The sequence below is a fragment of the Calliphora vicina genome, chromosome 1, assembly GCF_958450345.1.
Source record: "Calliphora vicina chromosome 1, idCalVici1.1, whole genome shotgun sequence".
NCBI lineage: Eukaryota > Metazoa > Arthropoda > Insecta > Diptera > Calliphoridae > Calliphora > Calliphora vicina.
Genome location: NC_088780.1, coordinates 3,213,279 through 3,357,457, shown reverse-complemented (window position 1 = coordinate 3,357,457; position 144,179 = coordinate 3,213,279). Strand labels below are relative to the sequence as shown.

Below are 144,179 nucleotides of genomic sequence, written 5' to 3'. Positions count from 1 at the left end.
GATCTGTGATCACTCATATTTCTGACCAAAAATTGATTTGTTATATAAAAACTCACAATATATAAATTCGCTAATAACTTGGCCAATAAGCGTTTAATCAAGAAAAGGACATCGATCTGTGATCACTCATGTTTCTGACAAAAAATCGATTTTTTATATAAAAACTCAAAATATTTAAATTCGCTAATAACTTGGCCAATAAGCGTTCAATCAAGAAAAGGAGCTCGATCTGTGATCACTCATATTTCTGACCAAAAATTGATTTTTTATATAAAAACTCAAAATGTCTAAATTCGTTAATAACTTTGCCCATAATCCTTTAATCAAGAAAAGGAGCTAAATCTTTGATCACTCATATTTCTGAACAAAAATCGATATTTTTATATAAAACTCACAATATCCAAATTCGCAAATAACTTGGCAATAAGCGTTCAATCAAGAAAAGGAGCTCGATCTGTGATCACTCATATTTCTGACCAAAAATTGATATTTTATATAAAAACTAACAATATCTAAATTCGCTAATAACTTGGCCAATAAGCGTTTAATCAAGAAAAGGAGCTCGATCTGTGATCACTCATATTTCTGACCAAAAATCGATATTTTATATAAAAAGTCACAATATCTGAATTCGCTAATAACTTGGCCAATAAGCGTTAAATCAAGAAAAGGAGCTCGATCTGCGATCACTCATGTTTCTGACAAAAAATCGATTTTGTATATAAAAAGTCAAAATATTTAAATTCGCTAATAACTTGGCCAATAAGCGTTCAATCAAGAAAAGGAGCTCGATCTGTGATCACTCATATTTCTGACCAAAAATCGATATTTTATATAAAAAGTCACAATATCTGAATTCGCTAATAACTTGGCCAATAAGCGTTAAATCAAGAAAAGGAGCTCGATCTGTGATCACTCATATTTCTGACCAGAAATCGATTTTTATAACTCAAAATATTTAAATTCGCTGATAACGTGGCCAATAAGCGTTTAATCAAGTAAAAGAGCTCGATCTGTGATCACTCATATTTCTGAACAAAAAACGATTTTTTATATAAAAAGTCAAAATATTTAAATTCGCTAATAACTTGGCCAATAAGAGTTTAATCAAGAAAAAACTCAAAATATCTAAATTCGCTAATAACTTGGTCAATAAGCGTTTAATCAAGAAAAGGAGCTCGATCTGTGATCACTCATATTTCCGACAAAAAATCGTGTTAATCAAGAAAAGGACCTCAATCTGTGATCACTCATTTTTCCGACCAAAATTCGATTACTTATATAAAAACTGACCTTCGTATTTTTATTATACAGAGATCCTCAAAAGTGAGTGGGAAAGTGAGACACCAGTGGATTTTTAGATTTTTTTAAAATCAGGAAAATCATTATAGTTTGACTTAATTCATTTTTTTCAGAACCGGAATCCAACAAACCGAAAATTTAAAATTTAAATGGTGGATAGATTTTACGATTTTCATTAACTCAATTAATGTTGGTATTTATACTGTATTTATAATGTATTTATAATGTATTTATTTATAATGCATTTTATGTCTTCCCTTCAGATATCGCGACATTGTGATTATTATATAAAGTAGCTTTTTTTGTTTCCAATGTTATGAAACAGTATCGGGAGAACCGTTGATAGAAAGCCTGATTCATGTAGAAGGAATGGTCCACATGATGTTTCTAAAGCCAATAAATAGCAAGAATTTTTAAAAGAGCTCCCAACACGTCCGGTAGCAAAGCAGTCCGGTTAGTACTCGAACTATTTTGTACGAAAATTTAAAGCCAATTCAGGTTTAAAAACATACAAGGCTCAAAAAGTTCCTAGCAGGAACTCTGCTAAAAGTTTAGAGGCCAAAAATAGAGGACGAAAATTGAACTCAAGTTTTATAAAAATTATACCTGCTGTTTAATGAATGACGAAACATATCTACCCTTTTGCGCGAAATTATCGTATGTTACAAAAACCAAATTTTACAGGAGATCTTTATTATTAAATTTCTTTGCTTTGGCTGTTATCATCAACACGCCAAATTTTAAATGCTATACAATAACCGATTTCGTAAATTAAATTTCACATACTTTTAAATTAACTTAAGTAGTAATATTTCCATAAATATAGCGAATATCGGTATAATATTTTACTCTGCATAAATGTAACATACTATAATTTCTTAATCAAGCTTTATCAATCTTTGTTTGGCATCTTTTAATTTGTTTGTATATATTAATTTGTAGTTGAAATAAAGAAGAAATGATCATAAGATCATTAATATGATTAGTTGGGATGATAATACTTTAGAACATATTATGGTCTTGTATGACAATGATATTACGACTATATTTGATCATAATATTATATATTACGATACTAATAATGATCATAATATATTTAGACTACAATCATTAATCTTAACATAATATATTTGCTTTAGATTTTGTTTACCACAACCATGTTTTTCCTCTATGTATGATTTCGATTAAAATATTTCCTTAGGGACGTAGAATTTTCATCTAGGAAGTTTTAAATGAAATTTCATGTCTAAAATATGGTGACATGATCTTTAGTTTGAAGCAACTTTAAAAAAAATTTATCTTGTGCAATCTAATCTCTTCAATCTACAATTGTAATGAAAACTAAACAACAAAAAAATCTCTGTCAATCACTGTTGCTATTTATTGAAATCACAATTTTAACAAACTTCTATCATGAACCACTGTCGTATCTTTCCACGGCTGGTGATTGTCACAACTGTAATTGTCGTTGTGTGGGTCTCTTTTCTATCTTGAGGGGAAAGAAAATAGTGTGGGTGGATAAATGAATAACTGATGGAAAAAAAAAGAAGCTAGAATTTTTGTATATGCAGTGTGGCCAAAAACCTAACAATAATTCTACCAATGTTGAATGTAAATATGTACGGCTGGCTGTATCTCTGTCTATGGGTTATGTATCTTGTGATGGGTGGTAGTACGGTTGCCATAATGTTTTTGGTGTGTTGTTATATTCATTTGTGTTGTATGAATGTTGGGCAACGTGATTGCAAATTGTAACCGCCAATGGGCCGTAAATTGAAACGTGACTAAGGCTGATAATAAAATGCATAAAATCACTACACCATACACACCAGTTACTCGAATAATAACAATTCTGCTCTTCTAGTCTGTTTAAATGAGAAAAAAAACTAAAACAGCAAAATACTTGTACTATCACCACCCTCAATAAGCGTATACCCAGTGACATGTTTGTTCATTGAAAACACAATACAGAAAACTAAATCTACTGTAAACTACTAAAAGCTTTAACTTGGTCAAATTGGATTCTGGCCTTAAAACGTTCATTGGGTATTTCTACGAAAATTGCTTTCCATAGCGGCACCACATAAATACAAAATACCCGTACGAGTTTACCTTTAGATTGCTTACGAAATGCCATTAATGAAGAAGGTATAAAATGTTTTGGATTTTCTGAAGAAGAACAAAAAGAATAAGCAATCTTACTTGCCACAACATGCATGGAGCCACCTAATGACACAGTGACTTATATATATATATTGTATTTTATATTTATTGCAAACTAGGTTGTAGTCATCGTACATTTGCAGAAAGAGGAAATTCTAATGTTTCTTATAGACAACATTTAAAGCACGTTCGTCGTTGTCGTCGTCAGTCATTGTCATCTATTTTTATTTGTCTATATAGTGTGCGGTACGAGCGTATAAACTCAGGAAACTTAAATGGAACACGAAACTAACAAAAGCAGCTGAAGAAATAGTAGAAGCCACCTTCTTTTACGTTCATTGGCTCGTTTTGTCATGTATCCATACAGGTTTATTTTGTATTTCTGTCATTAAGGTTCCATAGTGGAGGGGGTTGGGTCAGGTACAGAAGTACAGAGAACACCAGTTATTTATTAGGGTGATGTAATAAAAAGTGTAAACAAGTTAAAGCTTTGATAAAATTAAATTTACTACAGTATTTTAGATTGTACAGTGTACAGTTTTACACACTCAAACAATTGTGTTTTGGATAATGAAAAAACCAACAAAGATTACAAAAATTTAAATCTTGTTTTCTTTCAACATATCAATCTTTAGTTTTTTTTTAGCTTGTTTTGTAATTTTGTTTATCACATACATTTGTCTTGAGTTCGAAAAAAAGAAAGCAAAGATCTGCGTGAATAAAGGATTTGATTGTTAACAAACGAAATAAATAGTATTTATATGTAAGGAGTAGTTTCTAAAAGTTTATGTTTAAATTGTAAATTTTATTTAAATTGGAAAAATTACAATATTTAAAAACTTTAACATTACAAAAATAAAAATAGTACTGGCGCTTCCTTTTCTGTCATAAATGATGCCTTTATTCTGCATTTTAACCTTTTTTCTTTCTGGAAAGCGTGTAACGTGTTCTTTTAAATAATGTTGCCCTAAAACTCCGAAAATATGCTACATGTTTCACCCTCAATTTTATCAAAGGGTTAGAAAGGCGAAGCTACATAAAAGAAAATTGCATAAATGGTAATGGTTTTTGTTCTATTGTGATGGTTGAAAATGAAACACATTATGAGGTTATGGGTAAAATATCAGCCAAATAAATCTTCTTCAGAACATTGTTAGTTATTTTTTGATTAATGGTACCACATATACCCGAAATCATGCCGAAATAAAATTTCGATCACAATCTAGTTTATTTTACTAGATTTTAATAACAGAACACAAAATGTAGTTTCTTATTGAATTTTATGGGATTTTTTAAACTGTAGATAAATTTCAAATACAATACTAAAGGTCGTCATGTAAACGCTTAAATGTCTCGCACACTCTCGCAAAGCAACTGTCAAAAAATGTATGAAAATTCGTTTGCACAACTCTGATAAGTTTATACAATATACAATTTGAAAAACTTTTTTTTTAAAGATTTTGTGAAATATATTTTTATTGAACATTTTTATAAAAGAGAAATTTACAATAGCGGTACTCATTTAAACGCTAAAGTTTCCCATTTGTGCAAATTTGCGCGACCTTTTCAATTTTGTGCAAGTTTATACAGAAAATGTATCTATATATATAAAAATGAAATGGTCCATGTATATAATGTCATCACGTGAGAACGGCTGGAGCGATTTGGCTGATTTTTTTTTTTTTATTCGATTAGAAATTTTCAAGAGATGGTTTGTAAAGAAAAAAAATACAAAAATTCCGGGTAAAACTCGGAAATTCTTTTTTTTGTGAGTCCAGTCAACTGTAATAAAAAAAGCTCCCTAGCAGTACAAATTTAGATATTTTATTTGCAAATAAATAAGAACAGGCTGGTGTGCGGGGTTGGAGAAACTCAAAGAACTAACATTAGTAAATGCTACCGGGTGAAGCCGGGGCGATCACCTAGTATTTGATAAAAATATCAAATAAAAATAAATTCAACAAAAGCTTTAATAATTTTTATACCCTACACCACCATAGTGGGGAGGGTATTATGCGTTTGTGCAGATGTTTGTAACGCCTAAAAATATTAGTCTAACACCCACCTTAAAGTATACCGATCGACTTAGAATCACTTTCTGAGTCGATTAAACGATGTCCGTCCGTCCGTCCGTCTGGTTGGCTGGCTGGCTGGCTGGCTGGCTGGCTGGCTGGCTGTCCATGTAAACCTTGTGCGCAGAGTACAGGTCGCAATTTTGAAGATATTTCGATCAAATTTGGTACATATTACTTTTTCGGCCCAAGGACCAAGCCTATTGAAACTGGCTGAAATCGGTCCATTATTTCACCTATCCCCCATACAAATGTCCCCTCGAAATTGGACTTTATCGGTCATAAATGTTTAATTTATCTATGTATCTACACAAATTTCGCTCCAAATAAGTTTTATATATACAAAATTCATGTCACCAAATTTTGTTACGATCGGTCCATAATTAGTCATAGCTCCCATATAGACCCGCTTCCGAAAATCACTTTAACGTGCATAAATCGTTTAAAAATGTTGGTATACACACAAAATTCAACATAGTTAACTTTAATATAGACATAAATCACACGACCTAATTTTATGGTGATCGGTCCATAATTGGTCATAGCTCCCATATAAGGCCCACTTCCGAAAATCACTCAAAAATATAAATTATTGAAATTTTAAAAGAAAAATATTTTTACTCATTTACTTGGTGTAGGGTATTATATGGTCGGGCTTGACCGACCATACTTTCTTACTTGTTTTTTTTTAAATTGTATAAATTTTAATTCTAAAATTGTTGAATGAAAGTTAAATCTATGGAACAAACAATGGTATACATACATATTTTGGAAGACTTTGTTTACTTTCTAGCTGTTGGTTAATGTTTTCATACACAATGCATTCAGTCCAATAATTCTGTTCCAAAATTACACAATTTTCACATGCACACTAATGTTAGTTCTTCAAGATTTTCCAACCCACATACACCTGCCTGTTCTTATTTGCAAATAAAATATATAAATTTGTACTGCATACTTTAGGTAGCTTTTTTATTACAGTTGACTGGACTGAATTTCCGAGTTTTACCCCGAATTTTTTAATTTTTTTCTTTACAAACCATCTCCTGAAAATTTCGAATCGAATAATAAAACTCAGCCAAATCGCTCCTGCCGTTCTCACGTGATGTCATTACATACATGGACCATTTCATTTTTATATATATATATATAGATATATAGATAAATAAAAGCAGCTGATTCATCAAATGCACAATAAATTCAAGTTTGCGAGTCAAAATTGTCGCGCAAAGTTATCGGAGTACATTTTTTGACAGATCATTTGCGAGAGTGTAAAAATGCACAGATTGCACAGTTTAAGAGGCGTTTAAGCGTTTACATGAGGACCTTTAGTATTAAATTGACTAAATTTTAAAAGGTGGGTTCAGGAATCACGTCGCTCAAATGTTATTTATTAGCTAGTATATATTAGTAATTGGCAAAAACCTGCTAAATGTTTAGTACAGACAGTTTTGTCATTTCCAGTATATGATCAATAAATATGGAATCCTGAATTCTACATATAGTACACATTTTCGGCTGCATCTAGGAAAATTCTAAAATCTGGTAATGATTTTTAAAAATTAGTTTTTGTAATTTTTCAATCATTTTGATTTAGCACGCGACATTCATAACTCTAAATATTTTTCCCGTTACGTTTTTTATAAGGATTTGATCAGGTGATTTCAATAAAGGTTTTTTATAGTGTTTTAATATCTTTATTTCAACTAAGTCCACTCGAAATGTATTTACAGCATTATGTACCGCTTTTCCCATTGCTTGCTAGCAGGTTTATGGCCTAAACTTCTCTTTTTCTTTTTAGCATAATCTTATATTATAAACTTAACCCTAGAATGACAATTAAAATTTAAGCTATGAATCTGATCTTGTTATTTTTGTTAATGACAAAACATTTACGTTGTTAAATTTTATATAAGATCCTAAAAGAAATATCTATTTTAACATTTTTTTAGGTTATCAACCTTAGACCCTATTAACACGAAGTCTGGTTATGCCTTAACTAATAGTTATATTGTCGGTTAAAATTATTTTTGTATGAAAAGTGTCAGTATAGCTATTAGTTAAAACATAACCAGAGTTCGTGTTACTGGGGGTAAGGCTAGTTAATATAGCTGAAATAATTCACTTGTCATTCAGAGAATCTCTGATAAAAAATGTGCAAAAAAACTGCTTAAAAACAATATTTATTCCTATGTAAATTAGGGTTCTTTTTTTATGTGAAAAAAATCGAAATTGTCTTTTTGCTCGGAATGGAAAAGTCTTTATATTTCAACTATTGAACCCTACTCAACATGTGGGTAGTGGATTTGTTTGACTGATAATCAAATTATATAGAATTTATATTTCAATAACATACAATATTTTTATAATTTACAATAAAATACCCTTTTTAATTAAACCTATTTTAAATAAAAACTGAAACTTCGATCAGACACTCTTTATTCTATAAAGTAAGTTCGAATGTATTAAATAAAAGTGTGTGTGATTGTCTAATAATACCATAAAGAAATTTTTACCTTGAGTTTGTTTGTATACATTTTGGTCTGAATTAAAAAAAATATATATATATACAATGGAATATTCGTAAAAAAAACATGAAGAAAACAAATTTTAATTAATTTCATGAACCATAAGAGAGTGCAACACATACATAAACTAATATCTTTTATATTTTCTATAAAAATCTGAACAAGTATTTGTATAAACTAGTGTGTGCAGGTGTTGAAATGAATAGTAATTGAGTTTGCAATTTTCAATCATGAACACACAAACTAAAAAAAAATATGTTTTCTAAAATTTAATAAAAATACATTGATATGTTTCTATTTATACTTATAGTGGTGGCCTTATAATTAGAAACGATGTTTAATATAAGAATTGGACAATGTATAATAACTAACAGGAGTTTGAAACCCCAGCCAGGAAGCCGAGGGCACATGAATCCAATTCAGAAGAAAATATGTATAATTATTTGTAGGGCCAGTACGAGAAATCTATGTATTTCTTAGTGCGAAGTAAAGGCTAAAATTGGTCAGCAAATAAACGCAGAAATATCCATACGGACAATAAGAAGGTCGGGACTCCGTACAAAAAAAAACTGTGGAGCGAGAAATACAAGTTTAACTTGTTTCCATGTGATGGAAAAACGTATGCGCGGCGTTCTCCAAACAAAGCCTGAGATCCCAGGTACACTGTGAAAACTATGAAACACACTTATGCCGTAAAGTCGTTTCTAATTAGAAGGCCATCACTGTACATTTATAAACATTTATCAAAATAAATACTTGTTCGAAAACAATACTTTTGTTTTCTTTCCTTATTTTTGTATGTTATTTTGTGTATAAATGTTAAGGGAGAAATAAAACAATAAAATGCAATTTTATAATTTATAACAAAAGCTCTTTTCATTATAATACTTCAACATTCTATTGCTTTATTACTACACCTTATGTTTTGTTAACTAAACATCTCGAAAAATAACTTCTATCCATTCACATGATGTATTGGTCTGAATTTGTAATATTTAAAAAAGAACTACATTCGACTCCCACCCACCCTGTAAGACAACATGAATACAATGATCCAGATTGTTAAAAATGAATGAATGAATAAATAAATACAAAGTAACTTTATTTAAAATGTTTTGAATTTATATTTTACAACAGTTGGTTATTTGTTGGTATTGTGGTAAGTGTTAGTTTTACTGCCAGTGTAGTTGTTGCTGTTGTTATTATTGTTACCGCTTCTAGTGCTGTTTGGCAGATGAGTATGTGTGAAATATTCATTACACTTACTTTTCATCAGCATAACTTACTTTCCATCATAAACGTACAACAACAGAGAATTATTATCCAAAAAAAAAAAAATAACAACATTGAGCAGAAAATTCTCCAATGAGCACTTATAACATGATGAAAAGCATAAAAATAATCTCATATTAAAGTAACAAGCACATGCACCATATACAGGATCCACACACATAATACGAGTATATTTATTTATTCTCATACACAATCTTAACAATTTTCTAAAGTAACACCCATATACAAACATATATAAGTATGTTTACATTCTACATTAGGGCAATAACATTTTTTGCTAATATCTAAATGACCAGTATCATAGTCGAATAGACCATACAAAACGCAGTAAAATTTGCAAATAATTTTTTTTATTTTTTTTATCCAAAAAAAGCAAATAGTTTTTTTTATAAATATATCAATCTGGCTCCAACCTATATTTAAAATTAGCGGTAACGGGAAAAAATCCACTAAAAAATGTTATCGTAAACAACACAACATTTGCCATCGCGTGGTGCTAGAGCCAAAATTTGGTTATAGCCCTATTGTACATTGTACATACATATAAATATTTAGTAGTTAAAATTGTATATCTTGGTGAACGTTACATACATACGGCTTGTGCTGTTGTTACTGGTTCCTGTTTGGGTTTTTTTTTTGTTGCATCTTCCTGCTCTTCTTCGTAATCCAGTTTTAGCAATTCATGATTGTATCATTCAACTCATGCAAACATAAAAATCAAGACATAAACGTTACATTTTGAATTATAAGTATGTGTTTGTATATCATTTTCTTTAAATCTGTAGTTACAAACTAAAGTGCTTAATTTTACACACACTCATATGCTTATGCTCTCTCTATGCTGCAGTTCACGGAACTAGATCCATGTTGGCGAATATGTTTGCCCCTAAAAATATGCATTCATTCATTTTTTTACATAAAACATATATTTTTTGCTTCAATTTGTTATTATAACTCCGAAACTACTGAGCCGATTAAAAAGCAATATATAAACAGATTGAAGGTTATGTAAATCTGAACTTTTCTAAGATTACTTCAATAATATCGGACTAACTCTTTTTGAGTTATCATAAATTATGTGGAGAAACTTCTAAAAAAAAATCTCAATTTTAGAAAAAAAATTTAAAAAAAATCTATTCATAGAATTCCAAAATTTTACCATTTTTGTACTTAGGCAACCATCATGAATCAAATCTATATAGTGGGTAGTGAAGCCTTTTTTCTTCGGGACTATATAGAATATTTATCTGATCCGGAAAGATATCTTAATGCCAAAGCGTGTAAAGAAAAATTTGGCTCACTTAAGAGGACTTATCACCCCCCAGACCTATCCAAACTTGGCCAATTTAAAAAAAAATTTCTGTTTGAGTAAAAAATTCTAAAAAGGCAAAGCACGGATCCACGAAAAAGCTCCATATTTGTATAACCCTATATGTTTCTTAAATAATTACTAAGTGTTTTTACTATCACACGGTAAATAACGTCACGGTATGCACTTTTCTGAAAAAAACTCAGTTTTTGGAACACATTTTCCCCGATACCGAATTATTTCCAAAAAACAAACGTTTCTAAACCATTTCATTATTGATCACCATCTGAATTACCTGCATGTCTCTGAACCAATAAAGTAATCAGTGATAAATGTGGTTAATGAAACTATTTAATAAATTATTTTAAAGAATAATTCAAGATGTAGAGTTGGCCAATGCCACTATCTAAAATGCAGGGTCTCTTATTGCTTGTTTTTGTGTTTGTATTTTAGTTTAAATTTTTATTTTTTGATTGTTTTTTATACATTTTCAATTATAATCATCTGCTTACATTGTTACACTCCCTTTTCTAACATCACTGTATATTTATTATATTGTTATTACATTAAACTTTATTGTAATATACGAATTTTTTTTAGAAACTATTTTGTTGATGTGCCATTAAGAAGTCTTATTTATATTTTAACAGATTTGCAGGAGAGCAAAAATACGGCTTATTTTTTATACGAAAGCTTTGTAAAAATAAACTTTAATATCATTAATTCTGAAACCAATGAGCATATTTGAGAATAGTTGAGGAAGTAAATTGATAAAATATATAAAATATTTCATAAATATAATTTTTCTTCCTATATCGCAGCTTTTTCTTTCTTACACAATATTTTTCTTTCGGTAGCTTTCTAGTTGATTTTGTCAATATGATCAGCCTACCGTTGATGGAATGTAACCGTTACGAAACATTACAAATTTTAAACTTTCAGACACTTGATTAGAATGATAGCGCAGCGGATTATTGATAACCTGGGCACAAAACAAATAATATGCAAATGTTAATTTCCATTATGGCGTGACTAGAGTGTCCAAAAAACCGGCAAATTTGAAAAACCGGTTTTTGGTTTAACCGAAAAGTGTATTTTTGAAAAAACCGGTTTTGATTATTGTCTTTTAAAAAAACCGGTTAATCGGTTTCGGTTTTTGTCTTAAAAAAAACCGGTTAACCGGTTTATATTAAATTTTTATTCAGTAAGAAAAAGGTCTCCTTAAATTTATTTTTATTTGTTGACGCTAATAGGAAATCTGTTAAGAATTGTGTACTAAATCTTCGGAAATATAGCATTTTTGAATTCTTAAGGCTCTATATTTATGCAATTATTTTATATCTTTTACGAAATATTGTCAAATGCTATAATTTTCTATAAAATAAATCAATATTTTTAGAAATGGTATCAAAGTTTTTCATAAATATGTTTGAATGAGCTTTAGCAAATATATTTCATTAAAACTGGTTAAACGTCTTATAAAAACCGGTTTCTCAAAAATCCGAAAAGTTAATAAAACCGAAACCGGTGGAGTTTACAAAGATGAAAAAACCGGTTGACCGGTTTTCGGATTCGGTTTTGGATACTCTAGGGTGACGTGACATTTGTACCACAAAATTTAAAGAAAAAATAATGAAAAATGTTTAAAAAGTTTTTTTTATATTTTCTAAGTAATTAAGTACCTTTTTATTCAGGAAAATTATTACTACAATTGACCCCAAGGAGTTGAAGGTATTATGAAAAATATGCGATTGCGTAACGTTACCAATAACAAAAGTGCGGTTTGACTTGCATTACAAAATTGCATAACCCTGCGAATTGGGCAAATTTTTTTTATAAAACCTTTTGTAATAGGATTTGGAATTATATAAATTTATTTTATAAATTATAAAATTTTAAAAATCTTTCCTCGTTTTTTATTTGTTAGCCTTAGTATCTGACGTGAAGTTACATGACGTTACGTTATTTAAATTTCCATTTGTTACATTTTTTGGTTTAGAAATAAGAAAAAGTAAAACAAGTATGAAAGTCGGCATTAATGAGTATTATGAATTCAAACTAAAAAAAAGGATTTTAAAATGCCTTTTTAATTATAAAATAATTTTTGAAAAATAAAACATTTCAAGTTTAAGAAAGTAAAAAAAACTTAGTTAATAATTATAAATACTTCGAAATACATTTTAAATTATTGAACTATTTATTGTTTTGTCATAAAATAACCCTTTTTTTTGTTTGAAGCTTAACATCAACATGTTTAAACTATCTTAATATATTAGGATATTATGACAATACGACTTACTAGCAGCCAATTTGAATACCCCAATTGTTCAAATTATTTAAGTATTACAAAAACTTATTACTACATGTGGCTGCATTATATTAAAACTTGAAAAGAAAACCTCAAAACAAAATATGGCAACATTTACATTAAAATTTATGTCCAATAAATTTACAGTTAGAATTTTTTAATAAAACCAAATTTTCTTTACAAATAAAAGCTTTTTGAGATATTAAAAATAATGTGCGTATGTTAACATATACTGTTTATTAAATAGGCTGAATTGTTTAAAATATTTATTTTTTTCGAGACCAAAATATTGTTATTTATGTAGTAAATAAGTGAGTCAAATAAGAACGAAATCTTGCAAAAAAGCGAACATTTCATGCTGCTAACTTACACATTTTTAAATATTTTATACAATTGGGGGATTCAAACGGTCTGCTATTAGGTCGTATTGTCATAATGTCGTAAAATATTTTTTTAGTTTAAACAAATTCTTGTTGTGCTCCAAAAAAAAAAGAGTGTTATTTTATGACAAACCAATAAACATAGTTCTAAAAGTCTTATTAATTTATAACTTTTTTGTTTGAAACCCAACAAAAATTTATTTAAACTAAAAAAATATTTTATGACAATACGATCTAATAGGAGACCTTTTGAATCCCCCAAATGTTATTGTTGTAGTACAACTCTACATGAATTTATTTATTTATAATTACCTGTATACGTATGAGTGATATTAAATTATCTTTCATTTAATGCTGTTTTGCTTATGACTTCTTATTTATTTAAAACACGTATGAGTGATATTTAACGAATGACTTTATTTATGCAAAAAAAGGAGATTAAATCAAATAAAATATTACAAGTATGAGTGTAAATCATCACGTTTTATTCCCACTCTAACATACACTTAATTTTCTTATCAATTGCCTCTATTCAGAAAATTTAATTAACTAAAGAAAGCTGAATTACAAAAAAATGTATGTATGTATGTGTCTTATCGCATGTGCTCATTGAATCATAAATATAATTACACTAATAAGTATTAAAAGCGGAAAAAATAAGAAACATTCCATAAATTTTTATCTCATTTCATCGATCTCATAATGGTAACAGCAACAGCATCATCATCATCGTCATCAACACCACATACACTAAAATCTAAATTATAATAAAAATAGTCAATTTACCCCTTAAGCACAATGAATTACTATTTTTTTTTCTACATTTTTTTTGTGCTACGCTTCCCTTTTCTGGTTTTCAATAGCTTATACTCACATACACTCAGTAAATGAAGGTTGAAGTGGAGAGCGAACAAAAAAACTAAGTTTAAACTAAAATCATTTAAAAAAAAGTATCATGCTCATAAATAAACAACCCCACCTCATAAAAACAATTAATACACAAACACTTTATGCGGCTCATAGGCTCCAGCCATGCTGGGGAGACTGTATAATAAGTACGTACTACATATTCATGCATATTTACATCTTTGCATTAGGGTGCTCCTTTTTTTATTGTTCTATTTCATTTATTCACATTTATATAGATATAGACATTCAACTCGCATTCCACTAAGCGACCAAATAGGTCTTCAAGGCAAATATCCAAACTTTCTTTTGAGGAAAAAATCAAAAAAAAGGACCCATTTTGAAAAAAAAATCAAAAAAGTTTTTGATTTCGGAAAAAAATTTAAAATTTTTTTTATTATTTTTTTGAAAGATTGAAGAAATAGCTATCTAAACTATTTAGGAGAAAAAACACCTACTTGGCCAAAATGTAAAATTTTGACCCCTCTAACTTAGAGATTTCTCCACAGATCTTGTTGAAAAATGTGTCCGAATTACTATCCAATAGAATATTTCATCCCGATCGGAAGACTTCGATTTCAAAGGATGGTTCACTTGACTTGAAATCCCCCATATATATTTTGGATCGTTATAGATAGCACACTTGATATAGCCATGCCCGCCTGTCTGTGGAAATCAACATTCCGAATCCCCCCAATAACTTACATATATAATTGATAAATCATTATATCCGATATAGTCCAACTTAGATTGCTATTTGAAATCGAGAAAATCGGACCACAAATGTCTAAGATATAAGCAGAAAACTGCTAATATCTTGATTTGTTCAACCAAATTTTATTTTTTTAATTTGTTTTCGCCTACATTTTTTTCATTTTAATTTTTCTTCATCAAACTTTTTTTACCCAAAATAACTTACAAACATGATTGCTACACCAACATATCGGGAATTCTACCGGCTCGGTTGCTAGTTAAAATCGAGAAAATCAGGGACAACCTCGATAACTGGATTACTAAGTCATTAATATAGACAATATGGATATTAGAGTGTCCCTTCGAATTAAATTTTTTTAAATGTTGAAACGGTACCCGTGGAATTTTCGTAATGACCTAAAATACCACCAAAAAAATTTTTAGCTTGGTCTAAGAAGGGCAACCGGCACTCAAGATTTAGTGCCGTGCCGACTTCCGATTAAGTTTTGAGGTGCATTTACAAGGGGAAAATGAATTTTTTCAGTTTTTTTTTTAAATTTTGCTATTAAGTAACTACTTTTGCAATTTAATTTAAAAGAATCGAAATATATACGTCATTGTCGTTCTAATGAGATATAAAAAATCGCCAAGCCATTAACGTGTCTCAGGCCACCAGAACAAGAAATGTAGGAACAAAATTAGCGTATTTTGAGAAATATTAAAACAGAAGTTTATTTTTGCTTAAAATATATCTATATTTACTTGCATATGAGTTTTTATCTTCATAGGATACAGTTAACCTATTCGCAGGTATAACCAAAAAAAATATTTTTTTAACGGCAGTTTCAAAACTCCAATTTCAAATTTTTAAACATTTTGTTAAACAAATTTCAGAATTTTTTGATCATCACATTGGGATTTATTGACAACATAATAATTAATAAAAATATGGAAAAAGTATGTCAATACCTCCTATAGTTTTTCCGTACCTGCGATTTAAATTTTACGATTTTCGAGAAAAAATAATTTTGTATATATTTTTGGGCCGATTTTAATGAAACATATAAATAACAGTACAAGAATGGAAATTAACCCTTAAGAGCAGTTGTGGTCAAAATTACTGTGTATTCGTGATTTTAAAAGTTCAGGATCATTTGAACCCCAAGTGCTATTAGAGGTTAATTTCCATTTTTGTGCTGAAACTTTTATTTTTTTGAAAGTTTCATCAAAATCGGCCCAAAAATATATAATATTTCGCTATATTTCCATTAGAAATTCCAAATATTGAAAAATTTTACCTTTGACCCTGAAGATTTAAGGCTTTGCGTTTTTCGATTTTAGTAAATCATTCAGACTATATTTAAATTGACCTGGACTATAATATTCTGAATTGGTTTTACTCATATAAAAAAAACTGAACAAATTGCATTTTTTCCCCTTGTAAATGCACCTCAAAACTAAATCGAAAGTCGGCACGGGTTGCCCTTTTTAGAACAAGCTAAAAAATTTTTTGGTGGTATTTTAGTCATTACGAAAGTTTTCAGCGGGTACCGTTTCAACATTTCAAAAAAATTAATTCTAAGGGACACTCTAATGTATATCTTATGATAAATATTTCAAAGTCCATTATAGAAGTTGGGCATGCAATGGTCAAAATCGGAAAAAACTTAAACCGATTTTTTTTTCACCCCAAAAAATTTTTTGTCATAATTTTTTTTCTAATAAATTAAAAAAAAAAATTTTAAAATTTTAAATTTTGTAGTTATTTAATTTTATTTGACCTTTAAATAGTTATTATATTAAAGTTTTAAATTTTATTTACCTAAAAATATTTGAAATTTTTAAGCATAATTTGGTGAAGGGTATATAAGATTCAGCACATCCGAATATTAATCTCTTACTTGTTTAATTTAATTAAATACTTTATTGCAAACCGATTAATTTTAATTTATAATGGTACAATTTGTACGGGTTAGTGGAGTCCTGATACAAAAGTATATTATCTCTTTTAAAGCCTTAACATGCTAATTTTATCATTAATTTTTAATTTTTGGACAATATTGACTACAGATATAAAAGGTTTAAATTTGAGATTTGTGATTTGTGATAAGCGTGATATTTTATGATATTTTTTTTATATTTTATTGGTATTCAGTTATAATGGGTAAAATATGTCAGAACATTTTTATATTTAAGCATCTATGAGTAATTTTTGAATTTTATGTAAAATATTGCTGCTACTTAAAGAAAAAAATCCTAACTTCAAATAAAATCTGCAACCTCTAGACTTAGATTTTGATAAATTGTTGACCTTGGGAGCACCGAAAACTGAATAAGTCCAACATAAGGCCCACACTAATGAAAATATTTTAACGATACTAACATATATGCATGTATGTTTATTTATTTACTTATTTATGTAAGTGTATGAGAGTGCCTGAATACATACATACTTACTTGTGTATATGAGTGTACTAATATTTTGTTTGTCAGTGTAAATATGAGCGTATTTGTATGTGAATAATGTTGGCGAAACACCATAAACATAAACAATGCTAAAGCCCTTTAAACAATAACTTGGGTTACTTTTATTTTTCGTTGTTGTTGGCTTTAATATGTTCACATGTATTATTAAGCTGCTTAAGTAGAAGCGAAAAATAATAATAAAATAAAAAAAAAATAAGAACAAGAAACATTATTCCATACTCATTATTTAACCAAAAAGAGAGTAACAAAAATTGTTTGTTTTTCTGTCATTCGACTGAAAACAGTTTTTAGGGCACCCTCTCCGTTTTAATGTTCACAGCACTTGGTAGGAAAAGCATTGAAATCAAACAGTTTTTTAAATGAAAAGAAATGTAAGTAGATGTGTGTGTGAGTCTATAAAGGCTTTATCTACACTTGACACACATACACTCTCTTATTTATACATACGTACATACATATACCTCCTTTCGATAAACTCACACATAAACAAATAGGCTTATACATACACAAGTATGTATGTATGTATATCAGTTTGCATGTGTATTTAAGCGTTCGCGTGGGAAAAAACCAAGCAAGCACTCTAGTAAAGTTTTGTATTTTGTTTTAACATATTTACGTATAAAATGGATCCAATTAAGTGCTTAATCACTACATAACCCAACTGTCAACGTAAACGTCAAAAGCGGTGCTCATCAGTGTGACAAGTACGCTACGCTTTGCCACTGTATTACAGCAGCGGCATCAACACACAAAATCCTTAGCAGCTTCCATACCAACAACATTAATGAAGAATACTCTACTGGTTTTTGCATAGTGGGTCTTAAGTGTATAAATATCCCAAATTAATAATATTTATTGTCATTTCTATCATAACTACATAATGAGAGCTATATAATTTCACAAATTGAATATGTATATTAAAAATAGTAAAAATCACAAGTGTGGAAATTTGTCAAAACTGCATCAGAAAATTGAATTTGCATTCTGAATGCCTTTTATATAAAAATATTCCTGTGTATTTATACAATTTAAAGAGGTCATAATAAACTTTAGTAAGGTTCCTCAATCAGCCAAATCGGACCATAGCTTTTCAAGATATATATACATAAACTTTCATACTTTATCGATTTTTGTCTCTTTTAAAAAACTTAAAGTCATGAATTAAACGAAGAGTTTTTCAAAAATTAAAAATGGAAGTGTCAAAATTGCGTCACAGGCTATATGTTTACGAAATTCAGAAAATAATACTGAATACAAGACCTACTTGTTTAAATTTGTTATTCCGTTTGTAACTTATAGTCCAACTTAAATTGTATTTAAAATCATCCAATTTTTTCACAAAAATTTGTTTTCCCATTTTTTTTCTCCCAAATTTTTACCGAAAAATTGTTCTTAAACAAGTTAGAGTAATATATTCGGCTATGTCGAATCTTAAATACCCTCCTCATAAATACAGTGGTTGACAAAACAACGGAAACTTTTCCAAATATTTCATTACTGCCCTAAAATCTTAAATAATTTTTTAAAAATTTTAACATTTTTGTAGTATTTTATTTGTATACTTTTATTAACTTAATTTAACAAAAAAACAAAGGACATAATTAATTAAATTCTAAAAATAAGAAAAGAAAATTAAAAGATTTCTTTATTACGGCATTGACAAAACAATGGAAACTTAGGTATTATTTTAACAAATATGGTCTAAACTTTGCAATAACTCAATATTTTGTTGGGTATAACTTATTTTTTTATAACTGCTACATATCGACGATGCATTGAACCAATTAAAGAGTCAATGGTCTCCTTTGAAATATTTTGCCATTCCCATATAACCGCCTCCGATAAATCTTCCTTCCTGGTGTAATTTTGGGTCCTTATTTTTACGATCTACAATTTCCCATAGATTTTCTATGGGATTGAGATCTGGCGATTGGGCAGGCCACTACAAAACACGTACCTCGTTGGATTGTAACCGAGTGGTTACAATCCATCGAGGTGTATTTCGGGTCGTTGTCGTGTTGGAATCTCTGTTTAAATGATGCAAATTGTAGACGAGCAGAACGGTTCTTTTTAGAAATGAGTGGTTTTTTCAATGGACGATAGCAACCAAGACCAGCCTCATTTGCCCTGCGACTAACTGTTCGAGTACTTATTTCTAATTTTAGGCTATTAACAACCTCTCGAGGAGTTATTTTTGGGAATTTCTTGAACTCTCTCTTGCTATTAAATTATCTTGTCTAGGAGTAGTCTTACGAGGTCTTTCACCTAAATGTTGAGTTTTACAGAAGCGGTCTCACGAAATTTCTTTATAATTTTTGAAACTGCTGATTTATTTATTGAATATTTGTCACAGATACTTTTTTGTTTTAACCCAGATATGCCAAAGGCTTGAGCTTGATCATTTTGAAAATACTTTTATATTATTTTGGAAGCAAATGAGAAATAAAAAGCAGTGCAATTATAGTTTTTTAAAAATTTATTGAAAAAAGTGGTTTTTTAAGTCGTCCTATATATAAGACATTGGGGTCACAACAACAAAACTAATATGCAATAATGAAACATTCATGCATATAAAAATCAAGCTACTCTTCATAAATATAAATTCCAAAAAAAAAATAGTATTTTTCACTTGTAAATGTACAAAATTGTACATTCCGTACAAAAGAGATATGTCCATAATGACTGAATATTTGCATTATGAAAATATCACAAATTAAAAATTCAATAACTCAAAAATAGTAGCAAAAAATAATGCGATCATACAATCTCCCATGAGGTATTGGTGAGTACTAAGTATGTGAACAAAAAAAATGGTATTTTGATAAACGTGACGTATCCTGAAAACAAGAACTACATGTACTACATGTAGTACAGTCGGCATGTCTGGGTTAAACCAGCTTTAAAATCGTTAATTATTTTATTTTTAAAGTCTTCATAAATCCTAACTTTAGCCATTTTCGTTAACTTTGAAAAAAAGCAATTATACGAAAAACTTAGAAAAAGAAATTGTGAAAAATTACCAGAATTTAAAAATAAAATATAATAACTGTAAACAGGATGCTTTTTATATCGTTCTTTTAAATATTATTTTCGTTCTACTCTTCTTTCTTGCAGAAATTTAAAAGTTTCCATTGTTTTGTCAGTAGCGAAATAGTGAATATTTTTAATTTTGTTCCCTTTTCATTAATTATTGTTTTTCAGTTTGGGCTACATATGGAATATTTGGAAAAGTTTCCATTGTCAACCACTGAGATTTATATAAGTTACATTGGTATAGGAGCTGAAACTAATTTCTCTTACATTTTTTTTATCAATATCAATGTTTATATGCGGTAATGTATTCGCATGTTGGATTTATATGGAAGATATAACCGGCCGATCGTCATAAAATATATTAACAAGATTTCTATGTATTTCAATTGAATGTTATTTACTAGAGTTTTATGGGTATTATAGTGATTATCGGAAATGGACCTTATATGGGAGCTGTGGCCAGCTATGGACCGATACTCAGAAAATGCAGTAGTTTATAATTTATGATCCGCCCTTCATTAAAATTCGATACAACGATTTACGTAAAATATGGGTATTATTTATGTATTATTAGGTATTATTTATGTCAAATTCTAACCTGATAGATATTTCTATGAGTATTTAAGGTCCCATTATGTCAAATATTCATTAAATTCGATTTTCTCATATGTATATGGCATGATTTGTCAATAAATATTACCGATCTCTTTAAAACTTTATTTCGATATCCTTATTTTTCAGATATTTATGAAAACTAATGTGTTTTTTTGGGAGCTATAACAAATTATGGGCCGATCTTCATAAAATTCGGTATCGAATTTCAACCTGATTTTTGAAAGTGTACTTTATATTGGGCCTATTGATCAGTAATATATATACTTTGTTGAGTCTCAGATGAATATTTCTCAATGTTGCATACGGAATGACAAACTTATATACACGATCATTCACCACTTATGGTGGTGGAGGAGTATAATTATAATTTGGTGATGCACTCCTACTTGTTACTTATTAATTTCTTTTCAATACCAGCCCAATGTGAATTGATTGTCAGTAACCAGTGAAGCTTTCTATGAGAGACTATTTCCCATTCATATTTTTAATCTTTTATTTTGGAAACATTACTCACTCATTCATTCATACGCTGTCTATAAGTAGACATGTGTGTGGTTACCATTTTATATACAACAATTTTATATTGTATTTTGTAATTTCTGTGTGTGTGCGTATATTTTAACTACAAATTATTCATTACGGCTTTTAACGTTCTGACATTTTAAATGGTGTGGAACAAAAAAGAAGCATTTTTAAAAGCTCATACAAACATGTCATACCTTAAATACTCAGTAATACCATTGCCAACACCATCAGCAGCATTTGCATCATCACCCTTAACATAGCGGTATATTTACACTCATACTTATGCATATTTACTTACACACACACTGTAGCAAATATCTTATACACACACACTGACACATTTCATCCAAACAATTTCTCCTCCCTCATGTTTTTTTTAATACATTAATTTCAATTATAATGTGGGTGGCAAATTTAATCCGTTTTTAACAGGAAATCATTTCGGTGGTTTGAGCATATTTTGGTAGCTTGTTGTGTTTTTTTTTCGCTCGTTCGTTCGTTTTTACATTTTGTGGCTTTTATGGTTGTAGCAATATTTTAAAATTTTTTTCTTTTTTTGCAGTGAATATTTTTCTCTAAAATGCAATTTTGTGATTTGTAAACGATTTAGTTAAAATGTCGATACATTTTTAGTGGTTACTCTCTGTATGAAGGAGCTTTTTATAGTTCAGTTGAGTTGAGTTTAGTGCAATGTAGTTGTAGAATAAATAGTATAGTATAGTTCAGCTCCATTCAGTTTACTACAATTTAAATAATAATGTTTATTGATTAAACATGTTGTATATTAAATTCTTGCTGTGCAAAAATAAATGAAATGAAATTGAAATGTTGCGTTAAACCGATTTGCCAACATGATTTTGCTATTAACAGATTGTGCTTTGCAGCGTTTGAGATAACGACATAAATATGGAACAGGAAATATGTTTTAATAAGCGATCATAGTGTCATAGTACATAGCTTAATTATTTTAGAGTTGTATGACACTGAATAGCGTCTTCAAATATATTGAGTGCCCAGCAATATTGATGAAATTCATCCCCAGAAGCCAATAGTTTTTTCAACAGAAATGTATTTAAAGAGGATTATTTTTATAGCCACCATCAAAAAGGATGGAAAGTATATTGGTTTTGTCATTCCGTTTGTAATATATCGAAATATTGGTCGTAGAGCCAAATAGTAGATATATTCTGAGTCCGCATAAGATTGTAAGGCGATCTATCCATGTCCGTGCGCCTTTATAAATGTTTTATGTTTTTACATGACGTGAACCTGAATAAACAAAAGTCAGCATAAAGCCATACAGATTTTGCTAGTATTTTCATCAAATAATAATCTTATCTTAAAACATAAACCAAAAGTAAGAAAACGAAACACAGTAAGGAGGGAACATGTAAAACCCTTGTCGAACGACGTGTCACCCCAGGATGCATTAAATGTCGTACACAAACACACGACATGGCATTCTATGTGTTAAGTAAACATTAGAGTAACAAAAGAAAAAGTTCATAGAATACTAATTTGAAAACTAAATTGATTCTTAATTATAAGGGATTGAAATTTGTTGTCAAATTGAGATAACATATTATTTAAATAATTTTATAATATTGTTGAGATTTCGTGCTAATCCAAACTTTTATATCTAGAGAGATATAAATCATACGCCCTGTGTAACAAATAATAATTAAAAATACTTATACGCTAAATTTTGTATGTTTATGTACGGGAGTAACATTATACATCCCGCGACTCTTTTGACAATCTATATATATAAAAATGAAATGGTCCGTGTATGTAATATCATCACGTGAGAACGGCTGGAGCGATTTGGCTGATTTTTTTTTATTCGATTCGAAATTTTCAATAGATGGTTTTTTTTGTGAGTCCAGTCAACTGTAATAAAAAAAGCTCCCTAAAGTATGCAGTACAAATTTAGATTTTTTATTTGCAAATAAATAAGAACAGGCAGAGTTGGAGAAACTTGAAGAACTAACATTAGTAAATGCTACCGGGCGAAGCCGGGCCTATCAACTAGTTTAGAATAATTTTCAGTATGTTATTTAAAAATAATATGTTACACATTCATATAGATTCATAATGATATTAGGATGCCTGTATGTATGTATGTATTGTATATCATATTTTCTTTAATTTTTATTTATTTTTTGTAAACCTAAATACTCATTAGAAAGAAGCTGAATACATTTGAATGTTGCAAAGACGCAATGATTATAGTTGGATTCCTATGAAAAATTTCGTGTTTAAAAGTTTACATTCTAGGTCCTTATGTATTTCTAAGACGATATTGCTATGTCCGACTTCTGTCTATTGAAAATACGATACCCAAACGAAATTAGCTATCTGGCTGAAATGTTCCACAAATACTCTATATTGGTATTGAAAATGAGCAACATTCGTCCCTAGTCCACATACAAGTTCCCCTCAGAAAATTACTTGAACATTCAAAATTGTCTTATAATAATTAATATCGTGATGAAATTGGACGTAAACAAGTTTTATATGAACCTAAATCTTTCTACCAACTTTTGTAAAGATGAGGTCCGTAAATGACCCTACCGCCCATATAACCCCTATATCAAAAAAATATTTTATTGTCACATATTTATGGTTGGTATAAAAGATTCCACAACCGAATCTAACACTCTTAGTTGTTTCTATAGAAAATTGTCTGAGTAACAGTTTTTCTATAGAAAATATTTTGTATAACAGCTTTTCTGACGTGAACTTTTTGTATGACACTTTTTTCTATACACAGTTTTTTTCTATAGAACATTTTCTGTATAACAGTTAATATAAGTTTTATTTTATCTGAGTTTTGTTTTGACTACTTGAACACAGAGGAACTAAATTTACATTTTTGTTTGCTTTTTTTCTATAGAAAATTTTCTGTATAACAGTTAATATACGTTTTATTTTATCTGAGTTTTATTTTGATTACTTGAACACAGAGGAACAAAATTTACATTTTTGTTTGGTGCAGCGAAAAATATAACACTATGCGACAAATAGTAGAATCAGTGATCGGCGGGGGTTCTTCCCACCGGGAAATGTTAGATCGATAAAAAAAAAGTTATACGTGTTTTTTCGCCTTTTTCATGCATCTAAATGTCCGAATATCGCAAAGTTATGTTCAGTAAAGTTGTTAAGCTCAACGCCGGCTTGGTGCTATTTAACACCTGCTTGTTTTTTTTTTAAATGCCAAAAAAACGCATCAAACATAAAACTTTGCTTTAATTTCCTGCTTTTTTATTAAATATAATTTTTCCTATTATTGTCCTTATATGTTTTGTTACATTTCTGGCAAATCAATTATGATACAAAAAAATAATAGTGTTTTGTTAAGATATTTTCACCAAAAACGCTGTATATCATGTAAATACAAAATTCGCGATATTTAAAAAAAGTGAAAATGAAGATTCAAATGTGAATTAAGAAGTAAAAAAATATTTTTCTTAGGATATAAATGTTCGTGGTATAATTTTAATATTTCATTACATTTTTAACTAATATTTCATTTTAATTAAAAACCATGTTCACTGATGCCTTGAACGTAAAGTGTTAATTTTTAAGAATTTTCGGAATAAAATTTTTGTTTGAGGATAAAGCTAAATGACTCAAATTTCAACATTCTTGAAAGATCAGTTAAATTCTTGAAATATAAGACATCCACCAGAATTAATATACTCAAAAGAAGCAATGTTCACGTAGACCAGTTTGAGGCTGCATTGTCCAAATTGTAGAAGAAAAACACCAATAAATAAAGTATGTAATGTGAATATAAAAACTGATTATAAATAAACAAGTTCAAAATAGTAATGAGGGTTCATCAGGACGGTTTTCCAGGACAGTAATAACCTGGTGGTTGCAGGTTTGATTCCCTCCAGAAACTCTAGTCTTGCTTAAAATAAGAAGCTAATGGTCTTCAGAGAGGAAAGGTAGCCGACACAGATCTATTCTCATGATTGGATTGGGGTAGAGAATGCTTCCAGTTTTAACACTTAATATAAATTGACAACTTTTAAACACTCTGTGAAAGTCACTGAACTAACCCAAATGCATCCAATTCAAAATATTATTTGTAATGTAAATATATGTATATAAATGCTACCATTCACTTACCTTTTAGTAACTTCTTTACATTCAAACATAAACAATTGCTATTAAATTTAATATATATATTTTTTCTTTCTCTTTGTTATTTTTCTTTTATAATTTATTTTTATAAATATTCCTACAATTTATAGGGTTTGTTTTATTACATTTCTCTTCAAGTCACTCCATATTCATTCATTCATTCGTTCAATTATTTTAGTAATAATAATTTATATATCTATATAACATTATTTACCTTTTTTTATTATTCAAATTTGCTTTAGTATTCACAATTTTATGTTGCTGTTGTTTTTAATATTTAAATTAATTAAATATATGTATATTTTTCCAGTTTTTTTAATTAATTTTAGAAGAAAAAAAAAACAAAATATGTTACAAACTCTAATGCAAATTTATTTATGAATAATATAGTTAAACTTAATTTGTGTTTTTATTTTTGTATTAACTTTATCATCACACTTTTGCATACAAAAAAATAATATATATTTTATCTATCATTCGCATATGTATGAGTTTAATATAATTAAAAATATATAGAAAAAATAAAGTGAAAAGTGAAATGAAAATTAAAATCTAAAATATTTATTTATTTACATATTGGAAATATTTTGTTTGTGTTTTTCATTTGGCGGGAGTTAATTTGTTTAATATTTATTTTAGTCATTTTTATTTTAACTTTTTAAATATGTTAATGTTAATGGTTTTTATTACACTTTTTTTTAAGGTATTTTTATTCATATTTATTACATTCTATCGTTTAGAATGTATAGGTTTGTATGTTACAAATAAATAAATAAATTAACTTAACTTAAATAATGTTAATTATTATTTCAGGGTTTTATTCAATTAAATGTTTCTTTAAATTTATTCAGTTTAGCTAATGCTCTGCATTTAACATATTTTTTGTTGTAATTTTTATTAATTATTACATTTTTACATGTAACAATATTGTTTGTTTTTTTTTTGTTGGTTTGTTTGTAATTTCTTTAGTTTAGTTGTTTTGTAGTGATAGTAATTAATCCATATAGATTTGTGAACAATTTTTATAATTATTTATTAGTAGTTTTATTTTTTATTTTATCAATTATTTCTTTTTTGTTTGTTATTTTTTCATTTACTTGAAAAACACTAAAACGTGTTAACAAATTAAAATTGAACAATTTAACAAATTAATTGATGTTTTTTTCAATGTTGTTATAACGAAAGTATCCCAAGAGACCATAATGAATATACATTGTATGCGTAGCTGTATTTCAGACGAAAAAACTTAACAATTATTGAATAAAAGCGAAAAAAGGTAACTTTAATTTTGTTTAAATAAGTACCTTTTTAAAATAAAGTACCTCTTTTTAAAGGTACTTTTTAAATTATTATTTTTGCCAAAAACTGCTTTTTAAAGGTTTTTAAAAAGGTACTTTTTTAAACAGGTAGTACCTTTTTAAGATAAAGTACCTTTTAAAAATAAAGTACCTTTCAAAAATAAAGTACCTTTTAAAAATAATGTACCTTTTTAAAATAAAGACGTTTTTAAAATAAAGTACCTTTTTGAAATAAAATATCTTTCTAAAATAAAGTACCTTTTTAAAATAAAGTACCTTTTTGAAATAAAGTACCTTTTTGAAATAAAGTACCTTTTTGAAATAAAATATCTTTCTAAAATAAAGTACCTTTTTAAAATAAAGTACCTTTTTGAAATAAAGTACCTTTTTGAAATAAAGTACCTTTTTGATATAAAATATCTTTCTAAAATAAAGTACCTTTTTAAAATAAAGTACATTTTTAAAATAAAGTACCTTTTTATTAAAATAAAGTGCCTTTTTAAAATAAAGTACCTTTTTGAAATAAAGTACCTTTTTGAAATAAAGTACCTTTTTGAAATAAAGTACCTTTTTGAAATAAAGTACCTTTTTGAAATAAAGTACCTTTTTGAAATAAAGTACCTTTTTGAAATAAAGTACCTTTTTGAAATAAAGTACCTTTTTGAAATAAAGTACCTTTTTGAAATAAAGTACCTTTTTGAAATAAAGTACCTTTTTGAAATAAAGTACCTTTTTGAAATAAAATATCTTTCTAAAATAAAGTACCTTTTTAAAATAAAGTACCTTTTTAAAATAAAGTACCTTTTTGAAATAAAGTACCTTTTTAAAATAAAGTACCTTTATAAAATAAAGTACCTTTATAAAATATAGTACCTTTATAAAATAAAGTACCTTTTTAAAATAAATTACCTTTTTGAAATAAAATATCTTTCTAAAATAAAGTACCTTTTTAAAATAAAGTACCTTTTTAAAATAAAGTACCTTTTTAAAATAAAGTACCTTTTTGAAATAAAGTACCTTTTTGAAATAAAATGTCTTTCTAAAATAAAGTACCTTTTTAAAATAAAGTACCTTTATAAAATAAAGTACCTTTATAAAATAAAGTACCTTTATAAAATATAGTACCTTTATAAAATAAAGTACCTTTATAAAATAAAGTACCTTTATAAAATAAAGTACCTTTATAAAATAAAGTACCTTTTTAAAATAAAGTACCTTTTTAAAATAAAGTACCTTTATAAAATAAAGTACCTTTTTAAAATAAAGTACCTTTTTAAAATAAAGTACCTTTTTAAAATAAAGTACCTTTTTAAAATAAAGTACCTTTTTAAAATAAAGTACCTTTTTAAAATAAAGTACCTTTTTAAAATAAAGTACCTTTTTAAAATAAAATACCTTTTTAAAATAAAGTACCTTTTTAAAATAAAGTACCTTTTTAAAATAAAGTACCTTTTTAAAATAAAGTACCTTTTTAAAATAAAGTACCTTTTTAAAATAAAGTACCTTTTTAAAATAAAGTACCTTTTTAAAATAAAGTACCTTTTTAAAATAAAGTACCTTTTTAAAATAAAGTACCTTTTTAAAATAAAGTACCTTTTTAAAATAAAGTACCTTTTTAAAATAAAGTACCTTTTTAAAATAAAGTACCTTTTTAAAATAAAGTACCTTTTTAAAATAAAGTACCTTTTTAAAATAAAGTACCTTTTTAAAATAAAGTACCTTTTTTAAAATAAAGTACCTTTTTAAAATAAAGTACCCTTTTAAAATAAAGTACCTTTTTAAAATAAAGTACCCTTTTAAAATAAAGTACCTTTTTAAAATAAAGTACCTTTCTAAAATAAAGTACCTTTTTAAAATAAAGTACTTTTTTAAAAAACTACCAGTTTAAAAAAATCCTTTTTTTTATTACTTTTAAAGCTCTTTTTGGCAAAAATAATAATTTAAAAAGTACCTTTAAAAAAATATTTTTTTATAAATATGTACTACCTTTTTTACAAAAAGTGCATTTAAAAATCACTTTAAAGAAAGTAATTTAAAAAAACAGCTGCTTTTAAAAAAATTATATTTTTATATGTTTTTATCGGGTTTCATATTCAAAGTTGTTTAGATTTTGATAGCCTTTTGACCTGCTCTCCTAATCTTATATTCAATACTCAATCTAAAATCCAACACGGAATAAATACATACTATAATATGCTTAATATAATGATCTAATTTATTGATGTTTTAATCGTCATTAAGTTTTTTTATTCATAGATCTATAATGGGATACCCTGCTAAACAATTTGTATATAAATGTTATTAAAATGCAATTAATTAACTATTACCAAAATGAATACATTAGAAAAAACAAATACATTATTTTACAATTTAATTATTTATATTTTTTAAATATAAATTTTATTTTTTATTATTATTTTTGTTTTTCTTTTAATTATATTGACTATCTACAAATCAATAATTGAATTTGTTATCAATAATAATAAAAAAAATATTCTTTATTTTTATAATAAAGAGTAGTGAGTAAGTATTATTGGTTCTGTTTCATGTTCAGTTTCATTTTTTTTATCAATTCGATATGACTTCAAGTGTTTTAAATATATTTTAAAATAAATAACATCACTAAAAAAGGAAAAATTTTCAAATACTTGCTGTAAGACAACTTAATACAAAACACAGTAACTAATGAACCTTTTTCAAATTGAAAATTGAATTTATCTAATAGAATTTATAAATTGTTATTGAATTCAAAAGGGTTGTAAACACAAAAATTCTATTTTATTATGCATCTTATGTATCGTATCACTCATAAACTAATAAAGAATTTTAAAATTTGTTTGGTAACTTTCTTAATATATTTTTTAACTAACAAACTGAATATAAAAAAAATTCCAAAAATTTTATTTGAGTTTATATTCTTTCTCAACCTATTGCTTTTCTATTTATTTATTTATTTGTTGGTTTGTGGGAGTTATTTCATTTTTTTTTTGCTCTTAAATATTTTTACTATTTTGACTCGTTGCTAAACTTGTGCAATTTTTATTTTATTATTTTCTTAGTTTAGTTTATTTGGTTTTTGTATTCATTTATTTTTAGTTTTTCTAGAATTTTTGTGCGCTTGTTTTATAAACAAATTTCATATTTTACATACAAAATTTAACTTACAAACTATTTGGTTTTTTTTTATTTATATTTTCATAAATAGAGTTTAATATTTAATAATATAAAAAAAAACTACCAAATAAAAACTTAGTTGTTTGCATGAGTATGTACATTTATTTCAAATTACAATGTTTACACATAATTTCATTTAGAAAGGTCAGTTTTACAACTACTTGCACAAATTGAAACTATTTTGAGTAGGAAAAGTTCAGAAACTTTAATATTTATGCAGTTGTTAATATTTAAAGGCAACTGCTGCATTTAGATCAGGACAAATGCAATTTTTTTTATCAAATATTTTCTAATTTCTTAAGATTTAAAGCATTCCTTTGTACAAAGTAGAAATATTCAAATTCTTTTCACTCCGATTCTTTAAGTTTTATAAAAAATATTTTTTCTTGCCTACTTTGATAGTCTATGGTTCTAGTTCTTACAGTGTATATAAAAGGCATCTGCCATTTTAAAATGCCATGCTGTAAATTTTAAACACTCTCTGACAGGGCTCAAATTAACTTGTTTTGATTTTGAGATACGATTTTGATAATGGTCAACTTTTTGCCAGAATTACCCAAGTTATGTGATATTGACGCTGTTTACACATGTCGCATGTCACATTGTATAAATTCAATTTGCATTAGATTTAAATTAACAAAAATTTAACCATTCTGTATTATATTCAAGTAAGAGCCTTTGAATGAAACTAAATCATTAGATTTTGAGAATAGTCATTTTTTAGTTCTGAATTAAAATTTTAGGGATAATTTGAATATTTTTTTTTTGCATTTAAGCTACAACATTTCAAATAAATTTAAATTTTATTTTAATATTTAACACTACATAAAATATTAATTCACTACAATTTTCCATTTATTTTAGACTTCAATATTAAAGACATCAACAACGAATGTAAAGTTAAAGGTGAGTGGTTTCATCAATAATACTGCAGTAAAAAATATACTTTTATATGTCCATTACTATATATGCATTAATTTGGAAAAATTCGTAATATTCTTCATGTCCAATGGACCCTCTTGGAGTGTTTAATAGAGTATTCTAAGCAGAAACGGTTTCGGTTTTTATTAAGTTTACGGTTTTTTAATAAAATAAAACCGTGAATATCAAAATTCAAAAAGGCATTATTTTAAATACAATATACAATTATTGTATTTAATACTAAATATGTCTATTTTAATAACAATAGCACAATATTTCGGTTAAGCCGAAAGTATCTATATTCTAGATTATTATAGATAACGCAGTCGATATAGCCATGTCCGTATATTTGTTGAAATCAACTTTCCGAAGTCCCCAAATAACTTATATACATGAGGAGCCGCAGAAAAATTTTTTTAAAAATTGATTTTTGGTATTTTTATAATATCTTCTAGAAAAAATCAATTTCCCAAAATTTTTAAATTTTCAAAAAAGTACCCTTTGTTCTGCGGCTTCTCACATAATTAATACATCAATATATCCGCTACAGTCAAACTTTGTTTTTTATTTAAAATCGATTAGTTCACTTCACTTTGCTTTGATAAATAGAACGTGTTAAAATGAGCCGCAAAATAAAAATGAAAAATAAACTTGCAGTGTTACATGTTATTAAAGAACAAGTAAGAGAGCTATATTCGGATGTGTCGAATCTTATATACCCTTCACCAAATTATACATTAAAATAAAAATTTTAAATATTTTTAGGTAAACAAAATTCAAAAATTATTTTTTTTATTTTCATTTCAAAATGTTTTTTTAAATTTTTTAAAGCGAAAAAAATTGTATTCCAAAATTAATTTTTTAATTTAAAAAAAAAAAAATTTTTAGTGACAAAATTTTGGGGCAAAAAATTTTTTCAAAATTAATTCGGTCTCTATAATTTCTTGTTATAACCGCGTCTTCACTATCGTCAAACAAAAATGCACATATTAACGTTTTAAAGCTTCGTTAGTTATAACCAGAGAAACCGGAAATATGCTCTACAAAAAGCGTTTCAGGCGCTTTAAATATGCAGTAAAAACTTTAAAATATGCTCTTAAAATTTAAAAAATATGCTCTTAAAAAAAAAAACTTTTACATAATTTTTAACCAAAAAAAATTTACTTAAATTTTCAAATAAAAATCGATGTCTATTGGATCTGAAAACATTTTTAAACATAGAAAATGTTCTTTCGACATCAACTGATGTTACAGGAGCAAATTTAAAAGACAATATTTCTTTAACACTTAGAACGGTTAAGTTTGAATTAGAACTAAAATTTGATATTTAGATGGAGCTATTATTAAAATAGTGCTTATTTTATATTAAAACAAGTAAGAGAGCTATATTCGGCTGTGCCGAATCTTATATACCCTTCACCTAATTATACTTCAAAATAAAAAATTTAAATATTTTTAGGTGAACAAACATTTTTTCAGTTTTTTAATTTTTTGGATAAAAAAATTATTGGAATTATTATTTTAAATTTAAAAAAAAAAATTCTGTTTTTTAAATTTTTTTTTTTGGTGAAAAGCCATCTATTTTTCAATTTTGAATTTTAAACAAAAATAAGTAAAACAAAATTTGTTTTTGATAAACTCAAAATATGCTATTAAACAGTAAAATATCTTAAAACAAATATATGCAAAAATATGTATATAAGGGTAAAATATGCAAAAATATGCACTAACAAATCGATGCCAAAATTCTTAAATAGTTCTGCAACGTGTAAATATTTTATCCATGTGCTCATTAGACTCACCAGAAAAAACATGCATTTGCATATTTTGGTTTCTCTGGTTATAACAATATGAATTTGTAAAGCAAATTTTTGTGGAACGAAACAGCATAATTTGCAAAATCTTTGCAAATTACACTTTTGAATATTAACTTTGCACTTTGGACAAGAGAACGTACGTGGAACAGAAATTGCAAGAGAATATAAAAATTGCAAAAACTTTGCAAATTACACTTATCAATTTCAAGTTGATAAGTTGTTTTGTGGAATAGGGCCCAGATCTAATAAACAACTACTAATATATTAGTATATAAACCAATCATTATTTAGTCTACCAAATTTTTGTTGGGTTTTAATTTGCAAAAAATTAGTAAAACTATGTAAAATAAAATTGAAGAGTCAATTTGTTCCTTATAAAAATGTCTGTATGATTTAAAAATAGATATTTTACCAGAACTTATGACCAAAGGCGCCAAACTTTTCTGTTAAATTACAAAAAAAATTTCATTGCAAATGTTTGCGATTCTGTAAGTTAAACTGTACGTTTATTTTAATAACTTGTGTTTTTGACAATGAAGTAACGTCTCTATATATTCCTTGCGGCATTTTCCTATATTAAGTTTAAGTAAATTTTAAATTTAATTTACTAAACTTCTTTATTAGACAATTTCTTAGAAGAAAATCAATATGTATAATATAAATAAATCCCGAAAACAGTATTTGATTAAAAAAAACTGCTCATTGTTGTTGTGTTAGATGTCTATTCATATTCAATTGAATTCATTTTACTTACTTATTAATCAACTCACGTACACACTCTCTAGATTTTTAACTCAATCCATCAAGTTTTGTTTTAACAAATCTATTAAGGAAACCAAAAACTTTCATTTCAATTACAAATGAAATTTTTCACTTACCAGCAAACTAACACATACACACACACGCAAACACCCAGCAATCCAGCCACATACATACATATTTACACAAAAACAAACATGTTTTTGCATGCATGTATGCAGCAAAAAGTTTTCCTTAAAAACAATAAAAGGAAAAAAGGAAAGATTATCACAACAACAAAAACATTTCTTGTAGTAATGATAGTTTATTTATATGTATTAATTTCTCTACAACATGCACAGTGGTGTTAGCAAAATAATGTTACGGCTATTTTAAGTTATTTAAGTTTAACAAATACTTTAAACTAAGGACTGCTTAACTTGTAATACCCAAGAAATACGATATGTTGTATGTATATGGTTTTAACAAACAACAGAATTTAATGATTTTAAACACAAAATGGGGCAGACATTATTTGGTCTACTGTAATAGAAATGCTGTCATATATTTAAAGACTGGGAGCAGTTAGTGCCACAATAATTCGGTATAAATTTGTACTTCTTCTGGAAAATACGGAATTTTTTTAAATTGTTTCAATTTTCCAAAGATCTCACAGTAGTTTGGTTCTGTAATAGCTTTTTCCAAGATACTGTTTTTATTTTCTAAACAATGTTTACCTTAAAATATGACTAATCTCAGTCCTTATATATAATATATCTTCTTTACGGAAACATCATACATCTATAGACATGCATGTATACATACATACATCTGTACCTACATATGTATGTAGACAGATAAGTACATGTAGATACTTTACTGCTTTACCTCTTTGTGTTAATACAGTTCTTGAGTTGAGTGTTTACTCTTTCTGACAATGTAGAAGTATGTGTGTGTGTGTGTATGTTTGTATACATGCACAAATCCAAAACAAATACACTTGTATTTGTGTATGTGATTTAAAGCCTATCTGTCAGAGCGTTTTTGTCTGCACCCAACAAACAATCTGGTTTGATGCCAAATTGAGTATCCGATTTTCTCAAATGCCAAACGTTTTAGAATGATTTGAAAATAGTAGCTATTCTATATTTGATTTGATGAAAGATTTGATCTTCAATGTGTCATCTAATGCATTGTACCGCAATTTTTCAAACATTTGATCATGTGTTTGTTGGGTTGCTGTAACTATTTTAGCTGATTTTCTTCAAGGAAAACTTTTCATTACGTTTTTATTACAAATTTTCTGAAAATGTGAGAGAGTGTTTTTCATCCTTGTGTTTATAGTGGATTCATTGTACTCAAGTTTTCTTTACTTTATTTTAATACATATAATAAAATTGTCTAAACACAATTACATATGTATGTATGTATGTATGTATCTACCTACACCCAGAGATAAAATATAGTTATGCATGTTTACTGTAACCATTTCAACATTGTTACAAGTTTTTTTTTAACAATACTATAGTCACAGTAACTGTTTACATGATTGTGTTACCTATAATATGGTTAATTTACGATTCAAATGATTGTATCATTCATATATATGGTTACAGTAAACAAATATATGTTTGTGACAACCATTTTTATGATGAATTTTTATATCATAATATGTTGTTCTCAGATTATGATATCCATAAGCCGAGAGCAATATAATATGGAAAGTCTTTTATCATAAAAATAGTTTTTACAAACATATTCTTGTTTTCACAAACATATACCTAATTAATGTAACCATATATATGGTTGATACAATTATGTGAATCATAAATTAACCATATTATGGTTACCATAATCATGTAAATAATTATTGTGACTATAATATTGTTAAAAAACTTGTAACAATGTATTTATTTTTTCTCTGCGTGTATGTACTCGTATGTATATTATCCTGCTTATCGTTGTATGCGAAATTTTAAGAATCCGTCCGAAACCTAAACTATAATAAAGTTGTGTCATATTCGACTTAATTTTAAGCTAATCTTAATATTTATCAATGTTAATGCTGTAAATATAATAACCGAATTCTGTTCGAAACTAATATCAATATATCTAGAAAAATGGAAACATCTGAATATTGGAACATTATTTTAAAATTGATAGTTTTTATTTTACAACTATTTATATGATTCGCACGCTACATATTTACCCGCCACATTTGTAATAATGATTAGCTCACCTAATTTCAAAAAACTTTTTATTATTTGTTGGTTCGACATTATATTTATATAAAGCTGCAATAACTTCATTACTGCTTTTTTTCAATGCTTGCTTACAGTTATAAATCTCAAACGATAAACTAGCGAACGCTACACACTTTGAAAATGTTTAGTCTAATTAGATTGCAGTTACATTTAGTTAAATATACTAAATTTAGTTTTGAATTGAAGATGTCAGTCAATTGTTTAGAAAGGTCTGTGAGTATTGATAGCAAAAGAATATTGTGTTGCAAGAACGCGATATTAGAATATGATAACAACTAATACACACTTTTATAAATTGTTTTCATATAGTGTTAGCACAAATCATTAGTTTATTAATATTTAAACTTTCGGTCCCGTGAACCTTTTTGTATAAATGTCCATATGTAATTTTGGTTTCATTCGAAAGAGCTTTGAAAGGCTTCAACAGCATAACAAAATGTTTACTGATTGATGTTTTAATTCATATACAGCCCAATTATGAATAAAAATTTCCCTGGGAGTTTTTCCCCTTTTCTCATTTTTCCTATTCAAATTCAATGGGAAAAAACTCCCGGGGAACAAACTCCCGCGGAATTTTTTATTCATAATTGGGCTGATAGAGTATTTTTTTTTTTGGAAATTCATTCCTCGATTTTAAACCGAAATGTTCATTATATTATTTTAAATACTTAATAACTTATGAAATTCGATGAAATATTTAATGAACTTAGTGAAATCATAATGTTTATTTGAGCTATAACAATTTGAACATTATCAAAAATAAATTAAAACCTTTTAATATTTTTTTTTTGATATTTAAATATCTATGTCAATGTCTATTTAAAAGGAAGTGAATATCGATTTTTCTACAGTTCACACTATATTAATCAAATATTTGAACAATATGAGCTGAGCGTACCTTAAGTAATGTTTTCATTCTGAGATAATATGTATGTCTGCCTGCCTGTAGGCTTGTCTGAACATGTATATGAGGAAAATCAAAAATGTTGCAGAATAGTTCAAACTTAATTCAGATGACTTGTATTTCTTTAGGGTTTCGAAATGAAAAAAATCAATGACACGTATTTGTAGACCATAGAAAAAAAGACTTCGAAGCCGAATTCATAAGTTAATAATCTTTCACCTCTAAAAGTTATATGAAAAAGTTTAAAAGTAAAAATATGCTTTGAAACTTACAAGAGTTATTTCATTAATTTAATATCTGTACTACACAGAGAAAACAGATTCGTAATGGCAACCGAATTTGTTGCCAATCGAATGATTTGGTTGCATATATAGAATTTTTTGGTTTTAGCAATTGATAAAGAAGAATTTCAGTTGAAGCAACCAAATTTTTGTTACAAGTTCTAAAATTTTGTATCCACAACTGTAAAATTCGGTCACCAAGGCAGAATAATTCGATTGGCAACAAATTCGGTTGCCATTACGATTCTGTTTTCTCTGTGTAAAAGTACAGATTATATCAAACATAAAGTAGAGTCACTAGATTTTGGAAATTTGTATAGCCCATAGATCAACGCAAAAGTGGTGTAACCCACAATACATTACATACAGTCCTTACATTACCAACTATCAAATCAATAGTAGGTAAGTTACAAAAGTGGTTTAACCCACAATACATTACATACAGTCCTTACATTACCAACTATTAAATCAATAGGGGGTAAGCTAGCTTTTGGTATTTAAAAGCAGATGGAGCTGAAAAGATCGTTTTTGCTCAAACATATCAAAGTAAATAGTTTTGCGGTGATAGCCTCAATTATGGTAATACTTCTAGGTGAAAAATTAGATGTTGAAACCAAAAACCTTAAGTGTCTACTTATAGAACTACAAAATGGCGTTTGTGTCATAACAAAAAAATGTTGAAAAAAATTTTTTTTTGTCAAATTCACTTAAAATTTTTTTGATTTTCCTCATATGTATGTGTTTATTGTAATAAATACTTTTGTACATGAGTGTTTATCGATATGAATTTACAGTATGGTGATCTTTTATGCAACATGTGCTGTAGCTTTCTCTTGTAACACATCTGTATAGGTGTGTATTGTACATGTATAAAGTTTGTGTTTTGTATGGATGTTGGTTTATTTGTTTGTTTGTGTTTGCTTTCATGTACTTTGTAATGTAAACGTAACACATGTGTTTCGCATTGCACTTTTGAATAGTTGTTTTAATTAGTTTAAAGTAAATTTTTTTGTTTTCCTATTTTTAATAAACATTTTTGTATTCAACAAAATTTAATTTATATTTTATTAGTACACTACGGAGTTTGTGAATAAGGATTCTCATATATTGCGGATGTTTATGAGGAAAAGATACTCCGTTACATTTTTGGTTTATAATTTGCAAATATTTAAAATTTAATGATGCATTTGAAGCGCCTCTCACCTTTCATGTGACAACACAATTTTACAATTATCTTTTGTAGAAATTTTGTAAAATTATTTTCCATTGACATAGTTTTTTAGTCTCTCATAGTAAGTTAGCGCATATAATTTCAAAAATATGATTCAGTTTATAAGATAAATTGATATATTTTAAATTTATTAAAATTTCGAGTATTAAACTATTTTCCCTCAGTTTCAATATGTGTAAAGTACCAAACTATACTCATGTTTTTCATGCAAAATTAATCATACGTATAATTTTAATTTGTTTGTTTATTGTGTGATGCAAATAAATTGTTCATTATTTAATAGAAATTAAAAAAACAAAAAACGAAAAATATATAGACAATTAAACTAATTTGATGTTTTCTTTCAAGATAATAAACATTTAAAATCAATTATTGAAAAAGTTTTTTTTTTGTTTGTTTTCTTTATACTTTTTATATTCTGAGTATACAACTGGCTTATTTATGAACATTATTTTATTTTAATTTAATTTACTTTATTTTATTTATAATTATATTAAAATTAAATTTAGATTTTATTTCCTTTTATATACAATATACAAAATTTAATTTAGTTGTGGTTTTTTTTAATATAGTTTTTTTCAATTATTTTTTAATGTAAATAAATATTAACAATTTTGTGTTTTATTTTTGTTATTTTTTGTTCAATATAAATACAAAGATATGAAAGTATTACAATGGCTTTAATATTCAATATAAAAGACAAGTATTTATGATGATGATAGTGACGACGATAAAGATGATGATGATGATGATTATAATGTTGAGAGTGATAATGTTTTTGTGGTTGTTGTGTTAGTAATATTGTAAAATTGTGTAATCACGTTCTTGGTCCTTGATAACGACAATATGATCTGCCCATAATATCTTCTGGTGGAATTGACTGATCAACAGGTGGTATTTTTAATAATTCCATTTGATCTCGTATCTGTAAAAAATAAGTTTGAAAAGAAAAATGGACAAAAATTAAATAAATTTCAAATGAAAAACTTGTGTTTTTAAATATTGTATTTAACGTAATATTGCACAAATATTTTTGAAACTTTTAACTTTTTGTTTGGTTTTAATGTTGTTGTAGTTTTTTATTTAGTTTAGTCTTTCAGTTGCTTTTCATTTTACTTATATTTGAACAAAAATCCGTTTAACAAAATTTCAAACTGTTCAAACTTGTCTTAAACGCACAGAAAAACAGAAATGCCCCTACTAACTTTTTTCTATCTCTTTACAACAGTTAACTTTTGTAACAAAATAATGAAACAACACCAACCAACTTTGTTTACAAAACAATCGATTTTTATTTTAATACCAGCAAAAGCAATGAACTCAAAGGTTTTCAGTTTTATTTTCTTTCTGCTACAAAAAAAAAAAAAAACTTTAAAACATATTTACTGGAATCTGGGCTACACAAGCCAAAACAAAACTACAGATTTGTTTGTTTGTCATAAAAACTATAGTTTTTTGTATTATTTACTCTGTGCTTGAATGTGAAATAAAAAAATATTTAGAAAATGCAAGTCAAAAGCCCTTTACCTTGATAACGCATAAAAAAAGTAAAAGTTTGAACAAGTTTTATATTTTGAAAATTGTACGTACAAATATGGTTGGTGGCTTGAAAGAAAAGTTAGCTTCTTAAAACCACTGAAATATATTTTAAACAATTTTTAAACAAGACCATTTTATGACAAAATATAATTAAATGATCGTGTAAATTTATTTTTTTATTATCAAATTTTGTCATATTTAACATTTTTCATATGTCTGAGACACTTTTTAGTTTAGCCCACCATATGTAGTAAAACAATAGTGTTAGAACATTTTCCCTACAACTATTTTAGTACTTGAAATGAAATATTGTGCCATAGCTTCAGGTGTAATGTCTCTATAGGTACTTGCACAAGATGCACTAAAATGCAGTAATATTCATCATTTACATACGTACATACATATGTGCATTTTAAATGAAGCTTAATTATTAAGACATGAAATTGTTTAAAAATACAGCATATTTTATTTACATTTTTGCATTAGATGTAAAATTAGACAAATTAGAGCAATAGTTGAATAATCATAAATTCTTGAAAATAAAATTCTACATATTTCTTAATGGCATAAAGTTATGAGTTAAAGTGCTATTTGGTTTAAAAAAAAAATGATTAAAAACATTTGCTGAGTGGTTAAAATCACATTTTTACAAGTGCTTTAACAATATTATGTTTTCACCATAATATGTTAAAGGTACCATCCACATGATTGTAGCAATCATATATATGATTGTAGTAATTAAGAATATTTTTGTGGCAATCATATTGTGTAGTTCTCGGATTATGTTTATCATACTTTGAGAACAACATATTACGTTTCAACATGAACATGATGACATATATTTATTTACTACAATCATATGATTGCTACAATGATGTGAATGGTAATTTCAACTTGTTATGGTTGCTGTAATAATATAAATGATAAAATAAATTTATTACGTTTTGTTATGGACCTCCTCATTTACACTTTACTTTAATAACACATGTCAACAAAATCCAAAAAGGCTTTTTTTTGATGTACACGCAGAGAAAAAATATAATTGGGCATGGTTACTGTAATTTTATTTTGTTTATATAGTGTTACAAGATTTTTAACAATATTATAGTCACAGTAACCATTTACATGATTGTGGTAACCATAATATGGTTAATTTACGATTCACATGATTGTATCAACCATATATATGGTTACAGTAAACAAATATATGTTTCTGGCAACCATATTTATGATGAATAATTTTATCATAATACGTTGTTCTCAGATTATGATAAGCCTTAAGCCGAGAGCACCATAATATGATAAGTCCTTCATCATATAAATGGTTGTCACAAACATATATATGTTTACTGTAACCATATATATGGTTGAGTCAATCATGTGAATCGTAAGTTAACCATATTATGGTTACCACAATCATGTAAATGGTTACTGTGACTATAATATAGTTAAAAAACTTGTAACAATATTGAAATGGTTACAGTAACCATGCCCAACTATATTTTTTCTCTGCGTGTATGTAGTACAAATATGGTCCAATTTTTGTTTGGTTAGACGTTACTTCACGTATGATAACTCAAAAAGGGTTTGTCCGATATTATTAAAATAAACTTAGAAAAGTTAAGATTTACAGAACCTTTAATCCGTTTATATATTGCGTTTCAATCGGCTCAGTAGTTTCGGAGTTATAATAACAAATTGAAGCAAAAAATATATTTTTTAAGTGAAAATAGCAAATTTTTTTGTTTTAAAAAAATCATAACAAATCGAAAACGGCAGAAAAAAAATTAAACAAAGCCACATGTAATAGGAACAAAATGGGATATCGGTCATACAAATTTATGGATTCTTTTCGAATTTATTTTCAATTAAGTAAATTCGCTCATTTTCACAAAATTTTAATTTTTTTGTATGATATACATAAAAATGAGTAATTAGTGTTTAAATCACCATTCCTTATAAATATCATATCAATATTTTACAATATTTTTTATTGACATATGATAAAATTAATAATTTAAAAAAAAATTAAAACTCGGTTTAATGTTTCTATTTTAAGTAAGTATTGTTGGGTAATTAGGTTATTAAAGTATCAATTTTTATCATAAAATAATAGCAATTACATAAAAAAGCAATCTTTTGTCTGTAACCCAAAGGTTATTTGCAAAAAGACAAAATAAATTAAAGGACACGAATATATTTTTGTTTTTTGCGAATCGATATAGACATGACTATTTAGGTTTAAATTCATGAATCACACATTGAACTCTGTAGTAACTATATTTCAATACTCATAGCTTTTAAATTATACATAGCAATATTCGTAGGGAAAAAGAAGACCTTAAACCTATTGGGAATTAACCAGCAAGTTAATATGCCATGTACCATAAACCTAAAGACAATAAAGCGAAAAATAAATATTTATTGAAATGCTGAAGAAAATCCGTAGTAGCATTGGTAATTTATTGCTAAGATTGTTATTGGGGATTACTAACGCACTTGGTTGGCTTCATTGCAAAGTATATACTAGATACTCTTGATATCAATAATGCAGACTATTTTTTATTTGCAAAGTAAATGTTAACGAAGAAACTATTTTCTTGCACATAAGCTATAAAGTATTGTGAGCACTTTAACTCACAGTAGTAGTAAGTGTCTCCTATTAAAAATGGACTTTATGGAGCAGGCCATAATATGATGGTCACATATGTGCGTCTGCTATATATGATTACTTTTTAACTATATACACTTATGTATGTGTGTACATTCTTTTTTTATATATAAAAATAAATAAATATTTACTAACGAAAAGTAAACAACTAAGGAAAACTGTATTTTCTTTTGCTCTCAGTACACTTTCGAGTCATTTCTTCAAAAGATGTTTATTGTTTAATACTTGAAACAATAAAAAAAATAAAATAAACAATCAGAAGAAATCAACAAATAAATTAAAAGGAAAGCCAAAGAAATATACTTCTTACTCCTCACTCTACACACTTTTAACAAACTTAACTGTAGTGTAGTACTGTACTGCACTTCACTTCACTCTGCTACAAGTACACTACACTACAACACACTGTATAAGATGATGATGATGATGGAGTGAAGCACAACATGAGTACGAGTATGTAAATTAAACAAAAATGAGACAAGTATTTTTCTTATTCCTCTTTTTTATTTTTCAGCATTTTCTTCATTTTTATGTCTACTGGTCTTGTTTGTTTTAATTTAAACTCTTTCTCCATCTTACACAAACACACAAATTGTTATTCATATATAAACTTGGAGTAAAGAGTTGGTCGTCGGTCATAAATGATTTTATTGCATTGCGTTGGCCTGCTACAGTACGTGCGATAAATAAACATTAAGTACAGCATAAAATTTTATTTTCTCTTTCATACACATATAACATATACATAGTTAAAGAATTACGACCAACAATTGCTGATGATGATACTTTTAGTTGTTGTTTAAAGATAGCTACATATATAGACTGTCATTAAAAACTAAAAAGTCCTATAATTTTGAACAGCACTGTTTTTTATATTTTTTTCCTTCCAAGGCTTAAAATGGTAAAACTCTTTTTTATAGCGTTTAACAAAAAGAAGCAAGAAAATAAGAATGTAAGTGAAATGTTTGCGCATTTGTAGGGATTTCATTTGTTATGCCAGTTTTATATTCTTTGCAGTGTCTCACGTGCTTTAATATTACTGCAGAGACCAGCGTTGCCAGTATCCTAAATATGACTTTAAGGATTTTTTTATTCTTATTATCAGAGACCTGAAAATAACGGGTCCATTTCCATGTCAATGGTAAATTCAGTGACTTATGCTCTAAATAGACTACAGCAAGCAGGCTACTCAGCTACACGACTGCAAATGTCATGGGCAGCAATCGTTGCCATATAGTCAGTTACTTACTTATAATGCAGACGAAAGCTACAAAAAAAGAACAATTTTTTGTCGTTGAAATTCATACATACATATTTCAAATATTTCGTTTTTATTAAAATAAAATCACTTTTTCAAAATATAATTTAAACCCCATTATTATACCCTTCACATTCGTGAGAAGGGTATATATAAGTTTGTCATTCCGTTTGTAATTTATACATTTTTCATTTCCGACCCTATAAAGTATATATATTCTGGATCCATATAGATAGCGGAGTCGATTAAGGCATGTCCGTCTGTCTGTCTCAATTTTCTGAAGACCCCTGATATCTTCGGGATCCAAATTCTGTCAGACATGCTTTCAAAAAGTATGCTATTTAAAATCAGCAAAATCGGTCCACAAATGGCTGAGATATGAGGAAAATGACCTACATATATCTGGATTACTAAGTAATTACCAGGGAAACCGGAAATATGCTCTAAAAAAAGTGTTTTAAGCGCTTTAAATATGCAGTAAAAACTTTAAAATATGCTCTTAAAATTTAAAAAATATGCTCTTAAAAAAACAAACTTTTACATAATTTTTAAACGAAAAAAATTTACTTAAATTTTCAAATAAAAACGTTGTCTATTGGATCTGAAAACATTTTTAAACATAGAAAATGTTCTTTCGACATCAACTGATGTTACAGGAGCAAATTTAAAAGACAATATTTCTTTAACACTTAGAACGGTTAAGTTTGAATTAGAACTAAAATTTGATATTTAGATGGAGCTATTATTAAAATAGTGCTTATTTTATATTAAAATAAATAAGAGAGCTATATTCGGCTGTGCCGAATCTTATATACCCTTCACCTAATTATACTTCAAAATAAAAAATTTAAATATTTTTAGGTGAACAAAATTTTGTTTCAGTTTTTTCATTTTTTGGATACAAAATTTTTTTTCAGTACACAAATCCAATATTGAGCATAGTTCAACTTGCTGGCTTTCATGAGTAGGCCATAATGTATCCACATAAGTACTACTACTTAGTAGATAGCTATCTGGCAACACTGGTCCTTATGTTTTGGAATTATGAAAAGTTCTTTCTCTACTAGGATTTTTCTATTCTTTGTCTTCCTGTTAACAAATGTGGTGAGTTTTCACTGCCATGCTTTACTGCATTTATATTCAGCAGTTTTTTATTTCTACTATTCTATGGGTTTTATTATGTAAAGACCCGTAGACTAGAAGACAACACATACATAAGTGGTCTAAGATGATAACAATGGCGATGATAACGATGATGATGCTCTTAAGTGGGTTTTTGACAAAAGTGCAAAAAAAAAAATTGAGTAGCAGTAGTTGGAAAGAAGAGTCTGAATGAATGCATAAATGTGTTCATACATGAATTTAAAATGATGTTTATCATATATTTTCTAATGGTTATTTAAACTAAAGCATTTTTGAAGCATTTTGTTTTTTTTTATTTTTTTTTTTTTTGTTTAAATCTGTGCAAATAAAACACATAAACACTTTAGTGCAACCGGTGTGCATAAGAATTGAGCACATAAAAAATTATATTATGTAAATAAATAGTCTAGTAGTAAAATATGTAATATATTTTTATGTTGTGAATATAAACTTACTTTATATTGAAATATTTGTATCGTTAAAGTATTTAATTTCTACAAAGAACTTTATGAAATAAAATTATTATTATATCACACATTTGTGACAAGTAGTCAGTCACAGCTGAATAACTGGGGTTTTTCAAACTAAGTACTACAAAGCATTCAAAGAACTACAAACTTTCAGATCGTTTTATTATTTTGCACAAATGTCTATACAAATGGCTGCACAAAAGTATTTAAATACAAACAATATATTAATTACCTTTGACTAAATCAAGGTTTTTAATAAAAATCAGAACCTTAAAATATACACTGCTACTTAATTTTTTGCACCCATCGTGTAAGTAATATATTAAAAAAAATAAAAATATCAATCATACGCCACCCCCATCAAAATACTGCATGATAAAGAAACATTATAAGCAGGAGTTCAATTGATGATGAATTTCACGTTTTTTATATTAACGTATCGCTCTCATAAAAACTACCGTTGTTTACCCTCGTGTGTTGTTTTCCACACATACGTATTTTGCACTAAAACATAATTTTTTATATGATTTACCATCGACAACATATGTATTTTTGTAGTTTTACATCAAATTGGTTTACCTTCAATACATTTTACACAAAAATTTCTGTTATTGCGCTTACATACCTTTTCTGAAGAAACAGCACATTTAACGCTATTGCTAGTGTAAAATACAAATGTGTGGAATTCTACACACCAAGGTAAGCAACGTCACCTGTTAAAAAAAATCCATGAACATCGCTTAACCATTGTTTTTAAAAACATAGCCATAGAAATTTACACAAGATCATTTTAAAACATTTTAAAATTTTCGCTTAAATTTGTTAATGCATATTTTTGCAGGTTTTTCTTTAAGAGCATATTAGTCCTTTTTAGAGCATATTTTGCCTTTTTATAAAAATTTTTCTTATTTTATATTTATTTTTTAAATTTCTTTTCTTCAACCAATTTTGTTCATCATTAGGTGATGATTTTCTTGCGTTTTTTATCGAATCTGCCTAAACACTGTTTTCATTTATGGATATGAGTAGTCACTGGAAATAATATGACATATATTATTGTTTAAAATAGAAAATCAACTTCATTTCTTTAAAAATTGCAATATTTTTCTTAGAGCCTATTTGCATTTTTTGTTTGGTGAGTAAACGGGGTAGGAAATGGGCTCTCAAAAATTAATTTGAAATGAAAAGTTACAAAGCACAACTGTGTGTGTGTAAACATGTAAGAAATATCGAAGTAATTTAAAAAGAAAACGGAAATAAAATTACTGCGATTAATCGCTAATATAAATAAGCTCTTATTTTTTTGATATGTAAATTTGTTATTAAAGAAATAGTATAGATTTAAAAAATAAAATTCTTTAGCTTTAAAAATTTTATATATTTTTTTGGTTTTTACAGCATAATTTACACACATCGCACTCGTTCAAAAATACTGTATTAACTTAAATTTTAAAATTTTCAGTAGAGGCAAAAACTGTTTGTACAAATTCCATTGGAAAATATATTTACATTGTTTTTCTTTAAAATTTTTTCAATTATTGCGAAATAAATCTTTTTTTGAGCTACTACCATTTTTCTGGAACTTCTCGATATTTGTTTGTATTATTTTATCAACAAAACAGTATCAACTCAAAATATAACCAAATTTAAATAAAACAATTTTATTATTTTTAACTTGAATAAAGGCTCAATTCAAAATAATGCATTTTATATGAAAATATACGATGTATTTCTTTTTCAAATTTGTATTAACTCAAAATAATACCTTTTTGTTGATACAAGGTAGTCACTAATTATCACGAAAATGGTCTCAAATGTGGTTTTCAAGATGAAAGAGTAATCGGAATACGTTGAAATATTGTTAGTTGATTTCTTGCAAAAAGTGAATTTTTAAAAATTTTGAGTTAATACAGTATTGTTGAACGATTGCGACATAATAAGTTCTTTACAAATAGTAAATCAGAAATATATACAAAGTTTTAATACAAATAGACAACTTCATAATTGCAACACGTTTCCCTCATATATATGTATTTGATAATAAAATTTGCCCTATTCTGTTGTAATCAGACCTCCTTTTAATTCAAATTCAACTTCAAAGGGTAATAATGTTTTATACTATTTTACATTTTATCTCCATAAAAATGAAAATAAATAAAAATAGAATATAGCTATGCATCAACACACAATAAAAAAATACGAATTTCCTTTTTCCATTTTAATTCATCACGATGGTTTAAAATAATAAAATGCATAAAAATTTCATAACATGTTTTTTTTTTTTTAAAAATTTACACTTAAATAAATTTTTGGTGCTTTTTTACTTTAATTTCGACAAACAACTGAAAAAATATATGAAATTCATATTCCAAACACAAATAAACAAAAAATAAATGAAAAAAAAAACTCAAGGCAAAAAACTTTACGAGGACAGAAAGAGTCATCATACTGCAGTAGATTTTAATAATGAAGAGGCAACCGTGTTCCTCTTGTTTTTATTTTCAACTTTCTCATACTCAACACACACTTATGTAGTATGTACTCTACATAGATACACATTTATACATAAATATTGTACAAACATACAGAGGATGCTGAAATGGAACTGCCCTTTTAGATTAAAAGAACAGCGCAGAGCAAAGTATAACAACTTAAATACAAAAAATAATTCTGCTGCTTTATCAACATCTGCACCATTCCACATACATAAGTGGAGTATGATACCAAAATAAGTGCCAAAAACAGTATGTGGACAAGTTCCTTAAAATTGTATTTTACTAAAGGTATCTTCAGACTACAATACTGAGTATTAATGCTTGCAAAAAGTCATGTATCTTAATACAATTTCATCGTCTAAACAAAAATTGAATTAGATTTTCACCATGAGTGGCCACCAAATAACTTACATATATGATTCATACATCAATATACTGGGAATTCTCCCGGCTCGGGAAACAGTCGGCCCACAAATGGCTGAAAAAACCAGGACAACCTCGATTTTTAACCTCTTTTTGATCTATATCTGGATTACTAAATCATTAATATAGACAATATGGATATCCAATAATAGATATTTCAAATATACAAAATCGGTGAAAATTTTTTTAACCCGAATTTTTTTGGTATACAGTTTTTTCACAAATAAATTTAAAAAAATTTGTTTGCCTTCAAATGTTTTTCGCTAATAAAACCAAAAAAAAAAATTTGCTTCAAATTTTTTTAATTATTTTCAAGATCTACAATAACACTCCGCTTTAACTTTCCTTTGAAAATAGTCCAATATTGTTCAATTTGCCGAGTCTGTGGACAATTAGGGAGTTCATGTATTTTTCTATTACATCGACCTAACTTATTTCATACCAATAATCCATTGCAGCTTTTGAATAATGACAAGTCTATAGATTGGACCAAACTTTATAGAAGCGTGGTGAAGTCTAATAAGAGGCAGTAAACGTTTCTGAAAGCATTAGTTTATATAAATATCCGAAGTCATAGTTAAAGATGTGACAAAAGTAGTGCTCTTCAGACCACAACTACAAATTGATTGCCAAAGCATTTTACCAAATTTATCCATTTTGTATATTTATGTTTTGGTTTGGTATCAATCACCCCATTTCACTGAAATTATAATGTTGTCCCCGGTAGCTGTTTGAGGTATATTTTTACATATGTTTTGTCATTAATTTGAAAAGAAATGTTTAATTTTGTTAAAACTTTTTTCACTTAGCATCCACACTAGGGTTCCTAATTTCCCGGACTTTTTTCAATCCCGGGAGGAAAATATGGATAATATTCATTGAATATCCCTAAAAATTGTAATATTAGGCCACTTAATAATTCCTTTAAGAACATAAGCTTAAAATTTGATTAATTCTTAATAACCGAATTTTTCTACTGTGGCTTGCGATGAGTGAAAAAAATCGGGGTTTTCAACCGTAATACTTCTTTGCCAACTGACTATGTTCGCTAGAACCGAAGAAATCTATGGATATAATAGAATAATTCAGTTAGCAACAAATTTGACCATCGAAACGAATCTGAATGTTGTAACTTTTAGAAGAAATCGTATGAAGGTATTCCCGAAAATTCCCGACAAACATTTCCCGAAAATTAACAAAAAAATATTCCCGGGAATTCCCGAGAAATTTTTCCCGCGTAGGGACCCTAATCCACACGTATTCTTCTTGAGGTGCTTACATTCACGCAGAGATAAAATATAGTTGTACATGTTTACCATAACCATTATAACATTTTTACAAGCTTTTTAACAATATTATGGTCACTGTAATTATTTATATGATTGCGGTAACCATAATATGTTTATGTTACCAATCACATGATTGTAGCAATCATATATATGATATATATGTTTGTGACAACCATTTCTATGATGTAATACTTTACCATATTGTGCAGTTTACGGATTGTGGTTGTCATAATCTGAGAACAATATATTATGATATAAAGATTCATCATGAATATGATTGCCATAAACAATAACTATTTTAAAATATTTATTTACTACAATCATATATATGATTGCTGCAATTATGTTCTTGATAAACTTAACCATATTATGGTTACCACAATCATATAAATATTTACAGTGACCATAATATTGTTAAACAACTTTAAAAATGTTAAAATGGTTATTGTAAACATGTGCAACAACTATAATTTGTTTCTGGGTATTAGGGTGTTATTATTTGCGCGATTTTTTTAAACAATTTAAAAGCATATTTTTTATGTACTTACAAATAAGGTAAACATAAAAATAATAAAATATAATACTATGTTGTGAATAGTAAAATCGCAACGATGACTTGGCGAATAAATTCAATAATATTTTAGTTTTGAAATGTATTAATACACAGTATTGTCGTCTGTACATACCATAAACAACATAACTTCAATCTAAAATATTATTATAGATATATGTGTGTGTTAAAGCATAATATTTTTTCAAATATTAAATATTTCATTGTTCTTTATTTAGTATCCACAGCCTGTAGTGTCTTCTTCTATTTGCATATAAAATAGTGAGCATGATATATGCAGTTTTTTTGGAGCATTTCATGTATTTACATTTTTAATTACGACTTTATGAATTAGTACATTTTTTTCGGGTTGGATGTTCTTCCTTTAGTACCTACGTCATTTTGTAAACACACTCAGGCAAACACGTATTGACTTTAGCCACAGTGGGTATGAGTAAAAAAAACAAAAACTAAAGAAAGATCCGTTTATTTGTGCCATTATAGTCACACTCATATTTTTATGCTCATACTTTACTGACATGGTAAGTTCGCATTAATGTAAAAGTCAGTGGAAAAAAATTTTGAATTTCATGGCTGCTTTTAAATATTTTTTTATTTTATAAGTTTTTGGCAAAAAAAGGGGAAAGGCTGCTGCACATGTTTTCTGTTGATTATTACCCCGTTTGCCTTCAACAGCATCAGAAATAATAATAATAAAAAAAAAACAATTTATGGCCTTTATTACTACAGCAAGCAAAAACTAATTAATGCTCACTGCTCTACTGACTTTGTAACCTACTCTCTCACACAAACAATATTTTTTGGGTTTTAAATTTTTAATTTTTGCTCCATTTTTTCTAGATGACATTAAAATACATTTCTTAACTTTTTTAACCCCTTTACAATTGTCGTATATTTTTCGTCATATCGCTTCTTAATGTTTAACAATTTCTCTGTTATTTTCTGCTTGGCATACACTCGCAGCAATAATCATTAGGCGCCTATTATTAATTTCAAACTTTTTAGCATTTCTAATGATGCCATTACATATTATTTTTCTTTTTTTTTTGTTTCTTTGTAAAATAAATTACACTGAACAATAAAAAAAACAACGAATCTATTTACAATTAAAAAATGCCTTTCTTTGCACATTGTGCTGCGAGAGAAATATTGTTTGAAAAAGGAATTAAAACATTTAATTAATTTTCTTTTTACCCGTGCTACTACTAATACTAATAAAAAACTGAAAACTCAATTTGTAATTTAGCATATCAAATATGTTAAGAAATTTAAAAGTTTTAAATCAAAAGTTAAATGATTATAAAATAATTTGCACTCATGGCAAACAGTAATGATTCGAGAAATTTATATGACACGTTTTAGGGATATTTGAAAAAGTTTTTATTATTGTTAAATTTACACATTTTACTCCAACAAAAACTTGGTAATTGTCTTTGCTATTAATTAACAACAAACTTTTCAATGACTACTATATACCGTCTGCATTACATAGAAGTAGTCTAATAATGACGTAAAAGTTTTTATTTAATTTTTTTAGAGATATACAAATATCTCCCAATTTAAAGTAGGCTTTTATTGATTCTTTATTTCAAATTGGATCCAAAACTGAAAATATATATAATTTTAATTTTTGCATAGTTGCCCCACTTTGGGACTTTGTAAACCCGACCCTCGTTGGTCTATAAAGTCCAAATTCAAACTTATAATTTGCTATAACTCCTTCATTTTTTTTCTCCATAACCCCTCTTGGGAGCATTTGAAAAATGTCCTAATACATGGCACAAAACACAAGCAATACATGCCGTCTGACCCCCCTTTAAGATTGCACTTCTTGTTATTGGAGTATTGTGCGTCTTCATGTACGATGTTGCCATTATAACTAGACTGTTGTTATTTTTGTATCAGTTTCGTTAAACGGTTGCTAAGTAGGTGATTGGTCTGATGTAGCGGGTCCAAGGATACATGTAGGATGTTGCCATAAGATCCAGCCTATTGTTATTTTTGCCTTGTGTCAGTTTCGTTAATCGGTTGTTGTTCCAACTAAGTAGATGATTGGTCTGCTGTAGCTGGTCTATGATAATGGTGCTGCCATCTGTCGTTGCCTAGAAATAGCACCCTCTGTGTATTTGGTGTAGTGGTGGGGTACCTTGCTAATTTAATTCTTTGATTCCTACCTTTTCCCAGGGGGTGGCGGGCTGCCTGACCTTTATCATGATGTTATACTCTTTTCCAGGGGGAAGGGTGGTCAGGGGTCTTCTTGGATGGATTGTTTAAAGGGGGGTTAATTTTAAAAACTCGAAAACCATGATGAACATTCTTTCGTCCTCTTCCTCCTTCATAGCCATGCAAAATTATTTTAATTGGCAAATTTTTTTTGTAGAATTTGCAGATTTATTTAAATTTTTTAAATTCCCTCATTATAATAATAATAATAATATTTTTTGGAATGAATTGATTTAGACGCAACTTTTTTCAGAACATAAAGTAATGTCATATTGCTAATTTCTTAATTTTCATAATTTCCTTGATCCATTCATAGCCCATAGTGTGTCTAAAGAAATAGATTTATACAGTTTGAACAAATATAAATTGTAATTTTGTCCCTCTTTTATAATTTGGTTTCATGTCTAGCTGCGGTTAAAATGTGTAAAAGTTTTCCTTTATGTTTTTGTGAGTGTCTGCATTTCTTAATATAATTTGCATATTTACTTGCCATTTTCAAACCGCAAAAAAAACAATGAGCATTTCCTTCAGTTTTCAAGTCATTCATTTTTATATTGTAATTTCATGGAATTTTCTTCTTAATCGTTTCAATTTTTTAGTAGGCCATTACAGTTTTTTTTATAAAGTTCTTTTCGTTTTCCTTCTTTTTTGCATCACAAAAGTGTTGAAGTTACGATGGTGATATTGTCATTTCTTATTACAGCTTTAATGTGGTTAGTTTTTTTTTTTTTGAGCAAAAAACTGTAGCTTATGGTAAAATGTAGGGAATGCATTTTATCCAAGTGAAGATTATAATTTTTGTGCTTTCATAAATATTATGGCAAAATTAGGTAATTATTATAAAACATTTGGCTTTAATTACTTTCCAAAAAGGGTTATAGTTTTAATTAGGCTTTAAAACAAATTTAATACAATAAGTATTACAAAAACGTTAAAAGGCCTCTTTATGTAATGATCTAATGTCTGGCCTTTTCTTTTATGAAATTTGGTTTTTGATTTTTAATTTGTCTTTTTAGGGATTTTAATGTCAATAGTTATTAAGAGCTTTTTCAATTAAATTAATATAAAATGTAACATTCATACAAATAATTTTATTTATTTTCTCTTTTTAATTTCTTTAATTCTTGCACATTACAAAACTGGGTCTAAATATTACCATTATTTTATATTTTTAAAAGGAATTTCCATTTAATCCATTAAGCTGTTTTTTGTGTCTTCTGCTTGTGTTTTCTTATTTTTTCAATCTAATAAAATCTTAAATATGTCATGAGAAAATAGAATAAAACCCCATGTAATAATGTGAGATGCCTTTTTAAATGCTTTTAAAACCGAAACAAAGTAGACACATTTATGCTTCACAAAAAAAACCCCAAACAACAGCAACATGAGCAACAGGAAGGGGAAAATAACACAGCAATAAGAAGAGCAACATCAACAACATCAGCAACAAAAATTATGAAGAATGAGATTTTCTTGTTCACACAGACAAAGACTGAAGAAAACCACCTTCTCCAAAATATGAAAAGAGGCCTGTAACAAATAATAACAATGTAATATTGTAATAATACCTAACAAAAAAAGGGAGAAAACTAAATAAAAGGAATAGCATAGAGCCCAACATTAGAATGGACAGACAGACGGACATTCATTCATTCATTCCACTCAGAGACAAACAAAGCACAAAAAAAGAAAGTAAAGTAAGGATAAAAAACATCGTTTTATACTCAACAACTCTTAACAATTTCCTTAAAGAATTCATGTTGAAAACACAAAAAATGTCTTGTTCTTCTTCTCTAGTTATTGTTATTATTATTGTTGTTATTATTACTTAGGCGGATTTGCAAAAGAATGAATTCCACCTACTGGTTGATGTTTTCATTTCAAGGACACTCGTAAGTCTTCAGTTTTAATAAGTTTTGGAACATTTTAATTTGAACAAAATTTACAATTCAATTGTTTTTAATTTAGTTTAATTTTTAAAAATTTTTAATATATTCAATTCAGATTTAAAATTAAAACTTTTAATTGTTCAAACCACATAACCTCGATTAATAGTTGTAGCCCTCTTAATATTTATTTTAAACCAATAACGACGAACATTAATCGTAATTTACATAAACAAACGTCAACAAATTGCTCAACAAAGAGTTTAAAATTAACACACAGCTAACGAAAGTGTTAGCTTTCGTGCGAATTATGGAAAATGACACCTTTCATTCTCATTTAAATTTCAAAACCAAAACTATGAAATATAACACGCCGATAAATTTAGCCGCAACCCTCAACAGTGCCCTGAGACACCCCTTAGTTTTTGCGTTCTCAACACACTTTTTGTTAATTGTTTAACATTTTCAAATGCATAGACTGAACAAAGAATATCTTACCGTTTGAAAAAAAAAATATTTCGAATAGATCGGTCGACTAAAAGTTAGGAAAACTTTGATTTAAAAAAAAATCACACAAAATTTCACATCACTCGCAAAAGGGAAATGTTAACAAATCTGTAACTAAAGTCACCATTAAATTTTAAAAAAAAATGAATTACTTTTTGAGATAATCGGTGTTTTTAAATGCATGCCTTGAGGCACTCTTGCGCATTATGAGGTTAAATTGTCTTTTATAAAGACCCAAGAATTAAATTTTCTTCTATAAAGACCAACAATTTTTCTTCCACGTTTGAATATAAAATTGAAATTAAAATTTTCGAATTAAAATTTCATTTATAAAGATCCACGATTGAAATTAAAATTTTCGAATTAAAATTTCATTTGTAAAGATCCACGATTGAAATTAAAATTTTCGAACTAAAATTTCATTTATAAAGATCCACGATTGAAATTAAAATTTCTTCTATAAAGATCCACGATTAAAACTTAAATTTTCTTTTATAAAGACCCAAGAATTAAATTTTCTTCTATAAAGACCAACGAATTACATGTTCTTCTATAACGAACTAAATTTTTTCTTTTATAAAGACCCACGTTTGAATCTAAAATTTAAATTAAAATTTTCGAATTCAAATTTCTTTTATAAAGATCCACGATTAAAATTAAAATTTCTTCTATAAAGAACCACGATTGAAATTCAAATTTTCGAATTAAAATTTCTTCTATAAAGATCCACGATTGAAATTCAAATTTTCGAAATAAAATTTCTTCTAGAAATATCCACGATTGAAACTAAAATTTGTTCCATAAAGACCCACGAATTAAATTTTCTTCCATAAAGATCCACGATTGAAGCAAAACCTTTATTTTATAATGACCCGCATAACTAAAACTTTCATCTCTAAAGATTTACGATTAATTCTAAATTTTGTTTTTATAAAGACCCACGGTTGAAGTTTAATCTTTCATCTCCAAAGATTTATGATAGAAGCTGAAATTGTCTTCTACGAAAACACACAATTATAGACAAAACATTATTCTATAAAGACCCTATAACTTGAAGCCTACATCAACAATTTACACTCCTTATATAAGGACATATCCTGACTGCTGGATTCTGCTTAGAAATAATGAAATAATAAAATTTGTTGTTATCAATACATTCCCTAATAGAACTGCATCGTAGTTATGTTGTTAAATGTTATATAAGTATGTAAAATAAAAGCTACTTATTCATGGCTACTACATGAATATGAATGTTAATGTATGTACAGAAATGTGCAGGTTTCTGGAAGTAAATATGTATGAATGTAAGTAGAACAAAATTCTATTCTTCATGGCAACCAACCATTTGTTACCTTAATAAGCATTGTCGTTTTTCTCCATCATACATTTCTTAGACTCTGTTTTCTGTATTATTTTCTAACTTGGCTTTGGAATTATTATGGCTTTTAATTTAACAATTTATCAGTCAGTTGTTGTAAGTTTGCAAAGATGTATATGAAGCACATTCGTACAAGAAGTCTGCCTATACATTTCTAATATCTAAGTATTTAAGTATGTGTGTGAGAGAGTTTTTCTTAAGTAGTAGTAGGTATTTGAAGAGGTATTAGTGAAAGCAGTAAAATAGTTTCTAAGCCTTAAGAATGTTAACAAAGATATAAATGTTTGTTTTATTTTTTTAATATGTTTTTTATTTCTCTTCTTGCTGTGCTGCTATCTGAACCATTTTATGACCAACATTAAAATATCTTAAGATTGTTAACCCTTCTTAAAGTTTTTTCCTTGTGTTGTTCTTTTTTTTCTTTCTAAGAATTTATCAGTGTGTGTAGCAAGTGAAGAAGAAAAAATCAGAAATTTTATTTTGTTTTTGTGACTTACCGCTTCAACTTCTTTAAATACTCGTATTAAATTTTTGCCTGCCAGCTTAGCAATATCCTCTTCAGACCATTTATCAGACTCTAGTAGTGCAGCAAAAAGATGAGGATACTTGGAAACATCCTCCAGTCCTTTGGGTACACTAAACAAAACAAAAAAAATCAATGAAAATATAAAGCATAACTCTTATAAAGGCACACATTCATCCACAAATAGGAAAATAATAACAACCAACTGGACTAACAAACCATGACTACAATATATTTATTTATGGACAAAAAAATAAACCTACATACACTTATTTTGCAGAAAAAAATCTGAATATCTCAACTTAAAATATTGCATTTAAATTGAAAATATTAAAAAGTCTGGTTTTAACAAGAAAGCAAAACAAAAACGACATAAAAACTGAACTACAAGTTTAACTAAAAAGATTAACATAAATAACATTTAATATTGAAAAAAATAAAATAATACAACAAGCATTTTATAAAAAAAAACATATTATCCAGACTTTAAATTTAAAAATTGTAGAAATGAAAAGAAATACTTACAGATTTACACCATCGTAACCGGCCCCTATGCCAACATGATCCACGCCTGCTACTTCTCGTATGTGATTTATATGAGCTTTAGTAATGTCAATGTAATTTAAGAACAAATTATTAAAAAGAAAAATAGAGTAAAATAAATATATAAATAAACATGTTTGTTTTATATATGATAAAAAAATGTTTATTATTCGAAGTAAAAGTGAAAGATAGAAAGCAGAGTATAACCACGAATTCGTTTGCCACTAAGAATCACTACTAGTTACCCATCAGTCTACTTTTTAGGTTGAACAGCTATGATTTTAATTAACACGCTAAGAGCGTAGCGTGTTAATTAACAAATCACTGTGTGGCGGTCAATTCATTAAAAACAAGATTGACTACCGTTTCCCTTTATAGCCTATCAGCTCAACAATCGTTGCCGCTAAAATACTGTTACCGAAATAACTGAAATTAGTATATTGAAATCTGCAGAACACAAACTGCTAAATTTTTTTTTATTTTTTATAAATTTTATTAATAATTTAAGTCAGTTCAAAATTACCCAAATTTTTTATATTCGTTTTCCCATAAAATACTTTCATATTTTTTCTGCTCATATGCTAATCTTTAAAGTTTGAATAAGTAGATTTGTTTAACCCCCATCTCACCCTCACTAAAACTTACATTGTTTAACCTCATGTGTTGTTTTCCACAACATAAATTTGCTGAGATATAAGGTAAAAACAAGGACAACCTCGTTTTTTTTTAATGTTTGTATCTATATCTATTACTAAGTCATTAATATAGACAATATGGATATCTAATGATAGATATTTCAAAGACCTTTGCAACGGCATATATAACGTATAAGCATAGTTAGTCGGGCGGGCCTACAATGGGTCAAGATTGGAAAAAAATTTGAACCCGAATATTTTTTCACCTAAAAATATTTTTTTGTGATAAAAATTGTTTCACTAAAAAACTTTTTTTAATTTAAAAAAAAATTGGCATAAAATTTTTTTTTACTAAAAAATTATTTTTTTTTTTTAATTGTTTACCTAAAAATATTTAACATTTTTATTTAAAAGTATAATTTTTTGAAGGGAAAATAATATAATAAACCTTTTTGTCAGAAAAAGCACATTTGGGGACCAAAAATTATGCAAAATACATAGAAATTATATATGTGTGGAACACCAAACACCAGGGCAAACAACACCACTTTTTAAATAACTCGGACCAGATTTTGTAAATTACGTCACCAAAATGATATTGATGTGCATAGCAAAAACAAAATTTCACACATTTTTAACAATTTGTTTTTGTTTTATATACAAATTCTTTTTCATTTCATAATTTGAAAATATTTTACATAAAACAAAAACAAATTTTTAAAATGTGTGAAATTTTGTTTTTGCTATGCACATAAATATCAATTTGGTGTCGTGATTTACAAAATTAGGGCCCTCGTTATAATTTTTTTTAATCAATAAATGCATTTCCAGCATTTTGTGTGGTTTCCCACACAAGGATGAGCTGAAGATTCTTTAAAATAATGATATTTTGGCGTATTACTAGTATTTGACTTCATATTATTAAAAATCGTTCATTACCTAGGTAGATTTTAATACTTCTTATGTAATTTTTGTTTCACACTTATTATTTTTTTGTCATTATTCTTAAAACTTCCACTTTCTCTCTACTTTTTGTGTGATTTATGAAAATTGTGTTATATTTCAATATTTTTCATACCTAGTGTAAATTTGTATGTATATGAGCATTTATGTTTTATTTTGTTTAAAGCATGTATTCAATTACAACTTGAGTTAAAAAAAAGAATGTACATACCAACGACATCGTGTAGTGTTGCTTGTCCAGAACAACTAACAAAATGCGGATAGAATGCAACCATCACTAAGCCACCGTTTATAGCCTTGGAATTATTCAAATGCGAAATTAAAAAAAAAATGAAAGAGATGAAGAAAATTATACAAAAATGGAATAAAAGTTAAGAGATAAAAAAAACAAATAGAATATAAATGTTGGTAATGAAATCAACATATTTATTTTGTCGCTTTTTTCATTTCATGCAGATACTAAAAAAAAACTTACAATTCTTTGCAAGACATGGTCGGGTACATTACGCGAACTGTTGCATATGGCGTGAGCGGAAGAATGTGAAAATATTACGGGTGATTTTGAAGAACCCAAAGCATCCAACATCGTGGGCACTGAAACATGTGACAAGTCAACAATCATGCCCAAACGATTCATTTCTTGTACGACCAGCTTTTCAATTTTCAACAGCAACAGTATAGCACAGGATCAGCAGCAACAGCAGCAGTAATATTAATAGTTGTAGACCCCAACACACACAACAAATTAGTGGCACCACAACGGCAACATGAAAAACAAAATGGAAGAAAAAATTGTAAAAATATTTTAAGAATTTGTTGAAAAAATATTGTCAACTTGTATAAATGTTAACTTTGCTATAAAAAAAAATACAGATGGAAAAAAGAAATAATATAAAACCGAAACGCAATAGACAGAGAGGAAAATATTACTCGCTTCCATATAAATATGTTGGATTATAATTTCCTTTTTTTATTTTCTTTATTCTATGCTGTAGACTGTGGCACAAGCAAATAAATTTTCACCGGAAATTCCTGTTTGCTACAAGCAACCATAGCACAACAAAAACAACAAAAAATACTACTGCTATGTTGCAAAAATGTCAGTGTCGCAAAGAATTAATTGTAAGTGAAGTAAGTGGTTTTCTGTAATAAATTGAAAACATTGCTATGGAATGTTCTACTGGAGGATTTGGTCTAACGATGTTAACATATTCTCAAAACTATCTAAAAATTTTGCATTTGTAAATGTTTCTAGAATTGAATATAAGTTAAAAGTTTAGAAATGTTGGTTATTTTTCATTTGTTTAGGAAAAGAGCAGCACAACTCAACATATTTTTATTAACTTGCCAATTGCATTTAAATATCAGAGCAAGATTACAGTAAACATTTGTGTCCTTTGACTTCGAAAATCTCGAGGAGCTTGATTATACATAATGACTTTTATTTACTTATTTAGAACATAAAGACTATAATAGCGAAAATTAATAAGTTTTGTGTGTAATTTCAATGGCCTATAATAAAAATTTTAAGTTTAAACCATAGAGAAATATACATGGAGCGGAAACTCTCCTGTCACAGACCTAACTCGGTTGTGAAAAACCTAAATGATTAGAATGTATTAGTCATAGAGTGGAAACTCTCCTGTCAAAAACCTTAGTGGTGAGAATGTATTAGTAAAAAAAACTATGTGAAAACAAAAACAACACTCGTATGTGTGACTTTTTTGAGTAATTTTTTTGTTTGAGTTTTTTTCGAGTTTCCGCTCTATGTTCTCTATGGTATTAGTAACCAAAAAAAAACAATTTGAAAGCAAAAACAACATTGGTATGTGTAATTATTTTGAGTTTTTCTAGTTTCCACTATATGTCTATTCTTTATGGTTTAAACTATATACCTTGAACTTTAAAATTAATTTTACAAAACCAACATTTAGAAAAACATTCAATCATTAGAGTAACATTCAAAAAATTATGGTGAAATCACTAAAAAAAATCTAAAATCCGAATTGTTGGGTGAAATGTCAAATAATTTTGTATTTATTTTGTATTAAAGAAATAATACCTTGAGAACACTTTGTGAAGCACATTTTTAAATAAAAACAAAAAATTCTAGAATTTATACAGAATTGCGAATGAAAGAAATTATTAATAAACTCGTATGTCAATAAAGTACACACATCTTATTAGCATGTATGTATATTAGACCAGTTCTCAAAAACAGTTACTCTTATTAATCTGTGTGTAATTTCTGCAATATAACCTATTTATTTTGGATTCACACATTAACAGCAGTTAACATAACTGTGGACATTATTAACATTGCTGTGGAACACATAACATTGAATAAAAGCTTTGAGTGGATAATTGTAGAAATAGAACTTTCATGAAGCTACTGGAAGAAGATGACGCTGTGTATAAAAAGTGGCAGCGCTTGCAGTCGGTGTGTTAGTTTATCATAGGCGTTGTTAGAATTAACATCAACTGCATTCTTGTATATTGTAAAGTGTGTAATTTAAGTGTGTGCATTCCTGTGAATTATAAACGTGTACTTGTATAAAAACACATACTGACTATTTAACCTTCGCTTTACCAATACCCACCCGGGTGACCACTCGGTTCTTGTTAGCTTAATAATTTGTTTCGTTTTGTTTCGATTTAAATAAAATTTAGACTCAATGAAAAAATTTCAGAGTTCTATATAATTTAATAAAAACATTTTAAACTTTTTATAAGGTTTTTTATATTTTTTAAAATTTTGTTCATCGGATATATGTATAGAACTGCAGTATCACCCGGGTGGGTATTGGTAAACCACGTACATAAAAAACCTTTGGTAAAGCGAAGGTTAAACTGTTGTTGTGAAAATTTTAATAAATAAAGAGTCGTAATCAAAAGTATCCGGTTTATTTATAGGAAATAAACCACAGTTTATAAAAGGTAAAAACGTAACTTTGTTATATTCAAGGTTCAGTAGACTTCAAAAATTTATCTTAACAAATAAATTTCATTTTGAAAATATTTTCTAACCTTGCTTTCTTGGACAAATTTGATATACAAGGTTTACCAATGTCCTAGAAATTGAAAATGACAAAATCGTAAATTAGCAAAAAAGCAATCTTAAATTAAATATTAGAAACTAAGCCAAGCATTTTTTTAAGAAATAATTTAAACAAATTTGTGACCAAAAACAAAATTTCCTCGAAATCAGCAAATTAAAAATCAGTTTACATTTCTAATATTAATTTTGTAGTTATTACAATTGAAATAATTAAATTTCGTTAAAAAAAAATTTGAAAATCTAAAATTTGGGATTTGAAATTTTATGATTTTTTGGTATCAATGTATATCTATGTCAGAAAGATTGTATTTTTATGCCCGTAATATCAACGGTGTAAAATAACCAGTAGATAAATTTACCTAAACGTTAACTTGACATTGATTTCAAATCAATATCTACGGGTTAAAATTACGAAATATTTTTACTCCACAAGTAACTAAGCACTAATAGATATCTATTTGTTGAAACTACGGGCATTCTATGTTTAAATCAAATATAAAAACAATTTTTAATTAAATTTTTTTTTTCCAAAATTTAATATTGCTACTTCGACCCGAAACACTAAATAAACATTAAAGAAATTGTGCCACCTCTAGACGTTATCCGATTTTGCTGAAACTTTCGGATTTGAAATTTAGATAACGAAGAACAATTTCAGAACTTGAGAGTATCGAAAATCGCAAAATGCGGGCCAGCCTAATGTACATTGTACATACACATACAATGATGATCACAATAATCATAATATTTGTTTATTTATGTATGAATGTTGTGAATACTTTATTCATTCATTCACTCACTCATATATTTAATTCTCCCCCCCATCTCATTCACCCTTTAAACGGAAGGAAATGGAGAAATTTATTAAAATGAACTTAGTAAGAGAAAATAAAAAAAAAAAATTGACAAAAATCTCATTTTAATAAAATTCTAACGATACTAAAACTAACAGCACAAGTTTCTATTAAATAAAATTACTGCAACAAAAAATGTAAAAACGAGAAGAATTACTAAAATTATCTATTTAAATGCAAAACTTAATGCAAATTCCATTTCATTTTTGCAACAGCGAAAACGAAACGAAATTTTTTTCTTACTAGTAAAAATGCATTACCAGTATTTGTGCCTTCAAAGCAGAGCACAGTAGAAGATATGAAGGAATACCGAAAATACAAAATGCATAATATTGTACTGTGTATTACTTTGGCTAGTTAGTTTAAAAAAAATACAATTGCAACTGAAGCAAAAGAAAAATTTCGATTATATACAAACATCCATACTGCATATATTTCTAAAGTTATTAATGGATTCCTTGCATTTAGTCAAAAAAAAATAGTATAAAATGCGAAAATAAAATGCATTTTTTCATGATACAAGCCAAAGAGACAGAAGCAGAACTGGAATTTATTTAATTGAATGCACATCAAAGCAGCTACTTTCAATGACAACATTTTTAGCATTAATAAAAAGGGGGACATTTCTATTCGTTTTTTACTATCAAAATTAAATTGATAATTTAAATGGGATTTCTTTTTTTAAATAAGAAATGTCTGTTAAATTAAATAGTGTTTCCAAAATAAATTACTAGAAATACTAAAGCATACTAAAGTTTTATTAATTAAATGAAATATTATGTATTTTCATATTAACATTAAGAATTATAAATAGATTTATAGGTTTCATCTCCTCCCTTATTACCAACCTCAAAACTATAGAGCTGTAATTGCAGAATTTCTACAGCAAGATATAAAAACATATACGAAGTACTAAATATAATTAAACAAAATATTCTGTTGAACTAATTTGCTCAATAATATAACCAAATAATAATTTCTATTCTGTTATTTCTTGTGTATTACAAGACCATAAGTATTCATTACAAATATTTGTGATTTACTTACCTTTCCAAATTTTGATAAACCACCAATATGGGGATACTTTCCAGGTTCGTCAACTTTGCAACAATCCGCCCTATAAAGAAATTAATAAAAATAAATATAAATCATGGTTTATATTTCTACAACTATTAATATCTACATTCCCTTTTCACATATAAATTGCAAATAAATTATATTTATAAATCCATCATTTTCCAATAAAAATAGGAAATAATCCAAACACTATTTACTATCGCTACAAAATATATTTTCCTTTAATTTATTTGACTTGTTGAAAAAAAAAATCCCAAATGACACTTAAAAATTCTAGTATTTTCTCTCTACTCTTGTGCTGATTCCTTTGGATGTTAAATTTTATATTTTCGCATTGTGTTTTGTTAAGATTTGGTACAGTATTTACAAGGAATTTCCTCAGAAATAAAAAAACACACCTTTATCGTGTGTATAAAGCTTAGAAGAAAAATAACTCGCCCTCTTATCGAAATCACACGAAATTGTCACATATTTTTTAGTTGTGAAAATAAATAATCTTAAGTAACTTCAATCCCATAAGATGTGATTATTTGTATACCCTTCACCTTTTCGATTGCCATTTCTACATTTTTCATTTGGAACCCCGCCAATATAACTACTATGTCCATCTGTCTCTATAAATTAACTTTCCGAAGCCCCTAAATAACTTATAAACGGTTTCTATTTAAAATCTGGAAAATCGGACTGAGATATAAGCAAAAAACCACGCCTACCTCGATTTCGTACCTACTGTTTACCTATATCTCGATTACTAAGTCATTAGAGTGTCCCTTAGAATTAAATTTTTTGAAATGTTGAGACGGTACCCGCTAAAAACTTTCGCAATGACCTAAAATGCCACCAAAAATTTTGTTGGCTTTTTCTAAGAAGGGCAACCCGTGTCGACTTTCGATTTAGTTTTGAGGTGCATTTGCAAGGGGAAAAAATGCATTTTTTCAGTTTTTTTTTAAATTAAGCTATTAAGTAATTACTTTTGCAATTTAATTTAAAATAATCGAAATGTGTAAGTAATTGTCGTTCCAATGAGATACAAAACACAAAAAATGTTAAAGTTATTAAAAAATCGCCCGGCCATTAACGTGAACAAGAAATGTAGGAACAAAATTAACATATTTTAAGAAATATTAAAACAATAGTTTATTCTTACTTAAAATATATCCATATTTACTTGTATATGAGTTTTTATCTTCATAGGATACAGTTAACCTATTCGCAGGTAAAACCAAAAAAAATATTTTTTTTTTAACGGCAGTTTCAAAACTCCAATTTCAAATTTTTAAAAATTTTGTTAAACAAATTTCAGAATTTTTTGATCATCACATGGGGATTTATTTACAATATAATCTATATATATAAAAATTAAATGGTCCATGTATGTAATGCCATCACGTGAGAACGGCTGGAGCGATTTGGCTGATTTTTTTTTTTATTCGATTCGAAATTTTCAGGAGATGGTTTGTAAAAAAATTAAAAAATACGGCTAAAACCGGCTTTTTTGAGTCCAGTCAACTGTAATAAAAAAGCCCCTAAAGTATGCAGTACAAATTTAGATATTTTATTTGCAAATAAATAAGAACAGGCAGGGTTGTAGAAACTTGACGAACTAACATTAGTAAATTATACCGGGCGAAGCCGGGGCGGTCAACTAGTAGGGAATAAAAATGTGATAAAAATATGTCAATACCTTCTATAGTTTTTCCTTTTTCACTTTGCAAATTTATGATTTTGCAAATTTAGTGTAAAAGTAAGAATGTATTGAGTTTTTCTTATTTCAAAATCTCTAATTAACTAATTCCAGTGTGCTGGACTATCAATCCAAGGGTTGCTGGTTCAATTCCTGCCAGAGACTCTAGGTGTTTCTGCAGACAAGCAAACCGCTTCGCAGTTTGTGTTTTTTTTTTAAATAAAAAATAAAACTTAGGGAATAAATACTTATGTTTAATTGTTATTTGCTTTCTTTTGTTCTCTCAACTACTAACCTAAAATTGTATCAGTAATTTTATACCAAATTAACATTGTAAAGAAAACTATTTAATCCAGAATAACAAGTGGGCCACTTATTTTATGTGTACTGTACGAATTTAGTAGTACATTTTTCGCATTTTCTTTTGTTTCTTTACATAGTTATTTAGCGTGTTTTTCTTTTAATTCTTCTACTTACCAAGGTGTATTGCAGGTATGTGTTAAAGTCAAATAGCGAGCACCAAGTTGATAAAACATTCGAAGTACACTTAAACTTGTGCCAATTGCATGACCGCCTTCTACTCCAATTAAACTGGCTATTTTGCCACTTTTGTGAGTTTTTTCGATTCCTAAGGGTAGAGAAAATAACATTAAATTAAAAAAATATAGGGAAAACAGAAAATAATTACATTACTGTTTTATTAAACTAAGCAATTTTAATGTTATAACTATGAAAAGAAAAATATAATAAATGAAGATTTTGTTATTCCAGGAAAACTGTAAGATGATTTCAAACAATAACACTTAATAGCCCATATTAACTAAATTAAGCTAAGCAGCAATTCTTTGAATATTCAACTAAAACTGGAGCAAATTTCAAGATGAAAGGTCATTATTCTCAAGGCAGTAATGTCAAATTAGAGGCACCTGCTTGTTAAAATACTAAATTCATTTCATTAATGTACTCATATATAGCCTTAATTTAATTTAAATTTTATTTCATCAGTCCGAGCATTTGTTTAACAATCAATTCTTTGACAACTCATCATTGCTGTCATTTAGCTACTTCATTTCAATAAAATTGACATGCCAAAGTTATGGCCAATTTTAAACATACATATTGAAATATAAATTAAAACGTTGTTGAAAATGGGTTTTATAAATTCGTTATAAAACAAAACAAGCAAATGTGGTCAATATTAAGCCAATGTGATTTCAATAAAAAAATAAATAATACTGCATTACCTTTAAAAACACAATTTTACACCTACCTACATACATACAATACATATGTATGTATGTAAATGATGTATTTGTATTGAAGTAAATCATTAAATCTATAAAAATAACAAATTTAAACCAAAATCGTCATACATAAAAATAATATTGCAAAAAATTAATTAAAAAAGTTAAATAAAATTGCATCAAATAAAGAAACAAAAATAGCAAATATACATAAATTTGTTGGGTTGGTATTTATTGTGACAACAAATGTTAATTGTTACTGAAGTCAGTGACACAGAATGCATATCAATCATGTCAGGTGTCAATAAGGTTGGTTAACATGCCAACTTGTTTGTCAGTATGTAAAATATAAGAGCATGTATGTGTATATTGGCAGTAGGATGCCCCTTTCTTATGGAGCCAAGCTATTTGTATGATTCTTTCAACTAAAATTTATTAAAAATCTTAGACCTTTTAAACCCATATACAGTTAGATAAATCATCTATAGAGCTTTCATATGATATTGTCTAACATTTCATATTATTATATTAAAATAAGAACATGTAAAAAAGAAATGGTATCTTACAACAAAGCAAAATCATCTTCAGAATGATGTAGTCTTTCGGGAGCCCGACTAATATATACACTTTCTCTAGCATCAACATCGGGTGCAGTTGAAACTACAATTAGGCCATATACAAGTACTGTATTTTATGTGTATTGTAAGTACATACATACAAATATAAATACACATTCAAATGAAAACAGGTGTGTGTTTATATGCTGGTGACAAAGAGGCTATAAACTGAGAGGTAAATACATACAAAGTTTCACACATACACCCCTACATACACTCTCCGGACCCATATGTATGTATATACCCATTATTCATTTACAGTGAGTGACAATACAATGAAACCTTTTTTTGATAACAATATTCCTTAATTAGAGTTTTCAACTCAACAATTTTATGTCTTGAGTTACAAAACATTTATTTTGATGTATATTCCACTCACATCCCACAAAGCGACCAAAAACATCTTAAAGCAATAGAGCTGAGCTTTAGTTTGTGCAGAAAAATATTTAAAAAAAGTGAAAAAAGTTTTTGATTTTGCCAATAAAATCAAATATTGTATATCTTGAACACTTATTTTGATATATATCCCCCTAGCAGCCCACTAAGCGGCCAAAAAGCTCTTAAAGAAATAGACCCAAGTTTTCTTTTCCATTTTGAAAAAAAGTTAGATTTTGCAAAGCTATGTGAAAACAAAAACAACGCTCGTTTGTGTGAGTATTCTAAGTAATTTTTTTGTATGAGTTTTTTTCTAATTTCCGCTCTATGTTTCTTTATAATAATGAATACTTTTTAGTTTGTTTTAGAATTAATTTCTGTTCTAATTTTTGTATTAATATTAGTAAATATTAATATATATTAAGGAAATACTAAAAAAATATATATAAAATAGTTTATTTTTTTTGGGGATTTTGGCATATTACTTGAATATTTGGAAAAGTTTTCATTGTATTGTCAACCACTGTATGTATTTTACATATAACGTCAACAGATTTGTCAGCGATTTATTTATTTATTCTTTCAGTGTGTTTTTCTGGTATTTACACACATACACACATCAATGCGTATGTGTATGTGCGTTTGTGTGCTCACACGTTTGTCTGAAATGCATACATTTTCCTGTAACATCTTGTGTCATCATCATGTGTTTTTAATCAAACGACGTTTCATTGATTTAACAAATGTTTTAATTGTTATAAAAAATTTAACAATTGCACAATGATTGTCATCATCGTCATCATCATCGTCGTCGTCGACAGCATTGTCCTCATCCTGTTCAAACAATTTCTCAGAGTGCATAATAAATACATTTAATTGCAAACGTATTTACTCGTATTTGCCTTGGTTAATGAATTATAAGTGTTTCTTGTTTTCGTTTTTAAAAGACAACAATTATCAGATGTAAATATGCAAATACAAGTATAATTTGTACATGTGTTTATGATGAGTGCTCGAGATACATACATACGTGTGTACATTTATATGTACTATATATAGAGTAGGATAAATCGATATTTATGGAAATGTAGAAATAAGTGTAAATGCTTATTTGTATATCAGTAAGTATGTATATGGCGATTAAAGACAACAGATAGAGAATGTTTCGTTTTTATCTTAATGTTTTTTAAAGATATTGACAGTAAATGTCATTTGATTGTTTAAGCAATTAAGAAATGACCGCTTAATTTATCAGCCATCTTCAAAACGAGACAAGTTAAATTCTTTTACATGATTTTCAAGTTAAGGAACAAACAAATACCGAAGCATTTAATCAGTTAAATTTGACATTAAAGGTGTTATGGCTTGTCAAGAGTGACAATGTTATTAATAATAAAAGTGTTTCAGTACGTCAATTCAATATTATTTGAAATTAAATACTAAATACGTTTGAGTAGTTAACAAGACAATTAATTGCTAGCTAAAGATACTTATCTCAGTTAATCATCTTAGTCGATATTTATTTGCAAAAATTAAATGAATCGTATTATAAGCATTATAACATTTTAAATCTAATTTGCCATGATACAAGTGAATATATTGAACAAAAAAAATTCTATAAAAATGAAATTAAACTCAAACATATCAAATTGATAACGATGACAATCACTTAAGCTCATTTAAAACCATTAAAGTCTTATTTACAATTACTTTTGAACATATTTATCTTGTATTTCGTTTTCTTGTGTATTCATTCTATTGCTTACCTGAGGCAGTTGTTACAAGAGACATATGATGCGGATATAGATTGACTAAACGTCGTATTAGATCTATTTGTTCTAACGTTAGCTGTACAGCATCCAGATGCTGAGACGAACAGGGGGCATATGCTGACCAAAACTGTAAAAAAGAAAGCAAAATTAACAGAATTTTAAATAAAATATTTTGTTTAAGCATCGAAAGAACTTCATTTTCAATTTATATATAAACAATTTAAATATTCCACAAAATAAAATTTTCTTTGGGCATAAAATTACTTTGATATTTCGTTTGTGGACAGAAAAAAGTTTTAATATGCAAATGATGACAAATGTTCTCGTCTTGAAGAGACGATACTTTTTCGAGTTTAAACGTCAATTTTTATACTTCATAGACAATTATATTATGAGAATTATTTGCCTATGTAAATAGAAAATTACATTGCTGAGTAATGCGACATGCTTGGTCAAGCATAATTTTGTTATTTCTTTTCTTTCTTTAGTTCAAAATGTTAACTAGACTTATATAAATCTATATGTATTTAGTTAATATCATGGAAAAATTCAATTTGAATATAAAATTTTTCTTTGTTTAATGTAGAAAACAAATTTAGCACTAAAAATAGAAAATATTTTTTTTCCTAAATTTTCTTGTGATAAACTCCCATTCCTATACAGATTTTACTAAACGAAATGACTTAACTCATTTTGGAAATAATAATGGTATATATTGAAAAAACCATGTCGCAAAGAAGGTCATGGATCATATATTTGTATATTTTTTTTGCAATATATATAAAGGATTTTAAATTTAAGACTCAATTCCAAATATTTAAAAATAATTTATTTGCCACTCCTCCAAAATTATATGTTTCGTCGCCATTATTTATAGCTAGTTTAATTCTAGGGTTTTGCTAGCCCAACTTTGTTTTTATGGGGACCGATGATTATCTTTATTTACTTATCTGATTTGATTAGTTGAGAAAATAGTTTTTTGATGGGTTTCAAATATCTATTGATTTGTTTAAGCATTTCCAAATAACTTACTAGTACTTTAGGATTTTCTATACATAATTCATAGCTCTATAAAAGCCAAATTTGATGAAACCTATTTCGAATGGATTCAAATCTGTTGCCTTTTGACAAAACAACTTAAGTGTAATTTTAAAATTTTTCAGGAGTGAGCAAAAACTGTTGAATTGATCAACAACACTGCTAGTTAAAAAAACTGTCAAGCGGGGCACCCGGTTGGTTAAACTAATTCGTGTAGGCTGAATTCAGTGGTACCAACCGTTTTTTTTAGGTTAGGTCGTATTTTCGAGATATACCGTTATTTCGAAAATGGAGGAAGTTGTACAATACACATTCGTGTAACTCAAAAACGGTTTAGCTTATTGAATAAGCTAAAAAAATCTAAATTCCGCAATAAAATTACCTTTAAGTATGTCTAAAACTTTCATTTAATCTGAGCAGTTGTTTTAGAAATATAAATTTTTGTTTGCAAACAAAAATATTTTTTTTAGAAAAATTTAGAATTTTTTGGTTTTTAAAACGGCATAAAAAATTGGAAAATGCAGCAAAAAAAAATTATATTTCTAAAACGTTTGCGAAGATTAAAAACATGTTAAACCTTACTTAAACGTAATTTTATTGCGGAATTTCGATTTTTTCAGTTTATTCAATAAACTAAACCGATTTTGAGTTACGGGAAATATGTATGCAACCTCCTCTATTTTCGATATAACGTTATATTTCAAAAATACGAGCTAACCTAGAAAACAGTTAGCACCACTGAATTCAGCGTACCCGAATTAGTTTAACCCTCGCTTTACCAATACCCACCCGGGTGACCACATCGTTTTTATTGGTTTAATATTTTTTTTTAATTTTGTTTCGATTTAAATGAAATTTATACACACTGAACAAATTTTAAGGTTCTATAGAATTTAATAGAAACATTTTAAACTTTTTATAAGATTTTTTAAATTTTTTAAAATTTCATTCGTCGCATATATTTATAAAAGTGTAATGTCACCCGGGTGGGTATTGGTAAACCATGTACATAAAAAAACCTTTGGTAAAGCGAAGGTTAAGCCGATGGTGTCCCTCTTGACAGAAAAAAAGTGTCAATTTCATGCACAGTGTAATTATTGTATTATTTGACCTTAAAGAATTTCGAGAGCTTTGTATAATTCTTTGAGACAAATGATAATGTTCTTCAAGGATAAATAATAAAATAATTATCGATCAATTCAACAGTTTTTGAGCACTTCTGAAAAATTTTAAAGCATAATAAATTTAATAAATTTGGCTTCTTTTTAATAAAATTAACAACTTTTGAGGGATTTGCGGAAACTTTGTTTATTTTTATTTATGCAATTTCGGAGCGGTTTAATTTATTGAACTGAATATTGCAACTTTAGCTGTTAATAAATCTGCCAAATTTTCTTGATAATTAAAACTACTATTCTAAGCTCTTTTGGTTTATTTTCTAATAAAAATCTGTATCCAATAACCATAAAGTAATAAAAATTCAAAAAGTTTAGTTTTTTTATTATAACCTATGTGAATTTGTTTTGAAACAAATCTACATATATTTACTTTGCATAAACTTTTATTAATAAACAAAAGTTTAAAATGACCTTAAAAGTTTTTTTTTCTTCCAATATTTCATATAAAAACAAACATAATTTTATGCCTCAACACCCTAAAAAGAAATTTCAATTTGAAAACTTTTATCTCATAATAAAATTTAATAATGCAACTTAACAACAACTAAAAGGAAATATGTTAATATAAAATTATTTAAATAAATACCTGTGCTGACACCATTCCCTCCTTGAGTCTCCTTAAGTCTGTGTGACTCCAGGCACTGTTTGCCCATGGTTGTATTTGTCTTAAATCTCCACCAAAATGAAAATCTTTCAATTGATTTTTTAAGAATTTTCTTATATTCCAGGGTAAATCGTTGTGTCTGATCAAGAGAAAAATTGAAAATTAATAAAAAGCAAACAACAACAATAAAAAATTTAAGTTTCCGTTTAATGTTTTATAATAATTATGTCTGAAAAGTTTGTTTTTATTTGAACAACAACAATAACAACGGAAGTCGAAAAAATCGTTAAAAGAGAGCGCTAAAAAAAAATTAAACAAAATCCCACCAATATTAACTGTATGTTGGTAGTTTAATTAAGTGGTTTTTAATTTCTTTTTGTTCGCTTTGTTTTTCTCATTTTATTCTCTTTCTCTCCCCCTTTTTTGTGAACAGTGCAGATTTTGTATTTTGTTGTTGTTAAATAAAGCTTGTGGGGTTTTGTTTTTCACACTTTTTGTTGCTGCTTGTTGTTGTTGATGTTGTTGTTTGTTAAACTTACCCGTCTATTAATGGCACTTCCTTTAATACATTTTTCACTCGCTGCAGACGATAGTCGAAATCGTTGGCCGAACATATCACTATCGGTAAAACCAATGGAAAGTAAACTAAAGTTAAGCAATTTAAGCCACAAAGCACGAAGCCTTTGGGAAGCTTCCGCGATTTCATTGCCTTTTTAAAGTGGCGTCGTAATTACTTTGAGATCTGAAAGTGAACAAAACAAATACAAATAAATTTAAAACTTTTTTTATTAACTATTTCTGCTGCTTACAGTCAGTCAGGGAGGGATAATCAAATGATGGTTATAGGGAAATCAATTTTATGACTTGTGGCAAACTTTATTTAAAGCAAATACATTTATTCTATTAACCTACTTAATATTTAAGACAACAAAATTAGTTAAATTAAACTCAGCCTCTATTGCTGTTATTTTTTGTTTTTCACTGTATTTTTAAAGCGATTTCTCCATGGAATTGAGTTTTGCAACTGCAGCAATTTTATTTTTAATTTGAAATTAACCAATTTCTTTTTATGATTCTTTCACTTCGTCTAAAAATAGTTTTTCTCTAAATTAGTTCAATTTCGAAAATTAATTTTCATTTCAAGTGAAATTTGAAGCGTATCTAACTAAATTCTCATAATAAACTTCCTTTAACAATGTTGGTTTATCAGACTCTATTATAAAATTCTTTGAAGATGATTTTCTCAAAAATTTTCTTTTAGTTTCGTTTTATAAATTTATCTTAAATGGTTTTTCTTTCTTTAACTAAAATGTATGTGTGAGTATAAATTTTGCTTACAACTGTTAATGAATGTCTTTTATTTGTTTGTTTTTTTGTTTAGCAAACTTTATTCGAACTGAAAATTGTAAATTGTTGTTAGAAGTACTGCTGTGTTCATGCCACAGAAATGCCATTGTCACTTTGTTTATGAAAAAAAATGTGTTTGGTTTTTTATGTTTGTTTCTTTAAAAGTTTGCGCTTTGTTAATTTGAATTTGTTAAAAGCCATAAATGATGCACCCAAAGTAAAGAGTTAGTACAATATGGATTATTTTTCTAAAATAATATTGATGTGTAGATAAGTGTCTGTGTAAAACATGCACTCGTCTTAAATAAACAAAAGAAATAAATGAGATTCAAACAGAAATGTTTATCATTAGCCTAAGCAGTTTGGTATTGAAAATCGTCAAAATCGGTTCAATAGAAACAAATTTATGAACCAAAATGTGAGACAACCTCATTGCATAAAAGCAAACAACAGCTACAACACTCTGATAAATTTCCATGTAAATTTCCTACATTAATAGGGTAAAAATACATGTTGTATGTAAATTCAAATATTTTTTCGAGGATATCTCACATTTTGGTTTATAACATTTTTTTCTCTTTAAACAATTTTGCCGATTTTCAATATCATTTATTTTTTGTGTATTTTTACACAGGAAGAAGAACATAATCGCTGTATATTGTGTGCGAACGCGTGAATTATCATTACTTTATCGACGAGAGTAATTTGAGTAATTCTAGTTTTAGGTTGAGGGTTTTTAGGATCCACCATGAGGAAAAATTCCAAAATAAATTAATGTGATCTCGGTTGTGGAGATCTACTATTTAGCTAGATTTTACATATGTTCAAAATTCAAGTTCATATGCATTTAATACAGAGTTTTCTATGTAATATAATTAACAGTGTATGGTTCAACAAATAATATGAAATAATTCATAATTAATAATGAATTTTAAATATGATTTTTCACTTGAATTCAAATGCTATTATTTTCTTTATCTAAAATTTTTGACCTGGTGTATCAAATGTACGCATACATAAATTAATGCTTTATATTTTTCCTTTTTGGAAATACATTTCAAAGTTTTTGTTTCTTTATTTTACTTGTTTTTTAAAAAAAAACTATATTCTTATATTCCATTCAGTGTATAATTTGCGTAAAACTATGTACATTTGTACATAACACAGATACGCACACAATTTCTCATATTATGCTAGCATGTACATTAGAGTGCTCCAAGATTGTATGGACGAAAAAAACTTTCTAGGTACAGGCCGTCCCCCCCTCTAGAATTGTTCTATGTATTGTAGAAACACGTTGTGTAAAATATTAGGATGATAGGATAACGTTAACTGGTGGCGCAACGACGCTGAAGTTTTGAGGTGCATTTACAAGGGGAAAATATGCAATTTTTTCAGTTTTTGTAAAAAATTTCCCATTAAATAATGACTTTTACAATTTAATTTAAAAGAATCGAAATGTGTACGTAATTGTCGTTATAATAAAATATAAAAGACTAAAATTGGTGAAAAAATGTTAAAGTTATTAAAAAATCGCCAGGCCATTAACGTGTCTCAGGCCACTAGAACAAGAAATTTATGAACAAAATTAACATATTTTGAGAAATATTAAAATAAAAGCTAATTTTTACTTACAATATATCCATATTTACTTGTATATGAGTTTTTGTCCTCGTAGGATACCGTTAACCTATTCGCAGGTATGACCAAAAAAATTAAATTTTTTTAACGGCAGTTTCAAAACTCCAATTTCAAATTTTTAAAAATTTTGTTAAACAAATTTCAGAATTTTTTGATCATCACATGGGGATTTATTGACAACATAATAGGGAATAAAAATGTGAAAAAAGTATGTCAATACCTCCCATAGTTTTTCCGTACCTGCGATATAAAGTACCCTTAAGGGTTAATTTCCATTTTTGTACTGTTATTGTGAATACTAGACTTCATTTTATATTTTTCTTAAGTTTCATCAAAATCGGCCCAAAAATATATAATATTTCGCTATCTTTCCATGAGAAATTCCAAATATTGAACAAATTGACCTTTGACCTTCACGATTTAAGGGTTAAAGTTTTCCGATTTTAGTAAAACTTTCAGACTATATTTAAAATTACCTGGACTATATTATTCTGAATAGCTTTTACTTAAAAATCATTACAGTAAGGAAATTCTGGTCATTCCCCAAAATATGGCCAAAAAATTAGTTTTTCTCGAAAATCGAAAAATTTATATCGCAGGTACGGAAAAACTATGGGAGGTATTGACATACTTTTTTCACATTTTTATTCCCTATTATGTTGTCAATAAATCCCCATTTGATGATCAAAAAATTCTGAAATTTGTTTAACAAAATGTTTAAAAATTTGAAATTGGAGTTTTGAAACTGCCGTTAAAAAATTTAATTTTTTTGGTCATACCTGCGAATAGGTTAACGGTATCCTACGAGGACAAAAATTCATATAAAAGTAAATATGGATATATTTTAAGTAAAAATAAGCTTTTATTTTAATATTTCTCAAAATATGTTAATTTTGTTCATAAATTTCTTGTTCTAGTGGCCTGAGACACGTTAATGGCCTGGCGATTTTTTAATAACTTTAACATTTTTTCACCAATTTTTGTCTTTTATATCTTATTATAACGACAATTACGTACATATTTCGATTCTTTTAAATTAAATTGTAAAAGTCATTATTTAATGGGAAATTTTTTACAAAAACTGAAAAAATTGCATATTTTCCCCTTGTAAATGCACCTCAAAACTTCAGCGTCGTTGCGCCACCAGTTAACGTTATCCTATCATCCTAATATTTTACACAATGTGTTTCTACAATACATAGAACAATTCTAGAGGGGGGGACAGTCAAAATTCGCAATTTTATTTTTTTGGAGCACTCTAATGTACATACATATGTATAATACGAGTATAAAAGAAAGCTGAACTAATTTTGCTGGCAAACTGTATGAGAAAAAGTTTAAAAAAATTTATATTTTTTAAGTGAAATACGTATATAGAAACAGCAGCAGCAGCATCAAACACACAAATGAAAAGAAATAACGAAATGAAAACCAAATGGAAAATATACTAACATTCAGTGAAAATTAGGTCAATCACGTCATACCCGTCAATTCCATAATTTTTTAAAAGCAATCTTCTTTAAAGTTCGTCGAGAGAAAAAAGAACCTTAACAAACACATACAGACAAACTAAAGCCACTAAATGAAAGAAATAAAAGAAAACAATAAGAAAAAATATATAAATTGTATTACATATTTGTACATATGTAGAGTGTCCCGAAGAATAGTTTTTTGCGAATCTATAGTATGATTGCCTCTAGAACAGTCACGAGCAAAATTGGGATTCTAATGCACGCGTGCATAGGACAAAAAATTCTGCTGACGCTTTGTTGACACACCTACACTATAAGCTTGTGTGTATTAGTGTGTCTGTGTTTTACTGAAATGACCACTTGTTTGTTGCTTTGTTACGATCTCAGAGATCAAAATCAAATCAGTTGCTGTTTAGCATTTGTAGAAGCAAGGTTATGTTGCGGATTTTTTTATGTTTATGATTTTCTCTCTTTTATTACAGTCAGTCATCTCTCTGCTGCTTAACGCACACAAATATACTCATGGTGGTATGTGTTTGCCCATGACTGCTCTAGAATGATGCATGGTAATATGTATAATACGCAAAAATCAGAAAAAAAAATAAAGAAGTTCTTCAAATCCCTGCCAGCACTGGAAATCGAGATCTTGTCCAATTTAAAAAAAAAAATGTATATTTTCTTGGAAATAGATCCTCAAATTTAATTAACATAATAACTAAAAAAAAATTACCTCATATAAAACAAATTAATTCTAAATTTTAATCTCAATCACCCTTATCTTGGTTGGCATAGGCGTGTTACGCCATCGACAGTTTTGTGCTTGATTAAAGATAAAATGCAATTTCTTTAATCTAGTACAAAACTGTCGATGGCGTTAAACACCTACGTCAACCGCTGTAAGAGTGATTTTTGTTATTGAAATTTTGTTAAATTTTGAATTTGCTACGGTGGAAGACTGTTTGCTTTTCATATGGAACTCCGCTATTGTATATTCTGAATTTCTATTGCAAAATATTTCGAAAAAATCCTTTTATTTTTATAAATTATTGCAAACAATATCAGTATCGTATTTTTCTCGTCGTAAACATAAAATTACAAAATCTTTGAGACATGTTCTTATTCCAACAAAAATTTTAAAACTTTTTTGGTCAACAATTTTTCTCGTATTCTGCTTATCAATTTACAACTGTTGAATAGTATTTCTGGGACGAAACGAAAATTTTCGATCAAGAAAATTCATTTTTGAACCTCTCTGATTTCTATAATATTTGGTATACATGTTTTCCATGCACAAAATATACTGAAACTTGAATACATAGTAGGGTATTCAATTAATCGGGTTTCTGGTTTAATCGGTTAATCGAGCAAATAAATAATTGTGGTTTAGATTTAATCGGTTAATAATCGGTTAATTTTTAATTATTCGATTAACCGAATAATTTATATTTTAATTTTAAACTGCAAATTTGTGTACTTATTTAAGTACTTTATTAATTAAAAGAACAAAAACATGAGCAAACAAGTAAGAAAGTATGGTCGGTCAAGCCCGACCATATAATACCCTACACCAAGTAAATGAGCAAAAACATTTTTCTTTTAAAATATCAATAATTTATATTCGTGAGTGATTTTCGGAAGTGGGCCTTATTTGGAAGCTATGACCAATTATGGACCGATCACCATGAAATTAGGTCATGTGATTTATGTCTATATGAATGTGTTTTGCGTTGAATTTTGTGTATATACGAACATTTTTAAGAGATTAATGCATGTTAAAGTGATTTTCGGAAGCGGGTCTATATGGGAGCTATGACTAATTATATTATGACCGATCGTAACAAAATTTGGTGACATGAATTTTCTATATATAAAACTTATTTGGAGCGAAATTTGTGTACACGCAGAGAAAAAATATAGTTGGGCATGGTTACTATAACCATTTCAATATTGTTACAAGTTTTTTAATTATATTATAGTCACAGTAACCATTTACATGATTGTGGTAACCATAATATGGTTAATTTACGATTCACATGATTGTATCAACCATATATATGGTTACAGTAAACAAATATATGTTTGTGACATCCATTCATATGATGAAGGACTTATCATATTATGGTGCTCTCGGCTTAAGGCTTATCATAATCTGAGAACAACATATTATGATAAAATTATTCATCATAAATATGGTTGCCACAAACATATATTTGTTTACTGTAACCATATATGTATATGGTTGATACAATCATGTGAATCGTAAATTAACCGTATTATGGTTACCACAATCATGTAAATGGTTACTGTGACTATAATATTGTTAAAAATCTTGTAACACTATTTAAATGGTTACAGTAACCATGCCTAATTATATTTTTTCTCTGCGTGTAGATACATATATAAATTAAACATTTATGACAGATAAAGTCCAATTTCGAGAGGACATTTGTAAGGGGGCTAGGTAAAATAATGCACCGATTCCAGCCCGTTTCAATAGGCTTGGTCCTTGGGCCGAAAAAGTTATATGTACCAAATTTTATTCAACTATCTTCAAAATTACGACCTGTACTCTGAGCACAAAGTTTACATGGACAGCCAGCCAGCCAGACGGACGGACATCGTTTAGTCGACTCAGAAAGTGATTCTAAGTCGATCGGTATACTTTAAGGTGGGTGGTAGACCAATATTTTAGGGCGTTACAAACATCTGCACAAACGCATTCTACTTTCCCCACTATGGTGGTGTAGGGTATAAAAACAAAACATAACAATTCAACCAAAAAATAAATAATTTTCTTTAGTTTTAATAAAACTAGACTTGGAAAAAACTCTCTCGCTGATGGTAGATATTGGAGAAATCGAAAGTAAGGCATGATAAAGAATATCCAATATCTCCGATTTTTTTTAGTTTTTTCTAAGCATATAAAATCCTCCATTATACCATTGGAGACCTTTTTGGAGTTTTTTTTTGGTTTTGAATACTTTTAATAATTTCGATAAGTTCTGATAAAATGCTCCTTTCAGTAATGTCTCCAGTTTGGACTATTATCATGTCCTCCTCCGACAAATACATGTAAACTAAATGCCAGTTGTTATACTCACTAAACATGTTTCATGGATGTTCGAAAAATATGTAATTTTACTTGGACATTTGTATTTGAATTACAAAAAAAAATATGTTAAAATGCAAAAAAATAAGAAATTTCGGTTAATCGGTTAATCGACACAAATTACTCGGTTTATTTGTTATTTGAAAATCGTTAATTTTGAATTATTCGAACAGTTAACCGACCAAATTTAATCGGTTAACTGATTAACGGTTAATTGATTGAATACACTAATACATAGGCATTACTATGATACCAGTATTGTAAATATTGGAAAAATTGTTATCAAGTTATATACCATTGAAATTGAGCGATTTTACACCATTCTTATATAAATTTTGAACTTTAAACCCTGATAAAATGTAAACCAAAGCGAATTTAAAATTTTTGAGAGATCTCAGATTTTGTATGACAATAAAGAACCCGTGTACCAAGTTTTAACAAATTTGGAACAGGTAAGTTCCCGATGCCTTGTCAAAAATTGTTGTTTCCTCCTCCTTTTACAACCATTTGTTATTACTGAACACCCTAGTTTACAGTAAGGTTTCTATGCATAAAACATAATTAAATAAGAAATATAAAACTATTTTCAAATTTATTTGTTAATGAACTTTAATAGTGTGGTTTGAATATTAAATTTGTATATTCCTTTAAAGCCAACTAACAGGGTTTCACTGTAATTTTCAGTATTTTATTTTATTTTGATGCTTGTTTTTAATTGTATATAGTTCTAGATTAAACAATAGAAAGATGTATATTAGGGTAACCCAGTTTGTGTGTAGGTAAAATCCTTTGGACTAGATTTTTATTAAATAATTTATAAAAATAATATTCTATTGAATTCTATAAATGGTTACAAAATGATTTCTGCAAATAAGCTATAATATGATTATAATTAACTATACATTTGAACTGAAATCATAATATGATTGTACAAAAAAATTGTATTATTATACTGCTATCACAGTGAGATCATGATTGTCTTATATATATTTATACAAAGCCAACATATGGATTTGATCAATCCTATTCTGATTGTGCTACAACCATAATGTGGTCAAATAAGTCGATATGTTTTAAAATGAGATTTTTCAAAATTATTTTTCATGATTTTTGTGAAACGGTCTCAAAAAAGATGTAAACTTTCATTTGCGTTTTCATCAACGACAAGGTTTTTGTTGGAACCATCCTAGTGTACGTCAATACATACACGAATACATGCAATTACACATACCATACCACAAAAACAACTCAGATATTTTCATGTTGGTACATATGTATGTATGAATGTTACTACAAATATTTCATTTCAATTCTTTACATTGTAATACTTAGAGAGTCTCAATGGTATTACTGAGAAATTAACAACGGGAACACAACATGTCAATGTCATAGTAATCAATATTTTTCTTACAATTTAAAACTGGAAAAAATAAGAACACAATAACAACAAAAACTTTCATTTGGTTAAAAAAACAACAGCATCAGCAAACAATCAGAATAAAATCAATGACAGAAAAAGAAATGAACAATTAATACTCGTACAATCAATGGGATGTTTTTGTATTGTATCAACAATTTGTAAAGTCACAACCGGCCATGGTATTAAAAGAAATACTCGTAAATTTAATAAGACATTTTTTCCAAGAATATTTAAAAGAAAATCTGTAATAATTGTTTGTTTTTAGACCAACCAGGCTTTTCTTTTCATGTTAAAAATTTTGTTAATTTTAATGTTATCTTATATGCACTTTTATGTTTTAATTAAAAATTGTGTTTAAAATTATTTGGTCATTTCACAAGGTCTCCTATCATGTCATGTTGTCATAATGTCCTAATATTTCACAATAGTTTAAAAATGTTGTTATTGCCTTTCAAGCAAAATATACTAGTTTATTTGTTATCGTAACCAACCAGCAGAGACCTGCGCCGAACGCCTAAGAGTCGGTTAAGCCAAGCCGCTGATTCGTGAAATATTAGGACATGACAATATGACATAATAGGAGACCTTATGAATTGACCAAATTGTACATTACTTCTAATAATAACGTATTGTTTTAGCTGTTCTCAAGAAAGTGACATATTTTTCGCCTCCCGAAAAATTAAATTTTTGTAAGACCCCTTTCACACTAAACAATTTAGTTGCGCAAGTCTCTTGCCCAACAACAAAACAGCATGTACATTTTTCTTCTCCTTAACCCGACATTACCTCTGTCATCAACAAACACAAGAGACTTGAGCAACTAAATTGCCTTGTGTGAAAGGGGTCTAAGTTATGACGACCCTTTATAATGAGTGGTAAGGGAATGAATAATTTTGTCATTCTATTTGTAATTTCCACAATTATATTTTTTTTAGAAATGTTCATTTCTTTTAAGACTGTATAGATAGCATTGAACAGATCATGAGAAATATTATGTAGAATTTGTCACAAAATCAACCAGATCGCTCCATAACTGGTATACTAAAATTACTGGGAGATTCTAATTTGCAAAAATATCATGAATTCTATGAAATTTTTATAAAGGTGAAACAATTATTTTCTTCCAATTAGCACAAAATTCCAGTTAAGGTTTTTTGCAGACAATTTCTGAATAATTTGGTATGAAAATATACATTTGATGAAAACATTATTTGGCATATAATTATGCTAAATTGCTGATAGGATGTGTTTTTGTTACACACCTTTTGTGTTCAAGTATTTCATTATATATCTTTTGTATGTTGCAGACATGGAATATTGTAAAATTTCATTACTAAAGCGCAAGTAGTAAGACTGAAAGTACTAAATTATCTTTCTTCGCTCATAATAAGTAAAATTAAGCTTAACATTTAAAATTTGATAAAATGTGTATTTGTTACTTGAATTAACGTTCAGCCGTCAAAGCTATTACAAAATTTTTCTAAGTATCATGTTAAAATAATTCTGATAGACCAATCTACCACGTACTCAAGAAATAGTATAAAAATAAAAACCTTTAATGGCTAGAAAATTAAAATAAGAAAATATTTCTGAGAATCGGGAAATACTTTGGACAAGATACTTATAAAAAAAAATAAAAATACTGTTGGATAAATTCTTAAATCTAAACGTTTTAAAATCCAATTTTGTAAGTAAATTTAGCTTTAAAACATTGTTTAAATTTAATTTTTATACCCTACACCACCATAGTGGTGAGGGTATTATGCGTTTGTGCAGATGTTTGTAACGCCCAAAAATATTAGTCTAACACCCACCTTAAAGTCTGGCTGGTTGGCTGGCAGTCCATGTAAACTTTGTGCGCAGAGTACAGGTCGCAATTTTGAAGATATTTCGATCAAATTTGGTACATTTTTTCGGCCCAAGGACCAAGCCTATTGAAACTGGCTGAAATCGGTTCATTATTTCACCTAGCCCCCATACAAATGTCCTTCCGAAATTGGACTTTATCGGTCATAAATGTTTAATTTATATATGTATCTTCACAAATAGCTCTCCAAAAAGGTTTTATATATACAAAATTCATGTCACCAAATTTTGTTAAGATCGGTCCATAATTAGTCATAGCTCCCATATAGACCCGCTTCCGAAAATCACTTTAACGTGCATATCACAATATGATTATGATTGTCTTAGGCCGAAGCCGCGCAATGAGCGGCTAAGCGGCGATCGTCAGAGCGATGAGCGTCAAAAAATTAAATCATATGAAATACTGCTGAAGTGGCCACGCAATGAGCAGCATTTCTGAGCGTCTAAGCGGTAATATTTCATATGTTTTAATTTTTTGACGCTCATCGCTCTGATCGCGTGGCCTCGGCCTTATACATATTTATAACTATATAACCATCTTATGGATGTGAACAATTCTATTCTGATTGTCTGCAAGCATAATATGATCATATAAGCTATCATGTTTTTATGTAGCCATATTATTGAGGATATTTAATCATAACTATTATAATATAATAGTTGAAGCCTAATATGATTACATAAACGAGCTATCATGATAATACAAAATTGTATTTTCTCTAAAATTTTTAAATTTGCAATGATTTGGATTCTATCCAGATTTTAAGTTCAAATTTTATATATGAATGGTGTTAAATTGTGCATTTTCAATTTTATATATTTTGAATCGCTTAAACAATTTTCACAATATTGATCTCGTACTTATGACCATTATATTTCTCTAAAAATTTTATAAATCTATAATTATTTCCAAGTTTAAGTTTACTTACAAACAAAATTTAAATTAAGCAAGCAAAAAGTCCTCAAATATATGCCAATTATACCTAATATTGTTAATTAATGTAAGAACATTTTCCAATGATAACGCTTAAAGTTTAAATTAACTTAGTTGTAATAAAAAATTTGCTACGTGTTTTTCTTGATTTCAAAATTAAAAAAAAGTAAATTTCACGCTCCAAAACCGTAAAGTTTAATATAAAAATGAAGAAATGTAAAATAATTTTTACTTTATATTTTATTATTTTTTTTCAAATTAAAGAAGTAAAGCAAAACTTCCCGCATATGACGCTTTGTTGCTACAAAACTCGACATTTTCGAAGCAAAAAAAAACTTTGTTGTTTACACTATAATGTTCAATAACTAAGTGAGAATAAATGACAGATATGTACCCTTCAAAATGACATATAAGTTATTAAAAACATAAACCGTGTTCAAAAGATACGCCTTAAATGTTTAAGTAATAAACCCAATAGAGTAACGGTATTAAAATTTTAATTTTATAAGTATTAGGGCCTGGCTCATTAAATGCGAACGAACATTTTCTTTTCGCATTTAGCGAGCCAGGCCCTTAATTATTTCCAATGTAGTTTCAAAATGTATAAATTATAAATTAATGCAAATTAATTTCCTTTTAACTACGTTTACTTTAAACTTTCACCTTTGTATGCGCTGTTTATCTTTAAGCGATTTATTTAAATTTGATTTAAGACAAATATTGTTCTACGTCTTCCCATCAATGTTTTAGAAGGGTAAATTAAGCGTAAAATTCACTTCAATCATAATAAACGTTAGAAAATGCTCGTAATTGTTTTCATTTCATTTTACACAACAACAACAACACAAATAAATAAATAAACAAAGAAACAAACAAACAATTTAGTTTCCAAAATTATACTCGTATTTATGTACAAACTTAAGCAAATAAACAAACACTAAAATAAATATAAATAAGTAAATAAATAAATACGATTGCGAGTACATTAATGCAAATATTTATTATACATATATTGTATATTGTGTGGATGTATGGATGATTTTTGTTTATACATATGTATGTATATTTATACATGTATTGTATGAGAATTGTATACAAGTTCTTACGAGTTAATAATGCATGTATATATGTATGTATGTTTGTGTACTTGTACAAGTAGTATTTGTAATAATACGAATACTTATATGTACAAATTATTATTTTGCTTTTAATGAAAAAAAACTGATTCTTATGACTGTCTAGAGATTTTCTTGTTATTAATATTAATAACCATTATTTGATTTTTAGCTACACATACATATATATAAATACATCTATACATATATATACAATACATACAATACTAAATTCATTTCGAAATCATGAACAAAATTTTAATTAAAACATTTTAGAAATTTTCAACATTTTCATCAAATATTTAAATTGAATTTATAACAAGGGGGAAATATGAATTCAAATGGAAAATGTTTATTAAAATATTGTGGAATATTTAACTAGTAAATGAGATTAAAGCTTAAGAATATTTAGCTTGAGAATAATTATTTAGCTAGACGATTAAATTTACGGGTAAACTTTACAATAGTTAAGAAATGACTTAGTAAAGAGTTAAAGAAAAATCATATAATTTCCCTCCTATGTAGGAAATGTTCTTTTGTTCTTTAATCTAACTAATCACTGGTTAGTTTTCGAACACGGTTATTATTCTAAGTAAAATTTTGGTTAATTTTAAGGGCTGAAGACTGACATATACATCATAATTTAATAGTTTATTAAAAATAGGTTTTCATTAATCACAATTCTTCATTTACTATTATTCTTAATCTCCTAATTTGAATTAACGACATGCATACATATAACGATTTTCTTAAATTGATTAAAAAAAATATTAAGGAGTAGGATTTAAACCAAATAAACAGGGATAATTTTCTTTTAAATAGACAAATAAACAAATAATTTCTAGCAACATTAACATAATTTAATAGTATAAATAAATACATACATATGGGTATTTCCACAGAAAGATCGTCCACTGGGACCGAAAATCAAAATATTAACACAGAAAAAACATTACTCTATACAGTTTCAATTCAAATATTCAACTAGTTTCAATAATTTATTGTGCTCAAGAACAAAATTTTATTATTGAATTTGATAATTTGGATAATTGAATAGACAATTTTTGTTATTGGTTGAAATTTAATAAAAGAAGTTATTGCAAATACATTTTCCATAAATGAAAACACAAAAAAAAACTAAAAATTGATTTCAATTACGACAACTGTATTTTCAATAACTTCTTTTATTACAGTGAGTTAGAAAAAACTTATACACACTATTCCAGCTAAAACTTATCCTTGGTCCAACAAATTATTATCACGTTAGCTTTTAAAAAGATGTCTAATCGATATTGTTAAGCCAAAAGAAATCGAACAACTCTTTCGAAGAGCATTGAATACTTCTATCAGAAAAGAGTATCGTAAAGTTAAGTGCTCTGATTATTCTGTGCACAGCGCCAAAGTTAATAGTGGGTTGAAGTCGTATAAAGTTCAGAAAGTTCCAGATCACAATGCGGTAAATTTAAGTCAAATTTTATGTGGCTGATGGACGAGGTAATGTTCAAGAATAATCTATATAAATAAAAATCAGATGTCGTTCGTTGGTAATTGCTTTTTTCAATTTATCTAAAATCGGAAAACGGCTACCATTTGGCTAATTTTTTGTTTAAATGATCATAATAATCAAATTTAAGTTTTGACCACATCAATTTTTTTTCGATATATTTAAAATCGCAGAACGCCTGGACTGATTTAACTAATTTTTTTTAATGTTCGCAATACATAGTCCGCAAAAGTTTTTACATAAATAAAAACTGTCCATGTCCACTAATATGCCCACTTATTAAATACATCTGCAAAATACATCGGTCTGTGATCAATCATATTTCAGACCAAAATTCGATTACTTATATAAAAAATGACAATAGCTTAAATCGATAATAACTTGACCAATAAGCGTTTAATCAAGAAAAAGTGCTCGATCTGTGATCACTCAAATTTCTGAACAAAATTCGATTTTTTATATAAAAACTCACAATATCTAAAATAGCTAATAACTTGGCCAATAAGCATTAAATCAAGAAAAGGAGCTCGATCTATGATCACGCATATTTCTGACCAAAAAACGATTTTATATACAAAAACTCAAAATATCTAAAATCGCTAATAACTTGGCCAATAAGCGTTAAATCAAGAAAAGGAGATCGATCTGTGATCACTCATATTTCTGACCAAAAAACGATTTTATATAAAAAATATCTAAATTCTCTAATAACTTTGCCAATAAGCGTTTAATCAAGAAAAGGACCTCGATCTGTGCTCACTCATATTTCTGACCATAAATCTATTTTTTATATAAAAACTCACAATATCTAAAATCGCTAATAACTTGGCCAATAAGCGTTTAATCAAGAAAAGGAGCTCGATCTGTGATCACTCATATTTCAGACCAAAAATCCATTTTTTATATAAAAACTCAAAATATCTAAAATCCCTAATATCTTGGCCAATAAGCGTTTAATCAAGAAAAGGAGCACGATCTGTGAACACTTATATTTCTGAACAAAAATCAATTTTTTATATAAAAACTCATAATATCTAAAATCGCTAATAACAGGACAAAATTCCACAAAATTGAATACTTCAAACAATAATGCCAATTTTTTACTTCGGGAGGCAAATCTACCCAACTGTCCAGAACATAGGCCTGTGGAAAGAATTTTATTATAGTGCAAAAAATCTTTAAGAGAGGATTTCCGGAAAAAGTGGACAAATTTATAAATACTTAGTAATATGCCAATATTTTAATGTGTAATGAATTTGTGCAATATTTGCAGAAATTTTTGTATTTTTGAGAATTTTTATATTGAACGGTTTTAGTTTTTTATAACTTAATACAAACTTAATTTTGTTTTGGCAAACTCTTTATGCTCAAGGAAATCAAAATAGGCCATAAGTTGCTGTAAAAACTAATAAATGGAAAAATATGCTCTTAGGGGCCAAATATGCACTAACAAATCGATGCCAAAACTCCTGAAATGGAAAATTAAAATAATATTTCGATATTTCGAGCAACTGAGAAGATCCAGTGAAGATCTTTCGAAATTAGCAAAAACAAATATCAAGCTGCTGAAACAAATAAGAGTTAAAGAGGTTGAAACTCTATTTTAAAATTATTTGGAACCAATAAATAGTAAATATGAAGTTTTTGATGAAATCACATGAAATAATCCTTGTAACAAACGTGACGGGAAAATATGTCGCATGCAAAATTATACTACAAGTTGTAAAAAAAATATGACAGCTATTAATAGAATGCCTCATTATTATATGTATTTTACTTTAAAAAAATGACTTTAATAAATAATGTTACAATTCGGAGATTTTAAAATTTTTTAGATACATGTTTTTTTTATTTAATAAAACGACAAAAGAAAATTAAATATACTGTAACTAAAATGCTATCTTCAAATGAAAATAAGAAAAAAATTTAAGACTTCTTTATTTTTTACGTCAAAAACGTCGCGTTCTGGACGAATGTCGCGTTCTGGACCATGGAAATGCCCATATGTATATTAACCTTAGTCTTAGAAATGTATGTCACATTATTGTATAAATTCTGGTGTGTATGTATCTGTGTATTATCATTATCACCCAATGTATGTATGTATACTTAGTTCTACTTAACTAGTATATATTTGTGTATATTATGACTTGCTTTTAATACAGGTGTTCACATATACAGAGATACACAAATGTCTAAAAATAACAACTATTAAATGTTGTTGCTTTTGTCATATTTGCTGTAAATATGTAGTACGAGAGAATACTTAAACTAAAACGTGATATTGTACATTATATGAGTATTTTAATACATACAATTTGTAAAGTAAACTCGGATACACACAACTTGCAACCAAGGTTACTAATGATTTAGCACTTTGAGGCAAGAAATTCTATAGAACAAATACATAAATACAACAACAACAACGAAAACGAAAACGTAGAACGAACAAGTAAAACAAACACAAATTATAAATAAATTAAGGATATTTGAAACTACACATGTTGTTTAAGTGTGTGTGTGTTAGTCAGTATCTGTGTGTGTTTGTTTGAGTGAGGCACACTAAAGAATTTCTTTTGCACTAAAAATAACTTAAAATAAGCACAGCATATTTGCCATTATTAAGGAATAATGAAAATAATTAAAGACTAAAATAACAATTTATTGAATTATCATTAGGAAAGTTTAGTTTGAAGGCCATATTAAGAAACTAAAAATCATTCATTCATAAAATTATCATAATTTGGGTATAAATTGTTATTGGTGACCATAATTCTTTAGTAGTTATCTCTGCATAAATAATTCCATAAACCATATAGACATTTCCCATTTGTATTTAACAAAACAATAGACTAAAGGGTCATGTCCTTTGGTCCTTTGTCTAAAACATTAACATTAACAACTTTTTGTTACTTTTCAATAAAGTCAAAAGTTTTCAATAACATTATTATTGTAGTTAGTCCAAGTTAATTTACTTTTGCAATCAAAAGAAACTTTTAAACTTGAGCTTTTGTTGTCTTTGTTTAACAATGAATTATTTTCATTTGCAATGACAAAAACAAAAATTAAAAACTTAATTTACACTGACAACATTAAACGGAATTGAAACTGTAGCAAAAGTAAAAGTTCAAAACATGTGTACTAAATGAACATAAACTGAAATGAAAAGTAAAAGTAACAAAAAAAAAAACTACAAATAATTAACATGTCTCGCCCTTTGCTATAACTGCTGCTACTTTTTAATTAATAAAATTTGTACAATATAAAACCAGCAACAACATAACGACAGTAACATTTCATTATTATAACAACGACAACAAGCAATTGCAAGTACAACAAAATTATGAAACATGCTAAACAAACCAAAAAAAATAAATAACAAAAATTAAATAAATTAAATTGTCAAGTGTTTTAAATTTTCAAAATGACAAAATTGTGTAATGTTAAACTTGTTGTTATATTATTTAGAGTGTTACAACAACACCAGCAGCATCACCGCCACCAACAACAATCGCAAACAAGGAGAACAAACGTACAAATTGAATTTCCTGTGCGTATATGTCTGTGTATGTTACACACTACCTACACACATATCGTCAACTTAAATGCAAACGGACATAACTACCAAAAACATTAAAATCGAGTTGTTGATTGATTATGCTGAAACTACATGTTTCCGCAAATTTTTAGACTCCTGCGATCAAAAATGACAATAAATTCAAATGTTAAAAAAATTGCCAAGAATACTTTATTATTAATGATTTTTTGCTTCACCTGTAAAAAAAATAAAAGTGTAGTCCGTTTACATTTAAGCTGACGGTATATAGATCCCAACGACGAGTAACCTTGAATTTACTCAATATTCATGTACTGATACTCATGTATGTCTGTTTCCTTCTCCATCAAGTTCTAAAGGAATTTTATGCGTATGTCAAGCATTAATTGGGGTAATCACAGACAAACATAATGAATGACTGTAATTTTAAAATTTATTTATGATGCTCAAAAAGTTTATATGAAATTTTATCTTTAGTTACATAAATAGAAATGAGAATTATATAGCAGTTCTTCCATTCGCAATTAACTATATGTATTTTTAATTATCAAGCCTTTTTTATTTAATTTCTAGACATTCACAATTGGACACACCCAATCAACTTTCTACAAGTTAATTATGTATATGTATTTTCTTTTCCAAATTGTCACTATGTTGGTTTGGTATTGTTGTTAACATGTCTGAACCCTTTTCTAAATGATTTTCAGTTTCATTTGCCGAATTGAGTTAAAATGTAAAACGTGCTTGAAATAAATAAAATCGTAAATTCAAAAAGAAATTAAAAAGTTAACTTGTTTATATACAGTTGCGAACATGATAATAGCACCACCACAAGCAGAAGTAGCTGCACATCGAATATATTGCCTACAGAATTTCCAAATGAAACAAGTCAAGACCCGTCAGTTAACAAAATATTCAAACATTTGCTTGCTTCATAACCACTTCAGTAGAGGATTTTTCCTTGGTCTTCGGGCTTCCAAGAAGAGGTCTTAGAAGATCTAAATGAATTATTGAAATGGATTTGATGATTCTAGCGATATTTAGATCATCCTGAGGTACAATTTTCCATTTACAGACCATATGCAATAGTTTTTCTTAATAGTCAATAGCTTTTAAATATAAAGGAATAATCCTCAGGATCCTCAAAAATCCTCATTTCTTATCATTAAAAATAATTTTTGTTAAGCAGTGGTGCAATGTTTTGCGCAACCCACTAAAACAAGAATTATCGCAAAAAAATAACTTAATTTAGCTTTAAATATACGATCAGTTCTAATCCCCTTATTCATAATCAATTTTTAATTTTATAAAAGCTTTATAAAACAAAATTTCCATACAAAATTTGATTTATGCCATGATACAACAATTGTAGAAGGTAGAATCACTAGGGAGAGTTTTCAATATTTAGCCCTATAACGTCAAACTTTGATTTTGATTTTTTTATATTTTCTTTTGTTTGACGTTACAAGAATTGTATAATTGAGAATTTATTTTCTACTGGGTGTACCTTATGATGTTGTATCATGATTTAGGCCCTAATTTTGTAAATCACTCCACCAAAGTGATATTTATGTGGATAGCAAAAACAAAATTTTAAATATATTCAAAATTTCTTTTTGTTTTTCATGCAAAATTTTCAAATCATGAAAGGCAAATCAATGCACATTAGGGCGTCCTAAATTTTTTTTATTTTTATATTTTCATGGGTGCTCAAGCATATTTTGAAAGCTTATAAGGTAAAGTATTTTTGAGATTTTTTTCAGATTTTTCAGAAGAGATTTAGCGGTCGCTCAAGTCGAGTTTTTGTCAAAAATCGGATTTGTCAGCCTTTTTTGAGTTTTCTTCATAACTTTGTGTGCAAAAACTATTAGTTTTTCCAATGAATTGGCTCATTAAGCTACCATACAATAAATTTTTTTCGTAATTTTTCCATAAATTCTGTAAATAATGCTTTATAACTTTAAAATTTTTTATGAAAATGAAAAAACCTAACAATGCAGTTTGAAAGATCAATTTTGAGACCAATAAAAATTTTGAAGAAAAATTTGTTTAATTAAATAATTTATTATTAATATGCTAATATTTCACACTCTAAAACTATATTAATTTCTTCTGTTTCTGCTTCAATGTCATCATAGCTTGAGTTATCAATATTTTCATTATCTTCATATATTGTATCCTCTGGAGAAATTTCACAGCTTAAGAGTTCTAGAACTTCTTGTGGAAGTGAAAAACGCTTTCTTTGGTGCTCACGTGTTTTGAAACGTAGCGAAGAAATTAAAGAATCTGATGTTTTATTAATTTTGTGCCTTGCTTCTGCAGCTTCCTCACCAAAGTAACCGACAGAAGACATTGTGTTTTGCATTATTTATTTTGCATGGACGAGAACCTTATGAACCGTAGGTGTCATGGGTAACCAGTCATACATTTCCTGAATTCGGTGAGCTGTTTCAAAGCAGTAAGTTTCGAACTTATCTAACTGAAGAGGAAATTGGCACGATAAACAAGTCAAAATGGCATTTTAACGAAATATTAATTAAGCGTCAATTCCAGTTATTTCAGAGAATATCTTATGCAATTTTTAACAAAACGGGGTTTGTTAAAAATAAAATAAATTGATTGCAAATATTTTCTTGCATATTGGTCTAATTTTGGGTTTTTATATTTTTCTCAACACTTTTAACCATTTTGTTTTATATTCATTTCTGTATAAATATTCAAACTACATTTTTTAGAAAAGTTAGCCGTTAATAAAAGTGCAATTTTTATCCAAACGGGCAAGCTATGATAAAATAAATTGATCGCAAATAATTCCCAACATATTGATCTAATTTCCGTTTTTTTATATTTTTCTCAACACAATTAACCATTTTGTTTTATTCTTTTTTAAAGTCTATATAAAAATTCAAACCAAATATTTTCAGTAAAAATTTGCTTTAGTGTCCATTATTAACAAAACGGGCAAGTTATGATAAAATAATTTGACTGCAAAAATTTCCCAACATATTTGTGCAGCACTTTTAAACATTTTGTTTTATTCTTAATTAAAGTCGAAGTTTTAATGAATAGTATACTTAAAATTTTTGAAAAAAAAAAAAAATTTTTGAAGTAAAAAGAATTTTAAGAAATTGCTATTTTTAATGGCAAAATCTATTGATTGCAAATAATTCCTAACATATTGGTCTAAGTTCGCTGTTTAATAATTTCTTCAATACTTGTAAATATTTTGTTTTATTCTTAACTGAATTCTGTATAAAAATAATAATAATGAATAAAATATCATCATAAAATAACATCAGCAAATTTTTTTAAAATTTAACTTTTGACATATAAAATATATACACAGCCTAAGAAGTGAGTATACACCAGTGAATTTTTTGATTTTTTTAAGACCATAAAAATCATTATATTCCGACTTAAATCTTCTTTTTTCTGAACCGAATCTATTTTTCAACTTAATCTCCATCAAACCGAAACTATTAAATTTTAATCGATGTATAGATTTTAGGATTTTCATTATCTTAAAAAAAATCAAATAATTTTTGGTGTTTACTCACTTTTGAGGCTCACTGCATATCATCAACTATAACCTACATAAGAAATATTTTATTATTTTCTTTATTTAACTAACAATAAAGAAATATATTATTTTTAATTTACGAAAAATATTTTATTTTTGTTTCAACGCGGTCTAACGTGTAGTAGGTTTTTCAAAAAAACAGAAGGCCAAATAAGTATATTTCAAGTGTTTACATCAACAGTACCAAAAATGTCATCGCAACATTGGAGTTTTGGCCATAAATTGCGTATGTGCAATAACTGAATTTGGGTGCAATTGTTCGGTTCAGAATTTGTATATAAAACAAAAACAAATTTTGAAAATGTTTGAAATTTTGTTTTTGCTATATAAATATCACTTTGTTGGCGTGATTTACAAAATTAGGGCCTAGTAAACCCTTGATAAATTAAAAAATAATTTATGAATAATGCTTTTAATATAAATAAAATTTCACTTTATTCTTAAAAAATATTTTACTTTTTCAATAAAATTTAATAAAAAATACAATACTCCAGCAATGCTATTTCAAGTCAATTTTGTCATATATAAGAGTTCGATATTTTCGAAGTATCACAGAACTTGCCAGGTTAATGAAATAAACAAAATTCTCATCTTAATTTTTTTTTTACTTTGGTACTGCTATTTTCGTGTTCGCAACTGTAATATCATCAGTCAAATACTTATTTATGCATGAATTATTTTTGGAGTTTTATGATTTGGCACAAACTTGCACCATATGCAAACGTTTTAGATATAGAGCTTTAATAATCCGCCTAATAGTTAGGGCAATTCTGAACAAATATTCAGTTATAAAGTTGAAACAACATTTTTTTTAGCTTCAGTCATATTTCCTATTTTATACTTATGTATGTATAAGGATTTACATTTTTGTTTATATCAAAAATCGAATCGTTATCCAATCTGATGACTCAATAACGCTTCTCTGTAATGTTGCGTATACTTTATATTATATACCTGCTTACAACAATATCAAGTATACGACCTATAATATTTGATTTTATGTAAAAATAATATTAATCCACTAAACTTAAATTTTCCTCTATTTATATGTCAATATTTAATGGAGTACGAGCAAGTGCCTATAGGACTCCATTTTGATAAAAAAAAAATTATATGTTATATTCAAGAATATTTCAATAAACACCAATATTTGGCGTTTTCTTTTCTGGTATAAATGATGCCTTTATTCTGCATTTTACCCTTTGTGTTGTTTTCTGAACAAAATGTAGTATAACGTAAGTAAGCGTATAACGTGTTCTTTTTAAATAATGTTTCCCTAAAACCCCAAAAATATGCTACATGTTTCACCTTCAAACAGCTTTTCTTGTTATTGTTTTTGAAGTTCGTTTGTGTTAATGAAATAGTTTTTGAATTTTTTGATTAAAAGTGTTAAAATGGAAGCAAAAATTATAGTTTTCGGTCTAATTCATAATAACTTAAAACAGCTTTATAAGTCGTTAATAAGAAAAAAATCGAAAAACAGTATTCATAAACGTTTAATAGTGTTATAAGTCTGTTATAAACCATTCATAAATTTGAAATATTCATTGTAGGTTCGACACTACTTTAAACCTACTTTAAGGTATTATATTTCCATCTTATCTGGAAAAAGGCGAATTTTAAAGGTAATTGTTTATAAATTTACAATAATAGACGATACTATTGCAATTGCTAAACATAATTTTAACTCCGCCGGGGAATAAATCACACTTTAATAATATATGATTTTGTTTCATATTCCTCCGGCAGTGAGCTTCATGAGGTTCGCAAGTGAGTTTTATAGACATTTTAGTAATTTTCTATTAACCTGTAACGCCATGTAATAATACAATGTGTAAACATTGTTGAAGAAGGTCCACACAATCTAATATACCCACTCCGGAATTAAATTAATGTGTTTCCACATAGAAATCCATTAAATTTTGTTAAAATTTAACAAAATGTCAATAAAAATAAATTAATAAAAGAAATTATAGAACAGTGATGTTTATTTTATAACAGAATATTCGTCATTCGAATACTTTTAATAATAATTATAATAAAATATATAAAAACGTTTGTATATTAATACATTTCAGTGTAATATAAATTTACTGAAATCAAATATAGATTATTTTCTCTAAAAATTAGTTTTTATCATCAAAAATGTATTATTACTAAAAACGAATATTTTGTCCTAATGACAAGCAACACTAACAACGAAAAAGGGGAAATAACTGAGAAGCATTACCAGCTTAGACAAAAAACAGTACATTAGTTATTGTGCCTTTATCAAACGTTTATGAATACAATACTTTTATTAAAGGTTTATAAAGCTAAAGTGTTTGTTAACAATTTGTGCTTTAAATCTACAATAAAATTTTATTATGAATTAGACCGTTAGAATATTTAAAAGTTTAATAAATAGTACAAAATATTTTGGCATCATTTTGTGTCAGAAAAGAAAACGCCATTTCTTAATATAATATTAACAATTCCCAAATTTCCCCCTAACAAAAATGAATCCCTTAATCCCATTTTTCTTGATATTCCCAACACAACTGTGATATGCCCTAATAATGAGCACATTTGAAAAATTAAACCAAAAATCTGAATATGTTTAAATTTATGTGGAAAATTTGCACGTGAAGGTGTTATGCGGCAACAAGCCAAAGAAAAGTCATTAAAATTTCAAAATGTTAAAAAGTGCTTTCATAAAATTTTAAAAGAAGACTTTTCAAATTGTTTATACAGGCTTCTCGTAAGAGATACTTGGGTAATAAATATTTAAATAAAGGGAATAATTTAATTAATTTGTTTAAATAATTTTTATTTTTTTATTTTCGAAAAAAAAAATAAATATGTAATTATATATTTAATGTTTACTTTGCATATTGTATAGAGATGCGATGGAATGTAATGAGATGCGTTGTACGTGGTACTTTATACTGTAATGTGATGTGATGACACTCATTAACTTAATGAGTTGTTATTTTCAGTAAAGTAAATAGCTAAAGCAAAAAAAATAAAAAAATAAAATAAACTTTGTTAACAAAAATAACTGACTCTGACTCACGCTCACTGTTTGCCAGCCTCCCTGCTGGCTGGTATTTTGAATTTTTTGCCGCCTGCCTTCAGTTTTGCCATGTTTAATTAGAAAACAAAGTAGGTGAAGCTAATTAAGAGACCAAATACAATGACAAACAAACTGAATGTTTTAAGGGCCTAATTTGTACAATGAGTATTAGTTACTATTAAAAGAGCTACTCTGCCTACTCTAGCAGAGTAGCTGCTTGCCTGCCACTAGCCATTGTTTGTTTGTTTGTTTGTTAACAACATTATTTTATTTATTTATTTATTATCCTGACTTTAGCTAAATGTTTTCATTTCAGTTTTTGGTTTTTATTTGAGAAGGGGATTTGTAATTGAGCTTAAGAGGAAAATTGTTGTTGTTTATGTGTATTTAGCAGGAAATTATTTACTTACCAAAACTACAATGGGTTTGTAACATCTTTTTGGTATTTGTTTTGATTCACCACATTTATTTAATTATTTTTTTAAAAAGCTCTGTCAATTTTTTTATTTATTAATTCACTTAATTATAGGTTTTGGTTTTTTTAGGAAGATTACGGTTTGTTTAAGTTGCACGACATATTTTTTTTAATTAAGATATTTTCGTTTAAAATTTATTTGTTATATACTTTATTTAAGCTATTTTGTTGTTTTTTTAATTTAATACACCTGGGTGTTACATAAATTCATTTTCTGTATTTTGAAATATAATGCTGCATCACTATTTGAGTATATTTAAAATGTTTCGGATTTTTGTTTAAGAAAAATAAGCATAATAAATATTTACAATGACTTGAGTATTTAAGTTAAATGATGCTTTTAAAAAAAGCAAAGGATTCAAACTTTAAAAATATATGTATTTTTTTCTTTTAAAATACAATTAAAACGGATTTTAAATATTATTCCCTCCATCAATAAAATGGGTTTGTCATTGTGTTTGAAAATTAAATAGGATAAAATAAATTTGTATAAGAGATACTTTTCCTATTGCAATAGTTGTTATGTGATTACATTGTTATACATTGTTAAATGACGATATATATAACATATAATATAAATATACATAGAGCGGAAACTCTCCTTTCAAAGACCTAACTCAGTTGTCAAAAACCTAAGTGGTGAGAATTTATTAGTAAATAAAACCATGTGAAAACAAATACAACACTCGTATGTCTGATTATTTTGAGTAATATTTTTGTTTGTGTTTTTTTCTAGTTTCCGCTCTATGTCTATTACTCTATGATATATAACTTCTAAGTCCTTATGGAATTCCAATTCGTTTAACTGACAGTATAAAAACACACTAAATCAAATCTTTTTTTGAAATACAACAGACATATTTTAATTGATGTGTGATACACCAAAACAAAAAGTCTGTGGTTTTTGAAAATGTTTGTTTGTTTGAATCTCAAAAATAGATCGCTTTAGTTCAGACCCCCACAACTTTTATTTGTGTTTTATTGATAACTGGTTTAACAATCAAAATAAAATAACTTTTTCCATGAAGAACAATGAAGAAATTTTACGTTTTAAATCTATTTTATTTATAAAATCAATTACAACATTTATTTACATATATATTTGTTCCTTTTAACACCTACAAGGAGCATAGGGCCGTAATAAATACAACATTTACCATAGATAAATATACATAGATCGAAAAGGCTTAACTCAGTTTTTACAAACCTAAGTGGTGAGAATTTATTTATAAAAAAACTATGTGAAAACAATAACAACACTCGTATGTTTGATTATTTTTAGTAATTTATTCTAGTTTCCGCTCTATGTGCATTTCTCTATAACATTTACTTTAAACAATTTTATTTATTCTTTTAACTTTTTTATACAAAATATCATTGATTGAGTTTTCTTTAGACAATACGACTTTACTTCGCAAGGTTAAAGAAGAGAAAATGAAAAAAAAATTCATCAACATGTCCAAAAAATGTAATGAAATTACTGTATCTGTTGCTTTTAGCTTTTAGAGTTGTTTCTTGCTTTGTTTTTTACTACAAACACATCCCAGTTTTAATACGTCAGCTTGATTTTTTTCAAAAATTCAAATTTTCTTTAGAATTTTATCTCAATATCGAATGGTTTCATTACAAATTATGTTTAGACTATCCAATTCGTACTCTTTCATACAAAATTTGGGACACAAAATAGTGTTTTTATCACCATTCAATAACTGTATCTTCATGTAAGTCTAAGGAATCCATTTGTTCGATTAACATGAAGAAGGAACAAAATTGATAGATCCACAAAATTACTGACATCATCAAGATAATAATTTTCTATTCGGTGAAATCTGAAAGTTTTCTAACCAATCGTGTATTGAAAACTATTTAGAATTTAACAGATGAAGAATTTAGGTGCATTTCCTTACTAGAAATAAATACAAAGTCTGTTTTAACAAATGAAACATGGACGCAAATGAATTTTAAAATGTGTATTTTGGCATAATCAATTTTAATTAGTTTTTAAAAAATATTTATTTAAATATAAAATTAAGATACGATTTTATAATATTTCATTACATCTAAATTTGTTGTGTTACTAAATATATGTATATTATTAAGTATTGTTAGAAAAATACAGTGTTTTGTTAGAATTGCAGAACTGGAAGAAAACATTTCAAATTTGTACCAAAGAAAAAAATATTTGTACTAAAATTTAATTCTATTGCAAATAACAAATAACAATTCTATGATTTGTTAAGAATCTATTTGGGTTTGAAAGTAATATGTGAAAATCGTATAATTTCTTATGTTCAAATTCAAAAAAAAATTTGATCTAAATTTAGCATGTTCTAATTCGATTTGTTTTACATAAATATTACTCGTGGATGTAAATTGAATAGATCATAAAATAGCTCAGAAAGTAAGTTTACCTTAACATTTTATAAATGAATTATATGCCGTCTTTCACGTTTATGAATTAAATATAGTATATTTTTCATTTAATTAAATGTGTTGCAAAATATAAATTGTTTATTACAAATTCAAAACAAGTTATTAAAACATAATAATCAATCTTGTTTAAAATAATTAGTAGTCAACAAGTGACAGTCATATAAGAATATCTACTCATTTGCTGATGAAATTTTTTTGGAGTGTTTTCTCTATTTATTTAGTTAAAATGATTCAAGATTTAATTAATTCAATTATTTAGCTTTCTTAAAATATGCTAAAGAGGTGTATGTACAAACAAGTCATCAAATAATGCAAATTTACTTAAATAGTCTTAATATTATACCAGTAATAATGATTTAAAGAATAGATAATTGGAAAAAATATTCTTCAATCCTAAATTTTGTAAAAGTCGAATGTTTATTACATATAAATTTTACTTCCAAAGTAAATAATCTTCATTGACAAAATTAATCATATTACAATTTTCTATTTCCATTATAATTTCTATATATTAGCTGGCTAATAATTGACACCATTTGAAAGCCAAATATTGTAAAAGTTTGAGTAAAATAGAAACCTCAGAAACAAGCACTCTGTAAACACTATAGCTATTGTTTAAATAGTTTTGCATACTTTAAGGAGCTTTTAATTATTATTTACAAACAGTTACTGTTGGCGTATACGTAATAACATATTTTCATATATAAATTCGTTTACTACACTCACACCAAAATACATTTTGAATATCATTATTTTCTTAAAATAAAAATACCAAATTTAAATAAATTTTCTTTTTTCTTCTTCTTTTTCTCAATTTGCCTTTAAGAGTTTAAATTAAACTCTTAAACAGGCACCGACACTAACCAACAAATAAACACATAAACACATATACACTAGGCACGTTCACTTTTTTGGTAATTGTATTGGTTTTGTTGTCGTAGTTGTTATTTTTTTGTTTTTTCGAAACATAAACATTGGAAATTTATAACATTGATCTGGTGTGTTGTATGTTGTACGAGCAATAGTAACTGTATATCTACATCTATATCGATATCGTTATATACTTATATACTCGTATCGTATCTTTACATGTATAGCAATTTATGTTGGGACATTACGTGATTTCATTTTATTTCGTTAGGATTTTATGTTTTTTTTATTTTGCTTTTGCCACTTGCTGTTGTTTCTATTACTGTTGCTGTTATTGTACTTGAGTAGGAAGTGTACAAAATTGTATATTTAGTGTTTGATTTTGTTTTGTATGTTTTCCGGCGGAGCTTTTTTAACGTATCCAACTTAACCGTTCTGTGTTTGAAATGAAACTAAACTCAAGTGAAATCGTCTGGTACCGACTCAACTCGTTTCTGCCTCATCACAACAATAATAATACGCACACACACACTCATACACAATGTAGAAGAAGCAGAAAAACTGTATATGTATTTATGTATATGTAACACACAACAACAAGAACAACAGGCAACACCACTTAGTAATATGGGCCAAATTCAACGAAAGTATTTATTTTTTTTTTTTTACTTTTTTCCTTCTTGTTTTTGTTACAATCTTATTTAAACATGATGCTAATGGCACAAACAAAAAAGAACAAAAACGAAAACAGCAACAAAACATTAAATGATAAATGCAACAATCTAATAACAATACCAACCTGAACATAAAATAACTCAACCAAACACATGAAACAATTAGGAAAATTCTTTAAATTATCTAATGATGGACCATTATTTTCATTTATATAGTCAGCTCTTTTGATTTGTTTTCTTTTTAAATCAGAATCATATTAAATAATTCAAAATGCATTTTAGCTAAATTTTTCATTAATTTCATTAAATTGTAGAGTCCTGCGCCTAAATTTTACTCTCTATTACTCAATCTCTCTGGCTCACAATCATTCAGTGTCTGTTACTTTCAAATACTGGGAAATTTTCTTTTAAAAGCTTTTTATGTTTTGTTTTTTTATCACGAGGAAAATCAGCTGTTTGTTGGTTCGTTCGTAAAGTATACACTTTAGTGTCTGCCTTAACAAAAATTGTGTTAAATTTTTCTTTTAAGGTCTTTAATCACGATTGACAGCTGAACTTTAAATACACACTCACATGTACTATATATATGTACATACATATGTATGTATGTTTATCTCGACAATGTATGTGTGTGTAGTACTACATACCACTACTGACCAACATTTGAAATGTATCTGGTTGTTTGTAAAAAATCATTATTACTATTATTTGTTTGTAGTTTCTTTTAAACACGAAAATAACAGAAAAGGATGCGAACAAAAAAAAACAAACAAAACTGGGAAACACACTTCATTTTTAATGAATTGATTTGTCATTTTTGAAAATCCTATTTGCAAAAGAATTCGGTTCTTGTTTTGTTTTTCAAGTTGCTTTGAAATATTTAATTGAAAAATATTGGTGCTACTAATGCTTAGAAAAATAAAATATATTTCACGCTCTTTGGATATAACTTTTTTTTTAAGTGAAATTACAAAATTAAAATTTGATTAAAAAAATTTAAAAAAAAATGTTTTAAGGTTGAATACCGATTCGAAACGGTTAATAGGTAACGGTACCGCTAATTTGGATTATTTCGGTTTTGACAATTTAGCGATATCTGCATTTGCTGTTATTTCTTTAATGATATTTCATTAATAACTTAAATGATTAAAATAAGTTGACATAGGGGTATAGGGATAGGGTTACGGTAATTGTAGTTATCACGCTAACGGTAGCTTAGCGGTAACGGTAGCCAACCTTGTTATTGTAAAACATTAAAATTTTATAGATATGTACATAAATATAGAATCTTTATAGATAGGGACTTTTCAACTGAACTATCCGAAATCCTCAAAATCTCAAAAAAAACGAACATAATCGGACAGCATTATATTATGATTTTATTTTATGGTTACTACCAAATTATACTATGGTCATATACATATATCCATAATATTACTACTGTGTAGCATCATAAAATATCTTATCTTGGTAATCATAAAATAATCATGTGTACTTATTTTATGTGTCTAAAATCATATTAGCAATAATCTCGTGATTTAAAAGCATCAAAGGTGATATGTTTATGTTATGATTGATCCTAACCCTATTATGACTCAATATTTATATTAAAATAATTTTTTTATAAATATAATTGCTTGTAAAATATGTACATTAGGACGGGTCGAATTGTATGGACGATAAAAAAGTAAAAACTAGTATAGCAGAAACGCAATCTACGGAAAATTCTAAGAAAGTTTCCTCAAGAAACCATAGGTCTAAAATGAAATCCTATCTTGCGCATTTCGTCTTTTATCCAATGATATTTCAGTATTATTGGATAAAAGTCGGATAAAAGTCGAAATGGGCAAGATAGAATTTGATTTTAGACCTAAAGTTTCTTGGGGAAAATTTCTTAGAATTTACCGTAGAATGCGTTTCTGCTATACTATTTTTTATGAAAAAAATCGACCCAGCCTAATGTACATACATATTTGATAAAAACATGTTTTATATCATTATTTTATCGCTCTTATTATTTAGGCCCTAATTTTGTAAATCACGTCACCAAAGTGATATTTATATGGAAAGCAAAAACAAAATTTCAAAAATTGTTTTTATTTTATATACAAAATCAAGGTGTATTCAATAAGGTGATGTTACGAGCACAGCTGATTATTGTTTGTTTATTTATGTTGTGTTTGAAAGTGTCAAAAAGTTGTTTACTGTTTGTTGTTGACATTCACAATATTTAAATTGAAAATGATAAAAAATTTAAAATTGTTTAAAAAAATTTGTGCAGCAAATATCAAAATAAGCAAATATTGGAAATTGTTTGGAGAAAATTCATCAAATTTTTTAGAGATTGACTCCCATTTTAGTCCATGAGATTTGTTTGCCTACTGGATAGCTTTTGCAAACTCCTTAGCAGAATTGCGTTGTGTATTTTGGAAGTGTGAGTGTTTCAAATAGACAGACGGACATAGCTAAATGGTTAGTTTGATAGTTCCACTGGAATCACCAAGCTTTTTGCTCCGGTTCGACGTTTTTAATATTGAATCCTGCAAAAAAACATTTCTAGAGCAAACTACCAATAATTGATTTTGTATTTGTTAGTTTTTTATCATATAAAAACTTCTAGTAATTCATTTAGTTTTTATTTGTTTGTTTTTTATATTTTTCATATGTCAAATCTGTTTTGACATTCTCACTCTCTTGACAACTAAGAAATATTGTCTTTGTTGTATTTGTTGCCGAGACGCTCTCACCTGATTAATACGCCTTGATACAAAATTTTAAAATTATGAAAGGCAAATCAACGTTTGAATTTTGGTGCGTTTGTTCTGTTAAGAATTTGTATATAAAACAAAAACAAATTTTTAAAAATTTTGAAATTTTGTATTTGCTTTCCATATAAATATCACTTTGTGAAGTGATTTACAAAATTAGGGCCTTAATATACAAATGTTTTATAAATCCGATTAATAAATTTATAAAGAACAATTATATGATTGTATGCACAAACAGAATTGAATAATACCGATAATAAAAAGAACGTTTAAACATTTTTAAATATCTACATACATATATAGGATCCATAAAATTGGCAACCTATTGCTATTTGAACTCTACAATCTGTGACATTAGAGTAAATTTTTTCATACAACAATATTAACAAATGCAAACATGTCAATGAAAATCATGAACACAAACAGAAAGTTTTAAATTATTCAAACTTTTGATTTTTAAAGTTTAATATTTTTACGAAATTCGCTTTATTCTAGGACACATTTTGTTGATACAGGTCTACAATGTAAATATTGTTTCGCCAAACCATAGTGACTAAGCTGCAAATACAATATTTGGAACAATTTTAGCTTTAAGGGTTCTAAGATATGGTATGTTGTTACATAAAAAGCACTAATAACATTTTAAACGATATGTTAGAGTTATGTTTATCTAAAATAGCTTTGCCGTATAATAGCAATTTTTGAGTAGCTTTTTACTAAGAGCTTTTAGTACTACATATGTTTAAGCATGAATACAAATAAAGCTTTTTAAGCTTTCTATAAGAAGTTCATTTCATTTCCGTATCCGCATAACAAATGTTCTAAATAAAGCATTGGTGAAAAAGTTAAAAAAAAACTTTTTTCATAAATACCGTTAGTTCAAAATTATGTAAATGCAATAGGAAATGTTGTTGTTAAAATTATAAATTATAAAGTTATAAATTTAACGATGAAAAATTATTTTCTAAATTATTTTCTGATATTAACACACTACGTTTTATTATATTTTATTTACAGTTTACATTTATTACCTCACCGGTACGAGTATACGTGCAATAACACATGAATGGGTATCCTGCAAACTATAAATTCTAATTGTATACGTTTCTCATTTTTCAGCTAATTCACATAATCATCAAGGACACTGCTAGAACGTTAACAATTCATATTAACAGCTCCTGTAACCATCATTATCTTTTAAAATAAAAAATTCTATAAAAATTAGTTTATAACCATATTATTTTTTTAGTCTTTTCAAGTGGTCAATTTGTAAAATAATTTTTAATATATCCTAAATTCTACTTACTTATAAACAGTTATTTTTGTTTGTTTTATTTGTTTATATATCAATTTTATTTTATTCTTTTCTCATTTTTCTTAGCGATTAATTAAAAATTGTCTGGAGTATCAGGTGAATCTAATATTGTAGCGGGTGGATTTTCTATAAAACTTTATAATTCGGGAACTACTACATTGCAAGGAAAGTTACACCACATTATAGCTATATATTAGTACTTAAACGATCATATTTCGACCGTTCACTCAGTTATTACTGCAGATATTGGGACAAAGGTTACACCAGTTTCTAGCTGTAGACCAGTACTTAAACGCTAATCATTTTTCGACCGCCCACTATTAAAGAACAAGCTTTTTGCAATACAAGTTCAATACAATATAAGATAGTGGGCGTGGCAAATTTTCTCAGAAATGTATTGAAAGACCATTTCAACTACTATCCAGTCACCAAATTTCATTATCCTAGCTCTAATGTAGCCGAAGATATCGCATTTCGAACTTAACATTGAAGAGCGCCACCAAAAAAAAATCTTTTATTTTATTAGCGATGCACTTAAATTTTGTTTGAGTATCAGGTGAACATAATATCATAGCAGGTGGATGTTTGTTTTTTATTTTCATTAAAGATTAATAACTCGGGAACTACAATAGACATTGCAATGATAGTTATATCAAATTATAGATATATATTAGTACTTAAATGCTGGTCATATTTCGACCGCCCACTGCCACACCCACTAGTTGAAAACAAGCAATTTACTATTTTCTCTAGAATAACATGGAACTGAATCGACGGGTAACCTTGCTAATGATATGGATCGATAGTCAACTTCAACTACAACTACAGTCACCATATTCCATGACCCAAGCTCCTCTACAGTCGATGATATTACGCTTTTAATTCAGCTTTGAGGAGCGTTAGTAATGCTTAATTTGGCTTAAAAATATTTTGTTTCTAAGCTTAATATCTATTTTATTACAACAGACAAAATATATTTAAAATATTCACTGATAGTATTCCGGATTTAAATACTGCTAAATTTTTTTCACAAATTTCATAAATAAACAATATATAAATGTATGTTTTTCACAAATTTCATAAATAAACAATATATAAATGTATGTTCTTCTTCATGTTTTTTCGATTCTTATTAAATCATTTGAATCCAGCTCATGTTGAATTAAGTTAGCTGAAATTAAAAAAAATTCAAATAAAATTTATGTAAAATTTAATTTTAAATATATGTATGTATGTAATTGTTTACCTCACATTAATTGTATCATCGCAGAAATGTTCTTTTGTTGCAATGAAAAATATCCTGCAAATTTAAAAATATTTGGATCAGGTATTTGTTGCACTTCAATATAGATTTTGATATTTAAAACAGAAACGATGAAAACGATTTCCTGAAAATAAAAAATATTTTATTAATAAGTTTTTAAATAAATATTAAAAAACTAACATGTTTTAATTACAAAACAGATTGAACATCAGTTCGGAAATAATTTGGTGTCAAAGTTTGCGGCAAATGTGAGAACTTCCTTAAATATCGAAACTGAATTCCACCAAATATTTGTTTAAATATTTTCTCAGTTCAGACTTGGATATTACTGATATTAAGAGCTAGTTTCTTACTTGTCAGTTAAACTCAGCTTAACATGCTGATATATTAAACCTGAAATATATTTTGCCGGGATTTAACCAATGATTGTGTTTCTCACTAATGGATTAATTTTGTAAGCATTGCCATACTTTTCAGTCAAATTACATGTGCATTCCTCAAAATGTTTCTTATAAATATGGCAGTGCTTAAAATTTTATAAGAAAAAGTAACCACGTGCATATTTTTTTTTTTTTGTAAATTTTAAGTTTTTAAAAGAAAAAGTGACATGAAAGTGTATAAAATGTATATTAAAAAATATATTGATGTTAATAAAGCAAAGTGTTGAATTGTTTATTATATTTTTCATCTGTTTGTGCATTTTATACTTAGGTTTAACTCACCAATGATGCTCAGTTAAACCGAGATTATATAGTAAATAAACAATAAGTGAGAAACACAATTTTTAGTTTAATTTAGGTTTTTATTATTATTATATGAATATTTTGAATAATTTTTTTGTTTGAGTTTTTTTCTAGTTTCCGCTCTATGTAAATTATATTTTATATCAAATTAATATAGGACATTAGATGAAATAATAGACCGATTTCAACCAGTTTCAATAGGGCCAAAAAATAAATGTGCTAAATTTGAGAGATATATATTAATCAACTGAGAAAGTGAAAGCGTTGATCGGTTAGACTAATATTTTGAGCGTTACAAAGGCCTAACTCAGTTGTCAAAAACCTAAGTGGTGATAATGTATTAGTAAGAAAAACTATGTGAAAACAAAAACAACACAAGTATAAAACAATTTTCTTAATGTCAGCAACAAATTTATAGTTTTTGTAAGAACAAAAAATAATAATTTACTTTATTTAATTTTATTTCTAGAACTCTACTTTTCTTCTTCGTTTTTGTTGTTTAAAATATAAAATCCATTAATTCAATATAAACTGGGTGTTCACAAACAAATAAACAAAAAGTGTATTTAATACAAGATACAGATTGTTGTGAATGAAGCAATTATTTTAAAACGTTTGGTTGAGTTTGTGCTTGTTGGGTATGCTTTTATTATGTGTACATGCTAGCCACACGCACATCGGTGAATCATTATTCAACAACTCCATTAAATGATGAAATGGTTTAATAGTTAGTCAATGATTCGGCTTATCGATCTATAATGTTAATGTGAATGGACAACAGACAGTGACTGTAATAAATTTTCATAACGTTTGTACAATTTAGAAAGGTCACCTTCAATTGCAACTTGAGTCATAACAGAAATCAAGCAATGCGGCCCCTATTTCATGATATTCTTGGAAATGAATCCATCAAAAACTGTATCATTTTTATTTCCATTAATCCTAGATGATTGTTAATGTCTATATAATAAAATTGTATAGGTAACTTTTTTAAATTTGAATATTCTAATTGAGTTGCATTCATAAAAATAATCACTGTGATGCACCCTGTAAATTTTTTATTTTGTCTTAGGAATAATTTCGAGTATTAAAAATATGGTTCTCTATCTTCTAAAGATTTCCGTCCTGCTTTTATTTCTATTTTATACTAAAAATATCAAATAGTTTCTACAAAATGAATTTATTCTTTTATATTGTTGTTTATGGAACATGTGTTTAAACAACCCTGTTTTAGGAATTTTGTCATTTTGACATTGTTACTCGTTGTTTGTGTCTAGCTACAACGACCTTCAAACAACCTTTTTGACGTTTGCTTATTATCAATTGTTTTTTATACTCGCTCACATTTTATTTGGAATATAAGTCGTATTTTGTTCGCCCTCCAGAAGAGAAGCAGCAGAAAAACTCCGGGAATAATTTCTAACAAAAAATCTATTTGTGAATATTAAATTTTTGATATTTTGCAGGTGAGTTTTATTGTTTTTTTTATTAGTGTCATAAAAAGTGAGAATAATTTTGTGAAATTTACTGAATAAGCTAAAAAGTGCATTCACCACAAAAGTAAAGAAAAAAAAGTATTTCGTAACAATTTACAGCCAAAGTGCAATTTGTGTATGTATATGGAACACTATTTCAATCTGTGGGATAAAATATACTTTTCTTACTTGAGTTATAGATATTTGTTTTATAGAATTGCAATGGAATATTTGATTTAATTCGGTGAAAACCTGAAGATGTGAAGTTATTCAAGAAGTTTTTGTTCTTAACCATTCGTTATCCATATTTACTTTGTGGAACGAGTTCAAAGTGACATTTACAATGTCACTTTATATTAAACATTGATTCCCAAACTTTGCTCGTTAACTCTATTTAACTCGAAGTTTAAAAATAATTTATTTTTACTTTTTGGGTTAAATATTTTCTGCATAGTTGCATTTTTGTGCTACGCCTACAATTCACTTGTGCACATATGATTCTTCTCATTTATTTCTCTTGTATTTTACAAATGTTCTCTTGTATTTCTTCTATTGTTTTGTTTACTATTTATATTGAATTTATCTCATGATGCTGTCATGATAAATAAAAGTGAAAGCGTCAATGAAATTTTAAGAAATAAATTAAATAATTTATTTACTTCTTTGTACGAAAAACACGAGCACTACAAATGGTTTCTATTATTGATAGATTTCGTCAATAGTCGTACACAGGTCAATGGCAATTTTTATTGCAAAAGCCTTGTGGGGTGAGATAATTGATCATGAATTATTTTCAAGACTTGCTACGAAATAATTCAAAATAGATTGAATAGAAAATGGATAGAATGTTTTTATGTACATTATATACATAGCAGTTATAAAAGAAACAATTTAAATAAAGAGAATGAATAATTTCAAAATAGATTGAATATGAAATAGATAGATAGAAAGTATTTTTTAAGTTTATAAACAATTTTTTTGCAGTTATAAACTAAATTTTTTACAGATTTTGATAAATTTATCTTAAGAACTCACTGTAAAAAGTTATTATAGGTATATAGGTACTATCCCCCTCATTCATAATCAATTTTTAAATTTATTACAGGTTTATAAAGCAGAATTTCCATACAAAATTTGTTTTATAAACCTGTAATAAATTTAAAAATTGATTATGAATATGGCCTTATACCTATAAGAACTTTTTACAGAAATATTTATAATATTTATTTACAAATTGAAATTCTTAATCTACGTACTTTGTAGCTCTACATATGAGAAACCTTTCTGAATCAGCTGATAAACAGATGATGAAACTGCTCGAACGCACTTGTTAAATTGTTTAACTAAGCAATAGAGTTAAAATACCTATAAAACGTTTTTTTATATTTTTGCTTCTATTAAGTTAATGGTATACTGCCCTAAATTATTCAGTTCTGTTTCCTAATGTTACGTTTTATTATCTATAATTTACAATACATAATTTTTTAAAAAAATATTTAATTTGGTTTTTATTCAATTAGTGAATACTGCTTTTAATTTGTACATCACTGTACATTTATATTGTTGTCAAGAGTTTGATTTTAATTGACGAAATTGTTTCTAGTTTTGTTTGGTATTAAAAACAACCACGAGTACGAAATTTAAAAATTCGTGTAAACAACTTTGTTTTTATAATCGAATCTAGAATATTTAAAACAAACAAGGCTAAAAATAGCATAAAATTTAAAACACAACAATAGGAAGCTTTATCTACAGCCATGGACATAAAAATAGCAAACATGATTTTATAATATGTAAAGTAATCATAAAGAATTTGTTATTAAAAAAAAATATTGAACAAACTATACGTTAACAAATAAAACAAATAACAAGTAAGCTTTTTAAAGATTCACGACTATGATGCCTGAATTAATTCCGAGGGGGGAAAATAATTAAAATTTCGAAACTGGTTTTATATTTAAAATAAACACCTTTTTTTCCTACTAAGTTGTGTGTATCTAAGACTTCTTATATCCAGTCTCAAAGTTATATACATACATATTTAATGTACATGTTTTTTGGGGGGCTCGTTTCTATACTTATTCTAGATACCACGCAAAGTTTTATTTTTTCATAAAAAATATATAAAAAACAACGTGGAATTTAACATGCATATGTTTAAATGATTATACACATTCACATTATGTACAATAATACATAAATATATAATAATTTGTATTTTTTTCCTATATTTTGTGATATTTTTATCAACGCTACACGTTAATTGTTTGTGTGCCCCTTTAAAAAACGAGTGTCTTTTTGTTGTTTTTGTCTTTCTTTCCTGATATCACCAAATACTTGTTTACTGATAGCAGTTGGTTTTGTTTTTTCTTGATTTCTCTTAAAAATAAAAAAAAAACTACGACGAAAAAAGTATAGACGAAATTTGTTTTAAAAAACAGTTTTAATTGGGCCGTTCAACAAGCAAGGTGTGTGTGCATTTTATTTAAATAAAAATAAATTTTCCTCTAAATTTATCTATAGAGTGTTTTCGGATTAGTCTAAGTATATGTATATAGGAAAAGTGCAGTATTAAAAGATATTTCACATTTGATAACTTATAAATGTGTTTTTAAATTAAAAAGAAAAAAGACAAGTATTTTTTATCTACTAAATATATGTATGTATATTGAATAAGTGTGTATGTATTTGAATTAAAATTTCCAAAACCACATCTATATAATGTACATTATATACATGGATAGATAGATGTATTGAATGACTATCTATATACATTAATAATTTCATGTTGTTGTGTATAGACAGTTGATTTTCAATGTCAAGGAAGTCAAATATATTTTAGAGTTTAACATTTTCAATATACATACTTTTTTTAGGAGTATATGTATAAACATCTGCATATTTTTAACTGTCTAAGACAAATTTATACGCGTGTGCATTAAGAACACGCGTGAGCAATAGACTTTCATTCCCATTCCTCGGAAATATCTCTATTATGACATTTCCAGAATGTCGTAACTAAAACATTAAAATGTTGCGTGATAAATAAGCAAATGTATCTGCAACATTTGTTTATAAATTTGACCTTTGTCAATGTCATATACGGAACAATTTTTTGTTTTACGTAGTTTTATTCTTCTTTTTTTTCTGTGTGTGTTGTTGTTTCTAATGTAGTTTTAATTCTCTTCTCTATTTGTTAGACTAATGAATCACAAGTGTAAATAGGTATGAATAAAAAAAAGAAAAAGAGTAGAGTAGACAGCGTTCAATTAATGAATACACACATTGTATTTACAAAGATACGTAGATGTTTTAGGCGCATGTGCCGGTTTTTTTTGTATATTGAAATTAAAACACAAAAATGAAGAGTGAAAGTAAAAGTTTTGTTGTTTGAAAAGTAACTACACTTCCTTACAAAACAACCACCTACGTAATACGTAAATATTTACCCACTTACCCCTATGTTTCCTTAATATTTTCCATAAAAAATAACGGAATTATTTCTGTTGCCCACTTAGTTGTTACATCAGTCTGTAAAGTTACATTAACCCGAAAGGTTCAGTTGTATTCTCAGGAAACTTCAAGGTAGCTGAAAATAAATAAAAATAAAAATATAAATAAATTAGAATAAAATATTGAAACATTTTTATATGTTACAAAGTTTAAAAATTAGTTTTTGAATTTATTTACATTAAAACAAAAGCAATATTAATTTAAATTAAAGATAATTTTTAATCTTGTTTTTAAAAAAATCATTAACTGATAAGATTTAACTTGTTTTTCAATGTATTTTCAATTTCTTAGTAGACATTTTAAAAACAATTTAACATTTTATTTTACCTCAAGTAAATAAAATTATTAAATTAAAATTATTATTGAGAATTTGTTATTTGTGATTTAAAAAATAATATGGTTTTCATTCATAATCTTTAGAAAAATTGTTTACATTGTGTAAACATTTTGTGTTGATTTCAACATTGTTGCTAAACATTATTACAGTACAAGCTCTAGGCATTACCAAAGTTCAAATAAAATACTTTTTTAAATTAAAAATAAAAAAATAGTTTGTGGAAAATATTATCAGCTAAAATAAGTACTTAAGGACCATTGGAATTTTGGAACTGAATTGAAAATTGTGTATACTAATATAGAAAACATTATACATACACAAAAATTCTACTGACTAGTTAAAATTAAGATTGAAATACGTGACTGAAATTTTAAAAGTAAAGTTTACTACTAAATATAAAAATAAAAGGTTTTTAAAGTTGTGTACAAATAGAATTGCATAAATTTACAAGAAAAAAATTAAAATATTTACTAAAACCTAAATAAATTGTTTATATCTATACTAATTCGATCAATATTTAATTTTTCTCTTTACAGTTAAGCGAATCTCATTCAAAATGACTACCTATTTCACCTACCCATCCGCTGAATTGCAAAAGGAACTTACCCGTATTGCCCAGGCCATCGTTGCCCCCGGCAAGGGTATTCTCGCTGCTGATGAGTCCGTCTCCACCATGGGCAAGCGCTTGAAGGACATTGGTGTTGAAAACACTGAAGATAACCGTCGCGCATACCGTCAACTTTTGTTCACCGCTGACCCTAAGGTCGCCGATAACATTTCTGGCGTTATCTTGTTCCACGAAACCTTGTACCAAAAGGCTGATGATGGTACTCCCTTCGTTGAATTGTTGAAGAAGCGCGGTATCATTCCCGGCATTAAGGTCGACAAGGGTGTTGTCCCATTGATGGGCTCTGAAGATGAATGCACCACCCAAGGTTTGGATGATTTGGCTGCCCGTTGCGCCCAATACAAGAAGGACGGTTGTGACTTCGCTAAGTGGCGTTCCGTCTTGAAGATCGGCAAGAACACCCCCTCTTACCAAGCCATCCAAGAGAACGCCACCGTTTTGGCCCGTTATGCCTCCATCTGCCAATCTCAAGGTATTGTCCCCATTGTTGAACCCGAAGTTTTGCCCGATGGTGAACACGATTTGGAGCGTGCCCAAAAGGTCACTGAAACCGTTTTGGCTGCCTGCTACAAGGCCTTGAACGACCACCACGTCTTCTTGGAAGGTACTTTGTTGAAACCCAACATGGTCACCGCCGGTCAATCCTGCCCCAAGAAGAACACACCCCAAGAAGTTGCTTTGGCTACCGTCACCGCTTTGCGCAGAACCGTACCAGCTGCTGTTCCCGGTTAGTATATACTCACTTAAGGCTATCAAAATACATTTTAACTCATACATCTTGTGTAATTTTTGCATGTTTAGGCATCACCTTCTTGTCTGGTGGTCAATCTGAGGAAGAAGCCTCCGTTCACTTGAACGCTATTAACCAAGTTCCTTTGTTGAAGCCATGGGCTTTGACCTTCTCCTACGGCCGTGCTTTGCAAGCTTCCGTACTCCGCGCCTGGGGCGGCAAGAAGGAAAATGTCGCTGCTGGCCAAAACGAATTGATCAAGCGTGCTAAGGTAAGTTTTCCTTTTACCAAATTTTCCAAAAAAAAATAAAAAATGGTCTTAATGGATAGTTTTTATGTTGTTTTGGGTATTTAAGACATGTTGGGTTTAAATTAAGATATTAAATAAAGGGTTTCATTTATTAAAGTGTCAGAAAATATTTTTTATTTTCATTATAAAGAATTTAAAGGCTGTAAAATATTGCCTTGAATGATTTTAGTTGCTTAAATTAATAATTTTTGACACTGTTTTTTATCATAACTAACACTTAATACATTATTAATATGTTTATGTCTGATATTATACTTTTTACAACTTATTTTAAAATTAACACAAATTATTGTCGGGTAAAAATGTTTAAAATATTCTTAGCACATGTATTATATTACACAATTATGTATCTTTATTTTAATTTACAGCATATTTAAAAAGAGCTTTAAAGAATTTTATTCACATCGGCCTTAAAATTTGTTGAATTTAGGAAAATTTTACAAAATTAGTTTTGAATCTGAAATTATTAATTTTTTCAACGAATTTTTAGAACTAATTATCCATTATTTTTCTTATAGAAGAGTAATTGATAACGTTTATAAACTTCTATTTTGTAATGGAATTAAATTCATTAAAGTTTACTTTTCATGCCAAAAAAACAGAATTTTCTGGTTTTCGGAAAAGAAATTACCACAATTTATTTTATTTAATCAAGTATATTGTATGTATTTTAAAATTAATACATATGTATACCTGTTGATAGGCTAATGGTGATTCTTCACAAGGTTCCTATGTTCCTGGCTCCGTTGCGGGTTATGCTGCGCGTGCTGATTTGTTTGTTAAAAATCATGCATACTAATATTATTTCAAAATTAACATCAACTAGCTAAACTCCAAATTTTTATTTAACTTTGAATGCCATTATAATCTCATATCATTCCTCTAAATTCTAATAAAAACTAATATACAAAATTAGTAAGTTTTTACTTCATGTACATTCATTCACAAATTAATATTATACAGTTTTAAAAATTTATTAAATAACGATTTTACTACATTTTTATTTTTATTATTTTGTTATCATTTATCTATTTCCTGCTAATTTTACTATTTTTTGCATTGAGAACTCCCCATCAATGCAAAATATTGAGAAACTAGCAAATCATATAAATTACTTTTTTTAATTCATCAATTAATTGGCTTGATTTTATTTGTTTTGTTTGTATGTTTGCGTTTAAATTTTTATTTCAACAAAATTTGCTTGCATTATATTTTTTTTTTTTATTTGACTCCTTTTTGGTTTTTAATTGGCTTGATTTACTATTTTTATTTATTTTTTTTTTTATCACAAAATCTTTTTTTATTTTATTTACTCACCAAAACTTTATTATTTTCTAAAAACTTATGCAGGCTAATGCTCTTGCATGCCAAGGCAAATATGAAGCTGGCTCTATTCCTTCCTACGCTGCTAATGCCAGTTTATTCATTGCCTCGCACAAATATTAAACCAACAAGTCTGCTTAATCTTATACAAAAAAAAAATTATTGGCGCGACTTTTTATTAAGACTTATTGGGAAAAAAGTGAAGTGCCAAGATGAAGCAAAACATTGGAAATTTATTAAACAAAATTATATTTATAACAATAAGATACAATTGGTTTGTTAAAAAACCAATGACACTTAGGAAATCCTACAAAGAACCAGTGCAATTCCATTTTTTTGTTTATATTTTTTTATCAAGTCTTATAAATTTATGTTTTTTATTTTTAAATTTATATATTTTTTAATATAAACTTCTTGTTATAATAAAAATATTATGTATTTAAGAGATTCACATATTAATTGACAATAATAAAATTTATTATTTACAAATCAATACACAACAAATTTTTCAAAAATATTAGATAATTCCCATAATTTTAAGTATTGTATAATTTTAGTATATAGAGTAACTAATCAATTTTTTAGATAATTTTTAAAATCAAAGTAATCTATATAATAATTATTTTACTTGTTAGTTTCTTTTTTTTTAATTCTAAGTTTAAACAAAAAAATTGTGAAACCCCCACTTTGATTTAACTTTTGAATTTTGATCACATTTTTTTAATAATATCTTTTGCAAATCTTCCATTTTCTAGGGTAATGGTGAAGCCGCTGTTGGCAAATATGTTGCCGGTAGTGTTGTTGGTGCTGGTGCCGATGCCACTTTGTTCGTTGCCAACCATGCTTATTAATTTATTCAAGAGTTCGAGAAACGTTAATTGTTTATTGCAATTTATTTATTAAGGACAAACAAAGAAGAAATTACAAATTTAGAACAGTAATTATTATGATGATGAAGACATTAAGAAAAACCGTGTTATTAGAAAAGCAACAACATCATAAATAAGCATAATTTAGAAGACAACTCTTACAACATCATTACATTATATAATTTATTTATATTTTAATTGTTAAGCACAAAATAAATTTAAAAAAAAATCATTAACAAAAAACAATAAAAAAAAAACATAAAAAAATCATCAACAACTTGAAATGTCTTTTTCTTCAAAAAAAAAATAAATAAAATAAAAACCTTGTACCTCACACAAATTTTATATTACATGTTAAGAAACTGAATTTAGAATGCTTAATAATTGTTATAAAAAAAAGAAGAGGCACCTTTGTATTTAGAAAAAAAATGCTTTATATTAGTTTGAAAAATATTCTTGAAGAAGAACTTAAGAGAAGATACAAGAAAAGTAATTATAATACAAATATGTGTTAGTTTTAACTACCATATCGATGTTAAATAAATCCCATCTATAAATAATTATTTAAATTATAATAAAATCGTAACTATTGTTATAAATGTTGTTAAAGGTAAATAATAAAGCATTCATTTATTAAAAAAAAAGTCAAATAACACAGTATTTTTAATGTTTATAAATGAGAAATCCCTTTTACATACATGTCAGAGTTTAAATTAAGAAGCCTTTCGCTTAATTCATATTTTTGCATATAAATCCGATATTTTTCTTTTTACTAACTTTGAACATTTTTATTTTGATCAATATCGAACATATTCAAACATATTGATGATTTATTTCGAAAAATCATTGTTCGTTGGCGGTTGTTATTTTAAAATAGTTCGAATAATTTTTTCTGTACAACAAAACAATACTTTTATTTTTATAAAATATTGAAAAAATAACAGGTTATTCATTTAAAAAAAAAAATGGAAAATTACACTCTGATTTTTTTTACACTTTTAAAAAACAAAAAAAATAAAAAAAAGTATTTTTTTGTGGAAGTTCAAGTTTTTGTTGTGTAAAAGTGTAAAAAAATTAGAGTGTAATTTTCCATTTTTTTTAAAATTGTAACAAAAAGTATTTAAGTATCAAATTAAAGAAATTTTTAATTATGTATAAAATTCAAATCTGTGGCCGAATTACCGCATTCGATATCGAGTAAAATCGATCGCAATTTTCTTATTTGAGATTACGGCATTCGATATATAGCATGAAATTTAGTACATTTTGTTATAATTACGATATCGAAATTATTTTTCGATACGATAGTTCATTCGATCACGAATGCGGTAATTCGGCCTCTCGACACGTAGATATTAATATTAGTCAATACTTGTATATATAGCATGTGCTTAAAAATGTTTAAACACGGCCACTGAAAGGATTAATTATTGGAAATATTCAATTATTAACAGAATTTTTCTATAAATATACATAAATATGTACATCACTTTGCATTATTACTAAAATTAACATTTATATTTTTAAACAATTTATTGCAACATTTTTAATTTGTTGTACACAAATTTAAACAATAACAGCCGTATTAGAAATAACAATCCCAGAAATTCCAATGGACAAATAACCTGGAGAATAGTTAAGTGAACTGTACCCTCAAACATAACAATAAAGTTGAAAATGCTATCTGGTCTACAGCATCTAGCATCTTTATATCCCTCATGGAATTGTCGACTTTACCACCTAAACCTGTAGCGTTGATATTCTTGCCAATGGGAAATAATATGCTCCAATGTTTCCAACTCATCTTGGTCCCCGTACATTCTACAATAGTAAAAAGTAATTCGTTTATAAACAAACCCAATTTTCGAAAATTTTAAACTTTGTGGGGAAAGGTGCAAGGTACGTTTCAAGATTTCACTACATATATTTCCTACAGATTGAAAAATATTCTGAATTTGATATGTTAAAATTGAGCAACAGTATAAAATTATGGCTTATTAACCAATTTATTGGCAAAAATTGCATTTTTCATGAAAATTATGAGAGGTACTGGCATAATTCTAGTATTATATCCAATAAAGAAAAACTTTTAAAATTTGTTTATCAAAAATTTAACACATTGACTGCCAAGGCACTTTCAGCAAATAAGATGCTGGGGGCCACAGCATTTTCTTTGCGTAATCTCTTCGAAAACGTCAATATTGGAATTTAGGCTACTGTCAGTAATATTTACTGCTTAGAAACAGATTATTTTTTAATAAATAAGAGGGTCTTACGAAATGGCGAAAAGGATTTTTTTATGGGATACTGAGTTAGAAAAAATACTCAGTACAAGTTCAGAAAGTGATGAAGAATGTTTACAGTTTTGATGAGGAACTTCCAGACAACATCGAACAAATTCTTAAAATCCAGCACTATTGTCTGACATGTCTCTAGAGAGTAAAAGTCGTGTCGGACATATGTGTCCGACGTGGCGTAAACCGCATAGTGCAGTGTCACACATATGTGTCCGACGTGACAGTCAATGTGTTAAAAAGTTTAACTGTTGTAAAAATGTTTCCGAGTTAGACAAAAATTGATATCAGACATTTTATGAATTTCAGAAAGGAAAAAAGTCTTGATTTCTTTCCTTTTTCTTTACATGCGAACTGGGACACATATTATCCGGGCGAGGTCATTTTTAATAACTCCAAAATTTTCAGCTTTTTGATTTTTATATCCTCAAAATTTCCCAAAAAAAATTGTCACAAAAAACATCCTATCGTGTCATGCATTGGTTGTTAATATAAATGACAAATGGATTGTGCTGGAAATTCCGGTATAATCAGTCATGACATTCCTAGATCTTAAAAAGTTTACAGCATCAACTTAAAATAGAACAAAAATGTCATTGAATATTCGTTTATATTAATTTTTACACAAATTTTCACACAAAATCGTACATCCCTTTGTCATGGGCTTGCATTTCAGATCTTGTATTATATAAATAGAAGGGTAATTGCCAAATCGTAAGAGTTTTTCCCATGAAATTATGCGGTTGATTTCCCGTAATTTCAACAACTATATATATCTACGTTGTTAAATACCCAGCAGATAAATTTACCTAAAAGGTATCTGGACATAAATTTCAAATCTATATCTACGGGTAAAAATTACCGAATATTTTTACTCCATAAGTAACTAACAAACAAATTTAAACAATAATATTTGATGAAATCTCGGCCATAAAAAATGTTAATAATTACTTTTTAAATTATTATAAATTGATTACATAGTAATAATCAGTTAAAAACTATAAAAATTACGAAATACATAATTATGTACTTTACTTTTAAATTGCAATAACACTTTTAACGCCATGCCCCAAAGTATGCTTTAAAAACATATAATATTTTTTTTATTCAATCTTGTGTCTGTTATAAAATATTCTGTTTGAATAAATGCTTAAATTGTCAACAAAATAAAAATACATAATTTTAAAATTAAATTAAGGTATTGTACAATATAAACATGATTTTTACTCCAACTGAAAATAATTTAATTCAATTGTTCGAGAGACGCAGAGTAATATTTTATGAAAATCATTTATTTTAAGCTACTATTATATTATATTTTTGGAAATTGTAGTATTTTTATACAGGCTGTGTGTGAGGTTATTGTAAATTTAAAAGAAAAACTTACATAGGCTTTGTTTTCATAAAACTCAAAATAAATTCGTTGGGAAAATTTGCATGAAAAAACAAAAAAACTGGAATTTGATAGTTGTTTTCGTAATGAGTTTTATAAGAAAAGAAAAAAAACAGTAATTTGTAATTTCTATAACCTCCCTCTGCATTCTTCTTATAATTATTAAAATTTTTGTTAGAAAATATTGAAAATAAGAACTACAAATTTTAATAATAATAAATCAATGAAAATATTTGTTTATATTTTATAATATCAGCTAATTTTGTACTAGTGAATATTTGAATTTAATGAAACCATGTAATTTATTTGTTCAAATTGTGTAGGGTACATATTGCTGTCGATTTTAACAGAATTTCATTCGCATTAATATGCGTATTCTATTTTTAGACTTGTATGTAAATAAATGTTGATACATACATTGAATTAATGTTCAACTATTCATTATATAGTCGCTTCTTTTGCATATCCATCCATAAGCTGTGTCTGTCTGTCTGTCTGTTGAATTGTATGTCTGTCTGTCTTTCGGTCGGTCCAATGTATGTACATTCAATACTTATTGTATGTTTTATTAATCAGTTAACCAGTTTTAAATGCATTCCGCATTCGTTCAACAAATCATACAGTTTGGTCAACTGAATGACGGACGATGGTTGCTGGTGGTTGTTTGGCTTACTATTCAGATGGTGGTGGATGGACGTAGCTGTTGATGTACATAGCTGTAGCAGCGGTTTTGCCCTTTACCCAGTTTCGGAAAAACACTGAGACTTAAAGTTTTGAGAAACAAAAAAGAAAAAAAAAAAACTTAAAAAAAGCTTTTACGTAGATACTTTTAAATACGTTACGAGCCAATATGAACATAAATACAAACTGCAAATGGTCAAAACCACTTAATCAGTCTACTAAAGTAGTGGTTATAGAGAAATCATGTTAAAGACAATAATAACTAACTACAGCAGCAACAACAACAAACATATTGATGCGATGACTGCACAATTAAATTTAGCTACTCACCCCGATCCACTGCCAACAAAATTGGTAACGAGTTGTAATAAATGAGTGATTGCAGTTGGCTTAATAATCATGTATTCATATTAAACGATTTTTAAATTACATCTAATTTGGTTGGATTTATAACAAATGAACACCACTAAACCAAACACTTATATCACTTAAGAAAAATATGATTTTTATTAAAATTTTAAGTAGTTCATTCATATATTTATTACGACGGTTACTCCCTTGACTGTCTAGAATTCTAATATTCTAAACACACACAATACTTGTATGTTGACCTTTAACCTCAGACAATATTAAACACTAATCTACTACAGAATAGATTAGTTTAAATAAATATGTCTTGCAATAAAATCTCAATTGCCTGCAGTTTTATATGTGTCTGGCAGTGAGAAAACAAAATTGAAAAAGTAATAATAACCCTTTTTTATAGCAAGTGGGTACCATGGAATATTAAAATTGTATTTTTAAAACCACTGCACGTATTGGCTAAAAAAAAATTCAAAAATATAAAAATTTAAAAACTGAACTTCAAGTTAACATTATCAAGATTACTATTACAAAGGTATTTTTTTATACGCTTTGATTAGAAGGTTTCGAAAATTGAATATTTTTTTTTGTTAATTTGCAAATAAATTTTATAAATTTTTGAATTTAAATGAAGGAATTTAAAAGAAACAAATGGATATAACTAATATTAATACCCTGCATTGAAGAATGCGGGTATATTAATTTTACTGTTGTACTTGCAACATAAATTTATAGTTTCTAAATATATTTATGTATGTATATAATGACATTATTATTTTAATTTTAATTGTATAATTTGCTACAATCCAAAATTTGTAACCACAATCACAAAGGATAGAGAATTTAAATTATAATTTTGTGTAAATATGATAATACTTTTTTTATGGTCTGCCAAACACTTCACAATCTTCGACAAGTCTTAAAATAACTTCACAATCAAGCTCATTCAAGGCCTTATGGGCATATGGCAATAATATGAAATTATTTTATAAAACAATATGAGAAGCCCAGATGACTCCCATGAGGATCTAACGCACATAAATATTTTCGCAAATGTTTACACATTCGCTTAGAATATCGGCCCACAAACAGCTGAGATATAAGGAAAAAACCAGGACAACCTTGATTTTTGGCCTATTTTTGAACTATATCTGGATTACTAAGTCATTAATATACCCAATATGGATATCTAATGATAGTTATGTATTAAAGTCCTTTGCAACGACGTATGTAAAGCCATAGTAAGTGGAACCTATAATGGGTCAAAACCGCTAAAATATTTTTTAACCCGAAAATTAAAAAAATCAAATTTTAAAATAACAAGTAAGAAAGTATGGTCGGTCAAGCCCGACCATATAATACCCTACACCAAGTAAATGAGTAAAAATATTTTTCTTTTAAAATATAAATAATTTATATTTTTGAGTGATTTTCGGAAGTGGGCCTTATATGTTGGCTATGACCAATTATGGACCGATCACCATAAAATTAGGTCGTGTGATTTATGTCTATATTAAAGTTAACTATGTTGAATTTTGTGTGTATACCAAAATTTTTAAGCGATTTATGCACGTTAAAGTGATTTTCGGAAGCGGGTCTATATGGGAGCTATGACTAATTATGGACCGATCGTAACAAAATTTGGTTACATGCATTTTGTATATATAAAACTTATTTGGAGCGAAATTTGTGTAGATACATAGATAAATTAAACGTTTCTGACCGATAAAGTCCAATTTCGAGGGGACATTTGTATGGGGGCTAGGTGAAATAATGGACCGATTTCAGCCAGTTTCAAAAGTTTCAATTGGGCCGAAAAAGTAATATGTACCAAATTTGATCGAAATATCTTCAAAATTGCGACCTGTACTCTGCGCACAAGGTTTACATGGACAGCCAGCCAGCCAACCAGACGGACGGACGGACGTACATCGTTTAATCGACTCAGAAAGTGATTCTAAGTCGATCGGTATACTTTAAACATCTGCACAAACGCATAATACCCTCCCCACTATGGTGGTGTAGGGTATAAAAATTTTAAATATTTTCATTTAAATTAAAATTTTTTTTTTCAAAATTGTTATTTTAAAGTATAATTTGATCTCTTACTTGTTTATTTTAAAACTTTTTGGTTTTGGGTGGAAAATTTACTTTTTTCACGTTGATCTATAGGTAGAACTATTAAATTTTGCGTTTTTAATTTTTTTGATATCAAATTGATGTCTGAGAATGTTTATATTTCAGCATTTATAGGTAAATGAAATGCAAAAACTATTTTTTATTGAAATTTTTTTTTTAACTTTTTTTTAATATGAATCAACACATGAGAATTCAATTATAATGTGGAACCTTTCTCTCTCCATCCGATTCATGTACCTATTCTATGATCTAAACTTTATCCGATTTTGCTGAAATTATCAGGATTTGATTTTTAGATAACGGACATTCAAAAAAGTGTAAAATAAGGGCTCTCATAACGACCAGTCTAAATGTTCATATTTTGTACAGCATGCGACTAACAATCGAGTTAATTACATACAATCGCACCTATTTAATAGTATTATTAAAGTAGTATTAGCATTACAACTCATTTGGCTATACAAGAGAAAGGATATAAAATAAATGAATATAAAATATGAAAGTGATTAAATGAATTAAGACACTTTAAGTGAAAGGGAATATGTACATATTTCACGTTTCATTTTAATTAATGATTCATACAAATAAAATTATGTATAAATACATAAAATGTACATTGTACAAACATACATATGCATGTATTTTATATGATTATGCATGTATTTGTATTAATATTTGTGTATATATAATAGTATTTATTGGATTGTATTATGCAATAACGTATGTAGTACCTTTACTTCTGGCAGTGGTGCCAGTATTTTTTCAGTCCTCATTCCCAATTTTAATTTTTGTATCCCCAAAAATCCCCAATTAATGATTTGTAAACACACTTTTTTTATTTATTATGTAAGATTAAAATATTTCAGCAATTTTGTTTTGCTTTAAAAAGTTTCAACATTTCAGCAGCTGTGGAGTAAACTTCTCACGGTAAACTGAATTATTTTTAATGGGTTTCTGATAATTCATATTGCAAATTATTGTTTTAGTAATATTCATTACTGAAAAAATACGTTCAAAACGCATCTTTGTAGGAATAAAGATTATGTATACAAAAATATATTTAATTTTTTCCAAGATTCTTCTGCAAAGTAATTGTTCCAGTAAATGATAATTACTAAATAGTCTAATTAGACTTTACAGCAGATTTAAATTTGTATGAATCAAATGAATTATTAAGTTAACCATAGTTTTAAAATGTCATTACAAAACATAATTTAAAATTAAAATATTTGTATCCCTAAAATTGTTTTTATCTCCAACCAATTCACAGATCCCCAAACCGAAATTTGTATCCCCATTTGCAAAAAAAAGTCCCCTATTTGGGGAAAAATCCCCTAAAATGGCAACACTGAAGTCTTCAGGGAACATGCGTCTGTAAGTACTGACAATGTCTTTGGTTTGTTAAATATTACAAATTAATCATCATCTTACGCTACCTTAAGGCAATTTCAGTCATATTAATAATGACATTCATATTTCTCCCTAACCTCATTATGTGTTTGAAGTGTATGTCTTTCATTTTGCACCCAACGAATAAGAAGTAGATCCTACTATGTATCTAACGTGCTTAGCATATAATTATGTTGGCTGATTGATAACTGTGGGGGGTGGGGGCTAGAGTTTTGTCTTGGTATTGATAGCTGTATTTGGCTTAAACGGATTTTGCCAACTGATTTCATTTTCATTCAGTTGACTTTATGACAAAACAAAAACCCATCCAAAAGCATGAGTAATTAAATTAATAATGCACGAACGAGTGGACATTTAGTCAGTCGTCAGTCAGTGTAGTCAGTCATTCCTACCATTCCAGTTATTTGGCTGACGTTATAAGTTTGTCTAAAAATAATGTAAAGCATTGTGAACAAGTGAGCAAAGTGAGTATTGAACCACACTCTTACACTTGAATTTAATTGAAGTGGCAAATAGTATGATGGGAATTAAAATCACAGCAGTAGATACATTTATACACATTCATGGAGGTATGCTTAGATATTTATCCATGTATATACGTGTATATACAATTGTGTAAATACAAATGTATGTTTCCATATGTGTGTAAGTGTGTATGTACTAATTTGGTTTGTACGAGTATTTAATGCAATAATAAAAACAATAATTGAAGGCGGATATTGTTTTAGTAGTTGGCTGGATGGTTGACTAGATATTTTTTTATTTAAATTTTTGCAGATCAGAGCTTTTAATTAATTATTTAATCAATTTTAAAATGAACTTTTGCTGAAATTTAAAAAAAAAAAATAGAAATTCAGAGAGAGTTGCTGGATTTTGTAAAGGCGCAAGTGTAAATAAAAGTCAGCAAGAACCTGAAATTTACATTTATTTTGAAAAAAATGTCAATCTTTTATTTAGTTGCATAAATTTTTTAGTAAAACATTTGTTTTTGACAAACAATTTCTTGTATAGTGAAATCAATTGCTCAATTCACAAGCGTTGCAACGCGTTGTAAGTTGTTTGTCATAAATATTTTTCAAACTAAATTTTTCGAAACAAAAACAAAATATAATAAATATTTTGTTTTTGTTTCGATACCACGCTACAACACCGATTGTGAATTGGGCTAATGTATTGAGAAATTTACTTTTTAATAACTTAAAGTTATTTTCAACTTTTAATTAAATTAAAAGAATAAGAACTAATTATTGAAATAATATAAAATCTAACTAAATATTTTGTAATCTTGTAAAGCAATATTGGATAAAACTATCATTTACAATTATTTCTTTAAACTTTTCAATCAATGTATTCCTTCAAAGTCTCTAACTAACTGGGTGGCTAGATGACGTATTTTTTGTTGTTGCTATTATTAATGCTTGATTGATTTTAAAATACAAAATTTATACCATTGACAAATTGTTTTTGGCTGTTTAGCGTTTAGGCAATTTTCCATATAAGTAGACATTCAATTATTTAATGCCGCAACCAACAATCAAGGGTGATGATCTGCCTATAAGTGTTTGTAGTTTTTTTTTTATTATTATTCGCTTTGTTTTGTTAAGTGTTATTCAACTTATTAAGAAATATGTATAACAAACTAATTTATTTTATTTCAAATAAAATAAAAGAAAAGAAAAAACTCCCACCATAAATCTGTGCAGATAAATACATTTTTAAATTAATTAAAATTTATGAATACACAAAGAACAGCGTAATAAAACCAGATAGGCCAGCAGAGATATAAAACTAAAAGTCATTACTGCAAACCAAAAGATTCTTAATGGAAAAGCATTCATTAGGTTCATTAGACGCTGCTTAGGTTTTATGGCAATTGCAAATTCATTTACCAACAAGAAAGAATAACCAACTATCAGGAGATAAAATGTGGTAAAAAGTCATTTAGACAAATAAAAAATTGTAATATCAAGAAATAAATAAATAAAAATGTTAATTATTTATATGTGAGGCTGCAAAACTAAGCAAAAGGGTCACAACTCATAAATTAATAGCGGAATTAATAAAATTCTTGATAACACTCAGAGTATAAATTTGACTAAACGAATGTTATTTTTTTTCAAATAATTGACGAAATTTAATAAATTTATTAATAAAAATGTCTTATCTGGTAGTTGGAAACATAATAAACAAAGTCTTTTTGTATCACCATAAACAAAAGCATTAATTTCAGTTTCTAAGTATAGATTTTTAATATAGAATTTACGTCATCCTTAACGTGACCACTTTATATGCAAAGTTAGCTAAAGAACAATTTTTACCACTAAATATATTAGACCAGTGCACAGTGGTTTAGAAAATGTTTATTTTGTAAATTATTTGGTAGTTCCTGAACGCACAGTGCTGAGGTGTTTTCAAGATGATTTGTATTTAAATGGTTGCTCAACTCGTAACAACACAAATTTAAAAAAAAAATCAACAAAAATTCAGTTCTTATGCGAATGCACTATAGGTTAAATGACTACTTTTTCTGTGCAAAATTAATAACGACTACAAAATCATGGTATTCAAACCAAAACCTTAAAGAATTTCATAAGTAAGAATAATTCTATTAAACAAAATAAAAAATGCAATCACTAATGCAAATTTAATACATTAATTTATTTTAATTATACTAAAACTTTTAGTAATTGCTTAAATCTAATTCATTTTGTAAATTTAAATCAAAAAGGTCCTCTTCACTTTCATTAATTTTATCGTCTTGGTGGCTAAAGTGAAATTCTTCCATGCACGCAGAGAAAAAATATAATTGGGCATGGTTACTGTAACTATTTATATAGTGTTACAAGTTTTTTAACTATATTATAGTCACAGTAACCATTTACATGATTGTGGTAACCATAATATGGTTAACTTACGATTCACATGATTGTCTCAACCATATATATGGTTACAGTAAACATATATATGTTTGTGGCAACCATATTTATGATGAATAATTTTATCATAATATGTTGTTCTCAGATTATGATAAGCCTTAAGCCGAGAGCACCATAATATGATAAGTCCTTCATCATATAAATGGTTGTCACAAACATATATATGTTTACCTAAAAAATATAGTATTATTCGAAAACGTCTAAAAATGGCTATTATATGTAAATGAAAATTGGTTTATAACATTTCAATATATTCATTTCTGATTGCATTTAATCTACCGAACTTTGCCGAAATTTTAAAAGCTTCCACGAAGTTACATTTTGAAAACAGTCGCAGCAATTTTAAGGTTATGTTAAAAAAGTGGCTTTATTTCAAGCAAGTTAAACAATTTTATAAAATTTTTTAACAAAAATTACAATGTAATGATTACAATGCAATGTCTTTGACTGCGTGTTGTCAAACGGAATTTAATATTTACCAAAAACAAAAAGCTGACATAGTTAATTTGGAGTATTGGTTACAAAATGGCATTAAAAAATGCAATATTTGCATTTGAAAAATTGGACTTTAGCACAGTTTTGGTAGCCGTTTAACCTATAGTGGAATGTCAAGAAATTTTATATTTAGAGAGTATTTGAAAACATCTACAAAAAAGACATAGGTGGGTTATCTCTTTCAGTTCAAGCGATATTTAAGATGGCAATTTTTATTTTAAATTTCTCGATTTTTTTTTATTATATTTTTATATTTTTTTATTATATGGTTGTTCTTCAAAATTGATGCCTTAAATTATCAAATTTTAATTTTACACGTAATCGAGAAATAAAAATTTAAAAAATGTGCTCTACTTTATATGTTCTGAATTTGGATGCGTGTAACTGTATAAAATTAAATGATCGAAAAAACTATTGTTATTATTATTTAAATTCTATCACCAACTACAATATCTATTTTGTACCACAAAAACTAAAGAAGTTAGCACAAAAAAATTAACACGCTGAAATATTTTCACAGCTTTTAGAAAAATAATTAATCGCTTCTGCCTCGGTGTTGGCAGATGTGCCTCTATGGCGAATGATCCCCCTTCTACCCTATATCTTATTTGAAATTTATCAAACTACAGCACAACTTTTTAAAAAAATGTTCGGACTGCAGGTAGATCATTCAAAAAAACCAAAACATAAAAAAAGAAACATGCATTTTTGTGATTTTAGACGACCGCCCAATAGACCACATTCCAACAACGAAATCGTGTAAATTCAAATCAAGTCAAAGACACCACATTTAATTTAGCAAGAGTTAATATTATATTTCAACAAATTTTTGTTTCTCTATGTTTTTTTAATTTGGCACGAATACTGGCCGAAATCCGATTTCAAATATTCGGACGGACTCTCAAATTTATCAATAAAATATATGAAATATTTTAATAGCAATAAAGTTAAATCATATTCAGTAAAAGCCGAATTTATTTATTTTTGTTGTAATAATTTTGAAACTAAGTTTTTCTCGATTCTTATAAATAGCGGTGTTGATATAGTGATGTTCGCATATTTGTTCTATTTTCCGAAGCCCACATATAATATACCCGGTTATTATATCGAAAAGGTTGTTATTGAAAATTGATTCTAAACTTAACGAAATTTATTTATGAAGTTTAAAAACACATTCATTCAAAAGTTTGACGAAATATTGATGTTAGATTTTAATAAAATTTTAGTTTAAAGATCTAATACATTTCTCGGTTATTCTTACTTACACAGTATGTACTAAAACTTATTAAGGAAAATCTTTAGATGGAAATTAAATTTTATTACAAAAAACATCTGGTCACTGGGAAAGCTGACCTAGATAAAATCCAAAATAAAAATTAAGCTTAATATTTTTTAATAAATTTGTTCCCAAAATGTTCATAAGTCATACAATAACTAAAATTTATCGTAAATTAAATTATGAAAAATAAAAAAAAAACACATCAAAGTTTCGGCAATTAAAAAAACCAAACAACAAATGACGACATATTTTGTCACCCTGGGCTTTAAACATGACTAATGCGGGCGATAAATTTGGTTATCCACGCAATACTGTAATTTGGATTACGTTTCCAATTTATTTATGTATTTATAGAAATGGCAAATGTATCCGATGAAATTTGTATTGTTATTTTCCAAAGAAGCTAAGAATTCATTAACTACATATTGTGATCATTTAAAACCAAAACAAAAATACCAGGTGTAAAATAGTTTTGCACTATTGCCACATAAAAATGTGTGCGAGAAAGAGTTAAGGTGTTGGTGTATTAGGAAACATGCAAATAATTTAAGGAAACTGCCGATATGGCCAATAAATTAAGATGATATTGACTTAAGATACACACGTACACATTCTGCAATAACACTGGCCATTATTTAATGGCCTACACACGACCAGTACTCACACACAACCTTACATACATACGTTAAAAAATAAACAATTTCTGGGTGCACAAAATTATTTAATTTAAAAAAAAATGCGGGAAAAAAACCACATCGATCCCAAAAGTAAATGCTAATTATCGTAATCGCAAAAATGTTTAAAAAGAAAACAAAAATAATGGAAAAAGATGCGTTGAAAAACAATTTCTTAGTTTTTATTTTTGCCAATTCATGAAAGCAAAACTCTTTTTATTATTTTTAAACCATAATAAATCAATTAATTGAAAACACAACAAGAGCAGCAGCAACAGCATAGAAAAACAAACAATTAATGAAAACAAAAACAAACTTTTATTGAAAAGAAGAAGAAGAACAAAAAATCACTATTACCACCCCCTAGTAACTGACAGCAGTCAAAATTATGTAAAAAGTCACTCTCCGAAATCAATTGAAAAACAGCGAGAGAAATAAATCGAAAATTCAAGAAGAAATTAAACAAATAAATTTAAAAAAAATTGTCCAGTTAATTTAAGTTTTTTAACAAAAAACAAGTAAGAAAGTATGGTCGGTCAAGCCCGACCATATAATACCCTACACTAAGTAAAAGAGCAAAAACATTTTTCTTTTAAAATTTCAATAATTGATATTTTTGAGTGATTTTCGGAAGTGGGCCTTATATGGGAGCTATGACTAATTATGGACCGATCGTAACAAAATTTGGTGACATGAATTTTTTATATATAAAACTTATTTGGAGCGGAATTTGTGGAGATACATATATAAATTAAACATTTATGACCGATAAAGTCCAATTTCAGGGGCTAGGTGAAATAATGAACCGATTTCAGCCAGTTTCAATAGGCTTGGTCCTTGGGTCGAAAAATAATATGTACCAAATTTGATCGAATTATCTTCAAAATAGCGACCTGCACTCTGCGCACAATGTTTACATGGACAGCCAGCCAATCAGCCAGACGGACGGACGGACATCGTTTAATCGACTCAGGAAGTGATTCTAAGTCGATCGGTATACTATTCGGTGTTAGACCAATATTTCTGGGCGATACAAACATCTGCACAAACGCATTATACACTCCCCACAATGGTGGTGTAGGGTATAAAAACAAAGAAATAATAACAACCAGAGATGAATGGAATTTTAAATTGTGATGACTAGTGATTTATTACAAAAACATTGTGGCGAGATAGCAACAATAAAAATAATATAAACAAATAATTATAAACCGTTTGAGGAGAAAACAAAATATTTAATAATAAATTGACAAAATATTCACTATGGGTCAATTTTTAATCTTTTCTAAGTATAAACAAATATATTTATTATATAAGATTTGCTGTCAGAAATGATTTTAAAACCGGATTTAGTGTTTGTTCTTTAAATGCCTAATTAGATCAATGTTTTTCCTAACTAAGCTGTGTTAAGATTTGAATTTAGTGAATTTTTATAAAGAGAAACCACATTTTTGTAATAATGTTCAATAGTCCGACATGTTTTATTAAACCTTAATTGAAGTTTATTTCAATAGACATGCGAAAATCGCCAAAACACCTCTTATGATCCAAAATATACATATGTACATTAGGGTTGGTTTTATTGTATGAAAGTTTCATTAAAATCCGATAATGCATAACTAAAATTTTTAAATATTTAACCTTTGACCCTGACGGTGGAAGAATGAATGTTCCCTATTTTATTAAAACTGTTGGCAAAAATTAAGATTTTTCCAATAATATTCAGGTTTACATCGCAGGTACGGTAAATTTATGAGAGATATATCAGTGCATTTATTAATATTAGAAAGTTTAAAATAGTACTGCATTTTTTCTTACATTTCCCTTTCCATGTGGCGTGGAACATAAAAAGTTAGATAACTCGAACATTCTATCGATTGTTTTGCTTTTAAATATTTTTAGAAAGCCATATGAGGTCATCAGCGCAGAAGTGGTGTAACCCACAATTTGTGCTGTTGCTGTTCTGGAGTTACATACAGTCCTTACATTAACATTATCAATAAAAAAGTAAGCTACCTTTTGGTATTCAAAAGCAGATAGAGATGAAAAAATCATTTTTGAACATATGTATGGGGCATTTCATGTCAAGTGAACCAACTTTTGAAATCGATGTCTTCCGATCGGGATGAAATTCGCACCAAGGTTACACAATTTTTCAACAAGATCGGTCGAAAACTCTCTGAGTTAGAGGGGTTCAAAATTTGACATTTTGGCCAATAAGGGTTTTTTTCTTATCCAAGCAACTTATTTACCTATTGTTCTTAGCTAAATGTGTCCCAAATAGATTAGACAGATCTTTCTTCGAAAAAAAATATTAAAAAAAAAAAAAAAAAATTTTTATATTTTTTTTTCCATAATCAAAAACTTTTTCTTCAAAATCGGCCCATTTTCTTCATAAAATAAAGCTTAGATATTTTCCTTGAAGACCTATTTGGTCGCTTAGTGGGATGCGAGTGGGATATCTATCAATATAAATATGTTGTAACTCAAAACATAAAATTTTTTACTTTTTTTGCAAAATCAAAAATTTTTTGACTTTTTTTTCACACCCTTTTCAAAATGAAGTCAAAATCAAAAACTTTTTTGACTTTTTTTTAAAATGGGCCCTTTTTATATTTTTTTTTTTGCTATAAGGATCGGAAGACATCGATTTCAAAAGTTGGTTCACATGACATGAAATGCCAACAAATCGTTATATGTGGGAAGTTTTGCTTAACTTCTTTAATTTGAAAAAAAGTGCCGCTGAAGCACACCGATTGCTTATAGTGAATGCGTTTCATCGGTTTCAACGTTTGAAAGATGGTTTGTGTGGTTCAGAAATGGTGTTTTCGACACGGAAAACAAAGATCGCTCAGGAAAGCCTAAAAACTTTGAAGAATTAGAGCCAACCGAATCGACACCAAAGTCAAATATCCATGGCGTTAGGGTAATTCTCTGTATTTGGTGGGAGCAGAAAATGCGGCCAGACATCAAACCGTAATATTCCATCATGACATCCCACGGCCACATGTTGCAATATCTGTTAAAATGTATTAAGACTGAAGTGGTTGGGAAGTTTTGCCTACCCGCTTTATAGTCCAGATCGAGTCCTGTCCGACTACTATTTGTTTCGATCAATGCAGAACAGATTATCCGAAAGTGACATGATTCGTTCTTGGCCTCAAAAAATGAGCAGTTCTTTTGGCTTTGGATTTTATATGTTGTCAATTATCAATATCTATCTTCTATATGTATAAAAATGAAATGGTCCATGTATGTAATGGCATCACGTGAGAACGGCTGGAGCGATTTGGCTATTTTTTTTTTATTCGATTCGAAATTTTCAGGAGATGGTATGTAAAGAAAAAAACTTAAAAAATTCCGGGTAAAACCCGGAATTTTTTTTGACTCCAGTCAACTGTAATAAAAAAAGCCCCCTAAAGTATGCAGTACAAATTTAGATATTTTATTTGCAAATAAATAAGAACAGGCAGAGGTGTATGTGGGTTGGAGAAACTTGAAGAACTAACATTAGTAAATGCTACCGGGCGAAGCCGGGCGGTCAACTAGTTTTGAATAAATAGATTGTACAAGTGTTTCAAATTAAAAGGAACAAAAAAAATCCCGCATTTTTAATACAAAATACTTTTTTTGCAAAAATCCAAAAAAAGACAAATTCGATTTGGTTCATATTGTCTACGTTGTATTATTATATATATAGTGCCACTATAATCCAAGCACCACTCCTCGAGATTTATATTAAATATAAATATTCGACCAAATCAGCAAGGCAGCACAAAGTTAAATTGATTAGTTGTGACATTTCATAGGGAGTGATTATTTCCTTTCAATTTGGTTCTAAACATTCCAAAATTGACAGAATTGGGCCTATTGAGAAAATAATTTCCAAAAATTATTATGTGTTTACAGCTTTTATTATATTTTATAAACATTTAACTTCGGCTGCATTACAGTAAGTTGTTCATCACATCTTTGCCACTGTGCAGAATAAATTAATTTAAAGATGATGGTAAAAAATTGGTGTTTAACCTCAACTAAATTGATTTACAGTTAAAGATGAATGTTATTATTATTTAATGCAACAAAACGAAATAAAACAAACAGAGGAATATTAAAATAAAACTTTGAAACGAATTATTTTAAATATACCGCTTTGGCAATGAATTTAAAACATACAGTAAAACATTGACTAAATGGACTAAATGATAAATGCAGCTAAATTTAAAATGTATTATTATCTTTTTAACTAAACAATCACATATTAAACAAAAGCCTTTTTGTCGGCACTGGTCTTTAATGATTTAAAACGAATACGAGAGTTCTTTAACGTTTTGTTTCTGTATTTTTATATTTGAGCCGCTGACTTTACAATATTATTGGTCATTTTAATTTATGATAATTAAATGTAGAATAGTAACTTTAACTTGATTTTGATTGTGTGTTTTTATTTTTTTTAAAAATAAGTAAATAAAACATGTAGAGTGGATTAATTGATAATGAACTAAAATGACATGTTAATAGCTATGATAGTTATGATAAAAAATATGGCCAACAACTTAAATTTGTGGGAACTCTCCACAAGTAACAAGTAATTTCTATTAATACAAATATTTACTTGGTTGTATATTTTATTTTGGGTGGTTATTTGATGACTTTATGACTGTACAGTAAAAAATTTACGTATTTTATTATCTAGTCGGGAATTAGGGAATATTTTTCTGTTTATTTCCAGGAAATAATATATTACTTAAAACATATTGATAAAATTTCATTGATGACAAATTTTTTAAATAAAATTATGACCTTATAGTATTGCTGTTTCAAATAATGCAAAAACGTTGTAAATCATTAGTTTTTAAAATGTAAAATATTAAAAGCTTTTTTCAAAATATAGAAGTTATGATGAAATTCTTATTAAAACAATAATAAGACACTGTAACAATGTTAACTATCATTAAAAATATCACATTACTGTATGGTTGTCTCACATTTGATTTAGCCGATACTCAGGACAAAGATCTGTATCTTCTAGGTGAAACTCATTACTTTTGTTTTTGTATTTTAGAAGTGAGGGTGTTTTACACAGATAACCAGATGGATATCGATTTACGATTTCTAATACTAATATTTCTAAGTGTTTCCCATAGAACGACAAACTTATAAACTATAATAATGCTATAGTGCTAATTCGGCAGTGCCGAATCGTATAAACGCTTCAACAAATTATACTTTCAGATAAATATTGAAAAAAATTGTTGGTGAAAAAAAATTATAAAAAACAAATTTTAGTGAATAAAAATTTCTTGAAAAAATTGTTTGTTAAAAAATGTTTAGTGAAAAATAGGAAAAAAAAACAAGTAAAAGTATATAACTTATATACCCTTCACCAAATTATTCTTTAAAATACAAATTTTAAATCTTTTTACATAAATTTTTTTTTTCCAAATAGTTTTTGAAAATGTTTTTTTAAATTTTTTTTTTTTTTAAATTTAAAAAAAAGAAATTGTTTGTTTTAATTTTTTTCCAATTTTTTTTGTTTATTTAATATTCACTATAGTGAAAACAATTGTTTGTTAAACAAAAAGGTAAATTATTTTTGAGATTTTTTCAGAGGTCGCTCAAGTAGAGTTTTTGCCAAAAATCGAGTTTGTCTTCCTTTTTTTTAGTTTTTTTCATAACTTTATCAAAACTCACGATTTTGAGGGAACATTTTAAAAGAAAAATGTCCAAGCTTTATTTTGGCGTGCAAGAACTATTAGCTTTTGCATTACAATTTTTCGCAATTTTCCATAAATTTTGTAAATAACTTTTAAAACTATTATGAAAATGAAAAAACTAACAATGCAGTTTCAAAGATTAATTAATTCTTAAAAATTTAGGAACAATAATTTTTGAATTAGCTTTTACCGTTCCTGAATATGAATCGAGAATTCATAACAAATATGGTTTTTATAAATTACAAATTTTTTTTTTATTTTTTCATTTCTGTTTTATGTCAAAATTTCAAATGTTTAAAGAATTTAGTTTGGTAATTATTAAATTCATTTAATAAATATGTATGTATGTACATTTTATTCATTACTATAAAGAATTGAACGGGCTATGTATTTGATAATTGAACCCAAAATATCCAGTAAATTTGGTGATAAAATTTCATAACGTGATTTACAGAATCGTCATTTTCAAAATATTTTCTTCGAAATCCTGCTCTTTACAATTAAAACCATCTGGTCAACACAATGGATATTTTTGCAACTAAATCGTTAGCAAATTGACTGATTTATGTTTTGCCAATTTAACCGAATTTCTAAAAAATTTAGATCAACAAAGGACCTATTAGAGGAAAAATGTTTTCAGAAATTTGTTCACTAAAAAGTTTATTTATCAAAATAGTTTAACAAAAATTTGCATAAATTTTTTTTTACTAAAATTTCTCAACACAAAACCTTCCAGCGAAAACTTACATTGAAAAATAATGAGTTAAAAAGCTAATATAACTACTCTTCACCACTTATACATTGGCACTTTAACACATTATTTTAATACGTTGATGTCATTGGAGGCAAGTACTTACCACGTTCACTTACAAATAGGGAGTTAAATAAGTTAACATACAAAATATTATTTTTTATTTCATTGCTGGGATACTTTTACCGCCTGTATTACATAGAAGTAGTCATATAATGACTTATTTATAATCTGTATGATATTAAAGTAATGACATCATGGTGTTAAAATAATAAGTTAAATTGCAATTGTGTAAGTATTGAAGTGTTGAATTTATCATTATCAAAAATATATATAGGTATATTTATTCTGGTTTTTATATTCTAAGGTGAAAGGAACATACAGTGAGCATCAAAAGTGAGTAAACACCCGCGAATTTTTTGATTTTTTTAGGATCATGAAAAACATTATAGTCCGACTTAAATCTTTTTTTTCACAACCGAATCTATTATTCAACTCAATCTCCAACAAACCTAAACATTAAAATTTTAATCGATGAATAAATTTTAGGATTTTCATTATCTTAAAAAAAATCAAATAATTTTTGGTGCATACTCACTTCTGAGGCTCACTGTATGTATATAAGATTAGACTCAGCAGAATAATGTACTCTAACACATGTTTGTATTTAGACTTGTCGCTTTTTTTACCCCATTAAAGAAATGTTGGAAAATTAAAAATAAATATTACCTATGAAAACCTTTATACTCAGCTGTTTAACAGTCTTCTTTGCTCTCAGAGGACCTAAATCAAAATTAAATAAATTTACCTTTGTTAGAAACAAAAAAGAAATACATACAAATACATTGTGTATTTAAGAATTATATGTTAAGCCATATTTATAATGACTCATAACACATTTTTATAATGAGGTATTAAAAAGGAATAATTTGTTTTTATTGTCTTGCTACTGTAGCTTTTACTGTATTTGCATAATTTTGCATTTTTTAATCTCAGTTTGTTTCCACCTCATTTCAAATTAGTTGCAAATTTTTGTTTTATTTGTATCTTAATCTCTTGTTTTGTTTTGTTTTTATTCATGTTCAAGCTATTAATAGCATCTTCCTCGTCTTTTCATCATCATTGTTTAAATATTAATATATGTTTTTTTAAATTGTTTTTTTTTGTTGAATTTGGTTATTGTTAATATTATGGCAAATAAGACCAATGTAAATAAAAATACGACTAGAAAGAACAGTTTAATTTATTTATCAATGCGAAATTTATTAACTTTGGTTCACAGTCGCAGTCACAGCCACACTCGTACGAATACTTATATTTATTTTCATTATTGTCTTTACTCAACTCACATTTTGTTTAAAAACAAAACAGCGAAAGCCACTACAAAAATAACAAATAAATACTATAAGATTTAAATACATAATACTGTTAATCTTTTGAGCAAATTGTTTATAAGATGTTTTATTTTGTTTTACTGTTTGTTGTTTTTTTTTTAATTTTTTTCATTGGTCTCAGAACGTGCGTTCAATGCATTTTTGCCTTGAGCTTGAACGTGTAACTGAACTGAACTGTTTCTTTTATTTCATTTGAAATTAAATTAATTTAATGTTTTCTAAAATTTTTGTGGGTTTTAGAACAGTTTTTCTATATATTTTTGTTGGTTTAATTACTTCTTGTATTGCTTGCGTAAGTTTTTCTTTGACAAATCAACAAATGATGAAATAATATTTTTGTATAAACTAAAATTGTTTAGAATTATTATGCCATTTCTAATTTGTGCGACAACAAGTACCGAGAGGAATATTTGAAGTGTTGATTTTTTATAATGAGTGTTTTTTAAGGCCGAGGAACTTGAAATTGTAAATATAACAAAAGAGTAAATTTTAATCAAACAACATTTTTTATTCAAAACATCAATACATGGATGGTATCAACATTTGAAAATGATTTCGGGCATATGGCCTCCGCTGCTGACGAAGTACATTCTGGACGTCCAATTTTGGGCCACTTTTTCGAACATTGCTAGAAGTATGACACCAACAATGTTGTCCTGAAAGTCCTCAATTGCTGCTGGTTTATCAGCATATGATGTCACGTGGCCCCACAGGAAATAATTGAGAGGTGTCAAGCTGGAGATCAATCAAGTTATCGACAAATTTTGATTTCAATAAATCGATGGTTGCGGTCGCCATATAGCACGTAGCGCCATCCTGATGAAACCACATCTCGCCAGGATCAATGTCATCCTTAATTTCAAACAAAAAATAATTGATCATGGTGCAGTAAAGATCTCCATTGATCATAACGCGAATCCGGCTTTATTTCTGAAGAAATAAGGACCAATGATGCCACCAGCATGTAAACCTCATTAAACGGTGCATTTTTTTGTATGTCATGATGTTTGTAGAGTCATTTGAGCATTGGTCTGACTTCATATGGCAATTATGTTTATAAGCCCGTTAGCCAAAAATTAGCCTCGTCGCTGAACACAGTTATGCGACAAAACAGTCGTCTATAACATGCGTGAATTAGGCATCATAAATGTCAAAAAGTAAGCGCTGTATGACAGTTCGTTTGATAGTTAACACTTGCGTAAGTTGTATCGATTTTAAGAAAAACACCCTTTATATGTATACGTAAGATTTAAAAAGCAACTGACTATCCCAGAAAGCAGACAGACAAATGCAAACATTAAGTTTAGGAAATTGAAAACTTTCAAAATAAACAAATTGACATAAACATTGAAATGTGCTTAGTAAGTTACACTTTCATGCAAGTCGTACAGTACAGTACACTATAAATATAAATAGAATTTCGTTATATACACGCAGAGAAGAAATATAGTTGTGCATGTTTACTGTAACCATTTCAATATTGTTAAATTTTTTTAACAATATTATAGTCACATGATTGTGGTAACCATGATATGGTTAATTTACGATTCACGTGACTGTATCAACCATATCTATGGTTACAGTAAACATGTATATGTTTGTAACAAACATTTATATGATAAAGGACTTACCATATTATGTTGCTCTTTGCTTATGGATATCATAAGCTGAGAACAACATATTATGATAAAATTATTTATCATAAATATGGTTGTTACAAACATATACATGTTTACTGTAACCATATATATGGTTGATACAATCATGAAAATCGTAAATTAACCATATTATGGTTACCACAATCATGTAATCAGGCAATAATATAATATTGTTAAAAAACTTGTAACAATATTGATATAGTTACAGTAAACATACACAACTATATTTTTATATTCAATATATGATTCAATTGAAGAATTTATTTTAACACTCAAGAAATATGGTTTGTGTCACATTTCTTGTGTCATATTACCTTGTCAAAATTAGTAGTTTAATTATCACTTTTGTTGATTTTTAATATGCATTTGCAATGTAACTCGTTGCCAATATATTCATAAGATCTAAATTTGTTTATACAACATTTTTCTCAGTGCATTTAGCAGTTAGTTTTTATCCATACAAATCAAAGTCAATTTGTTTATTGATTTTTAAATTTGTTTTTTACATCTACAACACTTTCAAATTGTTGTGCAAAATTTGAACTGTGCTTCAAATAACTAAGTGACGTTTTTAGTAAAAGGCTTAACTTTTTTATAACATTCCAGTGGATAATAAAATAAATTTAATGAAATTCCATTTTGATACATAGTATTATTATTTTAGCATTAACAATAGGCTATTATTTTTTTTATAATTTTAATTTAATGAAAACTTTTGTATAACCAATTAAACTACATTTAAATTTGATTTAATTGTATTTTATTTTTTAATACGACGTAGTTATAAATAATTCTATCATGTACATATATCACAAATTTAATTAATTATTTATTTTATGTAACGTATGTATGAATGTTTATGAATATATTTCGTTTTTAAAGTTAACCAGAAAATACCAAGTTTCCACTGGGCAATTTAATATTTAATCGACCAAAAAGAACTTTGTTTTAAACAATGAGCGTGGTTTTTAGGGGGATATTTTATATTGCCAAGCAGGTTATAGAAATTTGCAAATTAATTATACAAAGTAAATATATATTGCTATTGCCATAGACAACAGAGTTCGTCTGTATGTTGAAATCAACTTTCCCAAGCCTCCAAATAACTTACATACATTTATTGACTGATACATCAATATAAACGCTATAGTCCAACTTAGGCTGCTATTTAAAATCGGCTCACAAATGGCGACATCAATTTTTTTCACCCATTTTTCACAAAATTTTTGTTTCACTAAAATATTTTTTCACTAAAAATTGTTTTTAAAATTTCTCATAAAGTTATAAAAAATAATACCCTTACCTTTGTTAACGTATAGTTATACATACTGCCGTTTAAAATAAGATTTGTATGTAAACTGTTATTTTAACTTGTTTAATTTAAAGTTATTATTTTATATAATAACCCCCATTAACACGAAGTCTGGTTATGCCTTAACTAATAGTTATACTGTCGGTTAAAATTATTTTTGTATGAAAACTGTCAATATAACTATTAGTTAAAACATAACCAGACTTCGTGTTACTGGGGGTAAATCAAATTATTTGTTATCCCAACTTTCCAAAATTAACCTTATATATTTAAATTTAACTACACCTCTGCTAAATAAGAATAATTGTTTAACAATTCATACAATTTATTTAATGGTTTTTCTGTAATATTAGCCACAAAAAGTAACTAGAAATACAACATCAAATAAATAGAAGTCGACTTTAAAAAGCGTTACTTATATAGAGTTTTAGTGCTATCAAAATCGTAAATTAGCAGTCCATAGAAATAATCAGAAATTAAATATTAGAAAAAACGATACGAAATCTTTTTTCAGAAATAAATTAAAATTAGTTGTTGGAAATAAACAATTTTGTAAATACTAGTACACTTTCTATAATAACATGAATATTTTTGGTTTGCATTGAAAAATATTTGTGTACTATTTTTCCAATTTTTAAAATTTCGTTTAAAAAAATTAATTTTAAAATTTCGAAAATTTAAAATTTAAAACAAATACAATATTTTTTAATTGTCATATGACTGTCAAAAAATGTTGTGTCTAATTTAAAAAAAAAATAAAAAATAATAAAAAACAAACACTAAAATTAAGTTATTTTGGTCATCCACTGGAACATTGATCATGGTGCAGTAAAGATCTCCATTGATCCCAACTCCGGCTTCATTTTTGAATAAATAAAAACCGATGATGCCACCATTAAACTGTGCATTTTTCTTAATGTAATGTAGTTTGTAGGGTCTGTTGGGCATTGGTCTCACTCCATATGCGGCAATTTTGTTTATCAACAAACCCATTAAGCCACAATTTTGCGATAAAACTGTCGTCCATAAGATGCGTGGATAGATGACAGATTTTCAAAGTAAATTTGTGTAATTAGACAGACTATTCTGATTATAAATGTCAAAAAGTGAGCGCTGTATAACAGTTCGTTTGACAGTTAACCCTTTCGTAAGTTGTATCGGTTTTAAACAGCCCCCCTTATATGTAAACGTAAGATTTAAAATGCAACTGACTATTCCAGAAAGCAGACAGACAAATAAATACAAACATTAAGTTTATAAAATTTAAAACTTTCAAAAAAAAAAAAACAAATTGACATAAACATTGAAATGTGCTTTTGGTTTGCGATCAGTTTAGAATATATTTGTCCAATTCACAACTTAGTTGTATATTGTACGTTGTATGTTACAACTATTGTGGTTGTGAACACAAATTTCGCCAAGTCGTAAGTTTACCTTGCCAAGCCTTGACAATTCCAAACGAAGATGATAAAAAAAACATTCCAAAATCTATTAATATGTCAAATTAATAATGAAAGCGAACTAATGTGTGCACTGTGTAAAAAATTCAAACAATTGACAAATACATATTTAAAACAAATTATCGTTTTTCATAAATTAAATAAATTTAAATATTTAAATTTTTTTGTTTATGTGAACTTTTGGTAACACTTAGATTTTCATACAACATTCGAAAATCATATGTAAAAATGTTGTAGGTATTATACAAAACATTTGTACATTCAGACGACTTACAACTCATACGACTATACAACATCAGTTGTGAATTGAACAATTTTATAATTGTAAAAAACAGAGAAACATGGATTTATGTATGTATGTATATTGACATAATAATTTTATTCCTTTTCTGATTAATGAAGTATAAGTATTACGTAATTGTATTAATTAATAAAATCATTGACTTATACTGATATGAATAATAACGTTCATCAACGCTCATTAATTTGTAGCAGCTATAATTTATATGAAACCTTAAGGTCGTTTCGGTTATAGATGTAATTGACGTAGGACATACATATACATATATTCATAACAATCCTTATTACCATCTAAAGGGTGATTAATTTAGAGTTTTGTAAATTTTAAATAAAACACTAAAAATAGAATTGGAAGTCGGAATATTTATTATGAAAGAAACAAGGTCAAAATTTACTTTTTAAAGAAAATATCATTTAAATTTTGGACGCGACTACGCTGTACATGGCCCATTGGGAAGGTCCACTTTTCGCTCACTATTTCCATTATTGCTAGCGGTATCTTACGATATTCGCGAGCAATGTTGGCTGTAAGATTTATAAAGTGATTTTCGTAATACATCGGAATAATTTGAAAACTTAGTTGCGATGTGAGTCTTTTCATTTAATCTGGTTGAATAACCAAAATGCTGACAAGAATTTCATTCATCATCAAATATTGCATAATTTATTTAAAAAAAAAATGCACAGAGCAACATTCAAAAAAGTTTCTAACGGTTATTATTCTTGTTACTTAAAACTATCATAAGAACATTAGAAAACAAAGGACTTAGTGCAATATTGACTATTTAAGTAGGCCTTAAAAAAGCACCTTTAAAACCAGATAATGATCATCGCTGGAATCTTAAAATATTCATCAACTACAAAATAAAATTTATTAATCGTAGTTAATTTATCAAATGTTTAAACAGCTTAAGTAAAAAATTCTTTAAATAGATTCCAAAATCTAAAGTTTAGTTTATAAGCAGTTTGTGGGGTTTATTTTTATACACAAACATTTTTAATTCTATAAATAGCTTAAACAAATAAATCATTTTTACATTTTTTGAATTGAGAATTTCTGTTTAATAAACTTTCTAATATATTCTACAATAATTATACGATTTCAAATCTTTATAAATGTTTGCAAAAACTCGAAAAATTGTATATTTAATACAATGTTAATTGAATTAATCATGGAATATTTTA

The 144,179-nt window shown here is 27.5% G+C and overlaps 2 protein-coding genes across 4 annotated transcripts; one reads left to right on the top strand and one right to left on the bottom strand.

Annotated features, from left to right (window-relative positions):
- Positions 1 to 39,132: 39,132 nt before the first annotated feature.
- LOC135963694 (dipeptidase 1) lies at positions 39,133 to 97,554 on the bottom strand. The gene is made up of 11 exons (XM_065515650.1): positions 97,422 to 97,554; positions 72,952 to 73,154; positions 72,395 to 72,551; positions 69,587 to 69,719; positions 66,062 to 66,212; positions 63,871 to 63,940; positions 59,387 to 59,563; positions 59,123 to 59,207; positions 57,296 to 57,371; positions 56,745 to 56,883; positions 39,133 to 39,319 (listed from the first exon to the last, which is right to left on the bottom strand). The coding sequence occupies exons 2-11, from the start codon at positions 73,116 to 73,118 to the stop codon at positions 39,212 to 39,214; spliced, it is 1,263 nt and encodes a 420-aa protein (XP_065371722.1). The 5' UTR covers positions 73,119 to 73,154; positions 97,422 to 97,554; the 3' UTR covers positions 39,133 to 39,211.
- Positions 97,555 to 108,859: 11,305 nt separating this feature from the next.
- Ald1 (fructose-bisphosphate aldolase) lies at positions 108,860 to 117,391 on the top strand. Of its 3 annotated transcripts, none has more exons than XM_065498739.1 (4): positions 108,860 to 109,019; positions 113,415 to 114,233; positions 114,308 to 114,507; positions 116,625 to 117,391. In XM_065498739.1, exons 2-4 carry the CDS (start codon positions 113,435 to 113,437, stop codon positions 116,718 to 116,720), a joined length of 1,095 nt encoding a protein of 364 aa, XP_065354811.1. In that variant the 5' UTR covers positions 108,860 to 109,019; positions 113,415 to 113,434; the 3' UTR covers positions 116,721 to 117,391. The 3 variants fall into 3 exon arrangements, with proteins under 3 accessions (XP_065354811.1, XP_065354812.1, XP_065354813.1); XM_065498740.1 differs by lacking the exon at positions 116,625 to 117,391 and adding an exon at positions 115,897 to 116,373; XM_065498741.1 differs by lacking the exon at positions 108,860 to 109,019 and adding an exon at positions 111,476 to 111,496.
- The last annotated feature ends 26,788 nt before the right edge of the window (positions 117,392 to 144,179 follow it).

Excerpts from the sequence above, each read along its gene's own strand:
- Ald1 (XM_065498739.1), top strand. The coding sequence starts at position 113,435 with ATGACTACCTATTTCACCTACCCATCCGCTGAATTGCAAAAGGAACTT. Across the intron at positions 114,234-114,307 it reads CGTACCAGCTGCTGTTCCCG|GCATCACCTTCTTGTCTGGT; the intron begins GTTAGTATATAC and ends TTGCATGTTTAG. Across the intron at positions 114,508-116,624 it reads AATTGATCAAGCGTGCTAAG|GGTAATGGTGAAGCCGCTGT; the intron begins GTAAGTTTTCCT and ends TCCATTTTCTAG.
- LOC135963694 (XM_065515650.1), bottom strand. The coding sequence starts at position 73,118 with ATGAAATCGCGGAAGCTTCCCAAAGGCTTCGTGCTTTGTGGCTTAAAT. Across the intron at positions 72,552-72,951 it reads GAAGTGCCATTAATAGACGG|ACACAACGATTTACCCTGGA; the intron begins GTAAGTTTAACA and ends TCTCTTGATCAG. Across the intron at positions 59,564-63,870 it reads GTTTATCAAAATTTGGAAAG|CTGGTCGTACAAGAAATGAA; the intron begins GTAAGTAAATCA and ends AAAATTGAAAAG.